Genomic DNA, 121,896 nt, shown 5'->3' with positions numbered 1-121,896 from the left:
AAGTCCTCCACCACAAACACATCTGCCCCTTACCAGATCACTAGATCTCCCGTCACAGAGATCATGCGGGCAAGTGGCTGTGTCCCCCAGCCACTGGGTCTCTGTTGGGAGTATTTCACAGGTCACCGCTCAGAGGTTCCACAGAATGATGCATAACCACTCAGATCCCAAAGATAAAAAGAGAAAACTCCATAGCGTAACACAGTAACTTTTATTAAAAAGGAGAATAAGAAATGCACTTACAATATGTGAAGTTCAAATCGCATGTAAACCAATATGTGCCGGCCGGCTAGCAGTTGCTGCCCGTAGCTTCCAGGAACAGCGTTGTATGGTGGTGACGTCAGCACGCCGCTCCTCCCTACGCCGTTTCGACAAATCTGTCGTCTTCCTGGGGTACGGGCGGCGTGCTGACACTCCACCTAAATAGATCAACTCAATCATGCAGAACGCCCCCCTCTGAGATCAAGGTGTCCGAGGATGTCCTCGCCATCTTTGAATTGGGCAAAGAGAACTCCCATTCCCAAACAGTAAATAATATCTCCGCTGGATTGACTTGTTAAGAGGTGATTCTCTAACAAGCTGATTGCATAAATATTCCACCACCAGCACGAGGAACAGACACTCCCTGTATTAGGAACTGATATTAATGGGAGAAAAACCCTAATTTGAATGTAATGAGTCCGAACGTACTGTTAGTGGAAATAACGAGGACGTAACAATACAAAAAGATAAAAACAATTAAAATCAATATAAGTAGCCTGATATAGACCTGAGGTCATATAAAAATGGATCAAAAACAATCAGACCCATGAATTAAGCCAAAGCACTAGATTTCATGGAGGCAAGAAGGATCATGCAAGCAGGGGGATCCCACCACCCCTGCTCATGATTCACGGTGGGTTTCCAACTGCCTGGATATACAATGCTACATGTAAATTAATAATAAGCAATCATACATTAAAAACTAAAATCAAAACAGAATAAAATTTATATATTAAAAAATAAATGTAAAGGGGTAGTAATTATTCTCCCCAGATCAAAAAACATAAAGGGGACATAACCCCTTATAAATGTAAAGGGGTAGTAATTATTCTCCCCAGATCACGGAACATAAGGGGGACATGACACTCCCAAAATTTTCCCCATAAATAGATGTTACTATGATAATAGAATTATCACATATGCGACCAGGGACAACTCAAAAATGTGACAGGATGTCAGGGGTTGTATATCCCAAAAAAGAAAAAAACTAAGTCTACTTCTGTGTTGTATATGAAGGCTCAGTGACCTATTAGGATAAATGGCGTCCCAAAGGTTACCAAGGGTGGTATATCTACAAGAAAAAAAGGAACCTAAGTTTACCCACATGTTACATATAGAGTCTTGGTCACCTATTGTGATAAATACCGTCCCTAATTGATTATAATTAGAAATTACAGTCAAGGTGATATTAACTTAGTGTATTATGTTCTAAACACACAGAACGGTCTAGGAATCAACCCCAGGCTGCAAAGAAAAGGGGTTAGCCCTGAAAGAAATGCACCCCCAACCAGACACCCTGATCTCAGAATAAGGCCCTTAACAAAAATATTAACCATTATCAATGAAGGCATTTACATCAGTGTCGATGTTTAAACCATGAGGGGTGTAACACCGGACTCTATGGATCCAGACCATCTCCAACCTGGACAGTTCTCTGACCAAAGATCCACCCCTCCAGTGAGCACTATATCTGTCTATCCCTAAAAAAAGAGTGTTCACAGGGTTCCGATTGTGATGTAACGCATAGTGTTTGGATACTGAATGGTATTGGTAGCTGTTTTTGATGTTTGTGATGTGTTCACCTAGACGGACTTGCATGGGGCGTTTAGTTCGACCTATGTATTGCAACCCACAAGGGCATTGCAATAAATACACCACACCTTTCGTGCTGCATGTAATAAAGGGTTCTATTTTATGAACCCTGGATGTGTTAAAGGATATAAAAGACTCGGTTTTCCTCTGCTTGCTTATATTGAGTGAGCAAATCTGACACCTACGGCACTGATGGTAACCAGATAAATTCTGGAAAAAAGACACTTTTTGGGTGGGTGGGTCCACTACATTAGGAGCAATTCTGTCCCGTAACGAGGGGATCCCCCTAAAGATAATTTTTGGTTTATTAGGCAAAATAATTTTGATGACTTTATCATTTTCCAAGAGGTGCCAATGTTTCCGTAAGATTTTAGTAATCAGGTAGTGTTGTGTGGAGAAACCAGTGATGAAAGGTAAAGGGGGTACCCCCGAATCCCCCTTGGGGGTCTCGCTCAGTAAGGAGGCTCTATCAATTGTTTCCACTTCTTTCATTGTTTCAACCAAAAGATTCCTGTCGTATCCCTTTTCCTCCAACCTACTTGAAATGATGTCAGCCTGGATCCTATAATCCCTAATGTCTGTACAATTACGCCTCATTCTAATGAATTGGCTTTTGGGGATGGACTTCAGCCACGGATCATGATGGCAGCTACCGATGGGAATGAAAGAGTTCCGATCTGTTTTCTTAAAGAAAGACATACTTTTAAAGATACCTCCTTCTTTGGATATGGTTAGATCAAGGAAGTTGATCTTCTCATAACTACTTTCATGAACAAACTTAATCCCCCTATTATTATTATTAATTGAGGAAAAGAAATCGTCCACTGGGGGATAGAGCCTTCCCATAGGAGGAGAATGTCATCTATGTACCTGGCCCAAAACTTAAGATAAGGGCTTCGGTCCTTATAGATGACGTCCTCCTCCCACTTGGCCATAAATAAGTTGGCCAAGCTGAGGGCATACTTTGCCCCCATGGCTACGCCACATTGTTGGCGATAAAATTGATGACTAAACCAAAAATAATTGTGGCCAGCTGCGTATTCTAGTAGTTCAACAATGTATGCCTGTTGTTGTTCGTGTAAGGACGAAGATTTATTCATATAATATTCAACTGCGGCAATTCCCAGATGGTGAGGGATGATGGTGTACAGAGATGTGACATCGGCTGCCACCAATAATGTCTGATCACTAGGGCTTAATTCCGACAACAGATTAATTATGTGTCGTGTGTCTTTTACATATGAAGGCATTTTATGTACCAGTGGCTGGAGGAAGTGGTCAATGTACTTGCCCACCCGGGAAGTGATGGAATCAATCCCACTGACAATGGGACGGGGGCAAGTCAAGCTCTTATGAATCTTCGGTAAACAATACAAAATGGGAACTCTCGGTGCTTTGGGGATAAGGAAAAGTTTTTCCTTTTCATTGAGGATACCCATCCGAAAGCCTATCTCTACTAAAGGTCTTAGAGTCTTCTTATAGTCACGAGTGGGGTTACCTGGTAATTGGACATAAGTGTCCTGATCCCCTAAAATGTTCTCCATCTCTGAGAGGTATGCGTCTCTATCCAGAATAACAATACCCCCGCCCTTGTCCGCTGGGCGGATGACTATATTTTTTTTATTGCACAGTGAGTCCAACCCTTCTTCAAGGGTCTTATCCATACGAGGGTTGGGATTTTTTAGAAGTTCCAAATCACGTATAAGAACGTCCCTTAACACTCTTAATGAGGGAGCCAGGGTTCCAGGGGGGTTGAATGTTGAAGCATTTGACAACCCAGAATGTTGGATGTATTGTTGTTCAGTTGTGGTATGTATCGTTCGATTAATCGCAAAATGTCGTTTGATGTTGATTTTGCGGACAAACCTATGTATGTCCATAATTATCTGTCAGCTGTGGCAGCTGCAGGGCACTAATGAAGAAAACTGCTGGGCCTGCATCCTTCTTCTGGGAAAATTGGTGAGCCAATCACACAAGCAGGAAATTATGTTTCTGGGGAGTAGTCAGTACACATTCTGCATACAGAACAACTCCATGTAGCCATATTGCTTTGCATTTATAGAAAATTACAGCGGCTGCAGATTGAAAAGGAAATGTAATTTTTAATAACATTCAATTACAATATGACTTGTGTCGCAATTGTACACGCTATATTATTTTTTCTTTATTTGCTATTTTTGTTTCCCCACAGAAATGGAGTTACCCTTTAAAGCGGGGTTCCACTCAAGTTTTCAACTTAATCTTACCCCCTTCAGTTAATTGCATAGATGTTCAAATGCCATACGAAAAAAATTTTTATCGCTGTAATTACCTTTATATTGTACTTTGTTGTGGCACTTCCTGTCTCTCCTCCCATGGGAGTAGGCGTGTTTATTGCCTTTCCCCGGCGCCGCACTGTCTCCTGGGAGCTTAGTGTCAGGCTTCCCAAGATTCAGTGCGGAAACAATGATCATGTGTGTGAACAAGCTGTGAATGAACAGCATTCACCGCATCCAGGAAATCAATGCTTGTGGGCTTCACATGCCCACAAGCAAGATGGAAACAGCCAGCATCACATTTTTAAAGTTATTCTTCAGTACGAAAACAGACAGAGGCGGAAATATTACACCCAAACTGTGAGTATTATTTTGGGATTAGCAAAGTGTCTCAATGACCTAAAAAAAAAAAAAAAAAGATTGGTCGCCGGACTCCCACTTTAATAATAAAAATACATCTTTTTACAAGCCCCTACTTTTGCAACCATTAGCTTGTTTTGATGTTTCAAATAGGAATAATGTATTCCATATGTGATTTGCTACTGGTGATGAAGCATATAGCCACGAGGTATAACACACGTCCTTAGCAGTCAATGGGTTTAACCACATCCACTGCACAATGCAATGTGCCCATGTGCGCTGTGCTCTATGTGAAGAGTACATACAGCTTTCCTCTCTAAAGTGTGGACAAGGGTGCCCCAGGTTTTCCACAATCATAACAACTTAGGTTAAAGGGATTTGAAACCCTTGAGGTTTTTCACCTTGATGCATTGTATGCATCAAGGTGAAAAACCTCCTGTGATGCAGCTCCCCCCAGAGCTCCCCTTTTACTTACCTGAACCCAGTCTTTCCAGCAGCGGGGATGAGCACACCAGGTGTCTTAGGTCCTGACTGGATAGATTGATAGCAGCACAGCCATTTGCTCCCACTGCTGTCAATCAAATCCAATGACGCAGGAGCCGGGGAGCGGGGCAAAGTCCTGCTGTCTGTGTGAATGGACACAGCAGCAGGACACGGGAGCGCCCCCGCACAAGTGCCCCGAGAGAGTGCGGCTCTCCAACGGGGCACCCGAGAAGTGGAGGAGTCAGGAGCGCCACTGAGGGGCCCCAGAAGAGGAGGATTGGGGCCACTCTGTGCAAAACCAACTGCACAGAGGAGGTTAGTATGACATGTTTGTTATTATTTTTTTTTTTTTTTAAACTTTTACCTGTCCTTTAACATCATGCCATAACCTGAGATTCCTCTTGAGTCCCTGAATATCACACAAACGAAAAACAAAAGCTTTGTGTGAATCATCATTTTGGATCACATTACATCACTGGATAACCTTACAAATTTCCACAAACTATGCCAATCTCAAGGCCAGTTGGATTGTTTTGCTCATCATTATAAAAAAAAAACAAAAACAAAACTTTTTTACTGCCTACATTATTTTCTCCAGAGAAAATTAATCCATTCTGATTATCAAACAAAAAAAAAAAAAAAACTCCGGTAAAATAAAATGTACATAACACCTATTTTTTTACCCTGAATGTACTGTTTCTCATACTTTCTCCTGTCCTCCAACACTCTTCCAATATCAACTATGTTTTTCTTAGTTGCATGCCTGGCATCCATTTTACAGAACAGTTTACAAAATGTTATTTCAATGAAATAACTGAGCCAATATGATGCAGTCCCTAAAAGATATATTGACTAAAAATAAGCTTGTGGTTAGAAGACAGAAAAAACTTGGCGCATAGCTATACAGATTCCTTGGAGAGGATTAAGTGATCAAAAAACAATGCTTCAATACAAGTTCTCATGTTCAAGACCCAGCTTCAAGATTTTCCTAAATTATCTATTTAATAATTGTTGCATAACTCTGTAATATTATTTACTACATTGAGCAAGCACATTACGTTGAGCAGTAATAAAGAAAATGTTTTGTAGACATGAGATACCTTCACAAATGATCACATTTTATAGTTTTTTATATACTCCTTATATCTACATAGCCAACATAGGTCTTGGCCCAGGGGCAGCGCTCAGCCACCTACGGGTCACGCTGCAGATTGTCATCAACGCATGATGTTAATAATAAAAGGTTCCAGACCCCAACCCTGCCTGTCTATACATAACAGCTGGGTTCTCATTTTTGTTTACAAACTTTTTATTAGGTACAAAATAATAGTACAAAACGTGATATCATATATCAAGAGAAATACAGTATGTAGGTTTTACCAGTATGGAAAATTATGTTGACATATACAGTGAATGATATAAGTACACAGCTAGGATTGTCCAACATACAATCAAGTTATTAAAATAGATAGACAATTTTTATTCCTGCGTGACTATTAATTGAAAATATTGTTTATTCAACGTTTAAAATTCTTGATGCCCCTGCAAAGTTGGTGCATTTGTATTGGTGGAATATTGTTCTATGTATTTACATTTCACCCCAGGGGTGGAAAGATCATTTATGCAGAGTGTGCAGCTGGGACTTAGGGGTCTGTTTATACTTTGTCATGTAGCTTTAAGCTGGTCATACACCATACAATTTTCTTATTCAGTTTTCTGTAGATTTACCCTCATCTATGTAGTGTAGTGTAGTGCATCTATGTAGTAAATTGAAAGTGTTTAGGTTTGACCCCACATCATATGGTTTTGGTAAATCTAAAGGAAAGTTGCACAAGAAAATTATATAATATATGGCCAGCCTTAGTCACTTCTCGGCAGGTGAAAAGAGGCAGGCATTCTTCATGATGCTCTAACCATGCTCCTGGCTTGTAATATCCAAGTGGCGTCAGGCAGTACTTCTTTACCTCTATACTGACTGGCACTAATTTGGTGCAGAATGCTCCTACCATTTTCCTTTGACACCGTTTGGACTGAAAGAAAAGTGGTTCTTGTTTACCACAATTTTATATTATGCTATGAAAGATAGCATATCACATAGGGTACTGTTCACCTGCTTCATTCTATTTATGTTCTTGTCTATTTATCTATACACAGTGAATAAGTGTTGGTAGTTGAGCATTGATTGCATAGGGGGTCCAAAAGTTCTTCCCACACAGGACCCTTTGGTAACTATATCCGTGTTTTACTGTTTCTGTACCCATTCTGTGTCTATGCACCTAAAACTGAACTGTGAACAGTGGGGTGACATCTTGCCTTAGTCTTCTAGTCATCAGGTGTAGGTGCTAAGCCTAAACAGTAAACTGGTATAGAAGAGTACATGACCAGATCTATGGGGGTGCTGGGATGGGCTGCACCCCTCCTCCTCCCTAGGCACCCCCACCCACGTGGTCTCTGAGCTCCTTCTTTCATCGCTGCACAAAGCCTGGACACAAGCAGCAGAGCTCATCCTCCCCAAACAACACATAGCTGAGTTCACATTCTCTTACACAGCCACGATCTGCACAATGTGTAGCTGGCTACTGTGTTGCAGTTCTGATCTGTGAAATTCCCAGTTTGGAACAGCAGTGCAGCTAGCTACAGAATGTGCAGATAGTGGCTGTGTGTAAGGGAATGCGATCTCAGCTATGTGTGGGGTGGAGGAGCTCTGCTGCTTGTGTCCAGGCTGTGTTCAGTGCAGGTATGGAATGGGATAAGGAAATCTACCAAGTACCCTGCCAGCTGTGACCTCTGTCCTCTTTCCTGCCAGTGGTGACCCCTGTATTCTGCCCTGCCTGTGGAGACCCCTGTCCTCTGCTCTGCCAACAGTGAGCCCTGTCATCTGCTCTGCCAGTGGTGACCCCTGTCATCTGGCCTGCCAGAAGTGAACCTTGTTCTCTGTCCTGCCAGCAGTAACCCCTGTCCTCCACCCTGCACACCCCTGCCCTACTGACCCCCTGTACACTGCCCTACTATTTCCTGTACACTCCCCTCATGACCTCCCATCCTTTGCCCTGCTTATACCCTGTACACTACCCTGCTGACCCACTGTACACTGCCCTGCTGACATCCTGTACACTGCCTTGCTGCCCCTGTCCTCTGCCCTGCTGACCCACTGTGCACTGCCCTGCTGACCCACTGTGCACTGCCCTGCTGACCCTTGTACACTACCATGCTGACCTCCCATCTTCAGTCCCCTGACATTTTTTACTGCACACCCACATCAGACAGGCTAGATCCCACCTTGGGACAGAACAACACAAGACACTTGGCAGGAAATTATTATCTGGTCCTTCATATACAGAGATAAAGTTATTTGACGTTGAATTTTTAGCTTTCTGTGTAACAGGCTTAGAATTGCACAAGGAATAGCAACAGACTGCCAAACAACATTGTTTTAAAGACATATAATATGTGAGATCCAGGTTGCTAAGTACATAGTAGCTCAACCTGTTCAGTAATTGGGTCTTTACTGCATTACAATATGACACCCATAGGTCATTGTCAAGGGCAGCAGTAATTGAGGACAGTGACAAAGCACAAAATGTAAAAAGTTAAATACTCTATTACTAATCTCAGTGCTTACAAATTAGAAAAATCCAGGTCAAACCTTGGTTCATTCAGGCTGGCTGAACCTTTATGTACATCTTAAGGATACAATCCAATTTGGCGCAATTCCTGTAGAAACTAGACAAAAAATGCAGGAGACAAGAGAGTGTTCATTACATTTGCTCAAGCAATAGAGTAGTCCTAGCATACTAGTAGTTTGAACTATATACCAATGGCTTTGAACGAAGCAGTGCAGGATGAAACATTCCTGGTTTTCCATTGTTGCCTGCATCATGCATGCCCTGGTTTGTATCCAGGGCTGTTTTTAATATTGATTGGACCCTGGGCAAACATTTTCTTGGGGCCCCCGCCATGCAATTTCGCCTCCCCTCAACATTACACAGGACTCCCTCCCCCATACTACCCAAATCACTACATAGGACCCCCATTCCCCATACTACCCCCATAATTACAGGACCCCCCTCCCACATCATTACACAGGACCCCCTCCCCCATACTACGCCCATCACTACACAGACCCCCTCCCCCATACTACCCCCCATTATTACACAGAATCCCTTCCCCATAATACCCCCATCATTAACCCCCCTCCATACTACATTGCCACTCATTAACCATCAGCGCGCTTCTGTTTCTGCAGAAAGGAGGGGTATTGCTGAGGGTGAGAAGCAGGGAGGGGGGTTATTGAGGGTGGAGAGGCAGGGAGAAGGGTTAATGGGGGTGGAGAGGCAGTAAGAGGGGTTATTGTTGGTGGTGGAGAGGCAGGAATTCAGGTTATTGTTGGGGAGGGTGGAGAAGCGGGGAGGGGGTTATTATTGAGGGTGGAGAAGTTGGGACGGGGGTTAATATTGAGGGTGGAGAAGTGGAGAGGGGGGTTATTATTGAGGGTGGAGAAGCGGGGAGGGGGGTTAATTTTTATTATTAGGGGTGCAATGGATCGTCACCGATCCGTGATCCGTACGGTCAAACACCGCGGATCGGCACACCCGCGATCCGCGGTCTCGGCCATAGGAAAGGCCGCGGCTTCGGCCTAGCTCCGGAGCGGCGGCCATCTTGGTACACCCGGCGGCGGTTGCTGTCTCATCAGGAAGTGACGTTTTGTCGCCGCCATCTTGCTACAGGGGGCAAGCGGACATCTTGTTACACCCACCGGAGTTTTAGATTTAACAGCTATTTTCAACACAAAACGGGGCTTATATGCATAAATACAGTATTTGTAGTTCAGACGGACTGTTTAGATGTTAAATTTTAAAAGCAGCAGCAAACCTGCTGACCTTACATGGTTGCTAATGTGACAGAACACCTCTGATTTTCACATTTAATGTTAAAGGGGAGGGGGGTTATTTCTGAGGGTGGAGAAGCGGGGAGGGGGGTTATTGTTGAGGGTGGAGAGGCACGGAAGGGGGTTATTGTTGAGGGTGGAGAGGCACAGAGGGGGTAATTGTTAAAGGTGGAGAAGCGAGGAGGGGGGTTATTGCTGAGGGTGGAGAAGCGGGGAGGGGGTTATTTTTGAGGGTGGAGAGGCACAGAAGGGGGTTATTGTTGAGGGTGGAGAGGCGCAGAGGGGGGTTATTGTTGAGGGTGGAGAGGCGGGGAGGGGGGTTATTGTTGAGGTTGGAGAAGCGGGGAGGTGGGTTATTGTTGAGGGTGGAGAAGCGGGGAGGGGGGTTATTATTGAGGGTGGAGAAGCAGGGAGGGGGTTATTGTTGAGCTCACAGCTGTCAATCACTGCCCTGCACTACAACACCCAGCAGCCCTGCCCTCCCCCCTCCAAGGAGTACTTCAGCAGCAGCCAATCACTGCCCTGCACTACAACACACAGCAGCCCTACACTCCCCCAAGAAGTTCTGCAGCAGCTGAGACTCCCTGAAAAGTTATCAGAGGTGATGGGAGCAGGACAGCACACATTGTCTCCGAGGGAGACAATGTACTCGCTGTGCAGAGCAATGTAGCCCGGCAGCCCACAGAGGAGGGATGGGAAGGGAGTAATGCAGCATGTCGCCGTGGAAGAGACTCAGTCCACTCAGACTGAGATAAGGGGAAGGAGCGGGCCAGTAGAAGAGACACTGCGGGGACGTGACTTCACTTAACCTGTGCCGAGCTGGATGGAAAGGAGGAAAAAATGAATGTACTTGACTTATCAGTGTTGGGGGCCTTCCAACAATGAATGCGCCCTGGGCAGATGCCCCATTTGCCTTGCATTAAAGACGGCCCTTTTTGTATCAGATGAAAAAGATAATTTTGAAAATATCTTTTATTTCTAAAACTCACTTTATTGCCTGTACTAGTGAAGCTTTGGGATATACAAGGAAGAAAAAAAAGAGCAAATCTTTTATCTTTTTTATCCTTGCGTAAAAAAATGGATCTCTGCCTCTCCAATTCTCCTCTCTAAGGTCTCATGCACACTGGACGTTTGGCCATCTCTCCTAGATGCCTCCTGGCAGCGGTGTTTTGCCATAAAAAATGCTTGACGCTTGCAAACGCTTGAGTGCTTGGGCGTTAATTAATTTAATTGGTCATAATATTTTAATATGTCCTTTGAAATCAATTGATGCTCAAGCGTTAAACGTGCCTAGGTTTAACGTGTGTTTTTTTCTGTCAAAATGCTGCTGCTCTTGAAAGTGCTGGCAGTGGGGTTCTGCCTCTAAACACCTCTCCCTCTAAATTCCTCTACATGCCTAGGTACGCATGGACATATACAGTGCCTTGAAAAAGTATTCACACCCCTTGAAATTTTCCACATTTTGTCATTTTACAACCAAAAACATAAATGTATTTTATTGGGCCTTTATGTGATAGACCAACACAAAGTGGCACATAATTGTGAAGTGGAAGGAAAAATGATAAATTGTTTTCAAATTTTGTTTACAATTAAATATGTGAAAAGTGTGGTGTGCATTTGTATTCAGCCCCCCTAAGTCAATACTTTGTAGAACCACCTTTCACTGCAGTTACAGCTGCAAGTATTTTTGGGGGTGTCTCTACCAGCTTTGCACATCTAGAGAGTGAAATTTTTGCCTATTCTTATTTGCAAAATTTTTCAAGCTGATTGGATGAAGAGTGTCTGTGAACAGCATTTTTCAAGTGTTGCCACAGATTTTCAACTGGATTTAGGTCTAGACTTTGACCGGGCCATTTTAACACATGAATATGCTTTAAACCATTCCATTGTAGCTCTGGCTGTATGTTTAGGGTCGTTGTCCTGCTGGAAGGTGAACCTCACCCCAGTCTCAAGTATTTCACAGACTCTTAACAGATTTTCTACTAAGATTGCCCAGTATTTGGCTCCATCCATCTTCCCATCAACTCTGACCAGCTTCCCTGTCCCTGCTGAAGAAAAGCATCCACACAACATGATGCTGCCACCACCACGTTTGACGGTGGGGATGGTGTGTTCAGGGTGATGTGCAGTGTTAAGCCTCGTACACATGATCGGATTTTCCGACAGGAATTGTGTGATGACAGGCTGTTGGCGGAAAATACAACTGTTTGTACGCTCCATCGGACAATTGTTGTCAAATTTCCCGTGGACAATTGTTGGAGGACAGGCTTTAAAATTTTCCGCGGACAAATGTCTGTTATCGGATTTTCCGAGCGTGTGTACACCAGTCCATCGGACAAAAGTCCAAAGTACAAATGCACGCATGCTCGGAAGCAAGGACGTGCCAGAAGCGGTCGGTCTTGTAACCTATCGCTCGTAATGCAAAATTAATATTCGTGATGCGGCAAATTATGAAATCTCGAAATGCAGTACACATTCTCTTCTTCCATAGAAAATGGTTAGGTAAACAGGCTATATAAATTCTATACCCCGTTGGGGCAGGACAGTTAAAGAGATGTCTATCTGCACAAATTTAGCTTATGTTTGAGCAAATTTCTGTTTGTGCTCTAACTGTTCATTAAATGTTATATATACTAAAGTAATATGAAAAGATTTGGGAAATGACTGTGCTTAACCAATCATATGTGAAGCTGCTACCATTAAAACAAAGTCAAAGAGATATGTGAAAACACATTGTAGTGCTGAAAAACCATCAAAGAAACAGCAATATACGGTGCGTTGAAGATGTATAAACATAAAATAATAATGTATCAGAAAAAATGGTGAAGTATGCAAAAAAATGAATAGTAATAAATTCCAGTGACTGAAAACCAGTGAAAACGTAAAATCACCACTATAATGAGCTTGTTAGAGCAAATGTCCACAAATGTGAAGGACTTAGGATCCACTCTTGGATGACACTTAAATAGTGGAATAAAACATGACTGGCCGTTAGGACACTAGAGATAGTGAATCTTCCACCAAAAAAATGAGATGTATACTCTTACCGGACAGAGTGGACTCACATGCCAGTGGGTCAATCGAGCTTGTATCGGCCAAAGCCTGGGACTCCAATGCTGCACGGGACTTGATAGAACTGGAACCCAGTTGGGGATTGATCCAGAAGTGGATAGTGGGTAAAAAGATGCTCTCACCCAGACCAGCATGAAGATAATTAAAAACAAAAAGGCTCCATATGGTGCAGGTCAAAAGGGGGCTTTATTGTAATAAAGTACATACATCAATTCACAGTTGTGTGAATTATTGGGCTTGCATTTACTGTTCCTCACATTGCTTTTACCCTTGTGATCACATTTTTGTACACATCTGTGAACTGATGTATGTACTTTTTTACAATAAATCTCCCTTTTGACCTGCGCCATATGGAGCCTTTTTGTTTTTCATCATCTTCATGCTGGTCCGGGTGAGAGCATCTTTTTACCCACTATCCACTTCTGGATTGATCCCCAACTAGGTTCCAGTTCCATCAAGTCCCGTGCAGCATTGGACTCTCAGGTTTTGGCCAATACAAGCTCGTTTAACCCACTGCCGCTGGCATGTGAGTCCACTCCGTCCGGTAAGAGTATACATCTCATTTTCTTGGTGGAAGATACACAATCTCTGGTGTCCTAACGGGCAGTCACATTTTATTCCACTATCTAAGTGTCATCTCAAGAGTGGATCCTAAGTCCTTCACATCTGTGGACATTTGCTCTAACGAGCTCACTAAAATAATATCACAATCAAAAAGCTTGGAGGGGTATGCTACTTATGATGTTCCAATATAGTGTGGCTGTGCTGTGGTTCCTGTGCTGCATCAGCATTATAACAGTAAATTTGTGCTTTTACAAATAAGTGTGTACTTTTTTTTTTTTTTTTACACTTTGGATGTTAACTATTATTGGAAAATGCTACAGCCATAATATACAAATTGAAATTAAGTTGCATAATTGCAGTATGACACACACATTCTGACAATGTATTTCAACTAATAGCACTGGAGTCATGAAGTTTCTGAAACAATCACATTTCTGGTGCTGTGATGTCGAATGACTCATCCACTTCTAACAAGGACTCATGTAAGAGGCTTCAGTCGATAGACACGATTGTCTGATATCTGCAGGTAATGGTGCGAATAAGCCTTTGGTGCTATGTTATGACATATATTACTAGGAGAGAAATAAAGGGCTGCAGATTGCTATCAATAACTTGTTCATATTCAACAGTCTACATTAGCCAGCAAGTCAGGATTAAAGGTAATTTAAATGTATAATACAATTAGGGTTAAGTAGATAAATGTAGCACTGTGATCTCTATTATAGGAAAGCTATATTGAGTCTTTTTATATCATTTTATATCATTTTAATTGCCACTGCCTTCCCATAGTCTTTAGTTTGTTTTAGTTCTTCAATGTTTTTTTTGCAACGTGGCAGGCTTATACTCATTCATTTTCTTCCACCACTGCTCACCTCTGCACCCCATATACCCATCTTCTAGTACTACTTATCTCTCCCCCCCACTACTCACCAGAAGTGTTAAGGCTCAAAGCCCTCTGGCCCCTCTTCCCACAGACAGACAGACAGACAACTACAAAGTGAAAAGCCCCCTGCAGGGGCTGTTGTGCTGGATGTTTGTAAGTGTAGGAGGGAAGGTTCTTACACTTACAAACAAAACTTTGCAGGGAAGGAGCAGCAAAGCCCAACCCCATCCCACTGGCTTTATTACAATCAGAGGTTTCTAGCACATCTGGCCTAGGGATGGTCTGGAGCATACATTATTTCACTTCCCATGTTGCAAGACCTTACATTTTTGGTGGTTCCTGGACTGGTCCCATGGCTAGCCCTGTGCCATGCATAGCTGCTGCATACACTTCCTAGATATAGGCTTTACTTCTCTCACCTCCAAGAGGCCTAAGACATTTTCCAAAGTAATGTCACTTTTTCTTATGTACTTGCATCCATAGTCGGTAAAGAGGCAGTGACTTTTATAAAACTTTACTGAACAGTATTTAAAACAACCCAAACTACTTGGCTGCATTGTGTAAAATACAGTCCCAAATAACTGGTATTCATTAATCCAAATAACATGGCAAACCATCCAGCGACTTATCTTAAATGAGGTAGAAAGGTCCCACCAACTCTACTCAAGAGAGGATGCTCACAGAGAGGATTCCCACAAAAGTTCACAGGCCTTACACCTCGTGATCTATTTCCCCCCTCAAAAGGAAAGTTCTCCCACACCATACCTTCTTCATGACTGCTCTCGGTAAACACAAATCCTGGTACAGCTTTTCTTTCAGATGCTATAGAGAAAGGACAATGTGCCCTGGGAGGAAGAAACTATGCAATAAAGGGAAACACCTCTTACACATGTTAGTCCAGGCTTTGCCCAAGGGTATTATGGTGGACAGGTAGGTAGGAGGGTTGCCACAGCAGTCAATAGACATCCTGTCACAAACATGGTTCAAGAAAAAAGCTGCTTTTTAACGAACGGACTTGCCTACACACGATCACACCAAAGTCCGATGGATTTGTACCTGATGACGTACACCGGACTAAAATAAGGTAGTTGATAGCCAGTAGCCAATAGCTGCCATAGCGTTGGTTTTTGTCCTTCGGACTAGCATACAGACGAGCGGATTTCTGGATCCGGCGGAGTTACAGCGTAAAGATTTGAAGTATGTTCCAAATCTAAAGTCCATCAGATTTGCGACTGAAAAAGTCCGCTGAAGGTCCGGTGAAGCCCACACACGATCGGATTGTCCGCCGGATTTGGTCCGTCGGACAAGTCCGGTTGAAAAGTCCGACCGTGTGTACGCTGCATAAGACTGTGTTTACCATCAATTATAGACTATCAAAATAAGTTTGAGCATTCTTTTTTTTTCTACTGCACATTCCATATATATAATAGTTCCACCAAAACAGGGCACAGATATCATGGTACCCAATTTCTGGGAACAGTCCAAGGCATTAAAGGACTGTCCCTGGAAAATGTTGTCCCAAGTGATCAATTGGCAACAAGTAGCTGTTCATTGTATGGAAGTCTGCAACAGTGGGCTGATCTGTGCCATACAATTTTGAACACAGTCAAAAAACTTAAAAGGCACTAAGGCTGGCCATACATTATACAATCTTCTTGTACACATTTTCTTTAGATTTACCAAACCCATATAATGCAAGAACATACCTAAATACTTTCAATTGGTATGCAATCAGGCAGACAATTGTACTACATAGTTGAAGGTAAATCTAAAGGAAATTGAATAGGAAAATGGTATAATGTATGGCCAGCTCCAGATTTACATGATTTTGTCTTTATTGTCTTCTGTGTGTGTGTTCTTGCAGAGAATTGCATTTTTCTGCACAAGTGTAAAACTGCCCTTACTCCAAGTTATCGTGATTTGATTACTTGTGGTCAGCCATTGCAACCAACATCATCTCCAAAATGCAAAAAAAAAAAATGACATCAACTCAAGGAAATAGTTCTGGACTGAACGGAGGTTTGTGTTTCAGTCCTGATCACAATAAATGAATAGATAATTCTTCTAAGTATAAAAAAGTAATTGCTAGCAAAATGTAAGATGTGTGCCATGATATGACTACAGTAGACTATAACTCTTTATTCCACTAATCACTAGCTTAGGTGCACATTTTCAGCAGTAAAAGATCTTTGGAAATGACTTTATAAAAGTGCATGATGCATTGTGCCCTTGCGTGATGTGTAAAATGCCATGTGGCACTGCAGGTGTTAACTGTAGTAAAGCCCATTGTGTTGGTTGGCTTGAAAACGCCATGTGACAGCGAAGAACCTGCCTGTGCTGTCTGCCAGCTGTATGCATAGAAATCTGCAAGAAGAATGCAGAAGAGAGCCAGCTGGAAACCTTAGGAAGAGCTCACTGACAGGTAAGGATGATCCAGCCACCTGTCACCACAACCTACCCAGTGTAAATGCTAAAAGAAACTGCTATAGCATGAACAACACAAGTCATATATAGACAGGGAATAGACTTCTTTGTTTGGGTGTTTGCTGACTTGTGGATTTATTTTCATTTATTGTCACCAAATTGAAGACTCAAAGACATTCCATAGTGAAGGCCATAGCTAATGCATGTAGACAAGGCGAGCTGCATTCATTTAGATGGATACGGTCTAACATCTTTGTGACCAGAATGAGATATGTATCACTTGTGATGATTTTTTCTGCACAGCTCTGGCTGGGTCTGTGAAAGACTTTCCATCCCAGTAAATTAACAAGCAAGCATGTCATCTCAATTTATAACAAGCAGCCCCTCTATTAGTGCAACTGCTGACTCCCCTGCTGTTACTTGCTTTTGCTGGAAGATTAAGAAGAATGCATTAATTAGTATTCTGTAAGCTTCCATCTAGTTCTGGTTTTGGAATGGGATTGTATTCTTTTCTGTATCCGCAATGTCAGTTATAGAGTATTACAGAAATTGTGTGTTTTATGCCTGCAATTTTTATATTCACTGAAGCCCATGCTGTGGATTTCTTCTATAGATAAAGTTTTTTTTTTTTTTTTAACCGTATGTTATACTTTAAAAAAAAAGAATTGTTTTATGATTAAATTCCAGTCTGAACATAAATTGTTCTATAGTTTGTTTAATGGCAGAGATATCTGCATCTGCATTGCATTGCAGGCCGATTAAGAAATGATTTGATCTTCTAAAGTAGACAGCCAGAATAATGTGCTCTGGGTGTGCTTCCCCTGCTTAAAGCTCTTTGGGTTTCAGAAAGGAGGTGTGCTGTGTCTGTGCCAATCACTTACTACTGTTGAGGAGGCTGGTGTGGCCATGCCCATCTCTTGTTTGAATTCCTGCACTTGTGTGCAATTGTTAACCAATTACCTACTAGACACTTTCACCCCCTTCCTTGTCCAGACCAATTTTCAGCTTTCAGCGCTGTCACAACTCCTGCTGTGGCTGCAACATGTAGAACCCTGGCCACTGCAGCTAAAGGGGTGTGGTTGGGGCAGGGGTGATAAAAACACTTCTTAACTATGGGGTTTTACCACCCCCCAAACTGAAAATGTAAATGAATCCTTATTGTTCTGACCCCCCTATAAGGATTCTTTCACACTGATGTGCTGCAGTTAACCTGTACCCCGGGTGCAGCGCAATGCATTTGTGACTTTCCTGGGTTAGCTATGCTTTACCATAGACTTCTATTATATCCTGAAGATGTGGTGCACTTTCTGAAAGTGCACCCAAACTCCAAAGTTTGGGTGCGCTTTCAGAAAGTGCACCAAACCCGCAGAATATAATAGAAGTCTATGGCTAAGTGCAGCAAACCTGCAGGAAAGCTGCAGATGCACTGCACTACACCTGCGGTACAGGTAAACTGCAGCACATCAGTGTGAAAGCAGCCTTATACCATTATGCCCAGTGTATTGCTTCCCAATGACCTGAAGATCTCTTCTTTTAGGCCTCATGCACACTGATTTATTGTAAAACGCTGTTTCTCCTGACAGGAGAAAATCAGCATTAAAAACTCACTTAAGCTGCGTTTTTTTCAAACAAGTTTAGCAGCGTTGGGCATTTATTTTTTTGATTGGCCATAATTTGTATTTATTCTGGCTATTGAAATAAATAAAAGCTGAAGTGCTAAACGTGCCTAGCATTTATGCGCGTTTAGGTGTATTTAGCAGCGTTTAGTAGCGTCAAGCGTTTTTTCTGCCAAAACCCTTCTGCTCCTGGACACACTGGCAGTGTTTTTTTTTTTTCCTGCCTCTAAACTCTCTTGCCACTAAATGCTGTGAAAGCCTATGTGTGCATGGACACATAGGTTAACATAAAAAATGCAAAAAAAGGAAGAAAACAGCATTTCCTAAAATATATTGTAATGTCATCCAGTTAGAGTCCTCCTTTAAACATAATAATAGGTGAAACAATTGTGACCTAAAGGCATTGTTAATAAAGATAGATACACCTGCAACTCTTACTCAATTATCTCCAACAGTGGTGGCCCGGGCAGTGTGGGCACACGGGCGCCGCCTCCCAACCATGCGCCCGGCCCCTTTCAGGACCCGAAAGCATGGTTTCCTATGGCGGGGGTGGGAGGGGGTGATACGTTTTGAAGCACCTGATTATAGCCAGGGGTTGTAATAGGCTTCAAAAATTAGAGCCAGAGATTGTAATAGGCTTCAAAATAGGGTGGGCTCAGGGCGCAGAGAGTCGCGCGCGGGGGGGGGGGGCTGCCATTAACGCACGGAGGGTGGGGGTTGGGTGCTGCCAAAGCTGCACACAAGGGGGCTGGGTGCTGCCAGAGCTGCGAGTGGGGGGGTCGTGGGCACAGTGGCTGCATATGATGGGCACAGGTGGCTGCATTTGATGGCCACAAGTGGCTGCATATGATGGGCACAAGTGTCTGCATTTGACGGGCACAAGCGGCTGCATATGACATGCACAAGTGGCTGCATTTGATGGGCACAAGTGGCTGCATATGATGGGCACAAGTAGCTGCATTTGATGGGCACAAGGGGCTAGATATGATGGACACAAGTGGATACATTTGACAGGCACAAGTGGCTGCATTTGACGAGCACAAGTGGCTGCATATGATGGGCACAAGTGGCTGCATATGATGGGCACAAGTGGCTGCATATGATGGGCACAAGTGGCTGCATATGATGGACACAATGGCTGGGTATGATGGGCACAGTGGCTGCACTTGATGGGCACAATAGCTGCAATTGATGGGCACAGTAGCTGCATTTGATGGGCACAATGGCTGCATTTGATAGGCACAGTGAGGCTGCAACTGATGGGGGGTTCAGTATTTTTCAGTTTGTTTGCGCCCCCCAAAAAATTTGAGCACCAGCCGCCACTGGCCCTAAGGCTAAGGTAGAACCATCGACTGCAGATACTGAGAGGGGCTTTGCCAAGGGAATGCCCAATTCAATGGCCAAGGACTGCCCCATGAAGTTCCTGGCTGCCCCAGAGTCCACATATGCAGCTACTTGTTATGAGTTCAGGACCCAATCAATGGAGATAGGTAAGAAAGATCGAGGGAAAGTGATGGAATTCAGGTTCTGGTCTAGATCACCTCCCTCCATGGGACGTAGACCTGAGAGTTTTCCTGGGCAGACAGGATTTTAATATGTGACCATCAGCTCCACAAAAAAGGCAAAGGGCTGAGTTTGAGGTGATGCGATCGCTCTTGTGGCATGAGGCATGTCTAATTGCATGGGTTCTTCAGATGCCGGCATAATTGTAAAGGTTCAGAAGCTTTCTGGAAATCAGGGGCTATACGATCCATTGGTTGTCCTTAATACAATCTGCTAAACCCTACCAAAAGGTAAGTAAGGGCCTCATTGTTCCATGCTTGTTCTGAGACCAAGGTGCGAAACTGAACTGTGCACTGGCCAACAGTCATGCGTCCTTGACGAAACCGAAGAAGTGCTTCAGCAGCAGATGAGGCTCTGCCAGGCACACCAGCTTGCTGGAAGGTGGGAAGACAGGAAATTTAAGGATCTTGACACGACCACAGTGGCGAGGTCCAAGCCAGAGCCTCACCAGAAAGAAGCGATATCATGTACGCCACCTTGAAACGATCAGTAGGGAAATGGTGGCTCACTAGCTCGAAGTGAATCGAGCACTGATTGATGATGCCCCGACAAACTTTAGGATCACCAGAAAAGCGAGGAGGCGGAAGCAGTTGGAGTTTTAAAGGACTGCCCTACACTGGAGGGACTGCGGGACTAGCAGGAACCGAAACAGGAGCCAAAACAGAGGATGAGGAAGTGGCCACAACCTGCAGCTGATCCAAATGGGAGGAAAGTTCCTGCAGACACTGCATAATCCATTCTTGATAGGCCTGCTGGATATCAACTCTCTGCGCCAAACACTGAAGTTGTTCCAGAAGAGGCTGTGGTGTCTCAGAGGAGCTCATGGCCTGAGCAAACTGTCAAGAGTCTGTAATAGTGAGCCCTTTGTAAACCGCCAACTCGGGGGTTCCCCAGGGCACGGAGTCTAAGTCCCAGCCTGCTTCTTCACCCTGATGGTGGGTATGGACTTGCAGCAAGCTGGAACCAGGTCGCGGTCCCCAGGTATGCCCAGTTGAGGATGCGGAGACCCAAACACATGTCAATGAACACTGCTCTAAGCATCCCATAATTACACCTTTCCCGCTGACAAGAACAGGTGCTGGCTCTGCACCTAACATCAAAGTCAGAAGAAAGAAGCTGGATGGCCGCACTCCAGTGCAACACCTTTATTGAAATCCAATGTGATCCATACAGTTACAGCATAACAGAGATACAGGAACCAAACAGCTAACGTGTTTCACACCACCTATGGGTGCTTAATCATAGAAGGACATAGCATGTGCAGTGTACAAGCAGCAGGAGACAACCGGAAATCCAGTAGACATGCTGAGGTCAGGGCAGGTAGCAAACAAGCATAGATGGTAAACAAGCGGTCAGTACATGGGTAGTCTGATACAGGATACACAAGAGACAAGCGAATGGGAGCTCAGAGAACTGTGAAGTTGCTCAGTCAAGAAGCATTGCACTGAGCATGTGTATATATAGGGAAGCAAACAAGGGGGTGATGCAGTGTCACGTACCTGGTCGGAGGCCAAAGTGCTGAGAGAACTTCCCTTGCGGCTAAGTGCAGAGCGCCCCTGAAGGTGGTAATTGGGAGTGCTATGCTCAGAGAAGCAGGGGTTGTCAGCTGCGACAGGCTGATGGGATGTCCGCTGGATGGTTGCTGACAAGTAGGATGCACTGCTGGGCAGGAGTCCCTCAGGAGTACCAGGTGAGACTTGGCAGCTGGTAGAGCCAGGAGCAGGGTCAGAAGCCAGGCCAGAAGTCATGCACAAAAGGTTATCCAGGTGAAAGGCAGCAAGCAGGGTCAGGAATCAGCCGGGTCATACACTGGTAATCAGGAAGAAGCGGAGTCAGAAGAGCAAGCCAGGGGTCAAACATTGATCAGAAAGCAGAAGCGAAGTCATAGGAACAAGCCAGGGGTCAAAGCTAGGAATGCAGACAAGACAGGTCAAGGCAAGCCAGGTCGGTAACAGGAAATCCAATAATATCAGGAACAGAAACACAGGAACTCACAGGGAAAGCTGAAGAACATCCAGCAACTAATGGCTCATGCTGCTGGCTTTACATAGGCCACTGGGTACCAGAATCTGTCACGCATTGCGTGCACATGAATTCTCCCGGCCGTTCTTGCTCTTCCACACATGCGCATTTGCATCAGCGAATATCTAAGTGCCATTGGAGAATCCCTATGTGCCAATGGAGAATTCATATGTGCCAATGGAGAATTCCTATGTGCCAATCTTCTACAAACCGTTCTGGCACCCAGGAAGGAATAGATGGGAAAGGATATAAACCCACAGTGGAGCAGGCGATGCCAAAAGGTGAACAGAGAAGCCAAACGCCACATGTGAAATGGAGTCACAGATCTGCAGGCTAAACTGTAACAACGCAGAGTCTGCTCCAGCATTAACACAACAGGGACTGTGTCACTGATGCATGCGTTGTCACGGCTCACCATCCTTGTGGCCTTCTCAGATAGTGACAGTACAGTGCATGCATCCTTTATCAGCAGCCATTGGTGTGGGGAAAAAAAGCAGAGCAAGCCTGAGCCTGTCGTTGTGCCACACTCACACAGGTACTCATTGGCGGCCCTCTGCTGCATGTGCAGCCACTGCAGCACTGCCAAAATTCGAGTTCAACCTGGTGGGCATGCCACAAATCATGAGATTTATGGGCAGGTGGATTTCCCGCTGAATTTCAGCCAACCGAGCACTGGCTGTGACCGCTTGAAATGGCTACAGACTCTTCTGGCCTGCTTCAGCAGATCTTCCAACCCTGGGTACCTATTTAAAGAACACTGCACTACCAAACTGAGGACATATGCCAGGCATGGCACATGTGTCAACTTTCCTGTCTAAGGGCGGACAGGAGGTTTGTGCCATTATCGCAAACCACCATTCATGGCACCAGCTGGCATGGCATGAACCACCTCTGAGCCTGCCCCTGCAGAGCTGCAAGAATCTCTGCTCCGGTGTGGCTCCTGTGCCCTAGACAGACCAGCTGAAACACGGCACCTTTCCGTCTGACTTATTGAATAGCCCCTTGAATGCTCAGGGGATACTTGTAGTTCATGGGACTTTTCAGAAGAGGAGGGCATGAAGGAGGAGGAGGGGGTAGAGTTGACAAATCCTGCATCATCACCACTAGCTGTATGGAGAGATGGCAGCACAACAAGCTGCAGCACTGAGCCCTGTCCTGCATCCTTCCGAGTTGAAAGCAGAGTTACCCAGTGTGCTGCGAACTAAATATATATAGTAACGTGGACCTTGAGGCTGACTGCCTTGCCCAGCGATGCCACAACATTGCCTTCCATGTGATGGTAGAGAGCTGGAATAGCCTTACGTGAAAAGAAATAGCGACTGGGAACCTGCCATTGTGGTACAGCACATTCTGCAAATTTACGGAAGGGGGCAGAATCCACTAGACAGAAAGGCAGGAGTTGTAAAGCCAGCAGCTTTGACAAGCTTGAATTTAGACGCTGGGCATGTGGGTGGCAGTGACTGTAATGGCTGGTGTTTTTGCCACGCTTGATGTGCTTGAGGCAAAGTTTGCAAATTGCAACAGTGTGATTGGCTGCACATGTACTAAAAAAGGTCCAAACAGCTGAACTGTGGGACGTAGGCTGGGAGATAACAGCTCCACAATCTGGTGCAATAGGGTGGCTGCTCTCTACTTTTCCATGATGGCTGCCACTTTGGGGTTCTGCCTCACCCTCACTTTCCTCCTTTGCTCTATCCGACACCTAAGTCGCGTCAGTGACCTCATCATCACCCCCCATCCTCATTATCACTTGAGACAACTTGGCAATACACTGTGGCTGGGGGAATATGACTGCCAATTTGTTGTTTAGCAGTGTTCTCCCATCTCTGTAGGCTCATGTTCCTACCTTCCTCAACCTGAGAACCAAGATCTGAATCAAGTAATGGCTGTGCATCGTCAAGGAGCAAGTTGCTGATGCTGTGTTTAAATAACTCAGCGGACTCCTCCATGCCTGATGTTGGGGCTATAGCAGGAGTAGCTGTGGGCAAGGAGGCAGAATAAGCCACTCTGGCAGCTGCAGTGAACTGCGCACTAATCTCTGCTTGGGGGACAGAGGATGATAAGGATGATGGTGGTTTAGTAAGCCTGTCCACCACCTCTTCTGCATGTTGTGGCTGGATTGCACGGGCAACATCACTAAAGAGGAAATGATGCCCTGCCTGAGGACAGGCTACGTCCACCTTTGTCTGTGGACACATACACTGCAGGCCCCCTCACAGTGCCATGGGATTGTCTGCCTCTCCTTGCTGACCTCCCAGACACGCTGGGCGGGGCGTGGGTGGGGGGCACCATTTAACATAATGTAATAAAGATGTGGAAATGTGTACGTAGATGCACTTTAATCAATGGAAAATGGTGTTTGGGGCACTTTAACTTGGGTACTCAATACACAGACACACTCCTGACACACTTCAATATACTGCAGTAAAACTGTACTGACGCACTGCAAAATGCTGTGGCAATTGTGCAGTAACGCACTGAAATATACTGCATTAAACGTACAGTAACGCACTGATATATACTGCGTTAAATGTGCAGTAACGCACTGAAATATACTGTGTTAAATGTGCAGTAATGCACTGATATATACTGCGTTAAACGTGCAGTAATGCACAAATATATACTGTGTTAAATGTACATTAACACATGGATATATACTGCGTTAAACGTGCAGTAATGCATGGACATATACTGCGTTAAACATCCAGTAACGCACGGATATATACTGCGTTAAACGTCCAGTAACGCACGGATATATACTGCACTAAATGTACAGTAATCCACTGATATATACTGCATTCAATGTACAGAAACTGACTGATATACTGTATACTGCGTCAAATGTGCAGTAACGTGCAGATATTTTTTCTGTGTTAAACGTGCAGTAACGCACGGACATATACTGCGTTAAACGTACAGTAACTCACTGATATATACTGGGTTAAATGTTTAGCTATGCATGGATATATACTGGGTTAAATGTGCAGTAATGCACGGATATATACTGCTTTAAATGTGCAGTATTGCACTGATTTATACTGCGTTAAATGTACAAAAACGCACTGATATATACTGCATTCAATGTGCAGTAATGTACGGATATATACAGCGTTAAATGTGCAGTAATGCACTGATACTGTACATACTGAGTTATACTAAGTTATACTGAGATGTATACTGTGTTAAACGTACAGTAACGCACGGATATATACTGCATTAAACGTGCAGTAACGCACAGATGTATACTGCAGGAAAACCAGTATAAAGGAAACCTGTCCTGAAAAATTTAACTAATACTAAAGTAAAAATGAATACACTCACACTGAACTATCACTAGATTCACATTAAACTGATATTCTACACTGACATAGAAGCACAATAGCACACTATAGCACACTAACTTGCCAGCAGCACTGAACAGAGCCCTGTTCTATCTCTCTCCATGCCAATATCACACAGCAAATGGCCACTATGGGAAGAATATTTTTATAGCGTGGGTCGGGACTAAGAGCAATGAGCCATGATTGGATAGAGTCATCATTACTTTCTCCAATCACGACAGTGCTCTATGCCTTAATTGGGCAAAGCTTTCATTTCTTCAATCAGGGCTTCCAATGAAATGTGCAGTGGCGCAGTGCTGTTGTGGTCATTTGGCGGGCTGAACATACACTCTGCAGAGCTCAGTGAGGGCCGATTGGAGGAAAGGGACACACCCCCCTTCATACAGCACATAGGAACACACAGGTTGCCTTTTTTTCTCGGTGCCAGGTAAACTTGTCAGGAGTGACTCATGCAGATAGCAAAATGAGGCAGCAGAAAAAAATTGACATTGCTATGGATTGAGATAGCACACACTATGGAGGGATATGTTCTGTTCATATTTCATGTCAGAGATTTATGATGACTTTAAAGTGCATTATTTCAGAGACCATATCCACAAAAACTAAGTGGCTGGACAGTATGTAAGCAGCTTGGTTAGCCCACAATATAAAAGGGAGAGATGAGGCAGGTTTTACCTTGAAATGGAAAATAGAATGTATGTATTATTGCAGAGATGATAGCCACAAATATTGTTCAGTGGCTGTACAGCATGTAAGAAACTTGGTTATGTTATGTTGCAATATAGGAGGGAGAGATGAGGCAACTTTTATCCTGCAATAAACCTAAAGTGTGTTATTTTAAGCTCACTCCACACACTGTACAATCTGGTTGTGCAATCTGTTTTAGATCTACCAACAAGTGTGCAGTGCAAAAGCCTGCCTGATTGGATATAAATAGGTCAGAATATTACTTAGCTTTGGGAAATCTAAAGTTGATTGTAGAGAGATTTTATGATCAGATTGTAACGTGTATTGCGAATCTAATAGACATTAGCCACAATTTCTTTTTCTTTTTTAGTGCTGCAGCACTGGAAAAGGCTGCAAACGTCAATGCCCAGTGCAGGACTTACCTTGCAGCAGATATCAGAATATTGGTAGCTGAGGTGCAGCTGCAGAAACATTGTGTGGCACCTTTATATTGCCAGTGCATTGGAATAGGATGCAAGCTTTAGGGCCCAATGCAAGATTTACCCTGCAGAAAATATAAATTTGGCAGCTGAGGTGCAGTTGCGGAAAACGTGGAACGTTTACGGTGTCGAAGCATTGGAATGCGCCGTCTCTCAAAGACTTCAACCAATACAAATCTGCCCTCCAAACCTACAATTCGTGCCTCCTCACTGCCAAGCAGACCCATTTTATCACTCTCATTAACACTTCTTATCCAGCCCCCATCAACTCTTTACTTTTTTTACCCCTACTTCGTCCTTCACTGCCCCCACCCACTAACTCACTGCCTAGGCGATCGCCAATCACTTCAAACATAAGATTAATTCAATTTGTGATGAAATCTCCACTCTACAGGTATCTCCCCCACTTAACATCATATGTCAACAGGTACAATCAACACTCCCCTTATTCAACCCTGCTACTATATACAAAGTTGCTAAACTCATTTCTAATGCCCACCTAACCACTTGCCCCCTGGACCCTGCTCCCTCTTAAATACTACGGTCACCCTCTGACTCTATCCTACACTCTCTAACCCACATCTTCAATCTCTCCCTCTCTTCTGGCATCTTCGAAAACTCTCTAAAACATGCACTGGTCACCCCCATACTTAAAAAGTCATCCTTGGACCCTACCAATCCTAACAATCTACGCCCTATCTCCTTGCTCCCCTTTTTCTGGTCTACAACCAACTGAGTGACCACCTCATTAAGAATAACCTTCTCGATCCCTTCAGTCCTGGATTTCGTCCTCAACACTCCACTGAAACTGCTCTTTTAAAAATCACAAATGACTTACTAACAGCAAAAAGCAATGGACACTATTCTGTACTCCTACTTCTGGACCTTTCGGCTGCCTATGTTATGGTTGACCACCCCCTTCTCCTGAAAAAACTTTACTCCGTGACTGTGTTCTTCCCTGGCTCTCACCCTACCTATCCCACCGCACCTTCAGTGCCACTTGCAATTCTACTTCCTCCACCCTTCTTCCTTTCTTTGGGGTCCCCCAAGGTTCTGTTCTTGGACCTCTCCTATTTTCAATCTTCATGGCTTTCAATATAATTTCTACGCTGACGACACCCCAATATATCTCTCCACCCCTCAGGTCACTCCATCAGTCTCCTCACGCATCACTAACTTACTAACAAACATATCTGTCTGGATGTCACACCACTTCCTCAAACTCAACTTATCCAAAACCGAGGTCATAATAATTTCCTCCCCCACGTGCCTCTTTCCCTGACTTCTCTGTCAAGAGCAATGGCACAAACATCCACCCATCCCTGCATGCCAGGGCGCTAGGTGGTATCATGGACTCTGAACATTCCTTTCAGCCCCACATCCAATCACTTTCCAAAACTTTCCGCCTCAACCACTGCAACATCTCCAAAATACGTCCATTCCTAACCAATGAAACCACAAAGTTCCTGATTCACTTCCTGGTTATCTCTCGCCTCGACTACTGCAACTCCCTCCTTATTGGCTTACCTTTAAATAGACTATCCCCCCTTCAGTCCATCAAGAATGCTGCTGCCAGTCTCATCCACCTTACAAACTGCTCAGCATCTGCTACCCCTCTCTGCCAATCCCTTCATTGGCTTCCACTCACCCAACAAATTCAATTCAAAATACTAACAATAACTCACAAAGCCATCCCCCAGCTACATCACTAACCTAGTCTCAAAATACCAACCAAATCGTCCTCTTCATTCCTCCCAAGACCTGCTCTCTAGCTCCATTGTCACCTCCTCCTCCCATACTCACCTTCAGAACTTCCCCCAAGCCTCTCACATCCTTTGGAATCCCCTACCCCAATCTGTCCGACTATCTCCAACTCTATCCACTTTAGGGCGATCCCTGAAAACCTTTATCTTCAGAGAAGCCTATCCTGCTCTCACCTAGCAACTGTACTTTCATTTTCTTCATCAGCTCATGCCCCACAGTTATTACCTTTTGTATCACTTGACCCTCCCTCTAATGCCGCGTACACACGATCGCACATTCCTACAACAAAATCCATGTTTTTTTTTGGACGGTTGTTGGCTCAAACTTGTCTTGCATACACACGGTCACACAAATCTTGTCGGAAAGTCAAGAACGCGGTGATGTACAACACGTACGGCGAGCCGAGAAGAATGAAGTTCAATAGCCATTGCGGCTCTTCTGCTTGATTCCGAGCATGCGTGGAATTTTGTGCGTGTACACATGATCAGAATTTCCGACAACGGATTTTGTTGTCGGAAAATTTGAGATCCAGATCTCAAATTTTGTTTGTCGGAAATTCCGATGGAAAATTGTCCGATGGTCCTTACACATGGTCGGAATTTCCGACAACAACCTCCCATCGAACATTTCCCGGCGGAAAATCCGACCGTGTGTACGCGGCATCAGATTGTAAGCTCTAACAAGCAGGGCCCTCTGATTTCTCCTGTATTGAATTGTATTTTTAAATGTACTGTCTGCCCTCATGTTGTAAAGCGCTGCGCAAATTAATTCCCACATTAATTAGTCAGGACCACAAACCTCAAACACATATGTTTAGCCCTAAACCCATGGTAGCAGTGAATCTGAACCTTATCCCAAATAAGAACCCTTTGATTTTTCTAAGTATAATTTGAGACTGAAAAGGCGGACAAGGTAAAGCTCAGATGTTGATCAATGCTGAGCAAGATATTTCCCACATGATGCTGTGAAGATATCTGAAATTCATGCCCACAGCCGTGTCTGGGCTGAAAAAACACAGACATGTAAGACAAGTAAGCATCCACAGTTTGATGTAATGAATAATGGAAGAGCTGAAAGCATGCCTGTGATTTGGATTAGAGGTTAGAAAAGCAGAACGTTTTGGGTAGACAGTATTCCTGCCATCATTAATAAATATATAATAATAGATTATTTATAACACACCTGTAATTCATGATACTTGAAAGCAGCACTAATCAGAGGAGCAGTAGGCTAGCTAGGAGTGCCATCCCCAAAGGCCTTCATCTGTCATAATAATGCAATATTTTGTTATATTTTGTAAGGAAAAAATGACAGTGCTTACTCGATGCTTACTTGATGTCCAGGATCTTCCCCTATGTATATAAGAAACATCTAAATGTGCCAGGAGGATCACAGGAAATGCTCACAAGACACTTGCACATAAATATTCCATGTACTTAAAGTTGACCTCTAGGTAATACAAATATGTAAAATATTAAGGTATGTTATGAAATCTGATTGTAAATGTGTACCCATGCAGGAGCAGTGTTGTCACCTCAGGATGTGTGGTCCTACTCTAAATACAAGCCAACATACAGACAAACAGCATGCTTGAATGTTCAGCCTACTGTACATACTTTGAGACCCAATGTATGCCTGTCCTCTACAGAACCAACACAAGGCATCATGGGATGTGTAGTCCTGGCAAAGCTTGCTACGTCCCCAGAAAGGCATCGCTAGTGCATTGATGCACTTTATGGAAGTGACCACTGGGTCCTATAGAACTGTGCACAGTGCATCAAAAGGACAGAAAGTATTTTGGAACTTTAAATTTACCTCAGTGTGCACACTTAAAATGCAAAAAGAAAAATGATCCTCTATCATACAGTTTGTATAAAAATAGTTTTTTTATTACATCCAAAATAAAAACACATATTGTTGTCTGTGAAATACAACATGCACTCTGAAGGGATAGCTTACCAGTGCTGTACCTTCAGAGCTTTGTAACAGAGCCCCCGCATGCATGCCTGGGAATGACATCATCATGGCCCCGCCTATCCATACAGCCGGAGCCCGCTAACCTGGAAGGGAGACCGGGTGAAGATGGCAGCACCGGGGAGCTGTGACAGCGCTGCGCTGGAGGGCTCTGTGTCCAGGTAAGTCTGTTATAATGTACTAGTATGTGCTGCATACTAGTACATTATGACTTAAACCTGCAGGGGGGCCAATTTTTTTTTATTCTTCCGGTGGTTTACTACCGCTTTGGGGGAAAACTTTGGGGGAAAAAATACCTTCTATCTTTAGAACCACTTTAAATATTTTGGAGGGTTTTTTAAAGCATATCAATATCATGTATATCACAAACACTATATTGTAGCGCAGACTGGAGGGTAGAAAAAATTTTTTTGTACATCCCTGTAATCATTGCAGAGTAATTAGCTGGGGAAAACCAGTGGCTTTTTATTTAACTCTGATTTTATCGACTTGAGTTGAATATAAGCCATAATAATGAGAATAGTATATAACAGAGCACACCTGCGAAATTGTTTTTCGCATTCATTTTTCAAGGCATCAATTGGGGGCATTTAAAAACGTGTTGGTGCAAATTGTTGAAGTTCTGCTGATTACTGGGAGCACATTATAAAAAATACAGTTTGAGCATGTGAAGCAACGTGTAATACAGGTGTTTATATTACCTGAAATACCACACACTGACAACTGTTGCTTTGATTTCAACACTTCTGCTGCACAGAGTACATTGGGAAAGTTAGTAAACCATTGCTAATTTATTAAAGCAATGCTAAATAACAATAACGTCTGTAATAAAACAGAGGGTAAAGCTCTTTGATGAAAGTTACCCAGAGTTACAAACTGCTGACACTGATTTATGAGTTGGTGTCACTGGCACTTCATGGCCTTTCTTCTTTTAGTAACCAGCTCAGGTGCTCTTATGCCGCATACACACGAGCGGACTTTTCGACCAGACTGATCCGACGGTCTATCCGACGGACTTTCGGCGGACTTTCCGAACAAACGGACTTGCCTACACACGATCACACCAAAGTCCGACGGATTCGTACGTGATGACGTTCCCCCGGACTAAAATAAGGAAGTTGATAGCCAGTAGCCAATAGCTGCCCTAGTGTCGGTTTTCACCCATCAGACTAGCATACAGACGAGCGGTCTTTTTGATAGGAACTGGGTCCGGCGGAGTTCCGACGTAAAGATTTGAAACATGTACCAAATCTAAAGTCCGTCAGATTTTCGACCGAAAAAGTCAGCTGCAGGTCCGATGAAGCCCACACACGGTCGAATTGTCCGTTGGACCAGTCCGCTCATGTGTACGTGGCATTAGCATGAGCTATTTGAGTCAAAAAGTAAATAAGTCACCATTTGCTGCTAACCCGCAAACACTGTTGTTGTGTTTAAATGCTTAAAAGTTATGCTTTGCCCATTTAGGCCAAAATAACAGGTTGATTTGATTTACTTTCATCCCATTTGCTACTAAATCATACCTTTTTCCCCTCTTACTCACCCACTTAAGTAAAGTCAAAAGCAAATTATGTCTGATACCTGAAGCTAAGGACCTTTCCCTTAACCCACCTGGATGTATTTTGGCCTAATGATTGGTCACTGGGTGACCTCATGGGAAGAAAAGGGATATGCTCACTCATTCCCGCAAGTGCTGGTTATTTCAGTTGGCTCCAGTAAGGGGCAGCAGGGCAGTATGAAGATAAAAGGGGAAGGGAAGAACATGGGTTGGCTAGTAAAGTGACATTAAATCATTTTGTTTAATAATTCAGATACTAATAACATAACTTATATGCATTTATTTATACATTTGCTCTGCTTCCCTTTGAAACTGTTCCCCAGCCTCGCTGCCACATTCCCATTATATTTGTGCCCCCTGTGCCATCGGGACCTATGAAGTCCCACAGGAGTCATGTCTATGTGTGTTCCCTCTTTGAACTACAACTGTACATGCTGCTGTTCAGAGCACCACACATCGGCTGTGCAAGAGGGACCCCAAGCAAAAGCCACACCTTTATACCTCCTCCACAGTATTGATTGACAGTGGCTCTTGGTCCCTTTTGCACTGCCTGTGTTTGCGGCACAACTGCATGTACAGTGGTAGTTTCAAGAGGGAACTTGCATGTAGAGGAGGCTCCTATGGGACTCCATAGATCCCCAAGGCCCACTGGCCACAAATATAATGGGAGTGAGGGGGTTTGAATCACAGAAAGAGCTCACTTCTGTGATGGTAAAGGTGAACAGTAACAGCAGGGCCTCTCTTAGCAACATCCTAGTAACGTCCTGGGAGTTTTCAGGTCAAGCTTCATGAAGTATGTAAATAGTCTACACCTATAGCAACAACATTATTCAACTTTAGTCAAAGCTGCACGGTTTGTTTTTATTCACAGACAGCCCTTATCTGCATAGGTAGTTTTTTGGTTAAGGTGAACTAATCTTTTAAAGCTGAACTCCAGCCAAAACACTAAATATACAGATAAAAATACATATAGGGAAGCTATTTTACCCGCCAAAGTATTTGTATATCTGCCCATTAACTTCTGAGATTTACACAGCTCTTCCACACATCATAGACCTATCTGGCAGCAGAGTGTCACCCCCATACCCCTCCTGATTGAAAGGAGATGCAGAAGAATGACCAACTCATCTCTTTGTCACTCTGCTCTCTTCTTCTATAAGCATGCTATTTGCACTCTTACAAGGCAATAAAATCCCAGGCCCATGGTGTAAAAAAGATGGGTGCCGGTCACTTTGTTAAGCTTAAAACAGAGATTAAATGCAGGTTGCAATACAGGAAGAAGGGTGAGGTGTAGCAGTCAGAAAGGTGGCTGTGAATACTCCTCATTCAACCTTTCATTCAAAACATTTGTTGAAGGGGAAGGTTGCAGGTTAGTATTATTTAGCTCAAGCAACCAGCATCTTCAGGAATACCTCCCAGGAGGGGGATCCCTACTTCTTTCCGACCCCTAGGCCCAAAGGCCTATAGAGAGACAGGTCTTTCACAATATTTTCACACGCCGAACATCCATTAGGGAAGAGATAGAACAGAAATAGTCTAAAATATTTATTGATTCTTCAGCACACATCACCACGTCTCCTAAGCCTGCTGATTGGCTAGGTCATTAAACATTCATAACACAGAGTGACACCTCTCTAGCACAGCCTGCTGGTGAAAGCTCAAACAGCAAGAGGCAGAGAAAATATAATCTACGCGTAGAAAATGAGTCCTGCTGAAGTTCACATCCGCTGACTGCAGAGTCCTACAGAATCACAAAAATACAAAAAGGTAATTTAGTAAAAATATTACAACCCCACATTCATTTTTTTACAGCATGTATAAAATTTTTAAACTAGAGCTACACACTAAAATGTTTACTAACCCAGTAATAAAATTTTTAAATATGAAACTCTAGGAATAGCAATCAGTTGCTAAACAGATTGGATGGCTTATTTCCTACTGTGCGTTATGTGACTGCGAAATCACCCTTAGATCTACTAATAGCTATTTGGTGCAGGGGAATGCCTGAGTAGATGTCTAGCATGTAGTAGTAACTAATCTTGAATGATGACACAATGCTGTATGTAACCACATGCTACTGTTTTCAGCTTGTATAGCTTACACCATCGTGAACCATTTGTTCTATCTATCAACTGCTACTAATGACAATTAATCACTAGGCATTTTAGTAAATGAATGTGTTTGCAATTGCATGGAGTTCTTTCAAACTTTTCACCATTTAGATGTGAAAATGACCTAGACTATAACTGACAAATGTTTAATTAGCAATAGATTACATGTAATTTGCTTTTCTGAACAGTGTAATTGAAATAAGCTTTGCCTTCTTTCTTTTTATGGAAAGCAAAAGGTCCTTGTCTGGACATCTAAAGTCACCGTGGTCACATAATTGGCTCCGTTGTGAGACTGCCAGCTTGGAAATGGACCCAAAGGTGAGACAGGCCTCCGCTATTATTTCTGACACACAGGAACTAACGTCCTCTTCACATTTATTATACATTGGCAGAATGTTAGAAAGACTTCATTTAGAAATTATAATCCGTTAGTAGGATCACTGGCTTCTACATAATTCTAAGACTAATAAGTTTTTAATGAAGGAACTCCATTCCAGCTGATTCTAGTGGTAATTTGCTTTAAATATTTAATGACCGTAGATTCTGTGTGTTTTATGTACATCTGTCAGCTCTATAACAAGAGTAGGTGAGGGGGAAGGGTGCATTCAGATAAAGAGCGCTTCTGACCCCATCTTGTATTAACTAAACATGGCACTCAGGTGACATACATTATGCAGTGGTTTTGTCTCCCACATAAGCTACTGTATTACCATTGTAAACCTTATTTAAAGGACTATTTTACTTTCATGCAATTTATTTGTGTGGCATTTAGAATATCAATTCCTTTTTCATATAACATGACTCTATTATATTTGGCTCCACATTCAAATTCAGACCAAACTGTCCAGCAAACATGACAATTACAAGGTTTGGAACAAGGGGTGCTTCAATTACAGTATCTCACAAAAGTGAGTACACCCCTCATATTTTTGTAAATATTTTATTATATCTTCTCATGTGACAACATTGAAGAAATGACACTTTGCTACAATGTAAAGTAGTGAGTGTAGAGCTTTTATAACAGTGTAAATTTGCTGTCCCCTCAAAATAACTCAACACACAGCCATTAATGTCTAAACAGCTGGCAACAAAAGTAAGTACACCCCTAAGTGAAAATGTCTAAATTGGGAAGGATTAGCCATTTTCCCACCCTGGTGCCAACTTAATCATTAGTGTTACAAGGTCTCAAGGAGTGAATGGGGAGCAGGTGTGTTAAATTTGGTGTTATTGCTCTCACTCTCTCATACTGGTCACTGGAAGTTCAACATGGCATCTCATGGCAAAGAACTCTCTGAGGATCTAAAAAAAAAAATGTTGCTTTACATAAAGATGGCCTAGGCTATAAGAAGATTGCCAAGACCCTGAAACTGAGCTGCAGCATGGTGGCCAAGACCATACATCGGTTTAACAGGACAGGTTCCACTCAGAATAGGCGTCGCCGTAGTCGACCAAAGAAGTTGAGTGCACATGCTCAGTGTCATATCCAGAGGTTGTCTTTGGGAAGTAGACGTATGAGTGCTGGCAGCATTGCTGCAGAGGTTGAAGGGGGTGGGGGGTCAGCCTGTCAGTGCTCAGATCATACGCTGCGCACTGCATCAAATTGGTCTGCACGGCTGTCGTCCCAGAAGGATGCCTCTTCTAAAGATGATGCACAAGAAAGCCCTCAAACAGTTTGCTGAAGACAAGCAGACTAAGGACATGGATTACTGAAACCATGTCCTGTGGTCTGATGAGACCAAGATAAACTTATTTGGTTCAGATGGTGTTAAGCGTGTGTGGCAGCAACCAGGTGAGGAGTACAAAGACAAGTGTGTCTTGCCTACAGTCAAGCATGGTGGCGGGAGTGTCATGGTCTTGGGCTATATGAGTGCTGCCGGCACTGGGGCACTACAGTTCATTTAGGGAACCACGAATGCCAACATGTACTGTGACATATTGAAGCAGAGCACAATCCCCTCCTTACGGAGACTGGGCCGCAGGGCAGTATTCCAACGTGATAACAACCCCAAACACACCACCAAGACGACCATTGCCTTGCTAAAGAAGCTGAGGGTAAAGGTGATGGACTGGCCTAACATGTCTCCAGACCTAAACCCTATTGAGCATCTGTGGGGCATCCTCAAATGGAAGGTGGAGAAGCGCAAGGTCTCTAACATCCACCAGCTCCATGATGTTGTCATTGAGGAGTAGAAGAGGACTCCAGTGGCAGCCTATGAAGCTCTGGCAAACTCCACGCCCAAGAGGGTTAAGGCAGTGCTGGAAAATGGCTGTGTGTTGAGTTATTTTGAGGAAAATTTACACTGTTATACAAGCTGTACACTCACTACTTTACATTGTAGCAAAGTGTCATTTCTTCAGTGTTGTCACATAAAAAGATATAAAATATTTACAAAAATGTGAGGGGTGTACTCAATTTTGTGAGATAGTTTTAGCGGCGCTTTACCGCTGTTATATCGTTGCTTTTTGGACGCTAGTGGGGTGCCTTTAACCCCTGCTAGTGGCCGAAGAAAGGGTTAATGGCACCCGTGTTGTGCCGCTACCGAAGCAATTGCAGGCCCTTCGGCACCGCTGCCCATTCATTTCAATGAACAGGGCGGTTTGGGAGCAGTGTATACACCGCTCCTGCACCACACCAAAGATGCTGTGTGTGTCTTTGGGTAGATTTCCCTCCACCTGCTAATACACCATGAAGTGATGGCTAATAACCTCAAAGTCAAGTGATATCACCTTTAAGACAGTTATCACAAAAAGGTATCCACATTGGAAGATTTCCCATAGCTCCCTTGTAAGCTGGTACAGGTTGACCTCCCTACACAGGTGGCACTGTTCATCCACTTTGCAGGGAGAGTGGAAGAAAGGTGGAATACCCATTCCTCTCAGGCCTCCATATGTGTCATCGGGTGGACTGCTGTCAGATTGGACACTGCCACCCAGGTGACCTCTTCAGCCTTCTCTAATGAGGGTAGAACTTACAAAAATCCCTAGCTCAGTGCAGTTGGCTCAGATTCTGCATATGGCTAGGTTAAAGAGGAGCTTCAGAAAAAATTAAAAGTCAACAGCTGCAAATACTATAGCTTCTGACTTTTAATATTAGGACGCTTACATGTCCACAAATCCAGCGGTGTCTCAGCTCTTGGGTGCTGCCGCTGCCATCTCGGCTATGGTAAACCAGCAGTAAAACCTTGCATCTTCACAGCCGGTTCCCAACTGCGCATACGTGAGGCGCGCTGCACTTTGTGAATGGCCCGACAGTGGGGGAAGGTGGAGGGGGGACGAACTTCCAGCTGAGTTCACCAGGGCAAAGTCAGCTGATAGTGGGAGCGGGTACCTGTCAAAACCAGGTACTTTACCCCCTCCTTCCTTCCCGAAAGGTGCCAAATGTGGCAGCGGAGGGGGGGAGGAGACAAACAAGTGGAGCGTCCCTTTTTGGGTGGAGCTTCGCTTTAAAGACAGGAACCCGTCTTTCAGGGAGAAAGTGCCTAGTGTAGGGAAAGGTTCCAGAGGAGGAGGGACAGTATAGGGACTGTCATCAGAGCTCCTTGGGAAAATTCTCCACTACTTGTGCTTCCTGCATCTGCCTTCCAGCTGCTTCCCTCACCAGGTGCTGGCAGCCCCTGTACATCCCTGAAAATCCCCCATACTGCTGTCAGTGTTGCTGCTTGTTTATTAATGTTGGAAACACTCTGTTGCTGTATGTGGAATATTTTGACAATATAACCTTGTATTTTCAACCACTGTGTTTGAGGTGCCTTCTTTCTGGGTGCTTCGTCTGGGCTTTCCCCTGCCCCTCAGTCTACACCCTGATCTGGAGACAACTGTAAAGTTTTGGATTTCCATTCACTTTTTGTCCTGGTCACAGTAGTTATTAGAATAAATAGAAAGTGTGCACCTAACCAGCAGGGGCATAAACAGCAATAAAAACTTTACAGGGATTTTATTCATCTCAACATCAGTCTATTATGGAATTGTATGAACTCGGTGTCCACAGCTCTTCACATAAACCTGTCATTCCAGCCACGAGAATTTGCAATTCTTGCACATGGTAATTGCAGTGTGTGCTAATCGCAGTATGTAAATTAAGCCCTACTCTCTCCAAAAAGTGGAATTTGACCCATAACAGTTTGATAACAATTTAATGGTCCTTAACAAAAGAACATACCACCTTAATAATTATGCTACCAAAATTAGTGTGTGCTGTAAATTGCCCCCAGCATTGCACCTGCCTCTTCTTGCTGGAAGCCAACATTTTGTTGAAGCCCAGAACAGTCACTTTCTTCTTCTCAAACCCCCCCCCTCGCTTTGGTCTCAAAAACAATGTCACTTTCTGTAATTAAAATGTGTGCATTTCCAGCCTTGATTGCATGTCTTGGCTCAGCCAGAGAGGAAGGCTGACAGAAGCTTTACAGTGCTGAAGTTCACAGGCTGCCTCTGTGAGGGAGAAAAGAGAGAATATCAGGAAGATGATATAAGCTAACCTTAACATAGCATTAAGCCTTGTAAGTTTACCTTTCCTTTGTCTCCCTGGCAGCAGAGTTTATCCTGTCACCCCTTCTGATTTTCTTTTCTCTTTCCCTAATCTGTCATTCCTGAGCATAGTCTCATAGTGTCATTGGGAGCCAATCGCTTCCACTTTTGTATCTGAGCTGAGGATTGAGAGACCTGAGAGAGTCTTGGCTCTTGTGCACATTGCTGGATTGAGATCAGGCTCAGGTATGTATTTAGGGGGGCTGCGGGGGGTGCTGCATGCAGAAGTGTTTTTTTTTTTACCTTACTGCATAGAATGCAGTAAGGTAAAAAAACCTTCTGCCTTTAGTCCCACTTTAATGGAGAATGTGGAGGTCAGTAGTACAGTATGTAGTGCAGAGGGCATAGATAAGTAAGTAGGGCAACATGCAGACGTCAGTAGTAACACAGAGATGAGTGGTAATTAGGGCACAGGGCAGAGGGCAGAGGTCAGTAGGGATGAAGGCAGGGTTCAGAAGTCAGTAGTAAGTAATGCACAGTTCAGGTTTCTGCAGTAATGCAGGGGTTGGTAGTAACACAGAGGGCCGAGATCAGTAGTAAGTAATACAGAGTGCAGAGGATAGGCATATGTAGTGCAGAGTGCAAGGGACAGTAGTAAATAATGCATGGGGAAGGGGACTGTAGTTATGCACAGTTCAGAGTTCAGTAGTAAGTAATGCACAGTTCAGTGGTCAGTAGTAAGTAACAAGTAGGGCAAAGCCCATCATTAAAAAGGTTAAGCTCAGAGGTCATTAGTATGTAATGCAGAGGGCAGAACTAAGTAGTAAATAAGGCAGAGGGCAGACAGTAGAGGTTAATAGTAAGTAAGGCAGAGGGCAAAGGTAAGTAGTAAGTAAAGCAGATGTCAGTAGTATGTAATTCAAAGGGCAGAGATTACTGCTCCAGACACAGTCAGAGGCAGCTCTCTTGTCCATCCCATCCCCCCATGCCCTGGGTTCACTGGCCTGCACAGTGGCACAAAGGCAGCCCCTGGTCCCCTCATCCTGGGCCTGTTTACTTACTGACACACAAGCAAGCAAGGCAGAAATTCCTCCTGAGCTCCTCGCTTTCCTGGGCTGGATTTGGCATATTTAAATCCGGGACTAAATCAGGGACACTTCGCAGTTGGGGCAGTCTCCTCAATCTGTATATAGTATGGTGCAACTTGCATACTTGTCTCCTTGTCTATAAGATAACTCTGTATATAGTATGGTGCAACTTGCATACTTGTCTCCTTGTCTATAAGATAACTCTTATGCCCCGTACACACGGTCGGACTTTGTTCGGACATTCCGACAACAAAATCCATGGATTTTTTCCGACGGATGTTGGCTCAAACTTGTCTTGCATACACACGGTCACACAAAGTTGTCGGAAAATCCGATCGTTCTAAACGCGGTGACGTAAAACACGTATGTTGGGACTATAAACGGGGCAGTGGCCAATAGCTTTCATCTCTTTATTTATTCTGAGCATGCGTGGCACTTTGTCCGTCGGATTTGTGTACACACGATCAGAATTTCCGACAACGGATTTTGTTGTCGGAAAATTTTATCTCCTGCTCTCCAACTTTGTGTGTCGGAAAATCTGATGGAAAATGTCCGATGGAGCCCACACACGGTCGGAATTTCTGACAACACGCTCCGATCGGACATTTTCCATCGGAAAATCCGACCGTGTGTACGGGGCATAATGGTGGGAAGGTGCCACATCTAACAATAACACGCCATTGTTCACAAAAAAAAGATAATAAAAAACAGAATTTTCCAATACCACATAAGCAAAGCACGAGCATTTTAATCTGTTTTTTTCTTTCTTTTTTTTTTTCTTTGAGTATAGATATACCAACCAACTCATCAACGAAAATCAAGATTTTCTTACCTGATTTATTTAAATGTCCTTGTATATTCACATGTTCATATAATGATATTCATTATATACTTAAACTGCTACTTAAATGCAAAGAAATTGCTTAGTCATAAAGCCATACATCTGTACTCTGTCTTCCTGTCTTGGCTGACATTTTAATGATGATTTTATTTTTTTGTATTTCTATTTTAATTTCCGTTGCCGATTAATGTATGTCAGGCTTCCTTATTTACATTTCTATTATGTACAAAGAGCCAAAGTTAGCAACATGGAAATCTATAACATGTACCGTAATTTTCCTAAAAAAAAATTCCTGAAATTATACGAAATTTGAATTACACAGGCACTGACAAGAACATAACTATGACATAAATCGACAAGCCCTGTACATCAACTTTTGACCATATTTGTACAAACTATTATCTTGAAACTATTGTATAGTTTTATAGAACAGCAGTGACACATACATGACCATACAAGGAAGAAAGTCAAGTTTTCAGATTCCTCAAGGAAAATCAAGAATTTCTTACCTGATTTGTTTAAAAGTCCTTGTATATTTACATGTTTATATAAGGACATTCGTTATTTACTTAAACCGCTACTAAAACGCAGAGAAATTGCTTAGTCCTAAGGCCCCATGTGTCAAGAATACCTACTCTTAATTCACCAAGCACACCTTAACTGCTTGCCAACCAGCCGCCGCAGTTATACTGCGCAGGTTGGCTCAGCTGTGCGAATCGCCATAGGTGAATGTCGGGCTCGTACACGCCGTTCTGTGGGCGCGTGCCCATTGGCCAGCTGAGCAGCCAATCAGCAGCCAATGGGCGATCGTTTCCCACAGTGACAGAACGGAGATCTGCCTGTGTAAACAAGGCAGATCTCCGTTCTGACAGGGGATCACACAGAGATCCTGTCTTTCTACTATGTAGGAAGGCAAATCTGTGTGTTGTCCCAAGCAGCCCATCCCCCATACAGTTAGTAAATACACTGAGGGAACACAGTTAACCCTTTGATCGCCGCTGATGTTAACCCCTTCCCTGACAGTGTCATTAGTACAATGTTGTGCATATTTTTAGCACTGATCACTGTAATAATATCACTGGTTCCTAAAAAAGTGTCAAAAACGTCAGGTGTCCGATTTGTCCTCCACAATGTCGCAGTCCCGCTAAAAATCAATGATCACTGCCATTACTAGTAAAAAAAAAAAAAAAATAATAATAATATAATTATAATAATAATAATAATAATAATAAAAATGCCATATATCTATCCCCTATTTTGTAGACACTATAACTTTTGCGCAAACCAATCAATATACACTTATTGTTTATTTTTTTACCAAAAATATGTAGTAGAATACATATTGGCCTAAACTGATGAAGAAATTAGATTTTTTAAATTTTTTTATTGGGTATGTTTTGTAGCAGAAAGTAAAAAAATGTTTTTTTTTCAAAATTATCGGTCTTTTATTGTTTATAGCGAAAAAAAATAAAAAACGCAGAAGTGATCAAATACCACCAAAAGAAAGCAAATGAAAATGGTTTTGAGTGAATTTTTTTTCCCTTTTTATTCACCTGACAAGCCAGCCAGTAGCACACTAGTTGTCGTAGGGTGTCTCCACTCCATTGGAGAAGCAATGGAGCCACCTTTGGACAGCAGTATTAATCATCTAGGGAGACAGTAGTGTAAGTCGCACAAACAGCTTTAGATGGACTTGACTAACAAATTAAAGTTGATCCCCAGCTAACACTTTTCAAACAGTTACAGCAACAGCTTTTTTTCCTTCTGGGATAAAGGTTTTACATAAATGATTAAAAGCTGACCATTGTAAGCACCCCTGTCAGTGGCAAATGGTTTGCCTCAACCCTCTAACTGCGACGTTTACTGGACAGCTTAGTCTGTTAAAGGAATTTGAAAAATAACAGACTTACTGGCTGGATCACCAGGTTCAAATAAAGGGGGGAGGCTTAAAAAAAATAAAAATAATACAGCTACCACATCCAAGAATTGGTAAGTTGTAATATATTACATTTTTGTTTTGGGGTCTAATACGGCTTTAAGCCATTATGCTGCCACAGAATTATGCCCCGTACACACGATCGGACATTGATCGGACATTCCGACAACAAAATCCTAGGATTTTTTCAGACGGATGTTGGCTCAAACTTGTTTCGCATACACACGGTCGCACAAAGTTGTCGGAATTTCCAATCACCAAGAACGTGGTCACGTACACCACCATCGTTTTCTGCTGTTCAGTTTGTGCTTGTGGGTTTGTATCTGCTCTTCAGTGCGTGCAAGCAAGCTTTGCGTGACTTATTAGTCATTGTGTTCTTGTTCGTTCGTTACTGATTTTCAGGTCGCTCTTCACAGGCCTTTGCTGTTCTTCAGTGCGTTCTGTTACTTTGTTCTGAGCAGCCGACCGTTTTCTAGCCATGTTGCGTATACGTACTCCTCGTAGAGTTCGTGCTGTGCGGGGGCTTGGTGTTGGGGTCCTTACCTTGACACAAATCCAGTCCATGAACAGGGTGGGGAGGAGTTCATGGACCAAGAATTGGTTGCTCCAGCGTGACCAGTTCTCTCATATGCCTTTGCTCCGTGAGATCCGTGAGGATAATCCTGATGATTTCAGGAACTTTCTCCGGATGACGGACCCCGTATTTCACCGTTTGTTGGCTTTGCTGACCCCCTATATCAGCAGGCAGGATACCTGCATGAGGCAAGCCATCACTCCGGAGCAGAGGTTCGTCGCCACCCTGCGGTACTTGGCGACGGGGAGAAGCCTGCAGGACCTCCAGTTCTCGACAGGCATCTCCCCCCAGGCTCTGGGTATCATTATCCCAGGGACCTGTTCTGCCATCATCCAGGTCCTGCAGAAGGAGTATATTAAGGTAAGATTTTTATCCTTTAACATCACATTTTATTGTATAGAATGTTTGTTAATATATTGTATTTCTTTCCTCATTCCCTAATTACTATGATTGTAATATGCTGTGAATGTCCCCTTTGTCCTCATGCATGCTGGATTTTTATGTAATTTTTTTTGTCCTTCATACATATTTGCCTTCACTAACCTCCCCAGCATGCTCTCCTGGGCCTATATTCACATCGTGTAGTCACTTAACAATGTATTTTGTCAGCTCCATAGTAGTGCTTTACCCTAAATACCCCCTAAAATGTGTAAATTTGTGATGTGTGCTTTAAATTCAGGCAGAGTGCCAGAGGCTTTTTTTTTGGTCTCCCAAAATCTTTTTGAACCCTCCCTCCCCCCAACTGCTAACTCAGCTGATACCAATCTTCTATCTGCTGACTTTGCCAAACCCATACACACTATACCCACCTCTTTAGTGGTCAGATTTAAGGATGAATTCCCCAAAGCATGTAGTGCAAGGGCCTGCCTGAATACTTTCAAATGGTACTGTTTAAAGTTTTTGTAACCTATTATTATCTTGATAGGTAATAGCAGAATGTAAAAATGTGCTCAAATGTGTACAGTGTGTATTTATATCTTTGTATTATGACACTTCTTCCCTGTCCAATGGGCTGCCAATAGTGTAAAGTAAGGAGGGGCTGGCCAAAGTAATACACATTATTTATGCATTCAGTTCGCAATGAAGTGGAGAGGGTTACCTGTCCAAAACATCTTCCTCCCCCCCCATAAAATTTATAAAATGGCCCATGGGGGGGGGGGGAGAGAATCTGATAGGTGGACCTTATACCTTTGTCTTTAAATACTCCCTAAAATAAATGTTATACTGATGTTGGCCATGAATGTTTGTGTCTAATCTGCTTTCCATGTTTATGTGCAAAATGATTAATTTATTTTTCTGGTTTTACTCCACAGTTTCCTTCCAACCCACAGGAATGGCAGACTGTGGCCTCCCACTTTGCCCAGCGGTGGGACTTTCCTAACTGCGGAGGGGCAATTGATGGGAAACATGTCCACATCATCCCACCCCCCAACTCGGAGTCATACTATTATAATTATAAGGGGTTCAATAGTATTGTTATGTTGGCGGTGGCGTCAGCTACTTATGAGTTCCTGTATGTGGACGTGGGGAAGAATGGTGGAGTCATCGCCCAGACAGAGTTCTACAGGCATCTCCAGAATGGCAGCTAGGACTTGCCACCTCCAGAAGACAATGTGGAAGGACTCCCATTTGTCTTAGTTGCGGATGAAGCATTTGCGCTGGGGGACCATCTTATGTGGCCATTCCCGATGAGGACCCTCACCCCGGACCAGAGGGTTTTTAATTACCGGCTGGTCAGAGCCAGAAGAGTGGTGAAGAACACGCTTGGAATCATGGCCAGCCGGTTCCACCTATTTCTTACAGCCATACACATGGAGGAGTATAAACTGAATCATATCATCCCTGTCAAGCTGTGTTCTCCACAACTTTTTAAAGCGAAATTCTGCCAAGTATGCTGCATCAGTGGGATATGAGGCCGGAATTCCTGGAAATGAAACAACCCTGACGGCGCTTGAAGCTGGCCGTCCTGGCTTGCCCTCCTGAGTGCCAGCGAGGTCCGTCTAAGATACCTTGAATACTTTGCGGGTAGGGGGTCATCAATATGCCAGACAATGTCTGAGCCTTTTTTTAAATAAAAAAATTAGTTACCTACTAAAATATTTGCTGCAATTTATTACTGCTTGTGTTTCTTTTAGCTGACCCTGACTGAAATGTGTGTAGTTCTGAAAATGGCGTGATTGTGTAACATTAGAAAGGACTGTTGGGTGTTATTTACTAAAGGCAAATACACTTTGCACTACAAGTGCACTTGAGACTGCACTGAAACTGCACTTGTAGTGCAAAGTGGATTTGCCCTTAGGAAATAACCTAATAAATAAACAGCAATTTTCCCCCAACAAAATTTTTGGAACATTGAAATAAGAATCCACACATTCTTGATTATCAATCTTTTTAATACCAGCACAATCACATGTGCGTTTATAAAAGGTTTTTTAAAGCAAACCAACATGTTTGTTGTATAACAATTTTTTGGGTCACATTAATAAAAGTTAAAATGTCCATTTAAGATAAAACAGGCATGTTTAAAACCAACAAGAATTACACAAATCTGGAACTTACAAAGTTCAACTTTTGTAGAAATTGAAGGCAATATCAGACATGAGTATTTATAAACTGCGTTTGAGCGTTCAGCAGATGGGGTGAAGTCACCCCTGGAAAAGCCTAATTTTGAAGATGCACACAAATTGCAGAATGTCAATATGTGCTAGCCATCATGGGGGATCAATGGACGTGTTTTGTGGGTGCAACCCCTTCCTCTCAGCTACTTTATTATTGAGGAAGGGGTTGCACCCACAAAACGCGTCCATTGATCTCCTGTGATGGCAGAGAGAACATGTTGACACACTGTGTGTATCTTTAAAATTTGGCTTTTCGAGAATATGTCAAAAAAGGTGCAAAAAATGTTTCGATCCAAAATACACAAAAAAGTCTGGTATTTGGAGGTGTTTTAAACTCTCCCTAAAACATCAATGATGTTCTTAATTTTGTTTTGAACATCATTGATGTTTTTCTGGATGTTTTCCAAGTCCCTATTACACCCCATGATCTCCCCGATCAGGATCTGGGCACTCTCACTGGTGAAATGACCTGGATCCACAACATCACGATCACCTAAAAATATAAAAACAAAAATACACCATGTATTAGAAATCAGCCAGCATCCATCTCTTACCTGAGCCTGTGGTCGCAGACACTCACCTGATGTGGTGACTATTTCAATTACGTCTCCTTCCTCCTCCTCCTTTTGGCTTTGGTGGATTTCCATTCCCAAAATGAGGTGGGGGGTCTGTGGTCTCCTCGGATGAGTGGTGTCCTCCGAGTCTTTTATCCCCTATGTAAAAAAAAAATAGGTATACTTAGCACACAGATATTTGATGGCAGAAATACGAATATGAAACATTGCTTGTAAGTGGGGTACAATTGTCTGTTTTGGCAGAGTTGCAAGATGAAGAAATATTTTTTTCCTTTGTCAAGCTTGAATACTTACCTGTTTTGTACAAGCTTCTCAGATGGAGACACCCCTATAGTAAACACTTGAGCACCTGTGTGGGCCCCCTAATAAAAAGGGTGTTCTTGTGTCCCACACTAGTGCTCCAGTGTCCAGATGTGTAAACAGCTGCTGAGTGTCCTCTCCTTACACAGAATCTAGTTTGCATTTCATTCTAGTTACCAACCCATCTACACAGCCAAATTATTTGAAGAGAAGTAGGCTAGCAAAAATGTATTCAAATGCATATGGCCAAAACATGGTGTTTTCTATGCCGAATGAACAATGTTTCCAACGAACGAACAATGTGTCCATGAACATGAAAGTTGCCATTTTAAACTGTACAACAGTAAAGAAAAGCACATGGAGCAGCACGAACGTAATAAAAATAAAGCATAGTAACACAGGACAACTACTTACTTTTTTGCAGCACTCTCCTGATCCTATATATATATACTGCTCGTGCTCCCTTAATTTGAGGTCCGACCACCGCTTCCTCAGTTGATCTTTCGATCGTCGTACCCCGAAATTCCGGTGCAGACTCTTGACCACTTTTGCCATGATCTTGGCCTTTCTGTCATTGGGGTTGGGGTAAGGTCCATACTTCCTGTCATAGTCGGTCCTCTTCAGGATGTCGACAATCTCCAACATCTCCCCAAAGGACATATTTGAGGCCTTAAATCATCTCCTCCAGGATCGGGACGTTTCTGGCTCCGGGCTTTCCTCCTCCTCCTCGTTGCTGTAATTAGCACGCACCTGCTGTGTCTCCACCATGTGCTCTTCCCCCACTGCGCCAAACGAGAAGGGGCGGGGAATGGACTAGAAAGAACGTCAGGGGCGGGCGGAGTTTCACGCATGCGCAGTGTATATAAAGCGTAACACGCGTGCGTACTATGTACGATCTGTGAGTGGAGGAAGGAATATCGGAGGCGTCGATCGTGATAACGAAGGTAAGATTTCAAATTGGGCCTATACTGCTTCTAGATTGAGGCCTGTATTTGGACGAGTTTATAAGACTTTAGGCTGACATTAGGGTTTGTCTTGTGTTGTGTCTTGCAGAGAGAATTGATCTAGTCAATGATCATGACTTTATGCCAATCTTCATAGATATGTTCAGGGAGCTGCCCTGTCTGTGGCAGGTGAACCACCCCTAATATAAGAACCAAACAAAGAGGAAGGCAGCGCTGGATAATTTGCTGCAATTTGTGAAGCCAGTGATCCCCACGGCAGACATCACCTATTTGAAGATCCTAATTGGTGGCATGAGGAGCACTTATCTAAAGGAGCGCAAGAAGGTCCAGGATTCCCAGAGATTAGGAGCTGCAGATGACATTTATGTCGCCAGGCTGTGGTACTATGACAGACTGCATTTTCTGGCAGGGCAGAATGAACCCAGGCCAGTTCTCTCCACTCTTCCTTCTATGCTTCCTTCCCCCCCAGCTGAGGCTTCTGACATCCAACCTGGGCCTTCCAAGCAGCAACATGTGGAGGAGCCCAGCTTGAGCCAGGTATAGTATTCTTCTAAATATTTCTGGTTGTCCAATCAATGATGTTAAATAGATGTTAGTTTGGAGTACTAATTTCTGATTGTGATTGATGAACCAAAAACTAAAACGATGTCCCTTTTTCATACACAGGAAAGTCTCAGCCAGGAGGTGGCCGGGCCAAGCAGGCTGCCCAATACTCAGGTCCGTCCCCTCCGCCTTCAAAGAAAAAGTGTCAGGAAGAGGAGTAACCTGGAGGAGGCTACAATTGACCTATTTTGGAAGGCTACTGAGGCCCTCAGAACACCCCACAGTGTGGAAGAGGATTTTGCTGAGCTAACTGCATGCACAATGATGCAAATGGAGGAGGGCAAATGCTTCTTATGTGAGTTTGTAATTTTAGAAGCTCTAAATAAGGGGTTGAGGGGCCAACTCACATGTGAAAGCCACATTTGTCAGCTCACCCATGGTCCTCCTCCTCCAGGTCCTCCTCCCCCTCCTCCAGGTCCTACTCCTCCTCCTGCCACAACTCCACCACCAGAGCCACAGCCGGGAAGGAAGCGTGTAAGGAAGACCAGAGAGTGATGACCCTGGGTTCAGTCTGGTCTGGCCAAAGATGCAGGCTCTTGTATGACCACAGCCTGGGGACACAGATGTCATCTGCAGCTGTTCGTGATTCTCTTGGACTTCTGGACCAGATTGCACTCCCTTATATATGGACTCCTCAGGCCACCAATTTTGCAGTAAAATAATTGATGTCTGCCCGGGGGCCAAAGGCTTCGCCAATTTCTGATGTTTATCCAGCGTTGCCTTCCTCTTTGTTTGGTTATGAGCCCTTAATAAAGGAATTTTTGTTTCAATTATACTTGCCTATGTGTGTTTTCCTTCAAAAAGGACAGTTTGTTTGTGAGGAGGCAGGTACATTTCAAAAATACAATGTGAAATTAACAAGAGACACCAACACCAAACAACCTCCTTGAGATTAAATAATACAAGATAATAATGGTGTTGTGGTAACTTGACATACAAAACACACCCAAAATATTCGGGAGTAAAGACAAAAAAAAAAACAAAAAAATCAGGCTTGGAAAAAATACAAACCAAAAAAAATAATATATATCTTTTTTTGTCAGATGTGACAAATCAAAATATATTGATGAAATCATGCTAAATAATAAAGAAAGAAGTTTGTGATAACTCTGTGTGAATATGAGCAGCAAAACTACTTAATTCTTCTCGCATTATAAAGAAAAACAGAGTGCGCTGCATTAAACTATTTAAAACATTACAGCCTGACGAAAGTGCTATATCCATTCCGAACACTAAGTTTACCAGCCCGAGCAGTTCCGTCTCGGAATTTCTTCTGAGCATACGTGGCACTTTGTGCGTCGGAATTGTCCACACACAGTCGGAATTGACACGATCATATTTTGTTGTCAGAAAATGTTATAGCCTGCTCTCCAACTGTGTGTGTCGGAAAATCTGATGGAAAAAGTCCGATGGAGCCCACACACGGTCGTAATTTCCGACAACAAGCTCCGATCGCACATTTTCCGTCGGAAAATCCGACCGTGTGTACAGGGCATAAGAGATATCTTACAGGTTCTCAACACTTGCTTGTGAATGCTTTCCTAAAAGAGCAGATTATAGAAAAAAGTCCATGCTATTATTAGTATTAGTGTATCCAAAAGATATGACATAAGGTGTAACATTTGAGACAAAGATTAAAGCAGTATTAAACCTAAAAGCAAACATTATAATACCATTTAGATGTGGTGGCTGAATTCATTTTCTTTGTCGGGCTTTCTCACCTTTATTTTCATCTGGTGATCCAGCCAACAAGTCTTCTTGTTTTTCAAAAGCACAACCTCTTTATCAGAATGTTTGCATGGATGAGACAAACCATTTAACCATGGCAGGGGTGCTTACAATGATCAGTTTTTATTTATGTAAAACCTTTATCCCAAAAGGAAACACAACTGTTTGTTGTAGTTGATTATAAAATGTGAGCTGGAGTTTGGCTTCAATTTGTTTGTGTATTAAAAAATCTAGTAATTCTAAAATGTGATATGATATGAATATTTCTCTGGAACTTACAAAACCACATATACTTTAGTAAGCTGTGTACCAGCATGAGTCTTTGCAGAATCCAAGTACCATATGTAGATATACCGAGATGTGTGGTTTTTTTTCTGTCTGTGCTCACATTGGAGCATTTCCCCTCTGTTATGTATGACACCCAGCAAATAGACGGTAATAAAAAGTTAAGCATCCACGAGCACCATAAAACATTTAGCCCACCATATCTATTACTTGGGTGTGGAAGTCCATGCTCAGCTTCAGTGCCAGGACAAGGTCATCAAGCGCCAAAGACAAAGATGCCAAACTGCGCTCCCCCCTATTATATGCAACCTTAGGGGATCCTACCTCCAGCAGTTATCGGCTCAATAGGAGGATTTTTATTGAGTGGAGTCATCACAAGAACTGAGGCTGTGCATGATGGGAGACCCCTGTGGAAGAGAGGAGATAGATAGCACAGCCTCCTGGCTCTCTACTGCTCTCCTCACTGCTCCCAGCACTCACTACTCCTGTGTTAGGCATATAGTCATAATGGCAGCACCCCATCCCTGCAGTATACAACTGCCCCCAGAGTAACCGCCCCTCCTGTCCACCCCATGTCCTGGCCCTGGTCAGCGTTACCTGGCAGGTCCAGAAGAAGCTTGAAGTAGTTATACCAATGCTTTAGTCACTCTTTTACCCAGCCAACTAATAATCTTCAAATAATTTCTTTGTCATGATAATGAACTCTTGTGCTGGGAATTTATTCTCTATGTGTAAACAACCACAAATTAATTAATCAGTAATGTTTCGGAATAGATTAAAAAGAGATATTGTCTGCATCTGCCAGTTAGATTTGGGAAAGCTAGATAGAAAATGTCACTTTAATGGGAGAGAACATTTTAACAGCAAGACTCCATTATTATGTAGGACATTGCTGGAAACATCGAGGACTCCAAGTCCAAATAAATGAAATACAGACATCCAGGGAGACTTGGCAGGTTTTCCTTTCTGGGTGACTGCTGACTGACTGCTGGAAGGGACCTTAGATCATTTGGCATAAACATCACCCAGGCTGTGAAGTGTATTCAGCAAGCACACTGGAATACTTAGTATTTGCATCATACGGGACCTATGTGGAAGAAATCATGAACACTATTGGCAATGAATTTTACAAATGTACCGCTATCGGCATGCTCCTTGATGGAGTCCTAATTGTCTATAATTCTCTCTCCAGGCTTCATCTCCACATAAGCAGGGCGTTAAAGGGCGTTCAAAATCCACAGACGAGATACAGCAGGCAAAAAAGGTGATGATATCATCATAAGCCATTTATCAAAGAAGTTAAAAAATGAGTAGCCGTGTGCAAAGTTCAGTAACCATACCACCTTGCCAGATTTTTATCTACTGTAGTTTGACAAATCAAACATAAAATGTAGCCATGGCCCCGACCCCTAGAGGCCCAATGGTGACCTCCAGAGTCAGGAAGAGCTGACAGCCATCTTCACAGTTTGGGTTACTGGGCATAGTGGGTGTGGTGTAGATAGAGTAAGTTGGGCGCCAGACACTTTGAGAATGCAAAAAGAGATTTATTATCTCATAACAGAACTGGGGAGAGAGGATTAGGGCCTGAACACCCTTAGGCAGATGCAAAAATGCTTGGCAGACTCCGAGACAAAAATAGGGATAGAAGAACAGCTATACAAGTTCAAGGGCCTTTAAGCTGAATTGCAGAAAACTGTATCTGTAGACCGCTGTCTCCTATAGCATCTGAACTGGTAACTTCAACTTCAATGCAGATCACAACTCAGTCTCCCATTGAAGATCCTCTCACTGAGCTCCCAGTCTCTCACTAGACTCTTCAGATCCCAGCCGCCACTGGATCCCTTGAGCTCCTCCACTACTAACCCGCTGTGGATTCCATGTGTCACCCACATTGTCCCACTGGGTTCCTGACTTGGCTCTTCAGCTAACCTGCTGAATCCTCTGCAAGCTTCACCCACACTGTTCCACTGGGTCCCTATCCCCTAGCTTGGCTCTTCAGCTGGCCTGCTGAATCCTCTGCAAGCGTCACCCACACTGTTCTGCTGGGTCCCTAGCTTGACTCTGCTGAAGCTTTCCCAACTTCTTTACTGTCCCCAGCTAGTGAAAAGGGCTGCTCTGGTACTTCTTCAGTCTCCATAGAACCTGGCCTCTGATAACAGGAGAGATTGTCCCTTGCTGGCGACTGGTCCCCTTTACCTCATTTGCCTCTGGCGACAGAAGTGGTCGTCCCTGATGGCAACTGCTTTCCTTCACCTGTGGCAACTACTTGGTACTCCAGCTGGCAGAACCCCTGCAACTTGGTTGGGCTCCAAGCCTGAAGCCACAACCCCATGCTGCTTGCTTCCAACCTGGATAGGTCTCAGAATGCCTAGCAGTCAGGTACTCCCGGATAGGCCTAAGGTTTCTGGCCTAGCAGCCAGGAGCTTTTCAACACACGTCCACCCAGACAGCCATCCAGGTGGCACAGAACCCCAATCAACTGACTCCTCCCGAATAAATAGGCTCTCCCAACAGGCCAAGGGCAAAGAAACCCCTGCCAATTGGCTGAGACACTCCATCCACTCCTAGTCCGGATTTACTATGACCTTGCCCATCTAATTTTACAGGTGACAATGCCACCTAGTGACAGAAGAGAGAGGTGCATGAAACCCAGATTTAGGGAAAGGTCAGTGGATCTCTCTAACAATCAGCCACCTAGCAAACTAAATTTGTCAGCAACCCTGCCTAAGACCAGGGTGCTACATTTCATTTGGTGGTGATACTGTACTTTATACATTGCTCTTTGCTGTACTAAAATTGTATGCAAACAAGTATTTTTTTTTCTTTATAGGCTTTCCATACACCTCAGAAATCTCTGCCAAGTACCAGAGAGGAGAGTAATGTGCAGGTAAAATGATATATTGCTACATAGTATATCATTACTGTCTAAAATAGGACATACTTGAAAAGAAGCTAATGCTGCATTCCACTAAGGAGAGAAATGTTGCTTTTTTTAATTTTTTTTTTAGCTTCACTGTAATGATTAAGTGTTGATGTAGGGTAATCTACTAAAGGTGTTACCTTCAGTAAACCCAAGTGAATTTATATTTCCGTTTATAGCTGGTCAAAGGCAGTCTATGCACGTATGTTATACCAAAAGATCCTTTTTAAAGGGTAAATTCACCAAAAAACTTCCTATGCAGATAAGGGTTGTCTGTTGATTAAAAAACACTGGGGTTGATTTACTAAAACTATAGAGTGCAACATCTAGTGCAGCTCTGCATAGAAACCAATCAGATTCCATTTTTTTTTTGTCAAAGCTTGATTGTGCAAGCTGAAGTTAGAAGCTGCTTGGCTACTATACACAGCTGCACCAGATTTTGCACTCTGTAGTTTTAGTAAATCAACCCCACTGTGCAGCTTTGACAAAAGTTGCATAATGCCCTTTCTATAGGTGTAGATCATTTAGGTACAATGGTGTCCCTAGGGGGGGCCAGAGGGGGCCCTGACCCCCCCAACATTATGATTTTTTTTTTTTTACAAAAAGGCAATGTCTTTTTGTTTGCATTCACAGCGGATGCGCCGCATCTTACGAAGGCCGCCGCTGGAGTAACACAGTCTCTATTGAGAGGGAGAGCATCCCCAGTCAGCTCCTGCGGGTGATTCCTCCCCCCTCCCTCTGCTCGCTGACACTGCATATTGTGATCGCTCACAGAACCACGGTTGCCCGATCTTCTCCTTCCCCTGCATCCTCATTGGCAGGGAGAAGAGCGAGTTGCATGAAGGACTCCACCAGGACTCTCAGTTACTGAAAAAACAGACTGATTTCTCCCGTCCTTAGGACAGGAGAGCCAGCTTGTAAATTCCAAGAGATGCCAGACCAGCACTGTCAATAGCAGGGGCAGGACAGCAAGAGGAGGCTGGGGAACCCCACAGTGGCAGAACACCAGGGCCCAGTGGCAAGACAACCTTTGCAACCCTGATAGTTCTCCCACTGCTTTGGATCCTTATATTTTCTTGGTATGCTGGTGACATATATCTCTTGTTTTCTACCACCCTGGGGGGGCACCAGTACAGTAGGAAGGGAGCTCACTGCAGAACATGTGAAAGGGCCCGTTGTGGAATCGTAGTAAAGGGCCCCCAGGATATATATAATATATATATATATATATATATATATATAATTAAATTTTATAATTACCCCCCTACTTTTGTCCCTGAGACGCCACTGTTTAGGTACCTCCCAATGTCCAACTGAAAACTCCTAGGGATGGCATTATCCCACCCTGCTTTGTTGTTAGAACATTGTTAGGTTGCTCCCAGTTGTTACAGTTCACCCTCCTCATAAAAGGAGCAAGCTTTCAAACTCCCCGCACATGCATGGTATCTTCTTCTTTACAGCAGCACTGATCTCAGAATCAAAGACAGAGTTCGTCCCTGTAATGGTGATGGGGAGCAGTAATGACTGTGAGCATCTTGGCAACGAGGCAAGATGGGGGGAATTCATCTTGGGGAGTTTGTCAGCCAGGCTTTTGGAGGTATGTAAATAGCCTACACCTATAGCAAGGACATTATTTAATTTTGGTCAGAACTGCACAGTTTGTTTTCATCTAGAGAGATGGCCGTAGAGCCTAGTATGCACGGGCTGAATGTCGAGTGGTATCGGCCGGTTCAATAGAAACCGGCCAACATACAGCCCATGTGTACAGCAGCCAGGCCAGCTTCTGTTGAAGGGTCATGACCAAAAATGGTCTGCTGATCAACATCCGATCAGCGCTTTCAGCCAATGGCTGAGAGTGCTGACCAGTGTGTTCTGGTAAGCCCCCCCCTTCAGAACACAATAGTTCAGCAGGGGGAAATTGCTGTACTTACATCTGATTGTTAGTACAGGATCTCCTCCCAAGCTCTTCAGTTTTTTTTTTTGTTCAGCCCACTGGGTTGAATGAAAAAAAAAAAACTAATAGCGTGTACTAGGCGTTACCTACATACGCAATTTTTTTGGGACCGATAAGCTAACCCTTTAAATACAGTCTACCATAAATACCGGTATGTATAATCACAGCTTAAAAACAATGCTCTGGTGTTAAACAATCATCAGGGAACAAGCGTTTAAATGTATTCCTGTATGCTCCTATGTATAGAAGTATATTTTTATAGAACTGTACACCACAAAAAATAAAGACCTTTTGTGCCAACATGTTCTACTCAATCACCTATCCGCATCAAATCTGCTTTGACACTCGGTTCATACCAACACAATGCAGGAACCACCGCGATTCCAGTGCCGGGTCCCGCATCGCATAGGACTCACAGGCAGTTCTTACTGCCCTATGCGAACTGCTGCGGGTGTCAATAGAAAGTTAATGACACCCCCAGATTGGATCACATATCACAATGCGAACTGTCAAATGGTGCAGGAATTGGACAGCATGAGTGTGACCACCCATGCGATCCGATTCCAGTGCGGACCAAAAAAAGGGCCCTGCACCATTTTGATGCAAATGCAATGTGAATTCAGCCATATAATCTGTATGGCTAAATTTGCATCGCACAGACATCGCATGTGATCTGCACAGCAGTGCAGTGCGATTCACATGCGCTGTTTAACATCGCCCCAGTGTGAACCCAGCCTTAAAGGTAAAACTTGCTTGCCATCTGTGACCCTCTTGAGGAGATTTCCCTGTGCTTCCTGTCTTGTATAACACTCATCAAATAGACAGAATGCAGGGAGATTTTTCCTCACTTTTTGGCCCCCCTGACAACTGTCAGATAGGCAGCAGGCAAGGACAAATTGGGACACAGATAGCAGTACAGTGTTAACAGAGGTTTTAAACCTTCCAAATTCTGTTCAAAACTAAAGATACATAGTTTTGGCAGGACATGTGTCACCATTTAGCTGTGGGAAAATTCTTCGCAAGAACATATTGATACGTAAGGCCATGAATGATACATTCCTCTCAACTTGCAGGAGAAGGATTCAGCTGTACAACATTCCTGGACAATACATTTGAGGGTACAATAGATAAGGAACATGCATAGGGATTGATTTATAGTAGTGGCTGCTTCCTTTACAAAATGTATGTTCGTTTAGCAAAATGAATACTAGTCAATTATGTAAAGCATGGCTCACCTTGAATACGCAATCATATGCTAGCATAAATGTGTGTTTTTTCTTTAATTTTCTTTCACCCATGATTGGGTGCTCTACATTAACTCATTCACTTTATTTGGCCTAGGATGGCAGGGTTGCAGCTCACACCAAACCATACATTATATGAATCCCTCAGTGCTTTAAACTTTTACCAGAATGTTATGTGAATTTCAGAGAAAAGCCTCCACCTCATGAGAATGGCCGCTTACCAGCTCCTTATGACCTCCTGTCACGGAAGAGCCTTCCTGCTTGTGGCTATATACCCAGCCAGGGCCTTTGATCATCCAAGGGAATCACACTGTCAAGCCTCTGCCACCCAAGAAGGGCCCAATCACATATGAACCCCAAGAAAATTAATATATTTAATTAATAAAAAAATTGGTTGCACTTACATCAAAGAATGTTAAAATACACATAAAAAGAAAATCTGCCCGACTTGATATGGCAGCCTGTCCTTCCGGGACTTGCGCAAACACGGTGATGTCAGCTCCTCCCTATGCGTTTTGTCACAGACTACGTCATCTGTGATGATATGTGTAGGGAGGAGTGACATGCTGACGTCACAGCGTTTGCGCAAGTCCCGGAAGGACAGGCTGCCATTTTGAGTCGGTCGGCTTTTCTTTTTATGTGTATTTTAACATTCTTTGTAGGTGCAAACAATTTGTTTATTAATTAAATGCCTAAGATTTTACACTATGGAAGCCTTATCTTTTCTTGGGGTTCATATGTGATCGTGCCTTTCTTGGGCGGCGAAGGCTTGACAGTGTGATTACGTTTGATGATCAAAGGCCCTGGCTGGGTATATAGCCACAAGCGGGAAGGACCTCCTGTAACAGGAAATCATAAGGAGCTGGTAAGTGGCCATTCTCATGAGGTGGAGGCTTTTCTCTGAAATTCACATACCATTCTGGTGAAAGTTTAAAGCACTGAGGGATTCATTGGATTTCACATCACTTTATGGATTTCTTTTTTTGAATGTGTCTGCGATTGTTTGTTATTTTTATATTATTTATTTTAGCGCAACTTTATTTTGGACTCTTTTTGATGTGTGCTGTGCGTATCTCATAGGAAAGTTGCTGCCTTTTTCATTTCTGATATTCACTTATTGTTTGAATTTCGACAGCGCGGTATTACCCATTATTCTTAAACCATACATCATGTGACTGCCGATAACACATTCTCATATAGTAAAAGGTTACAGATTGCCAACTTGCTTGCGAGTACCTTCTGGCTAGGAAATACTGTGCACTGAGAGCCAGTTCACACAGGGGTGACTTGTCAGGCGACCTAGCCGCCTGACAAGTCGCCTCCCGTTCTGTACAATGGAACCGTTCTAATAGGAGCGACGCAAGTCGCTCCGACTTAGAAAAAGGTTCCTGTACTACTTCGGGGGCGACTTAGGGCGACTTGCATAGACTTCTATACAGAAGTCGTTTTGCAAGTCGCCACGGAAGTCGTTTGCAGGTCGCCTCGCTGAGGCGACCTGCAAGTCGTGCCGCCCCTGTGTGAACCGGGGCTTAAGGTTGCCATTCGTCCCTGTTTTGAGGGGTCTGTCCTTAGGAAACAAATGTTCCTGGCAATGTCTCCAGTGCTAGTAAATGCTGAACAATCAATCAATCAAAAAAGCTGGACCTCTTGCATTTTTTTGTCTTCAGGTCCATAAAAAACTTTATTGACACTTGAACAGATATACATGTAGGTGGCTGCAATAAATCACACAGTCGGGATGCAGCCAATTTCTTTCTTCATTCAGTCTTCTACGGCAGGCGAGCCGGGGCTTGCACCCATGTGAGGAGTCTCATACTATTTGTTGTTCCTGGAGTTTCTCACCTGGAGCGGCGATTTTCCTTTGTTGTGCTTAACCAGGTACACTCCCGATTTCCAATAATGTGAAGAGCTTTTGACGGCGCCTGTATAGGGATCAGAGTGTGACCTGGCCATCTCATGCCCAAGGCAGATATAGTCCAAGGAATTGCGAACCTAAGCTTTCCCTCTTCATCAGGAACCTTTCCCTTACCATTAGTACTGTCCAGTACATGCCAAACCTGGGAGCCAGGGCCTTAAGTAGGCTCTGCTTGGCCCAAGATGGCTACTAGAGTCACATGGGGTGGCAGCATTCAACAGGATAGCTTCTCCAGTGACCCAGGAAACCATAAAGATACCTTGTTCCTTTTGACTTGCCCTCTAACAACAGTATAGGCTGCGGAAAAGCGCAACCTGCTCTGGAGAAAGTAGACTTCAACTGCCTACCTACAGCAATCTGAAGCTCCAGTTTGCTGTATATTGTTTAAGTGGCAATCACATTTTTGGGAGCTAAAGAGAAAACTGTAATGGGGTGCAGTTTTCTTTTATTGATTGCTCTGCATTTACTGCTGCTGGGAACCTTAAGCTGGCCATACACAGCTTAAATTTTGGCAAGTACTATTGACATCAAATAACTTCAACTGAAAAATTGAAGGAGTTGGGTGGAATTGTCACTGGCTGAACCGCATCCAATCAGATAAAGTTACTGTTCAGATATTCAGACAGCCATGGGTGCTGTGGCTTTCTGAATACAAGAGCCAGCAGAGGAGAATCCTCTGTTCACGCTAAACATTACATTTCTCTTGATCAGCCTGTGGACTGAACAAAACAAATCTATACGTGTATGGTTAGCCTTAATCTATAGGCCAGAGGAACACCACAGCCTCCTCTCCAATACCAAGTGCTTCACTTAGGGCTTGTTTACATTTGCAGTTTGGGGGTGGTAAAAACTTGAGGTTGATTCATGTTTTTACAGCCCTCCAATTTCTCCCCCTTAAGCTGCAAAGGCAGCAGACAGGAGTGTTTGTCAGGCAGTGCTGCACTTTAAACTCAACCTAATAGAGCCATCCCACAACCAGATACAATTCATGGGGTTGCAGTATGGTAGTAGGGGCTTTCATGCTCCCCGTCACCCTAGGCCAGCTGTCTTGTGCTGCTTCCTCTCAACCCCAGTGCAAGACCTTGTATCAAACTACCAAATAAGATGTCATAGACACACAAGACATGTCAAGGCTGCAGGCAGAGAGGCTGAAAGGGACAGTTTGCACACTCTGCATGTTGACAGGTGCAATTAGCTAGTCAGCCACTAGATGGTGCTGTTCCCAGTATAGTATGGTAAGGAAAGTTTATAATTGCGTGTTAGGTCCCCTTTCAGAAAAGTGCCTTCTTAATGATGTCATTGGTGTAGTTAGTGCCGTATAATTGCCAGTATATATAGTGTGTGTGTGTGTGTGTGTGTGTGTGTGTGTGTGTGTGTATATATAAATATATATATATATATATATATATATATATATATATATATATATATATATATATATAGTGATGATTTGGGGTATTTTAACTAGGGCTGTGGAAATTAACGATGAATTCCTCGATTAATTGTTAATATTTTTGATTGGTCAAAACTCTTTAGATCGGTACTCACGTCTCTGCCGGCTTCCGGGTCTTCAGGGAGTTCCGTCGGAGATCCGGTGACGTCACGGACATCGACGTCACCGGACACCTCCCCCCTTCCCCAAGTGCCTCCGTTTGCTAACGAAGGGAAGGGGGGAGGAGTCCGGTGACGTCGATGTCCATTAAATCATAAATTGAGCAAGACAGATCCTAACGATTTGATTGATCTCACTGGTCAAAGTATTCAGATGAACATCTATGTAAATCCTGGACTTGGCTATGAAAATCAACATATCTGAGGGCTTTCCTGGCTGTAAGTCATTTTGACGATGAACTGACATTGGTTGGTTATCCAGCAATCAAGAAACATTTATGATGAGGGCACTTTTTTTCCAAAGAGCTGACACTTTGCTGTCTCAGCAGGTGATGGATGTCTCTGGTTCTCCATCGGTCCCCCTGATGCTATTTAAATAGACTGTAGAGTGGCGCCGTAGCCCCGCCCCACCCCACCGAGGAAGTTCTGAGGAAGTTCTGATTGAATGTAACGCGTACGGGGGAGGAGCTACGCATAACGTCAGCTAAAAGTAGTTGGATCTGTATGTGCGTTATATAACGCACATAATTAGTCGATTAATCAATTTAAAAAGAAAAATGATTAATCGAACACGAAAATTGTAATCAGTAACAGCCCTAATTTTAACCCATTGGTTGCCAAACAGGGAGTCCACTCTACAAAGTCCGTTTTAGAGCTTTTTCTGCCCTCTTTTATTGAAAAGAAAACAAAAGTTCACAACAGAATAGTTTCCCTTGCAGGGGTTCTCACCATCATTGTATAATTGTGACAAACAAACAGTACTTCACCTTGTGGCTCTTCTCTGCAGTACTTCTGCTTAGGCCTCCCGCCCTGGTCCTCCCGACCGTCAAACACACAGTCCCCGTGCTTGTGCACTAAACAATGATTCTTCCTCAGCTCTGACTGTTTCTCTTGCTGCTACATCCTGACAGGCTCAGCCTTTCACTGTCCCATCGTGGACACAGTATAAAGCAACATGCTCCATACAGCTCCCTTGCACAAACTGGGACCACTCACCTCTAATTCTGGCTCCAACATGAGCCCAGCATACACCCGTATCATCAGTGTGTCTGTTTTCTGCAAAACCTGGGCTAAACTGCCAAAATAAACAGCCTCTCTAATATATATATATATATATATATATATATATATATATATATATATATATATATATATATATATATATACACATACATACAGTATATATGTGTATATATAATATATATATATATATATATATATATATATATATATATATATATATATATATATATATAAATTTTAAATATGATAACATAGGTTAAAGATGATTCCTGTGCATTACACTCACACACACACGTAGATTTATATGGTGTTGTGATTGTAAAGAAATTGGAATCATCCTAAACTGTCATGTTTTTGCATCTGATATGACACCTTCATCGTTGTTCTGTGTGTTCTGTTCCTGTAGGATTCTGCTGCTACAGATGAAAATTCTCCAAAGACGAGAACAAGTGAAGGTCAAACGCAGATCTGATATGAGGGAGTGCGTGTGAGAAAATCAGCAATGAGGCTTTCCAGCCTGTTATCACTCAGTCTGTTTGTTCCTTGCTGTATCTTAGTGTATGTGTGTGTGCCTCTTGTAGATATGAGTACATGTAATGTATGTATCTGTTAAATGTATGAACCTATCATATTATTTCTATTCTTCAGATGATGACCAAAAGGCTTCTGCTGCGTGTTTGATGGATAGATGTCTTGATGTTTGCCATTACCTTAAAAAAGAAAATCTGTTCATATGAGTTCACGTTTAATTGGGACCATTTTAACTGTAATCAGTGTAATTTTTTATGTACTGTTATTTAGCATTGGTACTTTTATATTGAATATGTTAATTGTAGAAATACATTAAAGATACCTGAAAATGTATTTGATTAACTTTGTAGACCTTTGATAGTCGCTAATGCTACTTATAACATTGCTCAGCGGTGAATTTAAACTACCCTGAGGTTTAAAACAAAATAGGAACCAAGACCTAATGTTATCCTATTAGTGACTTCATCCATACACATATTGATGTGATGTAGCACATGAGTATGAAAGTTTGGGAAATATTTGCTTGGTGCGATGAAAGAGAGAGGTACTCCTAAATAAGGATTAGTACTGGCCACTGGAGCTTGTCACAGCCTGACAATTTTAAGGCTGCCAAACAAACTTTGGATAAGACCTGTTGTCTAATCAACCAACAATTGTCCAGGTTAAACCTACATTGACCTGGTACTTGGTTAGCTAGAAAATAGCAACTATCTTGGGTAAGTCAGTGAGCAAATATTAAAAGCCTGAAATCCATGGATAAACCTGCTATTAGCCAAATGAATTTGGAAAAACCCGACCAAAATCCTAACCACGCTCAAATCCAATTTTCTATTTCTGAATACTCTACGGTCCTATGGGGTGGTTCACACAATGGTTCCTTCCCCAATTTCCCAATCTATCACTCTTCCTAATCTCTTTCTACCCTTACTTTCTCACATTTCTTTTTTTGTCATTTCCACTTAGATTTATCAAATTCCGACCTCTGATATGTTGCTGTCTAAGCATCTGATTTAACCTTGTAAATGATGCATCATGCCACAATCATGTGTATTGCATGCAGTCCGGAATGGTTGTGGTATGGCCCTATTGACTTGGGAAATGCTGTTTATTTTTGCTGCGGCATGTGTCCCTGAGTAGCTGCATGTCTGTGTTTAGGTGGGTGCTACAAGTAGGCTTACACCCCTCTTTCTAATGCAGATGGGGACCTTGGTGTTTCCCAACCTGTTATTTATGTGTAATAACCTCTTCTTTTACTATTTTGTACACTCTCGATCCACATTGACAACAAGCTGTTTGTTCCTTACGAAATACTGCATCTTGACTGTATAATACCCTCCAATAAAAATGAGTGAAACAGAAAATCACAGCTTAAAGCGGGGTTCCACCCAAATTTTGAACAATATCTGTATGTATTCTCTTCCTTGCCTAGATGCTGACATGCCGTTTAAAAAAATTTAAATCGCCGTAATTACCTTTTATTTTTCTATTCTTCTTTGCACTTTCTGGTTCTCCTCCCGTGGGAGTAGGCGTGTTTCTAGCCTCTCCCAGACTCCGCACAGTCTCCTGGGAGCTAGTCTCAGGCTTCCCAGGATGCCACTGAGCATGTGCGGGAACGAGCGGTGAATGCTGGGAGCACAGCATTCACCACATCCAGGAAATAAATGCTTGTGGGCTTCAAATGCCCACAATGAAGATGGAAACCGCCTGCAGTGAATAATATAAGTTATTCTTTCCGAGATTCTGACACAGGCGGACATATTACACACAATATGTGAGTATGTAATGCTGAGAAGAAAAGTTTGTGAATGTACTCAAAAAAAAAAAAAAACGATAGATAGGTGGACCCCCGCTTTAAGTATTGCAGATAAACATTTCCACACCACATAAATTAATTTTTGCATGTTTGGTTAAAGTGGAGTAGGGTTTGGTCTCCTGCTGGGTCTTTGATTCTAGAACCAGAGGGATCACTTCCACTCCATGCATTCAAGGCAGGCTTTTCAGCCATGTTATTTCTTTAAGTTCAGTTATTGCACTCAAAAAATCATATACTTCCTATGCTAATTTTTAAAGAGGCATATTAATAAAATGTCTCATTGAACTCTAAATTGTGCTTTAAAAAATGAAGCAGAGGCTCTTAGACCCTGCTGTGCTGGTACTTAGGTTCTTAAATAATAAAGGTCAGCACTTAAATACGGGGACTGTTCTGGAGTTGTTCTTTTTGGAATCTAAACCCAAAAAGTTCCCACAAAACATTCTCTGGGAGCCCTGACAACTACTTCTAGAGATGTGTCTGCAGCAACTAGAACTGGAGATCTGGAACTGTTTGCAGCATAGTTACCAGACAAGATGAAGTTTTTTTTTTTTTTGTAATTCAAGCAAACCCTACAATTAAAATCTTATCATATCATTTTCTTGGCTAAACTCTCGGTACTCTTCCTTTCAGCCCTCATTTTATGTTTTCCTTGATGCCGGTCCATAAAAGTAATCTTTTGAAATAACTTAATATAGTTATTTAATATAGTTTGCCTTTTTGTCATACTAATGAAATTATTATTATTAACCACGTCAGCCCAGGAAGGATTTACCCCCTTCCTAACCAGAGCACTTTTTGCGATTCGGCACTGTGTCGCTTTAACTGTCAATTGCGCGATCGTGCGACATTGCACCCAAACAAAATTGACATCTTTTTTTCCCCACAAATAGAGCTTTCTTTTGGTGGTATTTGATCACCTCTGCGGTTTTTATTTTTTGTGCTATAAACAAAAAAGAGCGACAATTTTGAAAAAAAAAGCAATATTTTTACTTTTTGCTATAATAAATATCCCCCAAAAATATATACTATAAATTTTTTTTCCTCAGTTTAGGCTGATATGTATTATTCTACATATTTTTGTTAAAAAAAAAAAATCGCAATAAGTGTATATTGTTTAATTTGCGCAAAAGTTATGCGTCTACAAAATAGGGGATAGTTTTATGGCATTTTTATTATTCATTTTTTTTATTAGTAATGGCGACAATCTGCGATTTATATCGTGACTGCGACATTAAGGTGGACACATCGGACACTTTTGTCACTATTTTGGCACCATTGTCATTTATACAGCGATCAGTGCTATCAAAATGCACTTATTACTGTGTAAATGACACTGGCAGTGAAGGGGTTAAACACTAGGGGGGCAATCAAGGGGATAAGTGTGTCCTAGGGAGTGATTCTAACTGTGGGGGGATGGGCTACTACTCACATGACAGCGATCACTGCTCCCAAAGACAGGGAGCAGTGATCTCTGTCATCTCACTAGGCAGAACGGGGAAATACTTTGTTTACAAAGGCATCTCCCCATTCTTCTGCTCCGTGACACGATCGCAGGCACCCGGCTGACATCGAGTCTGAGGGACCCACGGTCACGGAGCACGCAGCAGGCGCACGCGCCCACAATGCCGCATCTTAAAGGGGACGTACCTGTATGCCCATTTTCCCAGCCGTGCTATTGTGCAGACGTATATTGTCGTGCGCTGGTCGGCATGTGGTTATACAGGATTTATATAGCGCCAATAGTTTGCGCAGGGCTTAACAAAATGAAGGCCGACATTACAGTTACATCACAATTTGGAACAAAAGGAATCAGAGGACTTTGTTTGCTAGAGCTTACAATTTAGGAGGGAGGGTTAATTGATACAAAAGGTAATAGCAGTGGGGGATGAGCTGATGGAGAAAGTAAAACAGTGTATTAGTTAGAAGCAGGATAGGCTTCTTTAAAGAGAAGGGTTTTTAGAGATTGTCTAAAGATGGATAGATTAGGGGATAGTAGGGCAGATTGGGGTAGGGAGTTCCAAAGGATGGGAGAAGCTCTCGAGCAGGGATATGCAATTAGCGGACCTCCAGATGTTGCAGAACTACAAGTCCCATGAGGCATAGCAAGACTTTGACAGCCACAAGCATGACACCCAGAGGCAGAGGCATGATGGGATTTATAGTTTTGCAACAGCTGAGGTCAGCTAATTGCATATTCCTGCTCTAGAGAAATCCTGTAGGTGAGCATGGGAGGAGGTGACAAGGGAGCTAGAGAGCAGGAGGTCTTGGGAGGACCGAAGAGAGCGGCTTTGGTTGGTATTTTTGGACTAGGTTAGTGATGTAGCTGGGGGCAGAAATTATGTTTCTAATCAGTTTATATTTTTAGCAAACTTTGAATAATAGCTTGGTTATTATGTTTTCCAAATCAGTATTTGGCATCCCTATTGATAAACATTTTATTTTATAACTTTACAGCTCCATAAGGAATTGACTGCTATAGTCTAATGTTCTGCCAGAGATTGTGTTCCCTGTCGAGGGTTAATCCCAAAGTTGTTTCACATTATTATGTTACATAGACCTTAGTTTATTTGAGTGTTTTCCATTGTACAAACAAGTAAATAATTTTTTTTCCCTTCCAAAAACCTCAACTATTGTCAGTGGGACATGGATAGCTATAGTACTAGTTATTTGCTAGATTTAATTCAGGATGTATCTGTTATCCAAATTCTGCACATTGTAAAATATATTGGGGATCTGAAGCAGTATTTATAAAAGGGATCACAATATGGTAAACCCAACTTATTTGTTCCATACTTTTTTGTTATATTCTATCATATATATAAAAATGTTTGCACATTCTCTTCTCTTTATATTAAAGCCTAAGTTCGAGACAAGGGACAGTACATAGATTTAATGTGAATTGTCCTTTGTGTTGGTGTCGGCTGCCCTAGAAATTCGAAGTCCTCTGCCCCGCCCTGCCCCCATACCCCCCAAGCCTTAATCTTCTGGTGCTGTGTAAAACAAGCAGTAGTCACTAAGGCCGTCCTGTCCATCCTTCTCCTCCAATCATAGAAGCTGGATGTAGCTAGTTCCTGGGCTACAAGAACATGGAGAAGGAGACACTGCTCTTTATTTGCCTCTCTCCCTGTACTATGATAATAATGTTATCCTGCACCATCCTCTTCTGGCCCGCAGGGAGAGGTAAAGCCGAACAAGCCCACAGACTTCTATGAAGAGCGTTGAGAATCCTGGGAGTTGTAGTTTGAGATAGAAACCATATAATGGCTACACAGTAGGAGGAGTGGAGAGATGATGTTTATTAAACTGCCTGGGAAAGTTCTTCCTCTTGGCACTGAGGGAGTTAGAGAGAGAGCATCTTTATCTGGATATCCAACTGCTAAATGGAAACTATACCAGTGGAGATCTGAGCCTGAGACTAGGAGTGAGGACACCCTGCCTCATCACAGCACCTGCACTGCTGCTGTAGGGAGACTGGATTGTCCACTTACCCTCCGCTTCCTACTGCTGATCACCAGAGGCTTTCAGGGAAAACTGAGCCCCCCATTCTACGGTGAGAGGTCACTGCAGCATCCTGGGGACTGGTGAGAGGGTTATTCGCCCATCACTGTTATTGCTAGCAGGGACTGAGCCACTGAGAGCAGGACAACAAGTTTACCCAATCCATACAGCACCCATTCTGTACTGCACTTATTCTAAACCTAGACTGTAGCTATACCAACCCTATACCACATTGTACCAAACCTTACCAAATTTTGAACCACATCTACTATGCACCTGTGCCACTAGCGCTCTTAAAGGACCCCAATGGTAGCCGGAAGAAGAACAACACTCAACGCAAAGGACCTGTCCCATCCTTAATAATTATACTGCAAGCCCCTTTTGTTCCCCTGCCCTGCTATCATCCGCCTTTCCTTTTGGACAGTGCATACCCACGGTCGGTCTAGGACTAGCATTCAGTATAGTTTCAGCACTTGGTAAATTAAACTTTGTTACCACTCACTGCTGCACTTGAGGTTTCCTTGCTTATGCCTAGTCCCTACTGGCTAATCACATTGTATGCTGAATTGTGTTAGAACCATTGTTAATCCATTTTATGCTACCAACCATATTGAGTGAAAATATATTTTGTTTGGCCTTACTATCTAGTTTTGTGCCTGTTTTATTTGATATAGCACTACTGCTGGATACTACGTATTATTTCAGTGATTCCCTGTGATATTGTATGTTTGTACACTCAACCTGGTGTGTCAGAGGTACTGAGGTTCTTGAGAAGGTCAAGGCGAAGAACAGAGGACCCATCTTATCCAATGGCTCCTACAGGGTAGCACTACATGTATAATAGCTCTAATGAATGAACGGCGATCTATGAAAGGAGGACAGGCATCCATCTGTCCTCCATTCATAAATTGCCTTTCATTCATGAAAGGTCCGCCTCCTCCATCTTAGTGTTCTTGATCTCATGCAGCCTCTTTGCAAGTCTACACCTATGCACAAGCAATGCCCCTTAGTTTTTTAAATACTTTTGCTGTATTTCCTGAAGAAGGAATGGTGGTCTATTCCTAAACGCATTGAAAAGGGTAATTTAGTTATTTTTAAGACACATCTCCTGCGTCCCCTATATCAGTGATGGCGAACCTTGGCACCCCAGATGTTTTGGAACTACATTTCCCATGATGCTCAACTACACTGCAGAGTGCATGAGCATCATGGGAAATGTAGTTCCAAAACAGTTGGGGTGCCAAGGTTTGCCATCACTGGCCTATATTATTGGGTCTGTTCCTGAGACTCGGTCCTTGTGACCTTTGTTTACCAGTTACACCAGGAAACTTATTATTGAAGCCTGAGGTCAGGAGCCGGCTCGTTCCTGCAGATGAGAAGCTTGCTTGCTGTTAGGCACATATGTGAAGAGCCACCATCTAAGGTGAGGAGATTCCCATACTTTTATATGTGGTGTACTATAAGAGAGTTACTCTTTATGTTTTATATTATTTGCTTTGCCAAAGCACTGTGTATCAAACTTTTTTAAAATAAAATACTTGTTTTCACCTTTTTTTCACTCATTGTTGCTTCTCAGTTCTCTTGATCTCCTGTGGCCTATTTGCAGTCACTTCTAGTCTACATGCATGTATTCTACTGCTCGCTGCATGTCATTTCTCTAGGTGGGTGATTTTAGGTGAGGGGAACAATTCTGTGTATTGTGAAATTACTCCAAAGGACCCTTTCTCAACATTTTCAACACAGAGGAACCCTTAAAAATAACATTCCAGCCTCAGGGAATCCCTGCTAACAATTACTATACCTACAACTCATGATACATTAGTGTGATGGTCATTGGGAAGAATGCTCCTTACACATGTGGTCATTGGGAAGAATTAAGCCCTTTACAGACATACGAATTGGATGGAGGCTTCCCCGCATCCAATTTGTATGACAAGAGACTGTGACCGGCCCTCAGTGGGCCGGTTCACACAGCTCAGGGGCGGACATGGTCCTTACTGGAAAAGAGTCCTGTGTGTCTTTGGCTCTGTTTCAGGTCTGCATTCAGGCAAAACGTCGGGCCTAATTTGCACATGAAACAGAGAACAGGGACGACCCGGACCCCCTGCTGCGAACCGCGACCACAGCTAGTGTGAACCTAGTCTTAATGTTATTTTGACTACTGATCCACTCCGACAGAAATCTGCATTACAAGGACAATACTAAAATTTGAAATGAGCATTCATCTGTAGTTTTTTGGCAAAAACAGTTTATTAAACAGTATATGAAGGTTGAAAAGAGTAAAAAACTCTCTCAAAAATTAGCAGACTTTGTGGTCATAACATGAGGCCAGTAATATATAAAAATTGATATCTTTATTACAAAATTTAAAAACCACATACAATACCAAACAAGCAACACCCTTAGCTTGACATGGTCAACATATACACAGCACCTGTATAGTGTGTTATAGTGGACGGAGATAGAGAGATTGAGCTAGACTAGGCAGGCAGGTTAGTTAGTTAGCGGCAGTGTATTTGATATATATATGTAGCCATGGTGATAGCACTACTGACAAACAATCCGCCAAATCACGCCACTTCCAGACTTCATGCTTCCTTTCCAGAGACAATGTACAGTCTTTTGCGAGCTTTGTTTTTGTTGTTTTGTTGGGGGGTACAACTTGGATAGGATTGGGATACGGGATGCCCATAGAATTAATCATTGCCATCATATTTACAGGTTTCAATATACTTTGATCTGTTTAGAGCCTGAAGATAGAATGTACACACTTGACTAAGTAGAAATCTTCTCCTGCAGCTCCCTGCAGACTGTTACTCCCTCTGCATCTCCTATGCAGACTATTGCTCCCTGCATCCCCATGCAGACTGCTGTTACTAAGGGTTCTCCATCCATCACCGTGTGAGGGACAGAAACATCACTTTTGACCGTGTAAAAGTAATGGTCCTAGTTCTCTTCACCACCTGCCCAAACTTGCTTGTCCTTGCACACTTGGTTTCCTCCTGCACAACCTGTAGTTACATTAGGGTATAACACATCCTCTTCTAATGGGTATGAAGAACTCACCCTGAATAAGCCCCTCTACTGGCTCTGGTGACTCGCTGCTACTAGGCCTGAGGCCTGCAGAACCTCCTCGGAGACCTAGTAGGTTAAAGTTTATTTTCTAGGAAATCGACTACTGCTCCCAGCCAGTCCAACTTGCAAATCATGTGTTCCCTGGCCACACTGATTTGACACACACATCCCCACAGTCTCTTCTCTGAACCAGGATTCCTCACCATCCACCGTGTGCATGATGAAGACTCTGCTAGTGACCGTGTAGAAGCAGAGTTCCCTTACAGAATCCCTGGCACATCCTCCAGCCATCCACTGTGGCATACATCCCAACTTTTGAACTTCAGAATGAGGGACACTTTAGGGAGAAGCGACTGACAGTGCACTGCGTGCGCTGTGGCAAAAGTGGGTGTGGTCAAACTCTTAACAGTGGGAGGGGCTTAATGGGCGTGGTTAAACAAAACCCAGGTTTCCTTGTACCTCTAAAATATTCTTTGATTGCTGTGTCACAAGATAGAGTCTCATGGACACATACAAACTCTAGTACTATTATTTAAATAGAAAGACAGACAGATGGCAGGAGAGTGCAGGGATGGTGTCAGCTATGGAGGCGCTCAGCTGTAGTACTTACCTTTTACTTTGATCTGAATGGACGATGACAGGTTCTCTTTACTGCCAGACACCCCTAGGTGACTAAACCTCCTCTCAGATCTCCTGTAGGGGGCCCCGGAGCCCACACACTGGACAGATCCAATCTGCAGAGAGAGAATATCTGCAATGAGAGATCTTACCAATACATACAGAGAGCTGAGGGGGAGGCCAGCCTGATGATAAAAAAATTTGAAGAGAAGGGATATCCATGTGAACTCCTCAGTGATGCCTTTTTGTCCAATATGAATCCTCCCCCGAAGGAAAAGGCCCCGAGAGAGGAATCTGCAAATAACCATACTGTCAGATTTGTTTCTACTTTTAATGATAGCTTTAAATCTATATCTAAAATTATAAAAAAACATTATAACATCCTATTACTAGATCAATGTTTAGCCCCGGTATTGGCAGAGGTTCCACAGGTTACTTTTCGTAAAGCTCGTACTGTAAAAAATCTATTGGCACCTAGTAAAATATTAAATAAATCAACTAAATCCCCTCTTGATATTAGGTCATATTTTGAGAACAGGAAAGGCATTTTTCAGTGCAAAAAAAGAGGATGGCTTACGTATCACTTCATTGCCAATGGAACCAAGATAATCACAACCAGCCTAGGTAAAAATTATGAAATCAGGCAATTTATTACTTGCTCTACAGACTTCATAATTTACGTTTTACGGTGTCCCTGTGGCCTCCTTTACATAGGTCGGACCATTCGTGCATTACGCGCTAGAGTGGGCGACCACTGTAGACTCATTACTAAGGGGAGCAATGAACACAGTGTTCCCCGGCATTTTCTTCATTTCCACAATAAGGATATTAAACATCTAGAAGTTTTTGTGATAGAATCCATCCTCAAAGGAACATTAACTAGTAATGAGAGATTTTCCCTGTTGTGTAAACGGGAAGTTTTCTGGATATATATGTTTGACTCACTTGCTCCTAAGGGGTTAAATGAGGAACTAGAGATGTGCAGTTTTGTGTAGAGTTTTTTTTAAAAAACTGTTTTTATTTTATTTATTTTTTCCGTTCATGTTACTTTTAGAAAGACTTTTGACATGGTTATTGTGAATCCTCCGAGCAACAATGGGGTTAATATCGGTGGTATGACCTCTCCCATTTTTTCAATGGGTTAATTGCTCCCGTCCTAATTTCTGGGTTTTCCCCTCCCCTCCATTTATTTTATTTTTTACTTAAACCTTGTCAGTTGCCCCTATCCTTGACTGTGACAAAGCGCTGAAGCGCGAAACACGTCATCAAGGCAACTCCCTTTAGTGGTCTGACCAAGCTACATGTCCCGGCGACCATCCATCCATCTTTGGGACCCTCACACTGCCTTGCATTGGCGGCATCTACCATCCCTTTTGGCTTGTCGTTTTTTTTCTCCCTATTTTATGCTACATGCATCCCCTAGTTGCATCCCCTGAGTGACACCATTCAGGATACAGGCCTTCCCTCTTTGGAACGGCCTCCCAGCTGGGCTGATGTCACCGCCCTCTGTCAGACGGAGCCTCGGTTCTCCCTCCCCGTGGCCAAGTGGCTGTGTCTTTCGCTGCTGTACATGTGGAGCTGCATTCTGGAGCCGGTGAGTCATCCCATCAGGGCTCACATCCCACATCCTGCGGGGATCCAGCGGGTCTTCAGAGTGTCCCCCACACCTGGTCCCCCCCCCCCATCCAATCCATCCTGTTACAGTTTGGGAGTATGCAGTGAGGTGAGTCTCCCTTTTAGGGTCCTTTCACACTGGGGCGGTTTGCAGGCGCTATTGCTATAGCGCCTGCAAACCGACCCGAAAGTGCCGCTGCTTTAATTCCAGTGTGAAAGCCCCGAGGGCTTTCACACTGGACCGGTGCGCTAACACTACGGGAAAAAAAGTCCTGCTAGCAGCATCTTCGGAGTGGTGAAGGAGCGGAGTGTATACCGCTCCTTCACCGCTCCTGCCCATTGAAATCAATGGGAGGGCGCGGCTATACCGCCGGCAAAGCGCCTCTGCAGAGGCACTTTGCGGTGGTTTTAACCCTTTCTCGGCCGCTAGCAGGGGGGTAAAACCGCCCCGCTATCGGCCGAATACCGCTCGATGGACAGCTTGTCACTATACCACATGTTCTATGTACTTTTTTAAGCATTGTGTATCCACAGGACTGGTTATATGGACTGCCTATTGCCTTTAATAAATTATTCAGTTTTATATTTCTGGCTGGAGCAGTCTGATTCCCTGATATCCAGAGCGCTGGACTTTTTCTGTTTTTGCTTTCAATCTGTTTCTATCAGTTATGGCTGTTCAAGCTGCACTGGTTTCACATTCCCCCTCCTAGCCTATTACACGTGTTAGTTTAGCTCCCCAGGTTTCCATATACTAGCGCTGGGGTTTTACTGTTTTTTTTTTTCTATATTGCTATATGGTGCTTAAGCCCACTTACTGCAACAAAGTACCCCATGATTAGTGGGTCCTACACTATTCATAGATTGGGAGATCCTGCTTCTCTGAACCATGGGAGCAATACACTCCTCTATATGGGAGAACTTGAGGTCTCAACCCATGACACAGGTGGACACTAATGAGAGGTACTTAAAGAGGCAGTGGGGTGCTCCTCACCCAAAAGGATTTGGTCAGAATCCATACAATAGACAAACAAGATATTTGGGGGCAGCATAGGCCTGCCTAAATTTGCTAGTAAAACAACCCTTACTAGCACCTACCTTCTGGTAGAGGGTGCTACATATATACACTCAGACTAGTATATACAGTGGGGACGGAAAGTATTCAGACCCCCCTTAAATTTTTCACTCTTTGTTATATTGCAGCCATTTGCTAAAATCATTTAAGTAAAATTTTTTTCCTCATTAATGTACACACAGCACCCCATATTGACATAAAAAACAGAATTGTTGACATTTTTGCAGATTTATTAAAAAATAACAATAATCTTAATATTATTATAATAATAATAATCACATGGTCCTAAGTATTCAGACCCTTTGCTCAGTATTTAGTAGAAGCACCCTTTTGATCTAATATAGCTATGCAACAAGTTTTTCACACTTGGATTTGGGGATCCTCTGCCATTCCTCCTTGCAGATCCACTCCAGTTCTGTCAGGCTGGATGGTAAACGTTGGTGGACAGCCATTTATAGGTCTCTCCAGAGATGCTCTTCAGACAGTTCCTTTGACATCAGGATGCTTTGACCTCACATGCACTGTGAGCTGTAAGGTCTTATATAGACAGGTGGGTGGCTTTCCTAATCAAGTCCAATCAGTATAATCAAACACAGCTGGACTCAAATGAAGATGTAGAACCATCTCAAGGATAATCAGAAGAAATGGACAGCACCTGAGTTAAATATATGCGTGTCACAGCAAAGGGTCTGAATACTTAGGACCATGTGATATTTCAGTTTTTCTTTTTAATAAATCTGCAAAAATGTCAACAATTCTGTGTTTTTCTGTCTGTTTAGCAAATGGCTGCAATATAACAATATAACAAAGAGTAAAAAATTTAAGGGGGTCTGAATACTTTCTGTCCCCACTGTATATATATACTCTGCATTCAGCGTAACCTATATATACACAGTGTAAACTCTATATTCAGTCAGTACAGGCAGTGTATTTGATTATATATATATATATATATATATATATATATATATATATATAGATATAGATATATATCTGCATTCAGCGTAGCCAATATATACAGTGCATTCGGCAGTGTACAGTTTCTAATACAGTGCAGGAGGTGTACACAGTATATAATACAGTGTATTGCGATCAGGCATGTACTGGCCATCGGGACTACAGGGAGTTTCCCGGTGGGCCGATGGCTCAGTGGGCCGATTTCAGTGACAGTGGACCGCCACCTCCCTCCGGTCCTCTGTCCCCTCCACAGTGCTCACCTCCTCTCCCTGGCTAGTTATGCAGCGTGCCTGAATACAGACATGATGCTCAGGGGTCAACACTGAGAAGCTCATCATACGATCCGGAAGGAGGGTGGCCTCACTTTCCTGCCTAATCTTGTCCCATTGGGGGGGGGCGCCAAACTGATTCTTTGCCCCAGGTGAAATAATGTCTAACTTCCCCACTAGTACTGCCTATAAGAGAAATAATGTAGAACGGCTAATGGCTAGTGGGGGGGGGGCTTGGGTGGCAGGCCGGGGGAGGCGGGTTTGTCCAGCCGGCATGGGAGAGACCTGTCAAAGTGGGCCAGTCTGGATGAAGTCCAGGGCCAAATTTTTGTCCCAGTCCAGCCCTGATTGCGATGTTAAAAAAAAAAATAACCATCAAGGCCTCCAAGGAGAGGCAGACAGTCACAGGCCACTAATATAGATAATGCAGACGCTGGCAATGGTTGCTTGAACCGATCAGACCTTGGCGCTGAGGACTGAAAAATTGTTTAAAGCCATTAGTCAGCTGGCCACCTTCTCCACTGCTTTTCCGCTGACTGAACGAAGCCTCAGCAACACGTTGTTCAGCACCAGGAAATGGTAACATCCTGGGGTCTGGAAATGCATTACGCAAACCCATAGGCGTGCACAGGGGGTGTGCCAGGTGTGCCTGGGCACACCCTGATCACCAAGGTTGCCAACCATGTAAAAAAAAAGCTGTAAACATGTAAAAAGCCAGAGGCTACAGTTGCTCCATGTCTCTGCTGCCTCCTTAGCCAATGGTAACGACACTGCACAGCCCCCTTCCCCAGCGTGCCTTATTTGACTTTACAACAGAAGGTGCTGGGAGCTAGAGCAGGCAGGAGAGGGAGGGCTAAACACAGCCTGCAGTGTGGGACAGACTTCAGCTTACAAGGAAAAGGTAAGCACAATGTAGTCAGTACACATACAAACACATGCATGTGTGCCTTAGCTTTGGGGTGCACATCCTAATGAAATAGGCTGCGCACACCTATGTACAAACCTTTCTTCAAGGACTCCTGAAGATGTTTCATCCTCTGCTCCCTCTGCGAAGGCAGGATGAGTTCTGCAACTTTACCCTTGTAACGTGGCTCAAGAAAGGTTGCCAGCCAGTAATGATCCCTCTCCTTGATACCACGAATCCTAGGGTCCCTTCGCAGGCTTTGCAGAATCAGTGAGACCATGCAGCGCAAGTTTGCAGAGGCATTCGATTCTGAGTCCTCTGGGTCACTAAGGATCACATTATCCGTAACTACCTCCTCCCAGCCACATACAACTTCTTGGGTTTCTGGTGACTGAAAACCATCCCTTGAAGACTGCTGCTGAGTGTTATGCTCTACATCCGTGCTGACACAATCTTCCTCCTCCTCTTCTTCCTGTGTGTTTGGCGGGCCCGCAGCAATGCTATCTGGATAAAGGGAGCCTTGAGAGGAAAGGAAGTCCTCCTCTTCTTCCAGCTGATCTGCCTCAAGAGCCCTGTCCATGATTCCACAAAGCATGTGCTCCAGCAGGAAGACTAGAGGGACAGTGTCACTGATGCATGCGTTGTCGCTGCTCACCATCCTTGTGGCCTCCTCAAATGGTGACAGGACAGTGCATGCACCCTTGATGAGTAGCCACTAGCATGGCGAAAAGAAGCCAAGCTCCCCTGACCCTGTCCTGGTGCCATACTCGCACAGGTACTCATTGATGGCCCTCTGCTGTGTGTGCAGCTGCTGCAGCATTGCCAACACTGAGTTCCACCTGGTGGTCATTTCACAAATGAGGCGGTTGGTGGACAGGTTGCATTCCCTTTGAATGTCGGCCAGCCGAGCACTGGCATTGTATGACCGGCGGAAATGATCACAGACTTTTCTGGCCTGCCTCAGGAGATCTTGTAAGCCTGGGTACCTGCTGCACCACCAAATTCAGGACATGTGCCAAACATGGAACATGGGTCCCAAGTGTCCCTGTTGGAGGTCGGAGAGAAGGTTGGTGCCATTGTCGTATACAAGCCTGGTACACGCAAGTCATTTTGTTTTTTTCGTTCAAACCAGTGGGCTGAATGAAAAGAAAATGAGGAACTGGCTACACCAACTATGTGATGATAGTACAGCGATCTCCCTGCTGTGCTATTGTGTTCTGTCAGGGGAACTGCCCCCCTGCCAGAACACACTGGTTAGCACCAAGTGATTAGTCACCCAGCCAGCCCTTTGTAGTTTACAATGGCAGGGTGGGATATTATGGCTCTGGACACTATGAACAGTCTTGAAGATACATGAAAATAAAACCCACCCAGTATATGCTTACTCCAAGAGGACACTTTACAACATGGCTGATAGATGATGTGTATGACAACTCCTAAAACTGCACCCATTATCACATCCGTGGAGGTAATCACAAAAAAGATCTGTTGAGAGGGACACTGAGAGTAAGTAGGCAGCATGGGTGTTGCTAAACCCTGGCACCCAGGGCACATTCCCCAGGTCTTCTACTAAGTGTCCCAGGTCTCCTTCACAGTAATATTTGTCATCATCGCAAGAATGAGCCTCTAGACAAATATACTTCAATCTTTGTTGATCTTTGGTTATGTAATTCCCACATCTCCACCCGTTATTGCATATTTCCTGGCAATCCCTTATAACTGTATTTTGTAGACAATTTAGCGAATTTGGGAATCTGGAATTTTTATGAATTACAGGATTCTTATATGTAATTGTACATTGCAATCATATTTCTTTTTCACCTGATTAATGCCAATTGGCGAACAATGACATTTTACATTATATGCACAATATGCTTTCGGAACATCACGTAGATCATTTACTGTTCATTGATTGTTTCTTTGCTTTTTAAGCACTTCTTTTGATTTCAGTCAAGTCATCATATTTGTAAATTTATAGATTTGACCCAAAGAGGATTTTCTTAAACATCAGTGAAAAACATATATAAGTATTATTATATGGTTAAATCTGCAAAAAATAAAAAATAATAATAATAATTAAATAAACAACGTGATGGAAGCAGTGACACTACACGTTTATTTTGGTTATCCTTCTAGGTGCCATATTTTCTGGCCTGGGGCTGCTGTCTATGTGCCCAGGGGTGCAATAGATCATGGGTGGCAGCCTGCATCTACGTCACCAGGATGTAACATGGACACTATCAATAACACTACTAGGTATGAAAATAGAAGAATCCCCCATGCTGATCATGGCTCAAGGTTAGAAAATGGGGATATCAAAGGTAATTTTTCAAATAAAAAATCCAAAGCGGGTAAGAGGATATAAAATGTGTTTTTTTTTTTTTTTTTGTTCTGCCCACAGTTCATCTTTAATTTTGAATAATGAGAATGAAAGCAGATTTGTAAACAGAGAGTTTTTGGCTGAAATTACACAAGCTGATATTGCTCAGTGTATGTTGTTATCCTCAGTGACAGTACTGAGCATGGCTTGTCAGTGTCTCTGCACTTCCATCATCTCCCATATGGTGTCCCTCATTACCTGTTTCCTAACACATGCTATGCTATTCATGTGAGCTATATTAGAGATCTGTCTAATACATTGCTGCTTGTTTCTGTCTGCAATTACTTAAGCTGCCTTTCTTGTAAGTAAGTAGACATTTCTTATGTACCATTTAACAACTGTATACAAAGATTCCCTTGTTGATTTGTTGCCTATCCATGTGGAACAATAGACAGCACTCTGTGGATACAGAAAAATAATACCAGAAACACAGCGTTACATATGAGGTGCACATTAATAAATATGTCACAGGATATTTTGCCAGTGGCTGGCTCATCGATTTAATGCATATACCATAATAGATCAATGTAACCTTTTAGTTACCGGTAGTTTCACTGGCTAGCTGCTGAGGATGTGCCTTTACTACTACAACACTGCTTTTCTTTGTTATATTGGGCTTCATTCACAAAAGCAGATTGCATGCGGTATTTAGGAGTACAGACACATTTTCCCTAAATACTGCATGCGATCCTGAAACTGTCAATTCACTATGCCATTCTGTGGTATGTACTGTAATACGCTGAAAATGCCCAGTAATTATCACATGAACAGGCTTTAAACTCAATTTACAGAAAGAAAGAAATAATTAAATGCATGCGGTAATTAAGTAGTGGTCGACGCATGCGGTATAAGGAATGTGTACTGGTTGCTAAGGAGCGGGCGGCCGCCAGTGTCCTTAACAACCAGTAACTGACATGGGTGTTAATGAGCAGGCAGTTGCCACATCCTTAACAAGGATGACAGCTGACAGCTGACAGCTGAATGTTAAGATAAGAATTACCAGCATAAGAAAATCAGGGGAACAAACGGTGTGGGTTCCCCCCCAATCCATACCAGGCCCTTCAGCTGTTCAGTGGGGAACCCCGCTGACAGCTGTTGACTCATCAGTTAAGGACGTGGCAGCCACCTGCTCTTTAACAACCATGAAGTTACTGGTTGTTGCTGGATGCCTGCGTTAACTCAGCGCAAGGTTTTACTACTAGAATACCACATCACTTCATAAAATGAAATAATTTACTCAGCGTAACATCAGCATTTGAAAGACTGCTGCGCAAATACAGTGTGACATAAAATATTGCAATGATCACCATTTTATATATATATAATGTTTGGGGGCTCTAAGTAATTTTCTAGCAAAAACTACTCATTTAAACTTGTAAACAAAAAGTTCCAGAAAAGGCCTTGTCAGCAAGTGGTTAATTCTGTATTCTTTTTATTACCAAAATAAACATACATATTTTTCCTTTGAAAATAAGTAATCTTGCTATCTTAATTATATGAGCAAAATCATTATGAAATAAATCAGACCACTGTAATACACGTTTAATCTATTCACCAAATTGTCCTAGGTTCAGGTGGCCATCCTCCATTCCAAACAGCAGGGGACCTGTGAACAGAGCAGTGTCACTTTTTGTGCCATGTTTGATGCTTGGAGGGATAGGTGGTTGAAGACAAGGATACTGTAAAACAGATGAGGCTGTGATCAGAGAAAGGAAACAGGGTGTTGGTAAGGTTGCCAGGAGTGCAGATATGGTAGAATACGGGGTTTAGGGGTTTAATGGTATTACCATCGGAGTAAGTGGAAGTGTGTGTTCATTGTGTTAGGTCAAAATATGAGGTTAGGTTGAAAAGTTGAGATCTAGATGGGCTGTTAACATTAACAGGAATGTTAAAGTCACCAAGAATGATAGTGGGTATATCAGAGGAGATAAGGTAGGATAACCAGGCAGAGAAGTCATCAAAAAAGCATGATTCTGGTCTGGGAGGTTGATAAATCACTGCAATCCTCAGAGAAATTGGAGAAAACAGGCGAATACAATGGGTCTTAAAAGAAGAGAGGGAAAGAAAGGGAGGGGTAGGAAGAGCTTAAAAGGTGCTCAGTGGGGATATAAGGAATGCAACTCCACCCCCTTTCCATCCACTGGGTCTTGATGAGGGAGTCCAGTGGGAGACGGCAACAGGAGAAGCAAAATCATATTCCTGAAGACAGGTTTCAGTGATGGGGAGTACATTAAAGCAATGAGAGATAAAAAGGACATGCACAAATGTGAGCTTGTTACAGACAGAGTGGGCATTCCAGACAGCACGTGAGATTGGGGGGCTGGTTTTTGGAAGCAGGGGATAGAAATTAAACTGAGTGGATTGTGGCTGTTTCTAGAGGAGGTAGAGTGACGAATTTTGGGGTTGCAGTTAGAAAATGGAGGGCCAGGATTGGGGGAAATATCCCCAGAGATTAGGGGTGGGGTGTATATAAGCATCCTATTACCTCCAATCCATCACGTTTAGGTCTATCTATCTACATCTTTTTACCTCCAATCCAACACCCTTAAGTACATCTGTTTATATTCTCTTGCCTCCAGTCATCACATTTAGACTTGAAATAACAGAAAATGACCTTTTCCATTTTACTCAAAGTTAATCAGATGTAAATGGACACACTTCAAGTTACTATCACCTGCCCATAGACTGACTTTGAGCTTCTGATCAGATTCCCCTGAAAAACTGGCAGTTGGAGTTGACTTGACCATTCATTTGAAAGGACCCTTAAAATGGACCTTTCAGTAATTTGACAAGTTTGTGTAAATAAATACAATATACAGTACAATATAATTTTAAAAAAAGGTGTCCTTGACTCCAGGCAGTGACTTTGGCTAGGCTGGGGTGATTACATCTTATGCAGACATGAGGAAGCATTTCTCCCCCCACAGTGTTCAGACCTAAACTTTGTCACAAGATGAGAGGCTGCACCTAAGAACACAGCCAAAAACACTACAAGCACTGGAATTAACATGATTGTGTCATTCCAGAACTATCATCTCAGTCCAGGAAGTAGATGCTGACAATGAAAAGTGTCTGAACAAAGATGGCTCCGTGTTTCTGGAGCGAAAACAGGTGAATTGTCAGGGAGGGTACTGTGATATCTGTAAGAGGTAATAAGTACCTGGAATGTTAAGCCTTATGCCACGTACACACGAGCAGACTTTACGGCAGACTTTGCCCGGCGGACTGGATTTCGTCAGACAATTCGATCGTGTGTGGGCTCCAGCGGACTTTGTTTTCTCAAAAGTTGGACGGACTTAGATTTGAAACATGTTTTAAATTAATCCGTCGAAATCGAGTCCGGTCGAAAAGTCCGCTCGTCTGTATGCTAGTTCGACAGACAAAAAGCCACGCTAGGGCAGCTATTGGCTACTGGCTATGAACTTCCTTGTTTTAGTCCGGTCGTACGTCATCACGTACGAATTCGACAGACTTTGGTGGATTGTGTGTAGGCAAGTCTGTTCATTCAGAAAGTCCGTCGTAAAGTACGTCGAACAGTCCGCCGGGCAAAGTCTGCCATAAAGTCCGACCGTGTGTACGCGGCATTATACACACAATGAGACTATAGTATGAATGATCATCCATTTTTTGTTGTATGCTAGTTTCATATAAAAAATGAAGAGGTTACTAAAGCTATGAAAATTCACGTACAACACAATACAACTTTGGAAGTGATGTAATGTGTTATATTGTATCGTAATATATTCTTTCATTTTCGAACGTGTGATCTAGGTCTTCCAATTTTTTTTTTTTTTTTTGGACGAATACTGTACTGATTAAACAAAAATCTTATGCTCTGCTATCATCTGAGAAAAGTTTTCATGCTTTTCCCTTCGGGTATTGTTGGATGAAATGTTGTGATTGGCTCTTGAAGTCTCTGTGCATGCTTTTTTTTCAACAGATAAAACCAGTTATTGCACTGAGCCCTGTACACAACCCAGTGATTGTGCATATTCATTATTTGCTGATAACCTTGGTGATCAGCTACCTCTCAGATGCATGAAGGAAAGATCAAGCCCAACGCCAGGTTTCCAGAGCCCTTATGCTACATAAATGTCTTGTATGCTATGGTTGTCCTTCATATGTTGCTTCTACTTTTGTATCGATTATCAAAATATTTTTACTGTAACAGCCAGGTATCAAAATGGCTTCAAGTTATTTCTGTGGTGTTCCACCCTAATCAAACAGCTGCTGCTGATTGGGAAGGTTTGCAAATTCAATATATCAGATCATTATTATAATACTGGATATCCCAAAATTTAAAGAACATGACTGATCCAGTGTTCACTTCTCCCTTCTCATGAACATTACTATAAATAACGAAACTGACAAAATAATTATTTTGACTTGACTGATACTTTTATTGAGTATCGGCCACAGCTTGATGCAGCATATAAGACCCCTTTCACACTGTGCCGTCACCGCTTTATTGATGTTTTAGCAGAACTATTCGTCCGCTAGCGGAGCGGTTTTAACCCCCCGCTATCAGCCGAAAAGGGGTTAAATCCGCCCGCAAAATGCTGTCAGAGCGGCGTTTTGCCGGCGGTATCGCAGCACTGCCCCATTTCAATGCGAAGCAGCGGTGGAGGAGCAGTGAGTTCAACGCTCCTTCACCGTTCCAAAGAAGCTGCTGACAGGACTTTTTCTGATGCCCTGCCAGTGCACCGCTCCAGTGTGAAAGCCCTCGGCTTTCACACTGGAGTGAATGGAGCAGCTGTTTTAGGGCAGTTTGCAGGTGCTATTTTTAACGCTATAGCGCTTGCAAAATGCTCTAGTGTGAAAGGGGTCTTAATAATGAACCAGTTAACAAAAGAACATGACCAAATCCAGAATCCCTTTTGCAGTGCTGCGTGGTGTATATCTCAAACTTTCCTTCACAGATAATTTTTAACAGGTGCCAATTCTGACCCCAGCCGCCAAGATTAGGCTTGGAGACTTATTTGTGTTTCCTGCTACCAGTTCTATTGAAGACTCATGACCTAACCAAGTAAATGGTCCAATTTAAGATTGCACTGACTCTAGAGATTGACTTTATATAGACTTCATTAGCTTCCAGCCACCTCAGCCCACAAAAGGGATACAAGATGGAAAAACACTCCATACAAACATATCTCTTAGATTATTATTATTATACAGGATTTAAATAGCGCCAACAGTTTGCGCAGCGCTTTACAACATGAGGGCAGACAGTACACTTACAATACAAATCAATACAAAATCATTAGAGCTTACAATCTAGAAGGGAGGGTCAAGTGGGAACAAAAGGTAATAACTGCGGGGGATGAGCTGATGGAAAAAAATGAAAATACAGTTGTTATGTGTGGGTAGGATAGGCTTCTCTGAAGAGAAGGGTTTTCAGGGATCGTCTAAAAGCTAATAAAGTAGGAGATAAGCGGACAGATTGGGGTATGGCATTCCATAGGATTGGGGAGGCATTGGAGAGGATTGGAGAGATTGTAAGCTCGCAGGAACAGGGCCCTCCTATCCCTCTGGTATTGAATTGTTCTGTTGCTGTACTGTCTCCCTTTATAGCGTTAAGCACTGTGCAAACTGTTGGCGCTATATAAATCCTGTAAAATAATATGCAAATTACAATGACATGTGTATTTAGGAATTTAAAATGACCAAAACTTTTTTGAAACCCAGCATAGGAACATTAAATTCTTGAACCAAGGGCAGGAGGGTGGGGACTTTCTCTTTCTGAAAATGTGCAGAATGATGCATAATACTGCAAGTCCTGTGTAACAACAGGGCTTAAATCCCTCACTTTTTCTTCCCAACCAAAAGCCTGGTGCCGTTTTCCCATACCACCTCTATTATTCTTCTAAACCCTTAACCAGTTATTGCCCTAAATTCTCATCCCAAAGAAACAGGCTCCAGTCATGCTGCCTTCTGTGTTTAATACACAGGGCATTGTTTTATAGCATTATTATATACAGCTGAGTGTGTTATCTGCAAGAATCACGTTCATGAAATCATTTTTGTTTTATTAGGCTCTAGCAAAGTGAGTAACATATTTTTCTTGGTGTTCAGGCTGAACAAAACAGTGGCATGTCTGTAAAACAAATAGTCACACTTGACATTTCCAAATATAGTAGGTGTCATACATTGTATATAGCCTCCATTATGTATCTTAAGAACCCACTTATCTCTAAGTGTGTCATGGAATACATTGTGCATTGGGCAACAGGTCACTATATTCCACTTACAGAAAAAGACCAATAGAGACATAATGTCATTGGATAACCGCTACATAAATAAGCTATATTTCTGAACATTTATGGTTTTATCATAGGTACCCCCATGGTGGGTTGTCTTCAATCAATGCTCTAGAAATCTCTCTGGTTTTAAATAACCTAAAAGAAAAAACTCTTAAAAGGGATATAAATTATTTCTGCATAATGGTGAATAGTGTAGAAAAAGAACAACTGAAGAAAGCATACAATTACATTGCTTGGTCACTATTCTTAACACTCAGTTAACCACTTCAATACTGGGCACTTTTACCCCCTTCCTGCCCAGACCAATTTTCAGCTTTCAGTGCTCTCACACTTTGAATGACTTATGCTACACTGTACCCAAATAACATTTTTATAACTTTTTCCACACAAATAGAACTTTCTTTTGGTGGTATTTAATCACCACTGGGTTTTTTATTTTTTGTGATATAAGCAAAAAAGGAGCAAAAATATTTTGTTTAGTTTGTATTACAAAATTTAGCAAACAATTTTTCTTCATACATTTAAGCCAAAATGTATACTACTACATACAGTATATTTAGTAAAAACAACCCACATTAGTGTATATTGTTTAGTCTGTGTGAAAGTTACAGAGTCTACAAGTCTACATATCATTGAAAATGTATCAGTCCTAATGTATGGACTGCATATCTCATTTCTTGAGTACCTGAAATGTTAGGGCAGTACAAATGCCCTCCAAATTATCCCTTTTTGGAAAGTAGATAGTCCAAGGTAATTAGTAAGAGGCATGGTGAGCTTTTTGAAGTTGTACATTTTTTTCCCCACAATTCTTGGGAAAACGAAGAAGTGAATTTTTATTTTTTTTACACAAAATTGTCAAATTGTCAAAATTGCCCAGCATCCAAGTAACACCTCCAGCCATTCTAGGGACATAAATTACACATCTAATTTCCTGACTACCTGTCACATTTCTAAAGGCTCCAGAGCACCAGGACAGTGGAATTATCCACTCAATGACCCAATTTGGGAAAGCAAACACCCCAACGTATATTCTGTGAGACATAATGAGTCTTTTGAACATGTATTTTTTTTCCAAAAGTTTTTTGGAAAATGTGAAAAGAAAATGAAAACCTTTTTTTTTTTTTTTTTTACAAAAAGTTGTAAATGTATAAGATATTTCTAACAGAGCATGTACATACCAATAATTACACCCCAAAATACAATCTTCTACTACTCCTGAGTATGGCATACCACATGTGTTGGACTTTTACACAGCCTGGCAACATACAGAGCCCCAACATTCAAGGAGCACCGTCAGGTGTTCTAGGGACTTAAATTACATATCTAATTTACTGACTACCTATCACACTTTTGAAGGCCAAAGAACACCAGGACAGTGGAATTACCCACAAAACGGCCCCATTTGGAAAGCAAACACCCCAAAATTTATGCTATGATTTATAATGAGCTTTTTGAACATGTCATTTTTTTCCACAAGTTTTTAAAAAATGCGGAAAGAAAATAAAAAAAAAAGGTTATTTATTTACAAAAAGTTGTCAATTTATAAGATATTTCTAACACAGGGCATGGACAAAGCTAGAATTACACCCCAAAATACATTCTGCTACTCCTCCTTAGTTTGGCGATACCACATGTGTGAGACTTTCATAGCCTGGCCACATACAGAGCCCCAACATTCAAGGAGCACTGTCAGGTGTTCTAGGGACATAAATTACACATCTAATTTTCTGACAACCTATCATGTTTTTTTGGAGCTGTGACCAAGGCGGATTGCCAAAATGCGTTAGCCCCTTGTACCCTTAACTTGTACCAATAAATAATTTTCATAAGGATTTTGAATTCTGGCTTCTTTAATGGATTCTTCTGTTTGTTCGTTGTTGAGATGACATCGCAGCCAGAGCACCCTGTTGTAGATTTCATGCTGACTTTCAGGATATTCCCTTGTTCAGAGTGCTGCACTTTGTCTGTTTGCATCACGTTTTTGAAGGCCCTTCATAGTTCTAACACATAGCATGTACATACCAAGAATTACACCTCAAAATACATTCTGCTAAGCAAAGGGTAAACAAAAGATTACCTGTGGTTTTAGTAGTGCAGTGGTCCACAGAGGAGAGCATTGGTCCAGGCAGCAGGCAGAGATGTGGTCAGAGACAGCAAAAGGAATCATCCTGGCAGCAGGCAGGAATACTGTCCATAGTAAGTACAGGCAGCAAGCAGATATATTGTCAGCACAGCCAAAGCATTGGTCAAGGTAGCAGGCAGGGATGTAATCAGCGACAGCAAAAGGAATCCTCCAGGAAGCAGACAGGTATACTGTCCATAGTCAGCACAGGCAGCAGGCAGAGATATGGCCAGCACAGCCAAAGTATTGGTCCAGGCAGCAGGCAGGAACATCAAGCTTAAGGGTTGAATGGGCACAGGGGTAGATGCTTCTTCCCAACACTCTTCTGAAGCCCCTCACATATGTGAGATCCCTGTGTTATCTTGAATCCCACTACTACAGTAGCAGGGCAAAAGATCACTCAAAGCGGCAGGAAAAAAGCATGGTCGATTAACAGGCCGAGGTCAGTGCAGGTCGAAGGCAGAAATGTGGTTAATAAACAATCCAGATGGCAGGCAGAACCATAGCCAATAAACAGGCCAGGGTCAGTTTAGGTGGTAGTCAGAAACGTAATGGATACACAATGCAGACGGCAGGCAGAGGCATAGTCAATAAACAGGCCAGGGTCAGTTCAGGTGGAAGGTAGTGGCATGGTTGGTTGGCAGCAGGCAAATGATCAGGAAATGATATTTAAAACAGGGAAATGGCAGGCTGTTAGAAATATGGACTAATATGTTAGTGATGTGTAAAAATGTCAGAAGCAGTCTCGATGCATAGGCCTAGTTGGGAGGGAAATTTGGGACAATGAAAACAGGTGTCTCTTCTAACTCCCCCTCTGCTGCATACCCAGCATTTTTTTTGGCCTGCTTCTGTTGGTGGAATGCTCTCAAGGAAATGGCGCTCATAAAGTCGTCTCACAGAATCAGAGCAAATGTTTTCTGGTGGGGTCCTTGCTGTTAGATGAGGGACGTGACAATTTCTTCTATAAATTTGTTGTAGGTGAAATAAGTATTATAAATGGCCAAATGAATAAGATAAATTGCAACTTTTTTATACCAGAAACTGGACCTTCTTATAGCTAAATAAGGCTGTAGCATCTGATCATTGAAATCCTCTCCCCCCACTAATGTAGAGATTATAATCTTGGATGTACACAGGCTTTTGGATGGGACCGTGTATTCCGGGGATTTCCATTGAGTTGTCATTGTGGATGGTTTACACATCTCTCTTATCATTCTAATTCATGGCCAGCACTTCCTCGTTCCTCAGACCTGCCGATTCTCCCCTTTGTAGCCTTGTGGTCACTAAATTTTGTGGGAAGCCCTTCCTGTTTTTTTCAGGTGGTACTGCAGGCCAAGGTTTTCTCATGGTACAGGTGGCGGAAAAGGGGCAGACTGGTATAGAATTATCAAAGAAGATATAATAACTTTTTTGGAAAAGTGGAAAACCTAGGTCTCAGACAACCTTTACACTTGTGTCGATGTAGGTTGGGCACTCAGGGGGTTGGAGCTGGAAATCTTTGCCTCCATACATGTGCAGCACATACAAATATTCCGTGGCTCTTTCACAAAGCTTGTAGATCTTTACTCCATATCTGGACCTTTTGGTGGGAATGCATTGCTTGATTCCCAGCTGGCCAGTGAAGTGGACTCATCCACAGATATGTTTTGGTCAGGGGCATAAAGTTCAGAAAATCTCTATGAAAAAAACATTAAGAAGTGGGCAAATTTTGTATAATTTGTCATAGTTGGGATGATTTTGGGGAGGGCACTGGGTATTGTCACTGAAATGAAGGAAGCGCATGATCATCTTATAGCATGACCTAGACATTACAGCAGAATAAATGGGAAAGTGATGGATGGGGTGAGTGGACCAGTAAGCATGTCCTTCATTTTTTTTAAGGCCCATGTTAATGGTAAGGCCCATAAATAACTTGAACTCCTCAAATGTAAGACGTTTACTCATACGGACGGACATAGGATGAACTGGGATTGTTAGAAATATATTGTTGGGCAAAAAAGATTGGTCTGGTCCACAATAAACCGAAGTAAACTGCCGAGCAAAATAAATTAAAAAATCTATTTCTGAAAAATGTTCGGTGTTGGCCTGCACACCTGACTGTGCGGTGAAAGGGGGAATACTTGCTGATCCCGAGTTGGAAGGCAGCCATAATGGGGTCGCCAGTGTGTCTAAGAGATATATTTGGGCCCTGATTCCTGGGGGATGTGATATTCCAGTGCTTGTACTGGGGCTTTCATTCTGGGGTCTAGCGCTGTTGGCGTTTGCCGACTGACCATTGGGGTGTATGGCCCTGCTGGTGGCTGCCTGGTTTTCAGAGTGCTTTATCCTTTTAGAAGGGACCCTTTTCTTTTCCGATTCAGTCGCAGATCCACTTTGACGGGTTCATACACCAAATCTGAATCGGATGGTGAGAGCTCACTGCTGCTCTTATCCGTCATACTAAGGATTTGACATGCCTCCTCACTAGTGTAAACTTTTTTGGACATGGCTGGCTCTGGTGACACTGGGACAAGTAGACTGCTGATGCTGGCTGTGTGACGGGTACTTTGCTTATGGCCGGCTGTAGGAAACTTTCTTTTCAGAAAACTAAAAACAATTTTTTTTTTTTTTTACAAAATCATGAGCACAAAAGCCTGGCTTTCCTATACTCTTTCCTGTGTTTAAGACTGTTGATACTCTTATGTCTCTTTAATCCCTTACCTGTGGGAGATAGTTGAAGACCCCTAGGTGGATTTGTGAACTAGCACCTCCAACCTCAGTTCAGAATTCTTGACTCCTTGTGAGGTAATATAAATTGGGCACCACTTACTTTAGAGTGCATACTAGAACACAATTTACTAGAGATGCACGGGCGAAAATTGTGTTATCAGGCATTTTGACAATAAGAGAAAAAAGTGGCAATAATAGCGCCGAAAAAATCTTGCTGTGATTTTACTGCGATTTTACTACGATTTTACTGTGCTTATGGCATGTTTTTCATAGGTTATGTCACTCAAAACTGCATCAAAAATGTTACACAGGTGCCTTATTAATAAGTGCTTGCTGTGTTTTCAGTGCATTTCAACAGGAAGGTGCGTTTTTGGTGCATTTTTTTTAACTGACCAAAAACGCAGCAAGCAAGATTTTTAACAGCACAATGGAAGCGCAAAGGACCAGTGTGAAGACATACATAGAAATTAAAGGGATACATTTTTCTTGAGTTTTTCTTGCGCTAAAGGTGTCAACAATGGGCGACTATAAATTCATATTTATTAAAATTCATGATATTAAATAAAAAGTTGAACATAATACAATTATTTATAAAAATATATATATTTTTCGGCTTTTGGCCACGCGCATCCTGCATTTTCAGTTTTGACACCAAAATTTCTATCCGGTGCACCTCTACAATTTAATTAAAGGGTTACTAAACCCAGAACCCTGCATTTACTATAAGAAAATAAGAGGTTGCGCTAGTACTAATACAACATAATAGGTAGTATACAATGAAGAAAATTCATATAGTGATCATAAGTAAATCAATGTGCAAAACTTGGTGATATTAAAAAAATCCATGAAATAAGCATGATTAAGTGTTGTGAAAAGTCCAAAACACCAACAATATACAAAAAAGTCCAAGTGATATTATTGAAGATCCGTGACAACAAGGAAAGGTCCACCACCAGGAATGGAAGGGGTTACTCCTTACCAGAGGGCCATGACCCCCCACCACAGAGGGTCACAGCAAGCAGGGATCTTTAAAAGCCAAAATTGGGAACTAGTAGCGGTGTCCACCAGAGGTCATCCCATCAACAGCAACTCCAGCGACCCGGGGCATAGATACAGATGCAGATCTCTTCTGTCTGTTATTCCCACAGTGGATTGGAGATTTTGCTCCCGAGCCATATAGTTGGTTATTTATATTTACCACATCTAGCTGCAGCTAGATGTGGTAAATATAAATAACCAACTATATGGATCTTCAATAATATCACTTGGACTTTTTTGTATATTGTTGGTGTTTTGGACTTTTCACAACACTTAATCATGCTTATTTCATGGATTTTTTTAATATCACCAAGTTTTGCACATTGATTTACTTATGATCACTATATGAATTTTCTTCATTGTATACTACCTATTATGTTGTATTAGTACTAGTGCAACCTCTTATTTTCTTATGCTTTTTACAATTGATGTTTTTGCGGGATTGCTGCTTTTTCACATTATTTATTTTGCACCTGGTTTTTAGCGCAGTTTTTTTCACTATTTCCTGCATTTACTATATCTGGTCTCCCATAGTACACACAGCATGGAAATGCAAATGTTTTAGTAAATATAAACTGATACATACCTTTCTCGTCAGCAGTTATGCCCGTAAACACGATGGGATTTTCCGTTAACAAATGTTGGATGTGAGCTTGTTGGCGGAAAGTCCGACCGTGTGTATGCTCCATCGAACATTTGTTGTCGGACTTTCTGCCAACAAATGTTGGCTAGCAGGTTCTTAAATTTTCCCCCAACAAATGTTTGTTGTCGGACTTTCCGATCATGTGTACACAAGTCCGTCGGACAAAAATCCACGCATGCTGGGAATCAAGTACGACCCGGAAGCGCTCAGTCTTGTAAAACTAGCGTCCGTAATGGAGACATCACGTATGTCTTGTACGTCACTACGTTTGTAAGTGTTGGCCAACATTTGTGTGACCGTGTGTATGCAAGACAAGTTGGAGCCAACATCTTTCGAACAAAAAAACACGGTTTTGTTGTCGGAAAGTCCGATCGTGTGTACGGGGCATTAGAGCATTCTTGTAGGATGAGTTTTCATTCTCCCATGATTGTCCTATGACAGTGATGGCGAACCTTTTTGAGCCCGAGTGCCCAAACTGCGACACAACACCAACTTATTTATTTCAGCGTGCCAACACTGGTGATGATCGCTCACCCCAAGAGGGTTTGCAGTCAGTTCAGCACTCACCCGGCTTTGGCGTCCAGTGTCGGTGTGCCTGGCAGCAGCTTCTCCTTTTGTTGGTGCCCTGGCCTGATAGTGAACACTCCTGATTGGCTGGAAGGCTTTTTTGTTAATTTTCCGCTGCCATCCCACTCACCAAGCCAGTGCAGAGCTGCGAATTGGCTGAAGCAGCGGACACACACATTGGCCCGGCTCCCATAACTGACACCTGCGCTGGCCAATTGCCTCCTTGCACGGGACCTGCCCAGCCCAACCACCGAGCCAACGCAGACCTGCGGATTGGCCGAAGCAGTGGACGCATGCATCGGCCTGGCTCCCATGACTGACACCTGCGCTGGCCAACTGCCTCCTTGCACGGGACCTGGGCGTCTTGGGGAAGCCAATAGGTGAGATGCATAGAGGGGCAGGACTGCAAGAGGCCGTGTGTGTGCTACTGGTAAAGCCTGAGATGAGTCAAAAGACCGAGCGCCAGCATATTTTTAACGGGCAGACGAGCACTTCTGTTACGGACAAGAGAAAAAATGGCGGCCCTGCTCGTGTGCCCACAGAGAGGGCTGTGCGTGCCATAGGTTTGTCATCACTGTCCTATGAGGATAGAGGTTGACCGATATGGGTTTTTCTCTGGCCGATGCCGATATTTAGAAATCGCGGTGATATGCGATGCCGATTTTTTTGGGCCGATATATTAGGCCGATTTTTTTTTTTTCTTTTTTTTTTTTTCCCCTTCATCTCATAAAATCTAACAGTTTAGACCCCTTTCACACTGGGGCTTTGTCAGGCGCTTTTGGGCTAAAAATAGCGCCTGTAAAGTGAATGTAAAACGGCTCCCCTGCAGTCTCAGTGTGAAAGCCCGAGTGCTTTCACACTGAGGCGATGCGCTGACAGGATGTTAAGAAAAAGTCCTGCAAGCAGCATCTTTGGAGCGGTGTATATTACCACTCCTGCCCATTGAAATGAATGCGCACTGCTGCCGAAGCGCATTTAACCCCTTCCTCGGCCGCTAGATGGGTTATAAGCACCCCGCTAGCAGCCGAATAGCGCCACTAAAATGGCGGTAAAGCGCCACTAAAACTAGCAGCGTTTTACCGTCAACGCCTGGCCGCTCCAGTGTGAGAGCAACCTTAAGTAATAAGTGATACAGAAAATTTTTTACATTTAAACATTTATTAAACAAAACAAACCTCCAATCAGTTCACTTGTATGTAGAATTTAGATAAAAAAAAACAAAAAACTATATCTTAAATATTAAATACACAAAAACAGTTAATCAAAACTTTTGAATGAAAAAAAATGGGCTAACTTTACTGCTTAGTTTTTTTTTAAATTTATTAGTGTATTTTTTTTTTTTAATTGCGTTTCAAAGACCGCTGTGACATAAAATATTGCAACAACTGCTATTTTATTCCCTAGGGTCTCTGCTAAAAAAATATATATATAATGTTTGGGGGTTCTAAGTGATTTTCCAGCAGAAAATACAGGATTTTTACTTGTAAGCAACAAGTGTCAAAAAAGATTTAGTCTTTAAATGGTTAAACTGAGAGCTTCTACACACAGAGTTCAGTTCATTGATAAGTGTAAACATTGTATCTCTTCAGGTTCTTTTATCAGATTTGGCAGGCTGCCCAGAGAGGAGAGAAGTAGCTTCACCAAAGACTTCAGGCAACTTGCATTGACTTCTATTACAGAAGTCATTTGCAAGTGGTGCTGAAGTTATATCAGCCTTTTTTATCAGCACAATCGGCCGATGCCGATTAAGTAAAAAACACCAAATATCGGCTGATATATATCGGTCGACCTCTAATGCAGGACCCCTGACACTCTGTCTGGACAGTGCTGATTGGCCCTGTGCTGATCCATGCATTCCCCCAAGAAAAAAAAACCTTCAAGCAATGCACACCAAACTAAGCATGTGCAGAGTGCCCCCTAGCTTCTGTACTATCCGAAGATGATATGGGGACTCTGGAAAAAGGGTAGGATCAGAGGAGACAGGATCAAACAGCCTTTTTAACATAATGCAGAAATGCAGACGATTAACCCCTTAGGTTGCACAGTGAGTATAACAAGCATGCTTTACTGCATATATCATCTGATTTTACTGTTGTGGGTTTAGTAACACTTTAAGAAAAGAAGGTTAAGGCACAGGATACCCAAAAAAACCTAGATCCAAGCAGACCTGGGAGGCACCAACCTCTAAACATAGCCTCTTCTCCTGGCAATAGCCCAAGAGGTAAGAAAGGTTGTGAAGGGTTACCCTACATATTTATATCCTTCTCCAGCATGCACTGCTGTCAATAAACATGCAAGTGGTTGGCCAGGGAGGCATAAATATTTATATTCTTGCTCTATTGCCAGGGAAACTCCTCAACAACAGGAAGAAGCACATAATATATTGAACTTAGAGAGGCCCCAACAAAAGTAGAATACAACAATCCATGCTCAGGCTCCCTACAAAATCATATAGGTTGCCATACGTTTAAGCCTGTTTGATTCTGAAGCTGAATTTGTTTAGTAGGAAAATGAAAACCATGCATCATCATTATCATCACTGCTGAAAACTCTGCTAAACAGGGGGTCATTCTTGTAAACAAAGTTGAATGACAGTAACCTTGCCAACTATTATCTTTTGCACTGTATCCTTGCATAAACCTTTCTAAAAGCAAATAGCGTGGTGAGCTAAATGCTGAAATATGTTTCTTATCATTTGGATGCACAAATATTACTTTTCTAATATAAAATTTTGCTCATTTGTACTTGCTGACAAATATGATCACTCCACTTTCGGTGGAGTCACACGTCATAGGCTGTGTTCAAAGAAGCACATACTCCCTACTTTGCTATTATGAAGGCAACATCTGAAATCAGCTAGTGCAAGAGAAGTCAGTTATTTCTTAAAAAAACAAAACCAGGATAGAGAAAGCCTTAGCCCCTGTCAGATTTTAATTGACATTTGTGCCCCATTGAACGAGAGATTTCCTTCACTTCCTGTCTCAGAGTCTTAATAGGAGAGGAAATCCCTCCCACTTATTCCTGTTCTGGTGATCACTCAAAATGTGGGTTTTCTGTCACTTTCCATTAAAACAGTCACCAGGATAAATAGAGAGAGTAAATATCTCGAATGGGGACATAAACGGAAAGTCTTTTTAGTGAACTTGGAGCAAAAAATAACAAATGTGTGGATATGGTCAGATTGTGCATGCACATTAGGACAATAAACCACTAAAGGCAACTTCATTTTTTGCAGTATTTTACTCTTAAAAGAAAAGTATGGTCAAAGCCTTTTTGGTTATACTGACTGATTGACAGCTGTCTATCACCGTGCGTGACTGAAAGCTGCACCCACACCAGCCCGGTGCTTCAGTGAGTGCTGGGGGGAGGGGGGCAAACAGAGAGCGATGACTGGCTGTCATTGCTCTCCACTCTGAGCTGACCGAGAACTGAGTGATCAGCAGTCATGTGATCACTCAGTTCGCAGACTTAGATCTGGAGGAGGACAGCTGCAACATCAGACAATTGCTGCAGCATGGACGTGAGTATGTATGTGTGTTTTTCTTTCTGAAACCCCAAACGTCTCCTTTAATGGTATTTTATCTTTTCTCCACTCCTTATTTTCTGTTCGGCTCTGTCCTCTGTTATAGCTCTGCACATCTCTCTCTGTTTCCTTCCTCCTATGCTCTGACCGATGTATCACAGTGCAATATTCTAAGTCATCATTAAGAATTCAATTATAACCTGGTATTGCAGTGGAGGGGAGTGAGAACTCTGACAATCTGTACTGTGTTCTAAGATAGAAAATATAGAGTATTCCGCTGAAACGTCAGAGATCCTATATCTCGCAAGAGTCATTTAATGAAAGAAAGTCATGAATACATCAAAAACGAATATGAGATAACGTGTCACTTTCCAAAGTTTTCTCTTCTGCTGGAAGACTAGCAATTAATGTCTGAGAGTAACAATCCTTTCATAGAGACATGTTATAAATGACACCCATAAACCTGTGTCAGTGCACTGGGTGCTCATTAGTACACATTTCTATATTGCCCCCATCTTTGCTATTGAAAAGTTTTTAATATCGGCAACATAAGATGAAAACACGGCAAAAAATGGTAATGTGTCCTATTTTAGCAAATATAACTCCATGGAAAACATGGAGCAATCAGAGCTATTCAGCCACCTAAAGGGGTCTTTCACATGGACAGTAGAGCCTACACCATCTGAAAAGCCATGTGCAGTGGACAGGTGTTGAGGGGGGATTCTTTATTAAAATATTGCACTGCAAACTCAAGCCAAGTGTTTGACTCGCGTGTCTCACTCTCATTAACCTTAAAGCGGAGTCCGGTGACCAATCTTTTTTTTTTTTTTTTTTTTTAGGTCATTGAGACACTTTGCTAATCTCAGAATAATACTCACAGTTTGGGTGTAATATTTCCGCCTCTGTCTGTTTTCGTACTGAAGAATAACTTTAAAAAATGTGATGCTGGCTGTTTCCATCTTGCTTGTGGGCATGTGAAGCCCACAAGCATTGATTTCCTGGATGTGGTGAATGCTGTTCATTCACAGCTTGTTCACACGCATGATCATTGTTCCCGCACTGAATCTTGGGAAGCCTGACACTAAGCTCCCAGGAGACAGTGCGGCGCCGGGGAAAGGCAATAAACACGCCTACTCCCATGGGAGGAGAGACAGGAAGTGCCACAATAAAGTACAATATAAAGGTAATTACAGCGATAAAAAAAAAATTTGTGCGGCATTTAAACATCTATGCAATTAACTGAAGGGAGTAGGATTAAGTTAAAAATTTGAGTGGAACCCCGCTTTAATGAGTGTGTTTGACCGGCAGTACTGCCTGTCATACTCTGCAAGTCAAGTTAACCACTTCAATACCAGGCACTTATACACCTTCCTGCCAAGACCAATTTTCAGCTTTTAGCGCTGTCGCAATTTGAATGACAATTGTGCGGTCATGCTACACTGTACCCAAACTAAATTTTTATCATTTTGTTCCCACAAATAGAGCTTTCTTTTGGTGGTATTTGATCACCTCTGGGATTTTTATTTTATGCAAAACAAATTAAAAAAAGACCGAAAATTTTGAAAAAAAAATGTTTTTTTTTGTTTCAGTTACAAAACTTTGTAAATAAGTAAGTTTTCTCCTTCACTGATGGGCACTGATGGGGCTGCACTGACGGGCACTGATAAGGCGGCACCGATGGGTACTGATGAGGTGGCATTAATGGGCACTGATGGGGCACTGATAGGCGGCACTAATAGGTGGCACTGATGGGCACTGATAGGTGGCATGGGTGGGCACTGATAGGTGGCATGGATGGGCACTGATAGGCAGCACAGATGGGCATGGATGGGCACTGATAAGTGGCACTGATGTACTGTAATGTATGGTACTGATGGATGCCAATCAGTGCCAAACAATAATGCCTGCCAATCAGTGATGCCCATTGTGGGCACTGATTGGCATCCATTGTGGGCACTGATTGGCATCCCTGGTGGTCTAGGGTGGCATACCTGGTGGTGGGCATCCCTGGTGGTCTGGTGGCATCCCTGGTGGTCCAGTGTGGGCAGCCTCAGGGGGGTTGCACTGATAATCGATCAGCACAGATCCCCCCTGTCAGAGGAGCAGCCGATCGGCTCTCCTCTACTCGCGTCTGACAGACGCGAGTGAGGAAATGCCGATCACGGCTCTTCTTGTTTACATCGTGATCAGCCGTGATTGGACATGGCTTATCATGTGGTAAAGAGTCTTCGTCAGAGCGCGGCCATCCCCTTCATGGCTGCGAGCTGACTCTGCAGCCATGCTGTGCCCATGGACTCGGCCATTGCCCGCAGCTGCTCCGACATGTGCCTGGTGTCTGCCATCGCTCTGCAGAGGAGAGCACGGGCAGACACATCAGCACACAAACTTTTCCTTTCCTCGTGCACTGACCGGATGTCTGAACCCTTCACCCCTTACCCCAATCTGGTCAAACCCCTGTTAGAACACTTTACTGAGGAAATTCTTAAACCTCACTAGCCCAGCCTACAGGGTACAAATGTCATGTAGCCCTGCACTTATTTTTTTTCTTTTTTTTGCTATGGGCTTTTCTCATTCTTGTCACTATGAAGAAGGTTATTAGGCTCCTTTCTGGCTACTTGCATTCTGTTTCTGACAGTCACCTGCCAGCAGATCATTTACTCAGCTACCTCTGCCTCATCAGGTGTTGTCTCTCTGAGCTGCTGAGGGAAAGAATCAGAGGCATTTACACCCACTGTATATGGTAAACGTTCCGCGCTACCCCCGATGGAGATAAACCAATGTGAAAATTAAATAGGTGAAAATCTATTTGAAATTACATGAAAACACAAAAAATGCAAATATGTAAACCGTTAATAGTCCTGAGTGCTGCAACCAAAAAAAAACCTTGAACATGAGGTTTTGTACAATATAAAGAAAAAGTTCAGTGCGCTACCCAAATTGGAACAAAATTCTGTTGCAATTTTGTTCCAATTTGGGTAGCGCACTGAACTTTTTATTTATACCCACTGGGCTTGTTCAGGAAACCAGAGAGTTGTTGGAAATGGACTTCACATGCATCTGATCATTGTGAGTAAATAGGCAGCCCACTACAGTAATAGTAAAATAACAGTTTTGGCAAATAACAATCAAAACCACACACACATATATACAGTATATCACAAAAGTGAGAACACATTTTATTATATCTTTTCATGTGACAACACTGAAGAAATGACACTTTGCTACAATGTAAAGTAGTAAGTGTACAGTGTATATAACAGTGTAAATTTGCAGTCCCCTTAAAATAACTCAACACATAGACATTAATGTCTAAATCACTGGCAACAAAAGTACACCCCTAAGTGAAAATGTCCAAATTGGGCCCAATTAGCCATTTTCCCTCCCTGGTGTCATGTAACTCGGCAGTGTTACAAGGTCTCAGGTGTGAATGGGGAGCAGGTGTGTTAAATTTGGTGTTAGTGCTCTCACTCTCTCATACTGGTCACTGGAAGTTCAACATGGCACCTCATGGCAAAGAACACTCTGAGGATCTGAAAAAAAGAATTTTTTCTCTACATAAAGATGACCTAGGCTATACAAAGATTGCCAAGACCCTGAAACTGAGCTGCAGCATGGTGGCCAAGACCATACAGCTGTTTAACAGGACAGGTTCCACTCAGAACAGGCCTCGACATGGTCGACCGAAGAAGTTGCATGCACGTGCTCAGCAACATATCCAGAGGTTGTCTTTGGGAAATAGACGTATGAGTGCTGCCAGCATTGCTGCAGAGGTTGGTGGTGGGGGGTCAGCCTGTCAGTGGTCAGACCATATGCCGCACACTGCATCATATTGGTCTGCATAAGTTTATCTTGGTCTGATGAGATCAAGATAAACTTATTTGGTTCAAATGGTGTCAAGCGTGTATGGCGGCAACCAGGTGAGAAGTACAAAGACAGCCTACAGTCAAGCATGGTGGTGGGAGTGTCATAGTCTGGGGCTGCATGAGTGCTGCCGACACTGGGGAGCTATAGTTCATTGAGGGAACCATGAATGCCAACATGTACTGTGACATACTGAAGCAGAGCATGATCCCCTCCCTTCGGAGACTGGGCTGCAGGGCAGTATTCCAACATGATAACAATCCCAAACACACCTGCAGGACGACCACTGCCTTGCTAAAGAAGCTGAGGATAAAGGTTATGGACTGGCCAAGCATGTCTCCAGACCTAAACCCTATTGAGCATCTATGGGGCATCCTCAAATGGAAGGTGGAGGAGAGCAAGGTCTCCAACATCCACCAGCTCTGTGATGTCTTCATGGAGGAGTGGAAGAGGACTCCAGTGGCAACCTGTGAAGCTCTGGTGAACTCCATGCCCAAGAGGGTTAAGGCAGTGCTGGAAAATAATGGTGATCACACAAAATATTGACACTTTGGGCCCAATTTGGACATTTTCACTTAGTGGTGTACTCACTTTTGTTGCCAGCGGTTTAGACATTAATGGCTGTGTGTTGAGTTATTTTGAGGGGACAGCAAATTTACACTGTTATACAAGCTGTACACTCGCTGCTTTACATTGTAGCAAAGTATCATTTCTTCAGTGTTGTCACATGAAAAGATAGAATAAAACATTTACAAAAATGTGAGGGGTGTACTAACTTTTGTGAGATACTGTATATATCACAAAAAACCCACAAATATTAAGAACACTAAATGAAATAAATAAAACTACCCTAAATATCTTCCAAAACCCACACCCTTTAAATAATGAAAACAAGTTGTTTTTTTTTTAAGCAAATTGCACTTAAGAATTTGAGTGAAACCTTAAAAGGAGAAGGAGAAGCTTGTTTGGCTGTACTTCTCCTGTGGATTACAGGAGTGCAGTTCCTTTTGCATTCCTCTGACCCATTTTCCGCTGTCGGCTGACGTTGCAGAGCTGGTCCAAGCTCAGACAAGATCGTTGGGATCTGCCCACATGGCTGGGAGCCACTGGGAGACTGAACCGGATGCTCCTGCCCCTCTACAGCCCAGCGCTCCAGTGAGCGGGGGAGGGGCAGAGCAGACATCTGTGACTGACAATCACCAGCAATCTGCTCAGGGAGCCCTGAGAACTGAGCGATCTGAGGTGTTTGATCGCTTGGTTCTCAGTGTCCCAGGCAAGTATAATTCTGCAAAAAAATAAAAAAATACCCATACTTCTCTTTTAAGTGTTTGTGCACACACTCCTTATACAGACATGTCACTATGAAGAAGGTCACCCAGAAAAAAGTTGTGCAACCACTGCTAGAGTGCATGCATGTAGATAAGAAGTGGCTGCAGCGAGACTGCCGATGATCAACGGCACCGAGATGCAATAACTATAATAAAATAAGTGAACAGTATTTTCTAAAAGAAAAAATATAACATGAAAACCGTTTATGACAGCATCACTTAGGGTGTACATCTAAGTCAAACATGCATATACTGCATAGGCTAACAATACTGCAGTTTCAATAATTGATAAGGTGATATCTTTACATCCCACTTGGTGACATTGCAATGGATGACATAAATGATGTGATGACAACAAGTATTGTAAGACATATAACAATAGATGATATAATTAATGACATGACCTTTGCAACATAAGGTAGCCAAACAAAGATGAAATCATCAATTCTATCATTCCCAGTGATATAACATCACTGTAATATCACAAACACATCTACTAATCAAGTCACTGTCTGTGTGTGTCATTATAATTATTAGGTGCTATCAATTTGGTGGCGTTTGTGAAAACAATGCAAAGAAAGACTTTGACTCTGACTTAAAAATGAGATGCTAAGGAAGAGATTTTAGGGCTAAAATTAAACTAAGTTCAACAGATCTGAGATATGATGATTAAAGGGGAACTAAAGTCCCTCAATAAACATTAAATATATTTAATCCTTATGCTGATGTAGCGCCCTGTGGTTTAGTCAATTTAGTCAAATTTACTTACCAGGAGTAGTTACCCTGGTCAGTTGCTAGAGATCCATTGATTTCTCCATAAGTTTGGGCTGGTTGCTTTTTTCTCTTCTACTGCTAGGTGGCAGGGTACTTGGTGGTACTAGATACGAGAAGGGCAACCCAAGGTCAGGTTATGGGTATATGGGGTATCTCAGCCAATGGGCAGGGGTTTTCTTGAATTCCTTGGCCTGCTGGGAGAACGTATATATTTGGGTGAGGTCAGGTGATCTATGTTCTGTGCCACCTGGACGGCTGTCTGGGTGTGTCGCGTGCCCCGGGCTGCTAGGCCGGAGATAGGGCCTATCCCGGGGGCATCTGGCTGCTAGGCTGTGTGAGGACCTATCCAGAATTAAGAAAGCAGCGCAAGGCTGGGATTGTGACTTGCAATCCAACCAGAAGTGACGGTTCTGTCGGCCGTAGAACCTGTCAGTGGTCAGAGGTAGAAGGGAAGCTGTCACCACAAAAGGGACCAACCACCTTTACCAGGGACCACAGTGAGTAACTGAAGCAAGTACCAGAGCAACATTCTCACCGAACAAGCACGGTGGGAAACTTCAGGCGGTGATCAAGTCAGGGACCCAACCAGCGGAGGTGATGCTTGCAGAGCAGCCTTCTGTGTCAAGCCAGGGACCAAGCCGGTCAGTAGGGGTGAAGCTTGAGAAGTATCTGGAGTGCCAAGCTATGGACCCAGCAGGGAAACGTGGGTGACTCTTGAAGGGGGTGCCACCGCAAAGGAGATCACGGGATCGAGAGTCAGCTAATCAGAGAGTCTAAGGAGAGACCGGGAGCTCAGTGCTGAAGAACTACAAGGAGAAGTTGTAGTGCAGCTGAAGGAACTGTTACGTTGAGTTAGGAACTGTTAAAGGCTGTTGCCATAGGAGACAGCATTCCTGCATGTGCAGATGTGGCGCCTTTCCCTGCACGGCTGTCTTCCTATTGAAGTCTCGGAGTCTGCCAATTGAAATTGCAACTGCTTAAGGGTGTCCTGGCCCTATTCCTCTTCCCCCCTTAAAATATAAAAAGAAAAAGAAATAAAATCTCTTTTACCCTCCAAGAAGTGCCTGGAGGAGGCTAAATACCTTGCTACACTGCTATCAATAGTAAATAGATAGAAAGGTATACTATATAATTGTTTTATCCTTTTTTTTTTTTTTTTACATTGCATCAGTTGTTATCTGGTTTCTGGCCTAGGCGAGAATGATACCATACATTTCAGGAGTCTTCATGGACATTTTTTTCCTTTCATCTGGAGGTGGGGAAGAAGGGCTTTCTCAGCTAAGCACACCCTGCTGTCTGCATCCGTGAGCTAAGGGCAGATCAATTCCAGGAAGCAAATGCTACATGAATCATCTGCCTTTACTAAAGGCCGCAACTACAATGCTAGGGGGTGTTTTGCAAAGTAATTTCTCACAAAATAAAGCATGGGGACATGGATGGATGGGCAAGTATGCTTTAAATATTAAAAATGAATGAAATTGTGTTTTCAGTTTGTGGTGCTCAGATACAGTTTAGTTTCACTTTATAAAATACTGTATATTGTATGTGGGAAGGAAATTGCATTTTACATTTTTATTGTCTTTTTTTCTATTTCACTTCTATTTCACTTCAATGTGTAAATTCCCTTCTTTATTCATCCAGCATTTATAGTTATCAGGAATGAGTGCAGTCATTTTGTCGAAAATTGATTTTGCAATGAAATTAGACTTTTCGGCTAGCAAAATCTGGCAGAGGCATGGAACTCTCAATTTCCCTCACTGAACTGCGCAGGTGAAAATTGCTAGAAAAAAGGCTGATTTTTATGTTTGTATATACATTTGTTTACTTGATTTAATTCCGGTTTTTTTTATTTTTCTGTGCCTTTGATTATTTTTTGTGTACTATTGCTTTACATGTTTTATCTTATTTTATATATCTTACATAGGTAATGAAGCTAAGGAGGGGCCCTTGATTTGCAAAAGATCAGTTCCAGGATAAGCCCGGCACACAATGGCCTAAAATTGGCCAGTTCAGCAGGAACCAGAAAACTTTTTGTCCGTGTGTTAAGCTGTCTGTTCTGCAGGAGCTGATCTAACAAGTGCTATCTGCAGGTGCTGATCAGTGTATTCTGGCGTGGTCACCCCTGTCAGAATACAATGTTTCAGTGGGAGAGATCGCTGCACCAACATCGCTTGTGTTAAAGCAGCGATCTGTCATTTTTTTTTTTTTCATTCGACCCGCTGGTTCAACAAAAATAAAAACAAAAGTGTGTAGCATAAGTTAAAGGACCATACGTAACTTCCAGGAGCCATTTACAGTGCACTACACCCTTAATAATACAACAGAAACCAAAGTAAGGCCCCTTTCACACAGGGCACGTCCCTTTTGACGGACTCTACTTGCTCAGTGGGGGATCGATCCATTGATCTCCGCTGAGCATACGGATGACAGATCCGTCTCCGCTCACTGTGCTGAGACAGACCTGTTAGAGCCACGCTGTCCTCTATGGGCGATCGGATGAAAAGGGACCGCCTGTCCGTTTTCATCTGATTCCATTCGATTTGATCTGCCAGACGGATGGAAAATAGGGTTTCAATCCGTCTGGATTTGGTGGCCCGGATTGGAACGGATAGCGGCGGATGTCAGCGGACATGTTACAGCTGACATCCATCGTTCCGTAGAGGTGAATAGAGCATCCAATCAGGTCCGCCTGAAAAACAGACAGGCGGACCTGATCAGACAGCATGTGTAAAAGAGGCCTAATGAAGAATTTAAGGCAAGTTATACAAAGTTACATTAGTCCAGATCAAACCAATGTAACAATACATTCACCATACCTGGGTGATGCCCCTGAAAGCTGGAAATCACTGAAGTAGACACCGCTACTTCAGTGATGTCCACTTGCTTCTGGATTCTATGCTGAGTTGGTAGTCTGATGCATTGTGAACACAGGAGCTCAGCTGCTTGGCACAGGCACCATTTAGATGCTTTGAATTTTCTGCATGAATGCAAACTGTTCTCTAATTGGACAAGGTGGAGAGCATGAAATCACCACCCTGCCTCTTCACCTCATCCAATCAGAGAACGCTTTTCAATAATTCAGAAGATGCAAAGTATTTTCTGAATGGCACCCATGCCGAACAGCCGACCTCTTGTGTTTACAAAGTAGGAGAATAACGGCTTGACAAGGGACCCAGAAGCACATGGAGATCACTGAAGTAGCTGTGTCTACTTTAGTGATCTCCAGCTTCCAGGGGTATCGGCAAGGTATGGTGTATATATAGGTTGTACCAATGTAACTATCTGTAACATGCCAATGTCTGGAATCATTCTTTAAAGAGTAACTCCACTTTTGTTGAGAAAAAATTCTCCCCTGGGTGATCTTTGTTGCAGATTCCTACCTTTTGTTATTCTGAAGATATCTCTGTGTGCTTGTCTGTATCCATGTGGGAAAGTGAATCTAATGGGAGTGGTTTCATCATTATCAATCAGCTGTGGCACCTGCAGGGCACTAATGAGGAAAGCAGCTGGGCCTGCATCCCTTTGGACATGATTTCCTATTGGGAGTATCTCATCAAAAATAACATAATGTGCTAAACTTTTCCTCTCATGATCTCCAGCGCCCTGTAAAGAAGTCCATAGGCTCTCCTGTGAAGTTCTCCCCCTGCTGACTGGAGTATGTTGCAATGTCCAGCGTATCACTGAAGAGCAAAGTCTAACTGTCCTTGTAGTCCAGCACTTGGGTACACCAAAACTAACTAATTTGATCAGCGTAAACTCTGAAGTTAGAAGAGATAGTCGCTTATAGGGCAGATCTTAAAAACTACAGTTCTCTTGGTGTAAACTGTTTAAACAGAGATTAATGTACATACTAGCACATCATGACATTACCTTGCAGGATTCAAAAAATAATTGGTGCGGTTTACTGCCACTTTAAAGCACTGAAGAACAAAGCCAAAAGAATGTTGTGATAAACAGTATAACCAACAAAATAATACACTGAACAGTTACCAACAACATAATACGCTAAACAGTTACTGGTGTAGTGCACCCAGCATGATATAGCCAACAAACCAACATAATACCTACAGCAATAATTAAAGTATCATAAACTGAACTATATCAAATACTAGGCAATGCCCCCCCCCCCCCCTCCATACCTCAAAATAGTTTTCAGTGATAATCATGAAATTAAGCTAGTACTAAGAATGGCCAGAAAAAAGATTTGACTGGTGGAGCCAGACCTGCTACTTTTAAACTGCTCTGACAGTGCAAGACCCTGCCACTGTAAAAACTGTTGTAGAAAAGACACAGGGTTCTCATGCATGCAGAGTGCGGGACTCGATTATGATCTTTTACAGCTTTAGGTATTCCCAGATTGGGCTCCATAGCTTGGTAATTTCAAAGTTCTTTGGGAGAGAAGAAGTCTCCAACCCAGTGTCCAGGTCTTGCAGGAGACCAGCAGGCTGCGAGTGCAGGTGCACACAGCCCTTATAATGAAGAACTTGGGCATAGCTCAGAGCTCTATCCAGAAGACAGGTGTTCTCCATTGAGGTCCATCCAGAAGAGACGGCATCCCTGTCTAGAGGCCAGGGCAACGGCTAGTGCTGCAGGGAGTAGAAAGTGCATGTTTGCACTAACCAGGCTGTCACCTGGCGTTACAATGGCTGCAGGGAGCAGTGTGTGAACCCTATTCTGTCGTGTACTGAAAAAGGAAACTTCTGTGTGGGAAATCCTGAAGTGTATAACAAAAGTGATCTGGCAAGCTTTACAACCACAGCTTGAATTGACATGACTCAATAAAATTGCTACTACCAGTTAGCTGAATTCCCCAAAATATTACATTACCCATCAAAATCTATGTTACATAGAAAGAATCAGCATTAGACATTTTATACCATCTGATTCTTTGTACGCTGCATATACTGTGACATCAATCTTGTGTACAGTGTAAGGTTACACGTTTGAGGTGTTTTGAAGAAATATATCTGTAACCTATTAGATTAATATACAATGATTCTTTTTTTGGGGAAACTAACCCTTTCCAGAACTCACATGTAGAGTGACGCGTGGTGAAGAAAAAATCCTCCCATGTTTCCCCTTGGCTTTGTGATGTGTCAAAGCCATTGAGAAGCCTGAAAGAGCTTCTCTTAGTTATGTATATGCTCCTGTAGAAGTGTGGGCAACACAACCCATGGTTTTGAAGGAACCCTTGTGTAGCAATAAGTCTCGGCGGAGCTGCTGGTTTAAGCGGGCTTGTTACCTTCACTCTCAACATCAATCTAACTCCCCTAACGAGCAGTTTACTAAATTTACGTATCAGTAGATCATAGATCTACCAGCTCTACATACTCCCCCCACTACAATAGACGTTGTCCCCAACGTCCGTCCAAAATCAATGATAATAACTCCCAAGCCTGGGAGTAGGTATTTGAGCTTGAAACTTGGATTTGATAGAGAAGAAGGAAAGACAGTGGAAAGACATTATGAGATTAACACCTATAAAACAATATGTTCACGTCCGTAAACAAAACCATCCTATGACTGTACACAACCTCACTATCTATCTAGCTGAAAAGCCTCACAGCTTGATAGGAGATCAAATGGTTCCTGAAAAGGAAAACATGTTAAACACACACATATATACTGTACAACTTCAGGAGCAAAGCCTCATTTAAAAATGAGACTCTCTTCCCATAATCTATTATCAAAAATAATCTTTAGGAGTCCATCCCTGTATAAATTTTTTTTTTACATGAAAGAAATCCGGCTAGCAAAAAGAAGTCCTTGGATTCAAAACACTGAGATGAATATCCAGACCTTGACCATGAAGATCTCTTTATACTTACACTAACTAACTAACTTCAAAGTTCTGTTGTCCATAGTTACCAATAAAACCGGGGATCTGGCAAGGTCAGTGTCTTTCCCAGTTTATCCACTGTGGTAATGAAATACACAGCGTCATCTTTTCCGGGCCTGCAGATGACCAATTTGTCAGCATAGATGTGCCGACCGAAGTTCCAGTGCATAAAACATCCACTAAAACGTTCATCCATTTTAACAGAACATCCAGTCTTTTGGAAAGGCTTAGGCACAGACAAGTAGTCCCAAACAGCTTCACTGTACCAAAGTTCCTGGTTAACTTCAATCACTTGCATTACATCCTGAGGAACATAGGGGAACTCCAAGCCATACTCTGTAGCTACACACTTGTTTAACATTCTCTGCAAACGTGCAAGCTTGGGCAAAGATCTGTTCTTTCCCATGCCGGGAGGCACACAGGAATCCAATGATTTGCTCACCATAGACCCAGCTGGTGTCTGTAGTAAATCAACAACTTTCGACAAAGTCTCATTTACAGTGCTGTGTGGCTCCACACAGGGTGATGTCTTCCCAGAACTCAGGGCTGTCCATTCAGGGAAAGTCATAGCAGAGGCGACATCCTCGCATTGTGACCATAACAGTTCTTGTGACATAGTCTCAAACAAGTCATCATCACCGGAAAGATCCGACATGGATTCTATTTCCGAATCTCCCAACTCTTCCGCTGGCAGATATTTATTTACAGTCCCAGATACATTCCCCATCCCCATCAGCTGCTTACCCGTTCCTGTCATGGACTTTTCTGGATCCGGTTCGGGTAACCTCGGGGGTAGGCCTCGGCCATGGCCGCGGGAAGCCTTCACATATCCCACCTTCCTCTGTACAGGTATAACAGAGACAGGCGTGGTGGACTCAGAATTCAAAGCAATGTCCACTGATGAGACGGCAACAGCAGTGTCTCTCTCCGGAACATTCTCGGCAACAACAGGCAAAGTGATGGCCTGCCGCTCTCTCTCCGTAGTAATAGCAGCTTCTACTGTGGCGATACCTGTTGCCCAATCCATCCGATAATCCATCTTGGTCCCATAATTGACTGCATCGCTGAAAAAGACATGGACACACTCTGATCTCAGCACGATCACGATGCCTCTCTTCTTCTCTGGCGCCAAACACATACACACCACCCACGCGGTATCAAGTAGGGTAGACTCCTCCCACTTTTTCTGATCACGTAGCTCCCGGGCTTTTACTGGCGCCCGCCGCCTACGCACTCAGAAATAAAGTCCTGCAACTTTTAACCTCTTCTCTTTCTGAAAAAATGATAAAGTCCAGCTTTCACCGTAAATTCCCAGTGAAACACCTCTCTGGGTTGCGAGAATTGATGGTCAACAAATCCCGGACGAGCCCCCACATGTAGCAATAACTCTCGGCGGAGCTGCTGGTTTAAGAGGGCTTGTTACCTTCACTTTTGACACCCCTGCTTCACCGGCACCGGGTCTAGGGATCCGTTGAGTTTACCTCTGGACGATAAACGCACCAACACTTGAGTACGTTTTCAATGCTTTATTGAACTAAGTAACAAAGGAAGTAGCAGGAAAGAGGCAGGAGGGAAGCTACAGGGAAGCTCAAATACCTTTCTTTAGGATTCTTGAGAATGTCCTTTAAAGTTGAATATTGTAATCGGATGCGATCCCCTTGTGGGACACAATCTTTACTTGTCTGGATAGGCCTCTCTCACATGCCTAGCAGCCAGTACATAGCACGAACAAAAGTCTCTGCCACAGACTTGCTTGAAATAAATCCGTACAATCCTCTGCCACAGGATGTATTAAACTTTGCGGTGAATGTCAGACACAGTACTTGGACCTCTAAGCCAACCCGGCAGTACTATGCTGTAAAACTACTTTAGGATACGTCCTCCAACCGAGTCACCAGGCCCCTCTCCAGTCCAGCACTCTGCGTGATCCTACCATGATGGGTCCTCCCCTGGGATCTTCTCGGTTGTCCAGCTTCTTCACTCTGGATAGACAGCTCAGGACCATTCCTCGGCTACTGTGGTAGACCCCAGACATGCTTCTGGGCCCACCCACGCACCGCAGCGGCACGGGCCTCCGGAACGAAGGACCATGAGGTAGCACTCTAACGCATACCTGTCGGCCAGGAGGGCCAGCAGGTGGCTGTAAAACGAACCCCAAAACATGGCGTCTGTCCCATAAATACCCTCTCCCAGAATGCAACTCGGAGGACCACCTCCACCGAGTTGTCTCCGGGACAGAGGAGCACCTATACGCTTCGACACATTGCCCTTCCAACACCAGCCAATGGTAACAGCGACACCCACCGGCTCAGGGTGGAACCACACGCAACGTCAGCCAAGCTGGAACAGAGCCAAATCTAACTCCCCTAACGAGCAATTTACTAAATTTACCTATCAGTTGGTAGATCATAAATCTACCAGCGCTACACTTGCATAGCAGTAATGTGTACAGGGTAGGCATCTACAGGGCTGGTAGTGCCCTGCTTGCAGGGCAGGGGTGATGGTCTCACCAACAGCTGCCGATGGCAATCAAAATAGTGTGTCTATAATGTGCCTTTCTATACATAGAGGTACCAGCTTGTGAGCAGGGAACACACAGAGACCAAGATGAATGAGAACAGTGTATTAAGAAAAACCCAATAACGTTCAATTAGGCTCAGTGGCTCAGTGGGTAGGCAACGCCGACTGGAGCCACTTACGAACAGTAGCACAGGAACCTTACCTTGAAGTGATGCTGGCTGCTTCTGCAGCGAGGAGCGGGAATACGGCCTGGTCGGTCCACACCCAAATGGGAGACTTCCTGAGAGGAGATAGCGTAGTCCCTGCACTTTTTCTATTCCTCTGGAACCCCTCCCTGCCGCTATGCACTGTCCCTGACAGATGGAAAACCTGTCTTTAAACTAACCACACACAATGCGCCAAATCAGGGGGCCAGGGCCTTAAATAATCTCTGCCCTCACCCAAGATGGCTATAGAGGTCACGATGGACACCAGCATCCAATCAGACAACTGTTCCCCTGGTGGCTGCAGGAAATCATAGAGGAACCAAGTTCCTTACAACTTCTTCCCCTTTTGCAATGCCACAATGGTCAAGCGCCACCTACAGAGGGGACTACAGACTGCACCTTTCAACAAGCTCATAGGTCTAATGCACATAAAAAAAGTAAAAACAATAAATCCATTATACCAACTCAGGTGATATTCATGAATATTTGCCAGCTGCAAATCAGCCTTATTCAGATCAAATGTTGACCTTTCCTGGTGAGTTCTTTCATCTCTAATTAGGATCATTGTTGTGTCTATCTAAAATTTTTCCAGACTGTACAAGAATCATTTCATGTCCATTAGCATCTTTACTTTTGTGCTCCAGTAACCATGAATCGCCAAGCTGAAATTTTTAATTAATTTGTAATACATATATATTTCATGAAGCAAGACTATCTGGAGAGACATTTATTTTTCATACATACAATGGAACGTTATGGAAAATATAATGAAGAACTGAAGTGTAAAAGAATAAACTGAACACGGCTCAGAGGTCTTATTCTGTACATCTGCTAGGAGAAAGATATTACCGTATGGTAAGCGGTTGAGAATTTCAGAAATGTGGGACAATCCGGAAAGATTTTAAGCCTTTTGACTGAATATGTTCTAGAGGTGAATGTACAATGGATGATATTAAGCAGGAAGGCTGAAAGATAAGATCCAATATGTGAGGATGAGCTGCAAAGTGTAAAACTTTGCAGAAAGCTATTAAGCCATTACCTTTTTAATGTTATTTGATAAGAAACCTAGAGATTGATCCATAATAATAGTGCATTCCAACAGTGGCATGAATAATGAACAGAAATAAGAAATAAACCAGGCTTGTGTCAGTTTTATGAGATTAATTTAATGACAGTGCAATAAGCAATGGTGTACAGTAAATCACATCAAGCAACCTGTAACCCTACGCATAAAAGTATTTATACTTTATATACAGACAGTGGATAAAAAAATATTAATCTCAGTTCTCTTCTGTCTACAAGGCTCTTGTAACATCTGCTGTCATTTGAAATCTAGGTTCTCTCTTCTACAAGCAGTATGTCCTTTTTAGCTTTTGAATCCCTGGGCAAAACCTTTTTTTAGTTTTGGATAGCGTGGGAGAATGGTTAGATGCCCTGTCAGAATTTTATTGCTTCGCCCCCCCCTTTGCAGACATTTATCCCTCTATTTGAACTAGTGGCCATTGTCATCTAGAAATAAAGTGAGGGAAAATCCAGAATTAACTTCCATTCACACTTAAAAATCGTGTGGGGGGGGGGCGTGACCGGAAGCCAAGCGAGATGGAAGCCTGATCTCCCTTCTCTCTGAGCCCGCAGCGAGAAAGGCAATCTTGGGGACGATCATCCGCAGCTTTATGGGCAAATCACGGACCACCCGCTCCTCTAAATACAGGGGATCATCACAACCCCCTCCGGGTGCATCCACAGACCTCCGCTCCTTCTTTACCCAGCCGGACGTATCTCGGAGCGAGGAGGCCAACATGGCACCGATCACTTCCGCGCCTCAGCACCGGAGCTCCACTCAGGCCCCACAACCTGCTCCAGACCGACTCCAGCACTCGGTGGACCCCCCCATTGGAAGAAGCGATCCCCCAGGAGCGCACCCCTCACACCGGAACGGTGAGTTCTCCCCCACACGCCGGCGTCCAGATGGAACAGACACGTGGGCCGCCATTAGCCATGCTGCCTATCTCCGCCCCGCCATACACACAATGCTCAGCAGCATTTCCAAGACTACTGAGAACGGCCTCTGACCCTCAGATTCAGAGCCTGGATCCCACATCCCCGGCATCCCCGCTCTCCTCAGATCTCTCCCAGGATTACCCACCTCTACCTAGCCCTGCAGGCCCCTCTGCCAGAGTGCATCAGCTCCCTGAGGGAACACAAGATGGAGCCTGGGCCATCACGGTCACATCCCCTCCACCTAAAGCACAGAGGCTCTCACGCTCTAGAGACTCCAGCACATCCAGATACCATCCATCCTCCATACCTTCATACGCACAGAAGGCAGGAGCCCTGATCCCACTCCCAGCAGGGGCTAGTTCTACAAGTCCCCCCCAGCAACGACAAGCTGAAACCTGGTCGGACCCATGGGACTCCCCAGCAACTGGAGCACAATCACACCAGGAGACGGGAACCACATACCCCAATGCCACACCGCCTGGCAGATCATCACCCAACCAGCATTATGGCACCACAAAGGACCCACCCTTACATCCTCAGTGGCAAGCATATCTACAAGCTATACCCACAAAGGAAGATTTCAGACAGCTCATTGAAGATGTGAAATCCACCTGTCGCACGGAGATCCAAGTACTCCAGATGGGGCTCAAACACCTGGCAGACAGGATGGAAATGGCTGAGGAAGAGATACAAGAAACCAAACTGGCAGTCCATAGAACACAACTCCAGGGAGCAGACCACAGAGAAATGCTGAGAGATATGCAAAGACACGTGGAGGACCTGGACAATCGGGGGCGCCGCAACAACATTCGAGTGAGAGGCATCCCGGAGGTGGAGGGACCCGAGGACCTGCAAACAATCCTACAATCTGTCTTCAATAATTTAATTGGGGAGCCGCCTAATAAACATATAGACATGGACAGAGCCCACAGAGAGCACGGAGTCAGCTCCTACCCCATCAAGGAAGAAATCATGAAGCGGGCACGTTTGGCGCGTAAAGTGAACTTTGATGATGTCCAGATACAACTGTATCCAGACCTTTCCTGGATCACCCTGCAAAAACGCAGACTCCTCCAGCCTCTACTACAGTTATTGCAGAAGGAGAACATCACCTATCGTTGGGGTTTCCCCTTTAGCCTCACTGCAAAGCATCTGGGCAAATACGCTGTACTGAGGTATACAGAAGATCTGCGCACTTTTTGCAACATTCTTGAAATTCTGGCACCAAAGTTACCGGACTGGGACATTGTCGCAACCCCACCACCGCCACCTACAATCTGGCAGAGAGTGCCTACCTCCAACCGGTCCCGGACCTCCGACCCGCAACGCAAGCCCACCAAGCAAAAGAATCGCTGAGATGCAAATACTGTGACTCTTTGTAACTACAGGACCTGAGCACTTAGGCTCAATATATATACCAAGTTAGATTGCAGTTTATTTTAGTTTGTTTAATGCAACTTCAGTTTAGGACCCCCAAGATTGCCCCCCTATGCTGAATTTTACTTTATCACCTAGGGCTTAATTCAGATGAGCTCCGGAGAGATGGGTATAGCTTCCGTTACCTATCACCCCCCCCCTTTGATAGTTAGATAGATATCAGTGCAGGGTCGTAGACTATGTGCTGTAGAGTTGCTGTTTTTGGCTGGCTACGGGCTCCCGGGTGCCCCTTTCCACTCCTCTTTCTTGGGGTGGGGGGGCTCAGGGGAATCCGTCTGCCCTACATCGCTGACGCCGCTGCTACACCCATCAGGTTGGACCTCCTGGCCTGGACCCCCTGTTGGAGCACTCACCTCCACTGCTCCCATACTGCCATCACCCCCTTGGGACACCGCTACCCTCATAGGGAACTGGATGCACACAGTCTGGGACAGCACACAGGACCATTGCACCTGCCCACCAGGCCGGACCTTAAGGGAGAAAACCTCCTCCCTTTGGAGACCTGCAGTCTCCTGCCTGCATGGGCCTTCTCTCGGCCCTCTCCAGATTGGAGCATACTTAGGATTACTCTTCTCCACGGTGGCTCTGTGGCGCCCTTTGCTGGGGAGCTCTCTCTCAGGCCGCCCCGCCGGGTTCTGGGTGTCACGGGCCTGACGTGGACTGGGGGCGAGCGGCCCGTGAAGTCCAGTGGTGTGCTTTTTATCCCCCCACAAACCAAACCCCCCCTTCCTTTTGAGTGCTTCTTAGGATACAATGCAGTAATACATGCCTTCCAAACAACATAATATGACATACCTCTGTGCTTGCTGATCCCTATCAGACACCCCTGAGGAAGAGTTTATCTCGAAACGCGTCGGGTACTCTCTGTGTGTGTGCTCCATACACACCTGGAGTCCTATGATTGTGGATCTTTTGCATGTTGTATTGCCATGTTTCCATGTTTGTAACTTGTATCCTGTACTCTATGCCAACCCATTTGTTGTACCCTAAATTTACCCGAATCCTTACCCCAATAAACACCTAAACTTTTGCAATCAAACCTATATTTACTACACGCCTTTTTATACGCTATTACTCATGAGTAGGTGTCCCCGTTAAAGTCCCGTAAGAGAATCAAAGTTCCATTTCTCCCTGAATTTTGGGATGTGGGTCCACCTTACTCAATAGACCAACATCGCACCACCACCCCATATAGACCTTGGCCTGTTGGCCTATACAGGTTTATTAGTAATGTATGCTATCCATGTTTTTTGCACTCTAACAGTGTTTTTCTCTCTCTCTGACTCTCCTCTTCCCTTTCCTATCCAGCCATCACCAAACTTACCCAGCAATCATCGCGCAAATTCCTGGTCTCCTCCCGGAGAGTGTCTGCCCCGAGCCCCAGTCCTGAATGCAGGTGCGTCAACATCAGGTGAGCGTCTACTCATACTACCACACACATTACCATGGCTAAGATTCTCTCATTAAATGTACATGGATTAAACTCCAATAAAAAAAGACATCTGGCGCTGAGGGAATTCAGACAGTCAGGGGCTGATATTATTATGGTCCAAGAGACTCATTATGATGGGGGGGGCTCCTTTGCGTTCGCCTCCAGATACTACTCCCAGATCTATATGGCATCGGGTACCCATAAAAAGGCAGGAGTGGCCATACTTATTAAGAGGGGAGCTCCCTTCGCTTGCGTGACCCAACACTGTGATCCACATGGCCATTTTATAATCCTACAAGGACTATGGCAATCACAGGAAATTACACTATGCACTTTGTATGCCCCGAATGCCAAACAACACAGCTTTCTATCCAGGGTGTATGCCCGCCTCTTTAAAACCACACCTAAGGTTCTTGTAATAGGGGGCGATTTCAATCTTACCCATTCATCCTATACAGATCGCCAGACGGTGGGCCCCCAAGCAACCTCACCCAGAGTCCTTAGGGACTCGAGACTATTCAGACAAATCTCCAGACGATATGCGCTCTTCGATGCATGGAGGGCTCTCCATCCAAGCGACCGACAGTACACGTTCTACTCGGCCCCCCACCGCACTCACTCCAGGATAGATTACTTTTTTGTTAATAACCACACCCTACAGCTCACCCTCAAGGCTCAAATACTCCCGATCTCATGGTCTGACCATGCCCCCATCTTACTCACCATAGACCTTGACACCGCCTTCCGTAGGCCTTATAATTGGAAGCTTAATACTTTCCTCCTCCAACACCAGCCCTCTCAGGCAGAATTAAATTCCACTCTTCAACTCTATTTTAAAGAGAATAATAACCAGGAAGTCTCACCCACCACGCTTTGGGAAGCCCATAAGGCGGTTCTCCGAGGTAAGTGTATAGCGCTTTCCACAGCGCTAAAAAAAGATGCCCTAGCTGCAAAAGTGAAAGCGGAAAGAGAACTTAGAGCACTGGAACACAAGCTCCAAACTAACCCCACAGTACCTTTACTTAAAAAAATAACTAACCTTCGTATGACTCTTAGGGACCTGGCCTTAGGTCAGGTAGAAAAGGCCCTGACCAGACTGAAACACATTTTTTATGATAAAGGCAATAAGGCCCACTCTCTTCTGGCTAACAAACTCCGTGAACGCACCCACATGCTATCCCCGAATCAGATTAAAAACAAATCAGGTCAGCTGCTATCTCACCCAGTGGAAATTGCCCGAACCTTTGCAGATTTCTACAAAGACCTGTACAACAGCCCTGACATACCCAGTAACCCTCCCTCTCCAGATCTGTCTCAAAAGATGCGACAATATTTAGAACAAAGCGGAATTCCACATCTCCAACCATCTGACCTGCTATCGCTTAATGCACAGATTTCGGAAGAGGAATTAGAACTGACTATCAAAACCCTACCATCCCATAAAGCCCCTGGTCCGGACGGTTTTCCCTATGAATATTATAAGGCATTTCTCCCTCAGTTGCTTCCCCATATGTGTAAGCTATTTAATACCTTTCTCCATGACACTCCCATGCTTCTAGACATGCAGCGATCCTTTATCACCCTAATTCCCAAACCAGATAAAGATCCAGCTCTCTGCGCCAATTATAGACCCATTGCACTACTGAACTCCGACCTGAAAATTTTCACTAAGCTCTTATCCAACCGCCTAAATATGATCCTTCCGTCACTGGTCCACAAGGATCAGGTGGGGTTTGTCCCATTGCGGCAAGAAAGTGATAACACCAGAAGGGTGATTGACGTGGTGAATAGGGAGGGACCCGCCTCCATGCTGCTGAGCCTTGACGCCGAAAAGGCTTTTGACCGTTTGGGGTGGCCCTTCCTGTTCGCTACGCTGACCCACATGGGCTTTTGTGGACCCTTTATGCGAGCGATCAGGCATCTCTACTCCAACCCCTCGTCACAGGTCAGAACCCCTTTTGCACTCTCCACACCTTTTTCGGTGGCAAATGGCACCAGACAGGGGTGCCCATTGTCACCCTTGCTATTTGCGCTGTGCGTGGAACCCTTGGCCGCCTCGATCTGGAATAACCCGGACATACGGGGGATAATGGTTAGAGATAGGGAATTTAAGATTTCCCTATTTGCCGATGACATCATCCTTACACTGACCCAACCTCATATCACCCTCCCAGTCCTACATAGGGAATTAGATAATTTTAGAGCTCTCTCAGGTTATAAAATCAATGCATCAAAATCAGAAGCCTTACCTATACATATCCCTGAAGCCGAACTCGCACTATTAAAAGCCAACTTCCATTATAACTGGAAAACGACTGCTCTGAAGTACCTGGGAACCTATATCACTCCAAAATATGACACCTTATACCAAGAAAACTCCCCCCCCCCCCTCTTCCGCTCCATCAGAGCTTTACTGACACAGTGGAAAAAACACCATATCTCCCTTTTAGGTCGTATAGCCTCTATTAAGATGACCATTCTCCCGAAGCTCCTATATCTTTTCCAAACCCTTCCTATCCCTATACCACTCAAACACTTGAAAAAGCTTCAGTCGGACTTACTCCAATTCGTTTGGAACTATAAAAGGCATAGGATACCGAAGACAGTGATGCTGGCGTTGCGCAGAGAGGGAGGACTAGCTTTCCCTGATATTATTAAATATTACCAGGCTGCACAATTAAAAGCGATAGCCTCCTGGTTTACTCAAAAATCATACAACAAATGGACCGAAATCGAAAAGCTTTGGCTAGCTCCAATACACCCGAACAACATTCTATGGAGTGCGAATGCGGAGGTGCCCCCCGATCGGATGCTGGGCCCCATGTCTCTGTTACGACGGACTTGGCGTACACTGGCCCGACCTCATAAACTGTCCTCAGTGAGATCACCACTGACCTCTTTTATCTGCAATCCTAAAGTGCCAGATAGCCTAACACATCAGATGTCCTACCCTTGGTCCTCTAGAAACCTATTCCATTTCGGGAGTATAGTGGAACCCAGAACCCGTAAATTATTATCTTTCTCTGAATTACAAGCAAAACACGATTTGCCAAAACAGGCATTTTACGGATACTTACAAATTCGACACTACGCACTGACTATAACCTCGAACTTGCAGTTCTCTCCCCCATCCTCCTTTGAAACTATAATATTAGAGGGGAATGCACAGAAAGGTATCATATCGGGAATTTATAAGATTTTAAATACCATCTCCCTAGAGGAGCAAGGAAAACACTCCTACATGCTTAAATGGGAGAAAATCCTTGATGAGGGACTCCCTATAGCACAATGGCAGGCGATCTGGAACCAATCAGCAAAGAGCTCAATGTGCACTCTTTACAAGGAAAATGCATACAAAATTTTGTTTTTCTGGTATATGACCCCAGATGTGCTCCATGCAATTTTCCCCACTAGCTCAGATCGGTGTTGGCGATGTCAGGGAGGAAAAGGCACCCTCATACATATCTATTGGGAGTGCCCGTTGATTACCCCCTTTTGGGACAAGGTCCAGCATCTATTGTCCCACCTTTTGGAACTGCAGGTTCGAGCTTCCCCAAAGTTCTTTTTACTAGGACTATCACCACTCAAACTTCGCACACCACATAAGAAACTAGTAAGGCACATACTCACAGCAGCCAGATGCCTAGTAGCCCTAAACTGGAAACGCCGTTCCCCACCCTCTCCTGAAGATCTTTACTGCAGAATTAAAGATGTTGAACTGATGGAGAGAATGACGGCTAGAATGCAGGACAGACTGGAGACACACAACGGGGTTTGGGAGCTGTGGCATCTCCGGGAGGACCCACCATGACCAGGTACCAACCTTACTCAGATGGCCTACTTTATATTTCCCCCTCTCTTTCCCTTTCTCTCTCTTCCTTTTCTCCTATTCATCCTTCTATATTACAGATTTTAAAGATTTGAGTTCTCATAGGCATTATTCTACAACAATGTAACTGAATTAACATCCTCTATCTACAAAAGGAATTGCTAACAGTTAAACGATGAGATATCTTTGAAACTTCATACGAATTTAATACCTTTATTTCATAAATATATGTTTGATTGTGGATAAGATATGCTGGATAATATTTACAACTTTCCATGCTTCTTTATTCTGTATTGCAACCAAGAATGATAACATTAATAAAAACTGTTATTTGAAAAAAAAAAAAATTGTGTGATTTCCATTGCAACTTTACAGTGCGATTTGATGCAAATTTGTTGCGATTTTGATGCGACTTTAGATGAGTTCGACTTTGTTACGACTTTGGCTTTGAACAATGTGATTGTTTTTTTTGTGCTCTACAAACTCGCTAGACATGTGCAGAATGGAAAAATGAATTTAGTTTCATTTGAATTCTTTATTTTCAAATGAATTCCAAATTTTCAGAACGATTCGCATCGGTCGAAAATTGATTGACCGATTCAAATTCTGTGTGAAGAATAGCTGGTTGTTAAGGAGCCAGCCGGGAACCCAGCCACCACGTTGTTAACAACCAATGGCTCATCATGTAAAAAAAGAATATAAAATGTAAAAAGAATGTTAAAAAAAAAGAATGCTGGCTATGAAAAATAAATGAAAAAAACTGCGCGGGGTCCCCCCCCAATGCACATCAGGCCCTCCAGGTCTGGTAAGGATTTTAACAACCGATGGCTCATCAAGAATGTAAAATGTAAAAAGAATGAAAAAAAATGTAAAATGTAAAAAGAATGAAAAAAAAATGTAAAATGTAAAAAGAATGGAAAAAAAGAGGAAAAAAAGAATGCTGGCTATGAAAAAAAATGTCATGGTGTCCCCCACAAAATCCATACCAGGCTCTTATCTGAGCACGCAGCCCAGCAGGTCAGGAAAGGGGGGGGGGGTGAGCGAGCGCCCCCCTCCTGAACCATACCAGGCCACATGCCCTCAACATGGGGTGGAGGTGCTTTGGGGCAAGGGGGACTCTGCCCCCCCAAAGCACCTTGTCCCTATGTTAATGGAGACAAGGGCTTCTTCCACACAACCCTGGCCGGTGGTTTTGGGGGTCTGCAGGCGGGGGCTTATCGAAATCTGGAAGCCCCCTTTAACAAAGGGGCCACCAGATCTGCCCCCCCATGTGAATGAGTAGGGGTACATAGTACCCCTACTCAGTGGCCAAAAAAAAGTGTATTGTAAAAAATGACAGTAGGCAGTTTTTGACAATTCCTTTATTTTAAAAAAAATGAATAAAAAAATGTCCCCTGGTGTAGAGCCAACATCAATCACAATGCCCACCGCCGACCCAAAAAAAGAATAATAAAAAACCTCCGGCCCCGACGAAGGCTCCCAGCATGCCCTTAGTCGATGAAGTCACAGGGGGGTGGTACCACCGGTCACATCAACAGGTGGTCCCGCCCCTTAGTTATTTAAGAGCTGTCAGAGCCTACGTTGGGACTGGAGTTTTTTTTTCTCTTTTCAGATTGGTGGTGGTGGGGATCATGGTTGACGATGGATCTACACCGGGGGACATTTTTTATTTTTTACATTTTTTAATGAAGGAATTGTCAAAAAACTTGTTTTTTTACTTTTTTTGGTGAATGAGTAGGGTACCCCCTACTCATTCACATGGGGTGGTCAGGATCTGGGGGCCCCCTTGTTAAAGGGGGCTTCCAGATTCCCATAAGCCGCCACCCGAAGACCCCCACAACCACCAGCCAGGGTTGTGGTGAAGAGGTCCTTGTCCCCATCAATATGGAGACAAAGTGCTTTGGGAGGGCAGTGCCCCCCTGCCCCTGGGTCTGGTATGGATTTTGGAGGGGACTCCATGCCATTTTTTTTTTCAATGAATTTTCATTGCTGGCATTCTTTTTTTTACATTCAGCTGTCAGTGGGGAAACCCGCTGACAGCCGATGAGTCATCGGATGTTAAAGATGTGGCGGACGGCTTCCCGGCCCGCTCCTTAACAACCAGCTAGTCTTAGTAGTAGATAGGGGGCACTAGTGGCTATACTAATAGTAGTAATGAAAATAGAAACTAGTGATAGGACATTTGATTCAATGGCAAAAATATAGAAATCTTAAAACACTAGAGAGACTAATATATAAAAAAATTTAAAAAATTGCTGTGTAAAACATAGGTGATAACACACATAATTTAAACAACAGTGATAATAATAAAGTCCCAATTGTAGAAAACACAACCACAATTGAGTGGCAGAGAAAGGTGATCTTCTAGTTGTAGGTAAAATCTTCTCTATGGAAAGTGCAAATTCCTTCACGAAGAAATCAGTACAAATGGCTTCTTTAATTAAAAAGAGAGTCGTGAGTGCTTGTGCAGGATTGTGCCTGCTCACATACGGAGGCTGGATAGCAACAGGCAAAAAAATTTCCCCCCCGGATGATTAGATATGGGACATAGAAAAGACAATGGATACTTCCATAGCGTAATGCAGTTTATTAAAATGGTTAAATGCAAAACAGTAAAGCCAAATGGCCGCTTACATGAGTTGGTGTCTACCCGACACTGGGGCTGCTCGCTCATCTGGTAGAAGAGGTAGAAGAGGTAGAAGAGGAAGAGGGAGAAAGAAAAAGGAAGAGAAACAACTGAAGTCAGGAATATTCAATTTAGCTGGAATTACTTTCTCTGAAAAAGAATTGGAAGTTTTGTCACAGGGTTTGAAATTCGCACCCAACAAAAATATCGACAAGTTTGATGTACTTGTTGATATTGAGAAATATATCAGAAAACTAAATATTAAAAAAACATTTTGCAGGTCAAACTACCAACTTGGTGAGAAAAGAGGTTGATGACCCCTTCTTACACTTTATATAGTACCCAAAATACACAAGAATAAAGAAAATCCACCGGGTCGTCCTATCGTGAGTGGGATTGGTTCTCTGTACTCTAGGTTGGGGGAATATCTGGACAAATTCCTCCAGCCTCTAGTTACACAGAGCCAATCCTACTTAAAAGATAATAGGGAACTAATTGTACTTCTACAAACCATCACTGTAACTGATAATACATTAATGGTAACAATAGACATTGAGTCTCTTTATACAAACATATGCCAGCCAGATGCACTGGAAGCGGTTAAGTGGGCCCTATCCAAAGAATCCAACATGACCAAATCTCAAACAAAATTTTTGGTGGAGGGATTACCCCTGGCCATGGGGAACAACTATTTTTGGGCGCTTAATGAATACTACAATCAAATAGGTGGTGTTGCCATGGGGGCACGCTATGCTCCTAGTGTGGCGAATATAACATTAAATAAATGGGAAACAGACGATTTTCAGGAATCAATCAAAATCACTTCTGTTTTATAAGAGGTACATTGATGATGTCAACTTGCTATGGGAGGGCTCTCATGAAAGTTTTTTGGAGTATCTAGAAAAGATGAACTACAATAGGTACGGTTTAAAATTTACAGCAGAATGCAGCCTAAGTACAGTCAATTACCTGGATCTGACACTCACTAAACATCAGAATTTTTTATATATTCAATATTCTAATATATATATAATTCAATATTCAATTTGGCACAAAGACGTTTTTTAAAGAGACTGATCAAAACGCTTTTGTGCCAACCCATAGCTGCCACCATCCACAGTGGATAGGGGCTGTCCCTAAGGGACAATATATGAGCATCCGGCGAATTTGTGACAATGATGCAGATTTTTTTCTACAGGCGGAAGTTCTTACCAAAATATTTCTATAAAAAGGCTACCCATTGCATACACTTGAGAAACTTGTCAGACAGGTGTCAGCAATGGATAGAGAGACTCTTCTGGTCACCAAACCTAAAAAGGAATCCAAGGGGGATTTGGCCTTTATATCAGGCTTCCACTGCCAGTACAAACAAGGGAAACTATCTTTAAAAAATTCTGGCCCATCTTGCTTAACCACTTCCATACAGGGCATTTTCACCCCCTTCCTGCCCAAGCCAATTTTCATTTTTCAGCGCTGTCACACTTTGAATAACAATTGCGCGGTCATACAACACTGTACCCAAATGAAATTTTTATCATTTTTTCCCCACTAATAGAGCTTTCTTTTGGTGGTATTTGATCACCTCTGCGGTTTTTATTTCTTGTGCTATAAACAAAAGAAGAGTGACAAGTTTGAAAAAAACACAATATTTTTTACTTTTTGCTATAATAAATATCCAAATTTTTTTTTTTAAACAAATTTTTTCCTCAGTTTAGGCCGATACGTATTCTTCTACATATTTTTGGTAAAAAATATCGCAATAAGCATATATTTATTGGTTTGCGCAAAAGTTATAGTGTCTACAAAATAAGGGGATAGATTTATAGCATTTTTATTTTTTTTTTTTTTACCAGTAATGGCGGCGATCTGTGATTTTTATTGTGACTGCGATATTGTGGCGGACATATCGGA

At 43.2% G+C, this 121,896-nt stretch overlaps 1 long non-coding RNA gene across 1 annotated transcript; it reads left to right on the top strand.

Moving 5' to 3' along the window:
* The first annotated feature begins 16,626 nt into the window (after nt 1–16,626).
* Nucleotides 16,627–67,933, top strand: LOC141132273 (uncharacterized). Its single transcript, XR_012242875.1, has 5 exons — nt 16,627–16,781; nt 34,126–34,213; nt 51,065–51,136; nt 52,703–52,759; nt 60,946–67,933. It is a non-coding gene; the product is annotated as an uncharacterized lncRNA (long non-coding RNA).
* The last annotated feature ends 53,963 nt before the right edge of the window (nt 67,934–121,896 follow it).

Source organism: Aquarana catesbeiana, linkage group LG03 (genome assembly GCF_042186555.1).
Source record: "Aquarana catesbeiana isolate 2022-GZ linkage group LG03, ASM4218655v1, whole genome shotgun sequence".
NCBI lineage: Eukaryota > Metazoa > Chordata > Amphibia > Anura > Ranidae > Aquarana > Aquarana catesbeiana.
The sequence above is the reverse complement of the archived record's forward strand: the minus strand, read 5'-3'. Positions and strand labels throughout refer to the sequence as shown.